The sequence below is a fragment of the Schistocerca nitens genome, chromosome 8 (genome assembly GCF_023898315.1).
Source record: "Schistocerca nitens isolate TAMUIC-IGC-003100 chromosome 8, iqSchNite1.1, whole genome shotgun sequence".
NCBI classification, from domain to species: Eukaryota; Metazoa; Arthropoda; class Insecta; order Orthoptera; family Acrididae; genus Schistocerca; species Schistocerca nitens.
In genome coordinates, this window is record NC_064621.1 from 18,748,849 (window position 1) to 18,893,027 (window position 144,179).

The 144,179-nt window shown below is 42.3% G+C and overlaps 1 protein-coding gene and 2 non-coding genes across 3 annotated transcripts; 1 reads left to right on the plus strand and 2 right to left on the minus strand.

The window, feature by feature from the left end:
* Nucleotides 1-16,080: 16,080 nt before the first annotated feature.
* Nucleotides 16,081-86,216, minus strand: LOC126198633 (mitochondrial import inner membrane translocase subunit TIM50-C-like). The gene is made up of 9 exons (XM_049935095.1): nucleotides 86,028-86,216; nucleotides 85,787-85,930; nucleotides 77,427-77,539; nucleotides 71,158-71,277; nucleotides 36,986-37,093; nucleotides 36,760-36,891; nucleotides 34,501-34,624; nucleotides 34,313-34,416; nucleotides 16,081-16,494 (listed from the first exon to the last, which is right to left on the minus strand). The coding sequence occupies exons 1-9, from the start codon at nucleotides 86,182-86,184 to the stop codon at nucleotides 16,396-16,398; spliced, it is 1,101 nt and encodes a 366-aa protein (XP_049791052.1). The 5' UTR covers nucleotides 86,185-86,216; the 3' UTR covers nucleotides 16,081-16,395.
* Nucleotides 38,108-38,182, minus strand: Trnat-ugu (transfer RNA threonine (anticodon UGU)). The gene has a single exon. It is a non-coding gene; the product is annotated as a tRNA-Thr (tRNA).
* On the plus strand, nucleotides 38,325-38,399 carry Trnat-ugu (transfer RNA threonine (anticodon UGU)). The gene has a single exon. It is a non-coding gene; the product is annotated as a tRNA-Thr (tRNA).
* Nucleotides 86,217-144,179: the final 57,963 nt, after the last annotated feature.

Genomic DNA, 144,179 nt, shown 5'->3' on the forward strand with positions numbered 1-144,179 from the left:
ATTTTGTAGGAGGAGAGAAGTCTGGTGGAGTGGAAGCTGGTTGATGCATATAGGTCACAGATTAGCTGGGTAAGAGCAAAAGATCTCTGTATTTGAAACTGTAAATGAGAAGGATTAGATCCAGAAACAGGTACTTTCAATGTTAAGCCTTTTGGAGTAACTCCAAGGGACAAGCAGGTTTGAAGAAACAAAATGTAGGAACTTAATTTTGATAGCGCAAATGCATTTTTTCGAAAAGAACAGATGTAGTATGAGATGGGATTCATCATGGCATGAGCGGACAGGTTGGAGAGTCAGAAATCGTGGGAGTTACAAATAATAATCTCGTCCGATGCAGTTCCCAACAATCAATCTTTCCTTCTCATCCCATGCAGTAAGTCTCCCCGACCTGTGGTTCTGGGTGACGTTCCCAAAATCTACCTCTTTTCTTAGACCTCTCCAATCCATTTCCTTCCCCTTAAACCCTTCTGCCTGAAGAAGGAGCCACTGCTTCCGAAAGCTTGCCTGATTACAACCTTCTTTTATGTGTGTGTTCTGCCGCCACTTGGTGAGTATAATTTTTATCTACACAATTAAATTATTTTGTCAAAATCGATAGTTTTCGTTGTTATATTAGCCCATGTGGCCATCATTCCTTCGTGTGTAACCTTCTAGTCAGCTTTTGTTGTTCAAACTGTCGTTCAAACTGTCATCTGTTTGACATTATGTGCTAATCAGTTTGTTTTTTATCTGTTTCACCAAAATTAATCAACACTTTGTTTCTACATCTTTGCTAGTAGGCCCCACTGATTTCCGTTTATGTAAATGGGTCCAGTTTTATTTGCATATAACAATTCCGTTGTTATTTACCAATTTGCGTATAACAATTTACGGTTCATTACATTGCATGGCCATCTCCCGATCGTCTTTCGCCGATTTATTCGGAAATTCGACAGCTATTTTCTTTCCCAGTCCTTCACTTACAGTATCTTGTTTATACATAGTTCTTTCACGTTTTTATACGTTTGTTTTTCAGCAAACCGCACTGATCGACATTTGTTGCCATCTTTTACGTCATTTTCATTGCCAAGCTCAATATTTTACATTTTCTCCTATGACTTTCGTCCTCTGTTTACCTACTTTCTAAAATTTTGTCTGCTTTCATGACTTTCTCAATTGATTTTTTCCCTTCTTTCTTTTCCAGTCATTTCTTTTCGTACCATATAGATCGCTCACTCATTAGCTGTTATTAACTATTATCTGTTCTCTCGATTTTCGTACGAATTTTTCTGAATTTTTCCTTGCTTTTCTTCCGTTTTTCTATCTTTTCCACCCGTATTATATACTTATATATTATATTATAATAATAATTATTATTATTACTGTTATTGTTATTTTGCCACTCGCTCGATTTCTAACTCTCCAAACTGTCGTCTCTTGCCATGATGAATCCCACCTCATATTACTTCCGTTCTTTAAAAAAAAAAAAAATCCTTTTGCACTAAAAATATTACGTTCCGAATTCTACTTCTTGAAACCTGCTTGTGCCTTGGAGTTACTCCAAAAGGCCTAACACTGAAACTCCCTGTTCCTGGATGTAATCCTTCTCTTTTACAGTTTCAAATACGGCGATCTCTTGCTCTTACCCGACTAATCTGTGACCTAAATGCCTCATCAACCAATTTCCACTCCAACAGACTTCTTCCCTTCTACAAAGTCCTGCAGTTGTCTGCCCCTCTAGTTTCCTTGGATGGTATCATCCGCCAAGCCAACTTCAAACTGCAACAACATGTCAGACTTCATCTCAAAACGCTATCCCACTTTCTTCTCAACTATCTAAACAGCGGTGTTTCCCATTCCCCTCCCTCTGCAGCTACCTAAACAGCCACCTCATTAAAAAGTCCTCTCCTACAAACCGAGCTTGGCCTACCTCCTTTACATCCCACAGCCTTCACCACTGCCTCCCATAATCACAAGAACCAGTCACAGCAGTATAGTGTCCTTAACCTCTCATCTAAAGCACTCTCTGCTCCTGAATTATCTAAGTGCCTTACTTTCGGCCCTAAACCTCCATTGAATCTTGCCTTGAACAGTTCAGACACAACCCGAACTTGGTCCACCACCACTACCTCAAAATCATCCCTAACAAGCCTTCCAAGAATTCCTCACATCCAGCATTGCTTCACAACTCTTCCTCAGGTCCCTACAACATAACTCTAACCTGTTCTCTGCAGAACTCCAGGCTCAAAGTTCCCTAAAAACTGACGACTCCATCATTAGCATTCCAGCAGACAAAGGACCTTCCACTGTAGTATTTGACCAAAATTAGTACATGAGTGAAGGTCTATGCCAGCTGTCCGATGCCTCTGCACACTGCATCTGCCATCGAGTTCCCATTCCTGTGATTCGAACTGACCTGCAGTCTCTCCTTAAAACCTCAATCCCCTCACAAGGATTAACACCTTTTTTTTGTCATCAGTCTTCTGACTGGTTAGATGCAGCCCGCCAAAAATGCCTCTCCTGTCCTAACCTCATCATCTTGTTGCAACCTACATCCTCAATTATTTGCTGGATGTATTCCTGTCTCTATCTTCTTCTATAGTTTTTGCTGTAGAAGCTCCCTCTAGTACCATGAAAGTCATTCCCTTATGGCTTAACAGATGTCCTATCATCCTGCCCCTTCATCTTATCAGTGTTTTCCACATGTTCCTTTCCTCTCCGATTCTGTGCATAAATTCCTCATCCCTTACCTTATCAGTCCACCTAATTTTCAACATTCATCTGTAGCACCACATCTCAAATGCTTCGATTCTTTTCCGTTCCAGTTTGCCCACAGTCCATGTTTCACTACCATACAATGCTGTACCCCAGACGTACATTCTCAGAAATTTCTTCCTCGAATTGAGGCCAATATTTGATATTAGTAGACTTCTCTTGGCCAGGAATGCCCTTTCTGCCATTACTAGTCGGCTTTGGATGTCCTCCTTGCTCCATCCGTCTTTGGTTATTTTACTGCCTAGGTAGCAGACTTAACTTCATCTACTTCGTGACCATCCATCCTGATGTTAAGTTTCTCACTGTTCTCATTTCTACTATTTCTCATTACCTTCATATTTCTTTTATTTACTCTCAATGCATACTCTGTACTCAGATTCTTCATTCCGTTCAGCAGATCATGTGATTTTTCTTCACTTTCACTCAAGGTGACGATGTTATCACCTTGAATTTTAATTCCACTCCTGAACCTTTCTATTATTTCCATCATTGCTTCCTCGATGTACAGATTGAACAGTAGGGGCAAAGGCTACATCCTTTTCTTACACCCTTTTTAATACGAGCACTTCGTTCGTTCTTGGTCATCCATTCTCATTATTCCCTCTTGGCTGTTGTACATATTGTATATCACCCATCTCTCCCTATAGCTTACCACCCTCCCCTTTTTCAGAATTTCAAACATCTTGCACCATTTTACATTATTGAACACTGTTTTCAGGTCGACAAATTCTACCTTTTACCTTCTCCTTAAGATCCACAAACCCAATCATCCTGGACGTCCTATAGTTGCTGGCTTCCAAGCACACACCAAATGCATATCTGCCTTAGTTGATTAGCACCTGCAAGCCATAGTACAAACACTCACTTTCTATAACAGGGATACCAACCATTTCCTAGATTGTCTGAAATCCGTCCCCGTCCCACTCCCACCACACACCTTGCTTGTCACCATTGATGCCACCTCCCTCTATACCAAGGTTCCCCGCATACATGGCAGATCTGCTACTGAACATTTCCTGTGTGTTATAATAATAACAAAATACATATACATATTTGAATGGAAAAGCATTTAATAGGATAGTACAATTGCGTTATTAGAAATGTTCTACTTGTACAAATTTTGTCTATTCGGACTTCGTCTCTTACATTTAAACTGTTGGTGCAAGCAGCCGACTTCAAGGACACCAGTGAATGTAAAAATAAGAAAACACTCCTTACATGGTTCCACTTCACTTCAATAACAAATACTTAATACTGTTGTTAAATATACTATCATTCAGGCACACATGTGATACATAACACTCATAATACTTCATACTTAAAACTGTACATCTTCATCATAGTTCTACATATGAGAGTGAGAAACAAAGTCATGTACAAAGGAAAATGAATGAAAGTATTTTTTATTTGTCTGTGCCTTACTGCACAGTCATAATTAATGTCTTTGCCAATGCTTATGGTCAATCATTGTTTCATTTTTTGTTTTTAATAAATTTTAACTTTACGATATCCTGGGGGTCTTTCACCACGTACCTACACAACTGCCCTCATACTGTACTTTGACAGGATATGGTGACATACAGTGTTTTTGGCATGTACATATTTACATTTGCCAATAGGTGTCGACGACCTTTATTTGTCGGCTTCCCTTTTATTTAATGGAATGGATATGTCAGCTTATCCTATGTATGTCAGAGTTCTACAAAAAATTAAAAGATTATATACATTATATCACAGTCCATTACATATTTGAATTTGGAGCAATCACAATAACGTTCAGTTTGCTCCAGCCTCGTTACCGGGTTTCGCACTTGCAGGTTTGGTGGCTGAGCCCTAATCACTAACGGTCAACATGTTAGCTGCTACTGTCACATGTGTGTGCACTCATTTTCTTAGTGTTGATTTCACATTGAGTGTCACACTTTCACCAGAGTACCACATAATGAAGAATTTCTGTGGAATTTGTTTTCATTCTGGGTGTAGTGGGTGTGTGCTTATTGTTCAAAATAAGATGCTGTGGCAGATCTCCATTTTTACAACCCGGGCATCGTTATTAGATACCTGTCGTACTCACATTTTCAGCGGAGAGAACCCTGGCCAACAGCATCGGTTGACAAGGTAAGTACTGGCTCAAACAACTGTAGTTTACTTAATGTATCAAGTGTTGTGAGCCACAATACTCAGAAATTATTTCATTGCCCACGCATGTTAATGTCACCGCACTTGACCATCCACTTGCTGAAAGACACATATAGCCGTCCAAAAACATTGTATAAACAGCTTGTCTTTGAAGGTCATTTCTTCACATGGAGTTAGGTTTCCAATGAAGATTCATACAAGTATTGAGTTACAACAATATACATAATGTGATAGCTTATACCTATGGCTGACATTCCACCCATCACTTATACCACGAACATAAATTTCTTAATTTTTAAAACATCATTAACTGGGTTCTGTTACTGGAGTTGTTTCTTAGTTTTTAACTTATCTTTGTTCACACCACATGTACAAATTGATTACATATCACATTAGCATATGATACATTTATACTTCATTTTATAGGTAGGCTTTTGTCACTTATGGGAGCTCATTTCTTCCTTAGGTAGAGGGGGACTAAAACATTACACATTGCTGGCCTAACTGTGCTTTGTTTGGGAGGGAAGAAAGGAAATACTCATCTACTGGTTCAAGGATTTATGAGAAAATGATATTCGTACAATCGTGACTAGTTGACAAGGAACTTTTATTTCATGGAAATAATGTGTACTCACTAATCATTCACATAGTATCATGTTGTTTCTTCATATGTTAGTGCTGTTTACTTCAGTTCACGTGTAGCTTAGTGTGAAATATGAAGAACTTTTAACCATCATAGACTCATCTTTCTTGAATACCTGGAAATGTCATTATTCAAGCTTTCATGTGACACAGTAAAAATTTAATTGGTTTTTGTAAAATCACATGCTTAAATGTTTATGTGTACTCTGCACCAAATAGGTACCGATAAATGTCACGGAAGTATACTGCGATGATGCATATTTTTACTTTTCATTGCCTTATGACCTTTGTATAAATATCCTCATAACTAAATTGTTAACGCAAGGTGCGGCCCATTCTTCATTTGGTACCTGCTACTCTCGACGTAACTCTCTCCTTCTGCGCCATGACGATGCACTGGTTGCTGAAAGAAAAAAACTTGAAACTAATTGCATTACATAGTTCGGTGGCCACTGATACATTTGGTCATTACATCTGCCTGCAGATATTTTCATACTTTGTTTAAATTCGTAGACATTTGTTTATCCTGTTATCCATTATGATCATTTACCCTGCAAAGAAAATTAGCATTTCTCACAGTATTTTGTCATTTTCTCCTTAGCTCACACGTCTCATATGCTTCGTTTTGCTTGTAAATATGTTGTATATAGCTTAGCATTTAATTAAATCTTTGTGTACATATATCAATAGGTTCCTCAGTTCTTAGACAGTAGATGCAATTGCTTAATATTTCCATTTACTTTGTATTTAACTTAGGTATACGTACATATTGCATTCCTATTTGGTTGTGCCTTCTGCCAGGCTGTTGCGCATGCACACAGGTCAGTGTCTCCTCTCCTACTAGTGATGTCAGCGGGTATTGTTGAGTGCGGACATCTGAGCCATAAGCTAATTTTGTTTATACTTTCGCTTCGCATGCTGTTGATTTTACGCTTCCGTGTACAAATCAAAAAATTTACTTATGTCTATACACATTACTTTATCTTAAAATACACTCCAGAAGAAAAATTACACTTTACAGTTGTGTACACTATGTACAATCATCCTGTGATAGAAAGAAAAATGCTACCTACTTCATCATTCTATAAAAGCTTTTATATCTTTGTGAGGATGGAGACCCTTGTCTCTCCCTGTTTTCTCATAGGCTAATCTGTATATTCCAGGGTATGGTATTTTGGCAATTACATGTGGTCCTGAATAGAGTAATTGCCACTTCTTATTCAGTTTGCCAAATCTCGTCACTTTAGGGTGCGTCCATAAGAGGACTCATTGCCCTTCAAAAAATTGTGTAACACATTTCAGTTTCTTATTATAAATCTTCTTTCTATGCTTGGCCCTGTTTTCTAGTGTAACCATGGCTTGTTCGATTTTGTCCTGGAGTGTCAGTTCTGTATTGGGTACCTTTGGTATGGGCGACACCCACTCATTCGTCTGTCTTGTCCAGAACATCAATTCGTTACGTGTGAAACCTGTTGAATAATGTGGAAGGTTATTGACAACTTGCATGAAAGGAGTTACATATTGTACCCATCGGGTGTGTTTGTGAGGGGTGTATGTCCTAATAAACTGGTTATATTTCCTTAAAGACTCATTCTACTGGGCTCTCTTCTGGATGAAAAAGGCTTATTAATACATATTTTATGCCCTGTGAGGTCATAAATTTTTTCCACTTTTGCCCAATGAAATATTAAGCATTATCAGTTAGTAGTACCTTTGGTTTACTTACTCTTCTCAAATAGTCTCCCTCAGTTCTTTTTCTGATATTTGTGGCTTTTGTATTTTTAATGGCATACATTTCGATATGTTTCAAGAAAATATCATATAGTGCTACTACATATCTTACTCCTCCTTTACTTCTCGGATATGGACCAGCTATGTCCAGGGATACTACATCCAGAGGGTTTTTTTTTGTATTGGACACACTGGTCTGTTTTGAGTTTAGACATAATTGCACACTTTCTTAATATCTGTAGGACTCACTTTCTCAAATTTGGAAAATAACAAAGTGTTGCAATTTTTTCAATATGTTTGCCTCCTCCATAATGTCCCCATACTTCATGTGTCTGTCTTATACATTTGTCGAAATAATCTTCAGGAATACACACACACCATTGATCAGATTTTTCATATTTCCTTTGAAACAAAATGTCCTTGTACTCCTAATACCATTTACTTACCTTTCCACCTTCATCCTGCTTAAGATTTTGCATGACTTTACTCCATCTGCGATCTTGCTTACAAAACTTATGGTAATCAGACTGTTCTGTTGTACCTTGAATTAATAATGTTTTGATTTCTGCATGTTGCTCTGTTAATTCACTAAATTTCTCTAAACCTTGTGGTAATGCAGACAAGGCATCTGCAATAACATTCTGACTTCCTTTAATATAAATCTCTCGAAACTGAATTTCTGTAAATATAGACACTACCTATACATATACAAAACATATACTATCAAAGGGATAGCCACCTGTGAAACGACACGTCATATGCCAGCTGTCATGTAAACACTGTTTTGCCTTTTATGTCGGCATGACAACCACCAAATTATCAATTACGGTGAATGGGCATAAGCAGAGGATGTATACTGACAACACAACATCTTGTTGCAGAGCATGTTCATGACAACTGTGACCTCGGTGCCTGTTTCACCACACGCGCCATCTGGATTCTTCCCCCAGACATAAGTTTCTCAGAACTCTGCAGGTGGGAACTAGCACTACAATGTGTCCTTAGTTCTCGCCACCCACCTGGCCTTAATTTATGTTAGTTTCTTCCGTCTTAGCATTTCTTCAAAATAACTGCTCTTTTCTTCACTCTGTTTTAGTTTTCTACATCTTTCATTACCTTTCTCTTCTATTTTTTACCACCCGCTGCCACCACTTATGTTCAATCCACTTAGCATTTCACTATTATTAAATCATGCATGATGTTTAAACATTAACCTTTGTCTTGCATATTATCCTGTCTTCCACCTCTAAGCTCTCAGGTTTTCAAATCTTGTTCGATGCAGTCCCCAACAATCAGTGTTTCCTTCTCATCCCATACAGTAAGTCTCCCCCTCACCTGCGGTTCTGGGTGACTTTGGGTAAGTCTACCACTTTTCCTATACCTCTCCAGTCATTTTCCTTCATCTCTCTTCCTTCCTCTAAAAGTTACTCAAATTAAACAGAAGTCTATAATAAAACCATGGATTACACAAGGAATAAAGATTTCCTGTAAGACTGTTTGTATAAAGCGTTTATTTTGCATTTTGTTTACGACCTTCCACTAAGGAAGTGATTCTATTTGTGTTTATCTGTTCTGCATAGTAACTAACAGTTCTTGATAAAACTTTACGTAGTTTTCGTGTTAGATTTCTTAGTGTTTTCTTGATCGTTTAGAACAGAAAGCGCCCTAAAACCGTCTTTTGTTTGTTTCGCGGCCGTTAGCCACTAGTCACTTGAATCAGCAGTTGTCTTGTGACAGCCAGAGCGAGAGCACCAGCAGCAGCAAGTACTGTTTGTATAAAGCGTTTTTGTACTTATTTGCTGCGCTTAGCCTTTAAATAGTTTTTCTGGGAAAACCTAGCGTAGTTTTCGCGTCTCGTATTTCAGTGAGTGTTTCTTGATTATCAGAGTAGCTCATCAGAAGATTATCTTGGGAATTTGTCACCGTATAGAGTAGGGTAAACATAGTCATGTGTAGGGACTGTGGTTGTTGTGAGCGGACGCAAGGAGAATTGGCCACTCTTCGGGGGCAGGTGGAGGCTTTGTCTGTTAGGCTCATCGAGCTCAAGGCGCAGGCGTCGGCTCGTAGTGGCGTTGGGGCAACTGTGGTGAGACCTATGCCTACTTCGGTGGCCTTGGAATCACATGGAACCCCTGATGTCGCTGCGTCTTCCGGCAGTGAGCATCTTACCGGTCAGCCATCACTCCAGGGTGAATGGCGGACAGTGGTGGGCTCGCGCGTGCCTGGCCGAAAGGCGAAGGTGGGATCTGGCCGCGTGGCGGCTGCCTTACCCCTTTCCAACAGGTACGGGGTGCTTCCTAGTGGTGATGACATCGTTTCCGAGCCACCACAGGATGCCTCGCCTGTTGGGCCAGTGGCCGATTCTCCGGCAAGGTCCCGACAGTCACAGAGGGCAGGCCTATTAGTTATAGGGAGCTCCAACGTTAGGCGGGTTATGGAGCCCCTCAGGAAAATAGCGGGTAGGTCGGGGAAGAATGCCAGTGTGCACTCAGTGTGCTTGCCGGGGGGTCTCGTCCGTAATGTGGAGGAGGCCCTTCCGGCAGCTATTGAACGCACTGGGTGTGACCGGCTGCAGATAGTAGCACATGTCGGAACGAATGACGCCTGCCGCTTGGGTTCTGAGGCCATCCTTGGTTCCTTCCGGCGGCTGGCTGATTTGGTGAAGACAACCAGCCTCGCACGCGGAGTGCAAGCTGAGCTTACTGTCTGCAGCATAGTGCCCAGAGTCGATCGCGGTCCTCTGGTTTGGAGCCGTGTGGAGGGTTAAACCAGAGGCTCAGACGACTCTGCGACTATAATGGTTGCAAATTCATCGACCTCCGTTATTGGGTGGAGAACTGTAGGGCCCCCCTAGACAGGTCAGGCGTGCACTACACACCGGAAGCAGCTACTAGGGTAGCAGAGTACGTGTGGCGTGCACACGGGGGTTTTTTAGGTTAGAGGGACCCCCCCTTGGGCGAAACGATAAAATACCTGACGGCTTACCAGAGAGAACATTATCATCGTTGATAAAGAACGTCCGTCCTCAGAGACCAAAAACAGGAAAAGTTAACGTAATATTGGTAAACTGCAGGAGTATCCAGGGCAAGGTTCCTGAATTAGTATCTCTTATTGAAGGAAATAGTGCACGTATAGTATTAGGAACGGAAAGTTGGTTAAAACCGGAAGTGAACAGTAACGAAATCCTAGACACAGAATGGAATGTATACCGCAAGGATAGGATAAACGCCAATGGTGGAGGAGTATTTATAGCAGTAAAGAATTCAATAATATCCAGTGAAGTTATTAGCGAATGCGAATGTGAAATAATCTGGGTTAAGTTAAGTATCAAAGGTGGGTCAGATATGATAGTCGGATGCTTCTATAGACCACCTGCATCAGCAACCGTAGTAGTTGAGCGCCTCAGAGAGAACCTGCAGAACGTCGTGAAGAAGTTTCGTGATCATACTATTGTAATAGGGGGAGACTTCAATCTACCAGGTATAGAATGGGATAGTCACACAATCAGGACTGCAGCCAGGGACAGAGACTCTTGTGACCTTATCCTGACTGCCTTGTCCGAGAATTACTTCGAGCAGATAGTTAGAGAACCAACTCGTGAAGCTAACGTTTTAGACCTCATAGCAACAAATAGACTGGAACTTTTTGACTCCGTGAATGTAGAAGAGGGTATCAGTGATCATAAGTCAGTGGTTGCATCAATGACTACAAGTGTAATAAGAAATGCCAAGAAAGGAAGGAAAATATATTTGCTTAACAAGAGTGATAGGGCACAAATCGCAGAATATCTGAGTGACCACCATCAAACGTTCATTTCTGAGGAAGAGGACGTGGAACAAAAATGGAAAAAATTCAGAAACATCGTCCAGTACGCCTTAGATAAGTTCATACCGACTAAGGTCCAAAGCGAGGGGAAAGATCCACCGTGGTATAACAATCATGTACGAAAGGTACTACGGAAACAAAGAAAGCTTCATCATAGGTTTAAGAGTAGTCGAATCATAGCTGATAAGGAAAAGCTGAACGAAGCGAAAAAGAGCGTAAAGAGAGCAATGAGAGAAGCATTCAATGAATTCGAACATAAAACATTGGCAAACAATCTAAACAAGAACCCTAAAAAGTTTTGGTCATATGTAAAATCGGTAAGCGGATCTAAATCCCCTATTCAGTCACTCGTTGACCACGATGGCACCGAAACAGAGGACGACCGAAGAAAGGCAGAAATACTGAATTCAGTGTTCCGAAACTGTTTCACTGCGGAAAATCGTAACATGGTCCCTGACTTCAGCCGTCGCACGGACGCCAAAATGGAAAATATTGAAATAAACGATATCGGAATTGAAAAACAACTGCTATCACTTAGTAGCGGAAAAGCATCTGGACCAGACGAGATACCCTTAAGATTCTACAGTGATTATGCTAAAGAACTTGCCCCCTTTCTATCAGCAATTTATCGTAGATCTCTGGAAGAACGTAAAGTACCTAGCGACTGGAAGAAAGCGCAGGTCGTTCCCATTTTCAAGAAGGGTCATAAATCAGATGCGAATAATTATAGGCCTATTTCGCTTACGTCAATCTGTTGTAGAATAATGGAACATGTTTTGTGTTCTCGTATTATGACGTTCTTAGATAATACAAATCTCCTTCATCATAACCAACATGGATTCCGCAAACAGAGATCATGTGAAACTCAGCTCGCCCTATTTGCCCAAGAAATTCACAGTGCCGTAGACACTGGCGAGCAGATTGATGCCGTATTCCTGGACTTCAGGAAGGCATTTGATACGGTTCCGCACTTACGTTTAGTGAAAAAATACGAGCTTACGGAATATCGGACCAGGTTTGTGATTGGATTCAGGATTTCCTAGAAGAAAGAACACAACATGTCATTCTTAACGGTTCAAAATCTGCAGATGTAGAGGTAATTTCGGGAGTACCGCAAGGAAGCGTGATAGGACCTTTATTGTTTACAATATACATAAATGACTTAGTTGACAACATCGGTAGCTCCGTGAGGCTATTTGCAGATGACACGGTTGTCTACAAGAAAGTAGCAACATCAGAAGACTCGTACGTACTCCAGGAAGACCTGCAGAGGATTAATGAATGGTGCGACAGCTGGCAGCTTTCCCTAAACGTAGATAAATGTAATATAATGCGCATACATAGGGGCAGAAATCCATTCCAGTACGATTATGCCATAGGTGGGAAATCATTGGAAGCGGTAACGACCGTAAAATACTTAGGAGTTACTATCCGGAGCGATCTGAAGTGGAATGATCACATAAAACAAATAGTGGGAAAAGCAGGCGCCAGGTTGAGATTCATAGGAAGAATTCTAAGAAAATGTGACTCATCGACGAAAGAAGTAGCTTACAAAACGCTTGTTCGTCCGATTCTTGAGTATTGCTCATCAGTATGGGACCCTTACCAGGTTGGATTAATAGAAGAGATAGACATGATCCAGCGAAAAGCAGCGCGATTCGTCATGGGGACATTTAGTCAGCGCGAGAGCGTTACGGAGATGCTGAACAAGCTCCAGTGGCGGACACTTCAAGAAAGGCGTTACGCAATACGGAGAGGTTTATTATCGAAATTACGAGAGAGCACATTCCGGGAAGAGATTGGCAACATATTACTACCGCCCACATATATCTCGCGTAATGATCACAACAAAAAGATCCGAGAAATTAGAGCAAATACGGACACTTACAAGCAGTCGTTCTTCCCACGCACAATTCGTGAATGGAACAGGGAAGGGGGGATCAGATAGTGGTACAATAAGTACCCTCCACCACACACCGTAAGGTGGCTCGCGGAGTATAGATGTAGATGTAGATGTAGAAAATGTATCTGTTGACCAAGAATAGCTCCAGTGCTGATGATTTAGCTAAATACAATGAATACTGTAAAACATTAAAAAAAGTAATTCAGACGTCTAAACAAATGCACTACGAGAAGAAAATAGCAATGTCAGGGAACAAAATAAAAACAATATGGGATATAGTGAAAGAGCAGACTGGTAGAACCAGAAAGGAACAGGAGCAAATAGCACTAAGGGTAGATGACACCTTAGTAACTGATGGGCATAGTGTAGCAAATCTATTTAACAAGCACTTTATATCCGTTAGTGAAAGAATGGGACTTTCAGGATCAGTAAATAATGCCCTTGAATATCTGAAACTAGCCTTCACAAATAGCTTCAAGTACATGAATATATCACTCACTTCACCAAAACAAATAACTTCCATAATAAAATCTTTAAAAACAAAGCATTCTAGTGGGTACGATGAAATATCAACAAAGTTAATTAAGGCATGTTCTTGTGAGTTTAGTAAAATTCTAAGTTACTTGTGTAACCAGTCAATTATAACTGGGACATTTCCTGACTGGCTAAAATATGCAGATGTTAAGCCTCTATTCAAGAAAGGGGATAAAGAGATACCATCAAACTACAGACCGATTTCACTTTTTCCAGCATTCTCAAAAATTTTAGAAAAAGTAATGTACAGGCAGCTGCTCAACCATCTGACCACAAATAACGTATTATCAAGAACACAGTTTGGATTTCTGAAGGGTTCTGATATTGAGAAGGCTATTTACACCTACAGTGAAAATGTACTTAATTCATTAAATAACAAATTACAAGCAGCAGGTATTTTCTGTGATTTGTCAAAGGCATTTGATTGTGTGAATCACAACATCCTTTTAAGTAAATTAGAATTCTATGGTGTCACGAGCAGTGCTGCAAAATGGTTCAAGTCGTACCTCACTAACAGGAAACAAAGGGTGTCAGTGCAAGGGGCTAGTGAATTAAGTCATCAGTCATCATCAGAATGGGAAGAAATTACATGTGGTGTCCCACAAGGATCCATCTTAGGGCCATTGCTTTTTCTTGTGTACATTAATGATCTCTCATCAGTTACACTGCCAGAAGCAGAGTTCGTTTTGTTTGCAGATGACACAAGTATTGCAATAAATAGTATGTCAAGTGTAGTTCTAGAAAGATCTGCTAATGATATTTTCATGGATATTAATAAATGGTTTAAAGCCAACTCACTGACATTAAACTTCGAAAAGACTCACTATATGCAATTCAGAACCTGTAAGAGGTTTCCACCCAGCATATGCATAAAATATGAAGAAGAGCAGATAGAAGAGGTTGACAGTCTTAAATTCCTGGGATTACAACTTGATAATAAATTTAGTTGGGAAGAGCACACCACAGAACTGCAGAAACGCCTTAACAAATCTGTATTTGCAATTCGAGTGTTAGCAGACATAGGTGACATAAAAATGAAAAAGCTTGCATACTTTGCCTACTTTCATTCCATAATGTCATATGGTATAATATTTTGGGGTAACTCTTCAAGTCAAACAAAAGTTTTCAGAGTCCAAAAGCGTGTAATACGTATTATCTGTGGAGTAAATTCACGGACGTCCTGTAGAAACCTCTTCAAAGAACTGGGTATACTAACTACTGCCTCTCAGTATATTTCCTCATTAATGAAATTTGTCCTAAATAATATATCTCTTTTTCCAACAAACAGCTCAGTTCATACATACAATACCAGGAACAAAAATGATCTGCACAAGGACTTAAAAGCACTTACTTTAGTTCAAAAAGGGGTCCACTACTCAGGAACACTCATCTTCAATAATTTGCAAGTAAACATAAAAAATTTAGTTACAAATAAAGATCAGTTTAAAAGGAGCCTGAAAGACTTACTAGTGGCCAACTCCTTCTACTCCATTGACGAATTTTTTAGTAGAAACAAATGATGTATTGTATATATTCATACTATTAGTATTGTAATTTCAGCTTAAAAAAAAAAAGGTTGACATGTTCCACATCCACGAGGATCTCCTCAGCACGGATCTATGGAACGAAAACTAATCTAATCTAATCTAATCTAATCCTCTTCAACCCTTTTGCCTGAAGGGAGAGCCACTGGCTCTGACAGCTTGCCTAATTACAACCTGCTTTTATGTGTGTGTTCTGCCGCCGCTTGGCGAGTAAATTTTTTATCTATCTATCCATTTAAATTATACCATGGAAATTGTATCAAGAAGAATGAAGCATCACTTTCCTATTTATACTAACCAGTTACAACTGTCAAGACACAATAGTGAAAAACACACGGAGGTTCTAAGATAATTCCCTGACAACACTTAACATACAGCAATGACTTCAAATTCAAGTTTGTTTCAGTAAATGAAGGATGACAGTTTTCAAAAATGCCAGCCACTCACTCTGGTTACATTATAAGTGGTAGAAAATCATCTAAATAACTTCTGACAGAGGAACCCCAAATGTACACCAAAGAGAAGTAAAAAATTCAATGACAGCAAAGGCCCCAATTTTTTTCATATCTACAGATGTACCTCATAATCTTCTGTTTTTATCTATGTTATTAACAGTTTCCAATCTTGCAGTTTGTAAGTAAACATTCTCATTCAGTCTGTACCACAGGAAAAAAATAATGTTGCCAAAGTTCTATTTATACTGGCTTTTATATTTTGTTCTGTGTTCAATTTTTTTTTCATTTTTAATGTAATTTGAATATACCAAGTTGCACATAAAAATTGAAAAATACAAAACTGCCATCACTAACATGACCCCAAATTTTTTTAAAAAAACTTTGGTCTATGTGGTGACACCAGTAAACCAATTTTTCTCACATTACTTTTTATGTTATTCCTTAGCACAATAAAGGCTATGCTAAGTCAACATATTGCAAGAACCTGCAACTTCTTAATAATGTCTACAATCGAAGGCTTTATTTCATTAAAGTTAGATTAAAAATAACAAAATAAAAATTGAAGTTTTATAATATGTATTGCTACATACTATAACAGAGTAGGGAACTTGACTACATCATGTCTGCACTGCTCTGAAAGAACATATCAGAATTAACTGTACATAATCAGTCTAGAAACTTACACAAAAAGTTCCTGGAGAAAATACAAGAGCACACAATTGGAGGTAAGTGGTCAGAACACAGTTCCACATACACGCATGCAACAAAAATAACTAACATCTACTCTCCAATTTATATAAGAGCTGTAAAATATATCTCTCTTCAAAAAAGTCCATATCAGAAATTTCAGTTGAGACGAACTATTACATCACAGCCTTCGTTGTTGTACAAGGCTTGAAACCCAGTTCTTTGTCAAAGCACTGTTGCGATTTTTCTCTTCTTGTTTCTTCTGTTCTTCCATTTGTTCCTGGGACAGATTGGAAGCAGTAACAATTATAACATATTCTAGTAAAATAAAAATCAGTAAAATCAATAAAATGTGGTTGCACTGAAATATTTCATCTGCCAGTAATTTTGTTTCATCAGAAGCGGACAGAATATCACAAATTAAAAATAAAATGGAAAGCAGGATACATAATAAGAGCCAAAATTTTCTCTGACTTGGTTTGTTTGTAGCTGAATGAGCATTAAAGGCATACAATAATTCTTTAAAAGCAACATCATTACAGCAAAATAAAAATGTTACAACTAAGTTTTAACAAAATATCATCTTCTTAAACAGTAATTCAAGTTTCACAGTAATGTTTGCTGACAACATGCTTGCTAACCTATTTAACAAATTCTATGTTGACTACATCTGGGTAGCACTTCACAGCTCATATAGGGAAGCTGAACTGAAGAAGAGAGCTGACAAGCATTTCACGTGTGTGTGTGTGTGTGTGTGTGTGTGTGTGTGTGTGTGTGTAAACCTGACTGCTGGTCATTGCTTTGTTTAATAATCTTCCTCCAGGAACTGGGCAACCTCTAATGTTGTGTGTGGCCTTTCTCCTCCTAATGCTACTGTGGACTGTATAACTCTGGAGCCAGGATTCATCTCTAGACTTCAGCAGTGATGACCTTGCATCTATGAACAACGCCTAGTGATTCCTTAAGGAAGTTAGTACACCAGAGAACAACATGGACACCTCTAAATTGCACTCTTTATTGGATGAGTAGTGATATGACCCTGCTTCTCTCAAATTTGCTGCCCTATGAAGCATATTGCCTCATGAAAATTATTCATCTGAATAGGTAAATGACTCATAGTCCGTATGGGCCCATTTCTCACATACTCTTATTTATGTGTGGAAGCTGTCTTCTGTGATTTTGGGTAAACTATATACAATCTGCTCATCCTACACAGAAGTCACCTACAAAAACACTTGCAGAACGAAATGTGCACTGGAAACAATGACATTTGCTCAGAACTGATTTGATACCATACACTCATATTGACCAACAACAATCATTGCAATCATTGTTTTGCGTGGCCAGCATCCACTTTCAGTAACGGAGTCATTTCATGTTCCTATGATGGCTTTCCACCTCCCACAAATCAACAAAATTTTAATAACAAGCTACCTCGCAAATTTAATGACTCTCTCTATATATGTTGCACATTCTTATAGTCATATGACATTGCAGTTTGTAGAACAAATCCCGTTTTGTGATTCTTCCAATTTTCACACGGTATTTCAAGATGACGCACAGTCAGAAGTCAGTGTCCAACGGACACAATATTTTGTCAGGCAAGCATGCAGCCATCGTCAGATGTGCTGATAAACTGACCACTTAAGGGACCAGTGCAGTGCATTTCTCTCTCCCCCATCTCTCTCCAATCTGTCACACCATCCACCATCCATGCCCAGGCATCTCATTCACCACTCCTCCCACTGATATGTTGCTCTGCCCTAAGTTCGAGCCCAGATTTGAATGCTAACAGCAGTAGCAGTTTGGCTGTCACTTTTCTGCTGGCTGTCATTTGAGTAAGAATGAATGTCAAATAAGTTTTATTGCCCAGATCACAGTTGATACATATCCTGATTACTAGTTTAGGGAAAGTCATATTGCAATCTTCAGGTCATCGGATATGCAAATTATAAAATCAAATTCACCTATCCAGTGATGGCAATAGAACTGGCATGGCAGTTTAAACAGAAGAGGTCAAAACTATTAATTTTGTAAACTTATTTATGAATATAGCACATCACATAATGCCACTGGTGTTTTCAGCAACGATCTTCAACGGTATACATCAACATGTCTTGCCATATGGGCAAAATATCTGATAGACCCCAGATTTCCAGTTCATCAGCACACCAGATGATGGCAACATGGTCACTTGCACCCACTGGGCACCATTCGACCATGAACTATTTTGAATTTTGTTTTCCCACTCCTCTGATTTTCTTTACTGATCAATGCACTACAAAACCATTCTACTTCAATTGTTCAACAAATGTGAATTAAAGGATTAACATACACAATGGGCTAGTGCTGCCATGATGGCAACGTTAAAGTGGCGAGCCAAAACATTATGACAACCTGCTTAACAGCTTGTTTGTCCTTCTTTGGAATGAAATATGAGGGGTATTCAAAAAGAAATGAGCCAGAATCTGAAATGCACAAACTGGTGACAGGAGGGTAATAACATGGAACGTATGTAACGATGTGTGGTTCTGACCAGAGCGTGCAAGTTTACAGTCCATCACTAGAGGGCACGCGTGCACGTCACGTGACTATACAGAGCTAGCAGCAGCTTGCATCAATCGTCCAATGCTGCCAGTCGCATTGAAAACAGTGACATGGAGGCATCAAATGGAAAGCAAAGAGGTGTTGTTAGTTTTCTGTCAGTGTAGGAGTAGGAGGAACAGACATCATCTACGAATGTCACAGATGTACGGTGAACACTGCATGACACTTGTAAGGTTCCAGGTGTGGAACAAGTGTTTCAGGGAAGGACGGGTGTCGTTAGCCGATGATGCACAGTCTGGAGCACCACACTGCATTACCAATGACATCGTCTAGCTGGTGGATGCACTAGCAGCGTGGAGTGGCCACGCGGTTAGAGGCGCCATGTCACTGATTGTGCGCCCCTCCCCCTGGAGGTTCGAGTCCTCCCTTGGGCATGTCAGAGAACAGCAGTAGCAGTTTGGCTGCCACTTTTCTGCTGGCTGTCATTTGAGTAAGAATGAATGTCAAATAAGTTTGTTAGTTTGAATAGTGTGTAAGTCTAGGGACCGAAGACTTCTGCAGTTTGGTCCCTTAAGAACTCACACACATTTGGTGGATGCACTAATTAATTACCTAGGACCGCTGAGTGACAGTGAAATCCATAGCCGCCATAGTCGGATTGAGCACTGGAAGTGTTCACACCATCATGAAGGAATGACTGCACATGCACAAAGGGTATGCCTGATAGGTGCCCCACAGTCTTCAACCACACCAGGAAGTATGTTGAATGGTCCACTGTCTTGCTCATCTGTAGCGCTATGCTCAGGAAGGGAATGAGTTCCTGGCACAGGTGGTGGTTGGAGATGAGTCATGGTATCATCACTTCAAACCAGAATCAAAACGACAAAGTCTTCTCCAGAGGAAGCATCCAGGGTCACCACCACCACCAAAAAAAGCCAAGGCCATCCACACGAGTGCAGGAAAGGTTATGCTGATGTTCTTCTTTGACCAAGATGGCCCCCTTCTGATTCACTTCCTGCAGCACGGGACAACAGTGAATGCTCAGCGTTACTTGCAAAACTTGAACCACCTTTCATCAAGTGATCAAATCAAAACGACCAGGCAATCTCACCCGTGGGGTCATTCTGCTCCACGACAATGCACAGACTTATATGGCCAACACAGTCCCAGCACTCCTACAGAAATTCAAATGGGAGGTTCTTGCCACCCTCCATACAGTCCGGATTTCTCTCCCTGTGATTACACCAATTTTGGTCCCCTTAAATCGGCTCTGAGGGGCAAACGATTCACCTCTGACGACGACGTCCAGCTGTACATGCAGAACTGGTTAACATTGCAGCCCCGGAAATTTTATGAGACAGCCATTCACCACCTTGTATCACAATGGGACAAGTGTCTCAACAGCCAGGGTGAATACTTCTAACATACAGGTAATTATGCCTCCGGCTCGTTTCTTTTTGAACGCCCTTTATACATCACTGATTCTGCATACCAAGGATCTAATAGTTTGTTGATAGGTTTGTGGGGGTACGTGGCATTAGATGTCTATGCACAGGTCACGTAATCTACATAAATAATGGGTCGCTGATTTGCATATGGAGTGAGGCACTCGATAGCGACCCAGATGGGTTCCAGAGGATTTACATAAGGTGAATTTGATCACTGAGACAGCAATGTGAGTTCATTATAATGCTTCTCAAAACACTATAGCACGCGTCTGGCTTCAAGACATGAACAATTACACTGCTGAAAGATGACATCGCCATCAGTGAAGACATCATACGTAAAGAAACATATGTCGTTCACAACTATCAGCATGTCTTCAATTACTACCACATGTGCCATGCAAGCGCAAGAGAATGTCTCCCACGGCATAATACTGCTCCCACCAGCCTGCATTCGTGGTGCGCAGCATGTTCCAAGCCATTGTTCACCTTGATGATGATGTCTGTGGAGACGACCACTGACCTAGTGTAGCAAAAACGTAATTCACCTTGTTACGGTGTAAAGTCAAGTACCAGCACGCCAACTGGGAATAACAGAGAAGAGATGGCTGTGAGAACATGTCAGCCAATCACACACTGACTGATCCCTCTCCAGGACGACAAAGCTACAGTAGCGACCCCTATGTGAGGAGCACATAAGCGCTGCGACCGACTGATGACAGCCAGTTGAATAGCAGCTTCAAGATTAGTCACTTCTATAGAAGCATTAACTCTAGTTACTTTGCTTGTAGTCTCTATGTAGCATAGACTTGGAATTGTTTATACTGAAGAATACTGCTTATGTCGTATGTCGCCCACTGCTTGCGACACATCTGTGTAATTGCAGAGTTAAGTATTGTCATTTACTTTTGTAATAAAACTCATTAATACAATTTGTTTGAATGTTTGTCTAGCGAACCGAGTATGCAGGTTCCATAGACATTAAATATTTGGTGACAAGAAGGTAAACAAACTCCAATGTGACAACCCAGAGCCTGGCTGCCACACTTTTCTTTTGTCGTGGGCTTTTGGGTTTTGCTGGTGCCTTAATTCTACCTTGTCTTTTCTTTGCAGGAGTGTGTTTACATGTTTCAATGGTGTTTTTTCTATTCAGTGTTTTCAGGTGCATTGCAGACATTTTCTTTGCTTGTGTGCTTACTACTTACCTTGTCTGTTTATTGCCTTTGCCTATTCCAAAACGAGCAACCCACCTGTCCTACCCCCTACTCAGGCACCTCATTTGCAAGTGACAGTTGTAGTGCAACTAATACAGATATTCAGTTTCACATGCAGCATATCTCAACTCTACTAAACACAGTACAGCATTTACTAACCACTCAAATGGCCAACAGAGTGCAAAATGCAATAATGGTATCTCAGAGTGCCATACCGCATTTCGCCAGTTTAACAAAAAAGAAGAGGGATGGCTCTAGTGGTTGCAACAGTATGAAGCCCACATCACTGCTCACAACACATCAGGTACTGTAAAACTACATTACTTTTTGTCAATAGTAGGAAGAACAGTCTTTTGCCTCATTCAGTAATTGTTTCCTAACACCACTCTGAGTGAACTTTCCTACGATCAGGTTGCAGATTCGCTAACTAATTATTATAACCAACAAGTGAATGTAGTGGCAGCTACGCACCAATTTGTTTATTGCAAGAAACAGTCAGAACAAACTTATCACAAGTGGGTAACAGATTTGCAGGGTATGACGAGGAAATGCAAATTCAAATGTGCTTGAGGTTCTTTATATTCAGATGTTATGTTGTGTGATGCGATAGTGTACAATGTAACTGATGTAAAACTCAGATTTTGAACCAGTCAGATCCATCATTCCAGCATGCAGTGCAAATTCTAGGTCAGTGTGATTCATGTGCCATAGCATCTGAAAAATTTGAGCAGCCATCAATTCACAGCACAAATGCCAAGACTGCCTGTCCAGACAAGCACAGTGTTACGCTTGTGGCAAGAGAGGTCACACACAATCCGTATGTTTGCAATGGAACAAACCTAAGTATTCCACCCCTCACAAAAATCTAGTCACAAGGCCCATGTAATCAATGCAGTGTATTCAAAGCCTGCTACTGGCATTAGCAAAACTTGCAAGCAAACAGTTTTTCAGTGCTACGCCAGTCCAACGAACTTTTTGTTCATCTGTTTATTAGAGGAAAATGTGTGAAATTTCAGTTGGCCGTGGGTAGATCTGTTACACTGCTGAATTGTAGCACATATGAACTGTTAGGCTCCTCATGGGTGTCTAAAACTAGCACGCACCTGATTGCTTATAGTGGACAAGACATTCCCATTCTCGGAAAATGTATTTTGCCTGCCATGTATCACTTGCACACATGAACTGTGACTTTCACTGTGCTACAATCATGTGACAGTGTGAACATATTTGGCCTTTATTCGTTTGACTTGTTTGGCTTTCAAATTCAGGACAATGTGTCATCAGTGACTACATTCAGTGCCAAAGACAGTGTAGCTAGCTTGCTGAAAGAATTCCCTGAACTCTTTTCTGAAGGTTTAGGCAACGCTAACAGTTTTGTTGCACATATTACTGTGAAACACAATGCTCAGCCGAAGTTTTGCCGGGCCAGAACTGTTCCCATTGCATTACGGGACAAAGTGTCTCTGTTGAACTTAAAGATAGCGGAGTTATTGCACGCATATCAGCTAGGCAGTGGGCAAGCCCACTGGTTTTGCTCCCCAAACCTTCAAGACAAACTCGCCTCTGTGTTGACTTTAAGTCTACAGTCTACCCACAAACTGTGATTGATACTGAGCCATTGCCACACCAACAGGATCTCATGGACAGATTAGGCACTGGTCGCTACTTTTCAAAAATTGATTTGCATGACGCATATCTTCAAATACCGCTAGATGAAAATGTCAAACCGTGTGTGTTGTGAACACTCATTTGCACTTGCCTAAATATTGGCATTTGCCTTTTGGTAGTGCTTCTGCACCCGCCATTTTCCAACGATATTTGGAACAGCTGACTGCTCAAGTACCAAAGTGTTCAAACTATTTGGATGATATTGTTGTAGCAGGTCGTACACCTGAAGAACACATTGAAAATTTGTGCGCTTTCTTTCATGTATTATCTGATGCCGGACTAAAGTGTAGATTGGACTAGTGTGATATTTTAAAACCTGAGTTGCAGTCTCTTGGTCATATTATAAATAGCCAAGATGTACATCCTCTTCAGTCATATTTGCTAGCCATACATGACCTGCCAGTTCCTCGCAATGTCACAGAATTGGAGTCAGTCTTAGGGAAAATTTAACTATCATATTCGGTTCACAGTGAATGCTGCACAAAATCCAGCTCGCTTGCATCGCAAGAACATTCGCTTTGTTTGGACAGATGAGTGTCAAGTAGCTTTTCAAAAATTTAAAGAGGTACATATTATGAACAAACTGGTTCAATTTGATAATAACAAACCAGTTGTGTTGCAAGTTGACATTTCCTCTTACGGAATCGTTGCAGTAATTTCGCACAGATTTGGTGATAAACACTGGCCTATTGATTCCACATCACCAGTGTTATCCTAAGCTAGTGTAACTATTTGAAAATATAGAAAGAGGCATTGTATGCGTAACCAAATTTCACTACTATTTGTATGGCAGAAAATTCTACTCAGTAACTGATCACAAGCCATTGCAGTCCTTGTTTCATGTGATGAGGCTGGTACCTGTACAAACTGCCCAAAAATTTCAAAGATGGCTGTTGTTATTTTCTCAGTACCAGTACGAGATTGTGTATCGTCCGACAACTCAACACGGTAATGCGGACGCACTTTCACATCTTCAGATTGGCCCTGATAGAGACTTTACTGCTTCTACTGTATCTTGTTGTCACATCGATGCTTAGGATTATGAATTGCTTCAATCCTTACCTCTGAACTACAGCAAAATGTCACAGGCCACAGAAACTGATTCAGATTTGAAGATTTTTCTAAAATGCATTTGCACATCTTGGCCTCACTCATTGCATAGGATAAAGAACTCTAAATGTGCCTATACTTTGATTGTCAGCATAGCCTCGCTATACAGCGAAGTGTGATTCTTGTTCAAAATGACAGTGGACAGTCCCATGTGTTGATCCCCAAAGCTTTGCAAAAAGAAGTGTTGCAGTTACTTCACCTAGGACACTGGGGGATGGTTTGTACAAAACAGTTGGTGCGTAGACACTGTAGTTCTCAGTGTATGGATGCCCAAACAGAACAGATGACGTCAGTGTCATGCATGTGCAGAAAATCAGTCCGCTCTGCCGCAAAAATTCTCTGCTTAGCCTAAGTCAGAATCACCATGGCAATGTGTGCACATAGAGATTGTGGGATATTTTTGGAATACTCATTGCTTGACTGTCGTAGACTCGTATAGCAAGTTTCCTTTTCTGTGCCAATGAACTCGACAACATCACATAGGACAGTTCAGGCGTAATCCTCTATTTTTTGCCTCGAAAAATGACCTGAAGTCATAGTGTGAGACATTGGCCCTCAGTTCACGTCAAATGACTGAAACATTCTGTAAACACAAAGGCATACAGCATCTAACTAGAGCACCATTCCATCCACAGTCAAATGGTGAAGCGGAATGTTTTGTCAGAAACTTCAAGCAGCAGATGGCCAAACTTCACACCAGAGACCAAGCACTGGAACTGTTTCTTGCCTCATATTGTGCTCATCCACGAGATAGACCATCACTGGCAGAATTGCATCACGGCCGTCGCCATCGGACACTGCTCCACCCGCTTCAGCATCCAGCACTGAAAGAAGGCTGCAAGTATCACTTTGTGCCACGATTATGTGTTTTTCAGGGTTTTTGCGGCAGCAGACAGTGGGCACGAGGCAAGATCCTTCCTCGACTTGGCGCATGCACGTATCTCATTTCACGCCCAGACAGATTGCAGCACCGACATCACAATCAAATTCACCACTGTCATGTGCACAGTGACTCTTCTGTATCTCTTCCCCCAGATTCACGAATCCCAAAGACAGCGCGGCCACAGCAGCTGCCATACGGTGTCACCAAGACACCGCGGGATGACCTCGTGGAAACGGAGCCTTTGTCTTCTCTCAGCCTACCCATGGAGCTGGACCCGCCCACGTCGCAGCGGCCGACGCCTTCAACATCTGGGTATGGGCCTCAGGATGTGGATGCACACCCTTCTGGGCATTTTACAGGGGACTTTTCCACCAGGGCGAAAGCTGGGTGGCGGGTTACAACTGGCAGCCTGATGTCCGGTCCCTCAGAGCGTATACTCTCCTGCCTCCCCTGACGTCGTCACGCTCCCTATACGACAATGGTCCATCGCTCTGGGGGGAGGAGGAATATTAGGGTATAAAGTCAATAGCCGGCATGCCAGTCAGGAACAACCGAGAAGAGATGGCTGTGAGAAGAAGTCAGCCTAACGCACACTGACCGACCCCTCTCCAGGACGGCAAAATAATAGCAGCGTCCCCTTTGTGAAGAGGACACATGTACTGCAACCGACTGGTGACGGCCACTTGAATAACAGCTTCAAGCTTAGTCACTTCTATAGAAGCGTCAACTCTAGTTATTTCGCTTGTAGTCTCCATGTAGCACAGACTTGGAATTGTTTATCCTGAAGAATGTTGTGTGTTGCTCTTTGATAGCGTAATTGCAGACTTAAGTATTGTCATTTACTTTTTGTAATAAAACTCATTAATACAATTTGTTTGAATGTTCGTCTAGGAAACCAAATACGCAGGTTTCCTAGACACCACACATATAATGAGCCACAATTTTCCATTGATCTAAGTTTGAATCCTGGTGGTGCCATGCCCACAGCAATCACAGTTGATCATATCGCTGGGTCAACATGTGAACACATTGGGGTGGTCATCTGCTGCAGAACTTCATGTTCAACACTGTACGATGAATTGTGTGCTCCAAAACACTTGTGCAAGCACCAGCATCGTGCTCTTTCGGCAGAGATGTCACGGATTAGCATCTATCCTATTTTACAGAGCAGACAAGCTTCTGAACCCCAAATTATATGAAGAGTCATGAAATCCAACCATTCAGCACCTAGTGGTAGTTTCTTTGTCCTTCTACCTCTTTCCTTAGTGCTCATGACAGTAGCATGTGAAAACTGGACCAACCTCCCAATTTTCGAGATACTCATTCACAGGCTCTGCATTAGAATAAACTGCCCTTTGTCGAAGTTGCTTATCTCAATGGATTTCCCCATTTGCAGACCACATCTTCGCTAGGGTGACTTATTTACACACTTTTGTTACCATGTCATGTGCTGCATCGCCACTAGGCGGCATGCAATGTCAAGGTGGGCGGCGGTCATAATGTTTTGGCTTATGAGTGTAAGTCACAAGCTTTTGTCATTTTTTGCTTTCTTGCAGGGTCTTTACTGATATATTTCTTTGCTTGTTTTAAAATGCACACATCCTTTCATTTTATTTCTGAATCAATGATGCACAATTTGGACTGACAAATGAATTAATTTCATACAGATGTCACATTTGTATTGTTATATCATGCAATAAACACAAAAAGTTCTCTATGGAATATGGCCATGATGTCATCAAACATTGTACCATAATTGCAAAGGCACACAGGTGTAGGAGAGACACTTCAGTCCAATTGGGCTTGGCTTGAAAATCACAGAGATTTCAACCATTTATGAAGATATCACAGGTCCATGTGTTAACCACCAAACTTTTCTATTGTAATTTTAATAAGACTGATGCCACTGCTGTAAAACTACAACATATATTAATGACCAGATCACAAGAGTTACAGTCCGTCAGTTTATAGAGCAGTATCAGACAGGAAAACAAGCCACAGTACAGAGGATCATTTGCAAATTTTATGTTGCATGAGGGTTGGAACTTCAATAGTGACAACACTGCATAGAGGTGCAATCAAGTGATGTCTCTCACATCACATGTTAGCTACATAAACCTATGTAGTGAATACACACCGCCATACCACAGCAAGCAAAGTTACAAGTACCGTATTTACTCGAATCTAAGCCGCACTTTTTTTCCGGTTTTTGTAATCCAAAAACCTGCCTGCGGCTTAGAATCGAGTGCAAAGCAAGCGGAAGTTCTGAAAAATGTTGATAGGTGCCGCCACAACTAACTTCTGCCGTCGAATATATGTAGCGCTACACAAGCATGCTTTGTGGGCACAAAGATAAATACTGGCGCCAAAACCTCTGCATCAGTAAAAAAATTTTTAAAAAAAGGTAGAAGATGAGCTTTTTTTTCTCCGCCCCGAGTTTCGACCACTGCATTTTCATACATTATCCAACGAAGTAAATACAAATTCCGTATTGTTCATCTTCGAATGTAGCAGAATTTCAATGTACTACGAAAATCCGACTAGCAAGACTGTTAGGGATGTTTGTCAATATGGCCAACTCTACGTTCCGAGTTTTTTCCTACCTGTGAGAAGAGATGGTTGCTAATAGGAACCTGATGAAATGTGAATCACATGCAGTATTCTCTTCACCATAAGAATAATACGAATATAAACATTTTGCCATGTATTCTTTCGTGTTTGCTGCTATCTCATTTAAATCCTGTCTGCGTAATAAACTACGAAACTAGAGTGAGACAACAGCAAACGCGGAAGAATATACGTATCGTGTCATGTTTATATTCATATTATTCTTATGCCTAATAGTGATACAGTCAGAAATGAAGCACGGCAACTGACTAGATTTTAAATGTAAGATGACTAATTTCTGTGCAGAATTTGATGTACTAAAGAAGCGGCTGCAAAGATTTTCAAACGGAGGAAAATTTTCGCAAAGCTCTCGTTCAGAACATGTTCTATCATACGCATGTTCTATCATATGCATCTGGTTCTTTTTGATCATTATCAAAGAAAGCAGCAGTGTAAGTAACAACAAATAGCAGTCTCTTGCCATTGTTTCGCTAATGAGACGATTCCTCTTTTTTTTTTTAAGCTGCGGTAGCGCGCACAAAAGCAAGTCATGCCGCGAGCGGCGACATGCCGTAAACACGCACTATCAAAATGCGACAAACAATGCATTACACAGTACAGTAATGCATTTCAGCTTAGAGTGACGTAAACACCTATAACAAAGAAAACGGCACTTATCAGATCAAAGCAAAATAAGCAATCGATTCAAACCAGACGAAGCACGTGAAAAAGGAAGGGTACCCGTATAAATACGGACGGAGCGCCTGACGCATAGCAATGGCTACCTGGTAAAGCTTAACTGCTAAGCTTACGACTTGAACCAAACTACTGTAGCTGTATCGTCTTTCATTCGACCTAAATTGTGTCTCATATTACAATGGACCAACTTTGTTTTGATTTGGAGGTGCGGCCTAAAACTTTTCTCTCCCCTTGAATTTCGAGTCTCAAGTTTCAGGTGCGGCTTAGATTCAGGAAATTTTTTTTTCCTTTATTTCGAGTCTCGTTTTTCAGGTGCAGCTTAGATTCGAGTGCGGCTTAGATTCGAGTAAATACGGTACACTGCCTAGTGTAACAAATGGTATGATTGATTGCTATCACAATTTTTCTGAAACAAGAATGCAATTTGATAAATACTGGATGTGCCAGATGATGTGCAGGACGAAACTGGTATCAAGATCTCCCAGAGCTTTTTTTTTTTTTTTTTTTGGGAGGGGGAGGGGGGGGGGGAGATGAGTATTGCTTTACAGAATAGTGGCAAAAGTGGGTAACAGCTTTCAATAAGGGCCGGCATTCACCTTCCTGGTCATTCCTGTGGTAGTGAAAAAGAAGTGTGTGTTCTTACCACATTACTGGACAGTGATAACAATGAACAAGTCATGAGTTGTCCTGAGATACGGAATTAGTGCATAGAAGTGTCTGCACATACTGTAGGAATTACTGGGTATGAGACAAAATGCATCATGATGGTTTTTCGCATGATCAAATGAACGGCATCACTAAAAATCATTAGTCAACTGTCTGGGCAATGGTGATAGTGTTATTCTAATGCATACCTTTCCCCAACTTTAAGATTGTATATGTGCAGCATTACTGTTTTTATAACACATCAAATAACCAGCTTTAAGAAAAAAAATGGCAACACTTTCTGCAGAAAACACACATCGTTTCGCAGGACAAAGCTCAGGCGCATACAGCGCAAGCTTCCGTTTTCAACATCAAAGGCAATGGCTATACACAATTCTGTGACTGTTGTGATGGACAGCAAAATTTCAAAACACGTATCTATGTTGTATTAGTTATAAACAAATTGTTTCCACTAAGTTTCAACCCTCATATCAACAATAAAGCCATCTTCTCCTTACTACCTGACACATTACGTGGAATCAATATTAGCATGACAGTGGCACCACCATCATTGGACATTGTAGGATGGGAAGACATCGCCTTGAAGGCATAAGTTGTGGTAAATATTGAGGCACACCAGTGGCAGAAAGTTTCAGCATATGAAACTACATGGTTCTTGTATAAGAAATTTTAAAGTGCTATGACAGGGAGCATAATATTGTGACTGCCATCATGTTTCACAAGCAAATGATCATGTACACATATCACAATGACTAACCACTATCATCACAGAACATTCACTAAAATGGAAGTGTGCATAATTAAATGGTAATCATCATCATCATCATCATCATCATCATCATCATCATCATTTAAGACTGATTGTGCCTTTCAGCGTTCAGTCTGGAGCATAGCCCCCTTTATAAAATTCCTCCATGATCCCCTATTCAGTGCTAACATTGGAGCCTCTTCTGATGTTAAACCTATTACTTCAAAATCATTCTTAACCAAATCCAGGTACCTTCTCCTTGGTCTGCCCCGACTCCTCCTACCCTCTACTGCTGAACCCATGAGTCTCTTGGGTAACCTTGCTTCTCCCATGCGTGTAACATGACCCCACCATCTAAGCCTGTTCGCCCTGACTGCTACATCTATAGAGTTCATTCCCAGTTTTTCTTTGATTTCCTCATTGTGGACACCCTCCTGCCATTGTTCCCATCTACTAGTACCTGCAATCATCCTAGCTACTTTCATATCCGTAACCTCAACCTTATTGATAAGGTAACCTGAATCCACCCAGCTTTCGCTCCCATACAACAAAGTTGGTCGAAAGATTGAACGGTGCACAGATAACTTAGTCTTGGTACTGACTTCCTTCTTGCAGAAGAGAGTAGATCGTAGCTGAGCGCTCACTGCATTAGCCTTGCTACACCTCGCTTCCAGTTCTTTCACTATGTTGCCATCCTGTGAGAATATGCATCCTAAGTACTTGAAACCGTGCACCTGTTCTAACTTTGTTCCTCCTATTTGGCACTCAATCCGTTTATATTTCTTTGTAGTAACACTGTTCACGTTACGTCGCACTTCACTTAGCGTAGACCGGGACTTTGTTCTAGGCATGCCCGATGTTAACTGACTGGGGCACGGCCCGTGCTGCCAGAGTTGTTGTTGTTGTTCTTGTTGTTACGCCGGCAGAGGTCGCGTCCGAATTCTCGCGTGCCCTCTGGTGGACGGGACTCTACTTGCGGCAACTACCGCCCGTGACGCGCCGTGCCTATGTGCGCCTCCTGCGATCTTTCTGGTGGCTACTACATTCTTTCCCACTGACATTACTTTCGTTTTGGAGATGCTAATCTTCATACCATAGTCCTTAAGTTTCTGATCTAACTCTGAAATATTACTCTGCAAACTTTCAATCGAATCTGCCATCACAACTAAGTCATCCGCATATGCAAGACTGCTTATTTTGTGTTCACATATCTTAATCTCACCCAGCCAGTCTATTGTTTTCAACATATGATCCATAAATAATATGAACAACAGTGGAGACAGGTTGCAGCCTTGTCTTACCCCTGAAACTACTCTGAACCATGAACTCAGTTTACCGTCAACTCTAACTGCTGCCTGACTATACATGTAAAGACCTTTAATTGCTTGCAAAAGTTTGCCTCCTATTCCATAATCTCGTAGAACAGACAATAACTTCCTCCTAGGAACCCGGTCATATGCCTTTTCTAGATCTATAAAGCATAGATACAATTCCCTGTTCCACTCATAACACTTCTCTATTATTTGTCTTAAGCTAAAGATCTGGTCCTGACAACCTCTAAGAGGCCTAAACCCACACTGATTTTCATCCAATTGCTCCTCAACCAATACTCGCACTTTCCTTTCAACAATACCTGAGAAGATTTTACCCACAACGCTGATTAAAGAGATACCTCTGTAGTTGTTACAATCTTTTCTGTTTCCAGGTTTAAAGATTGGTGTGATTACTGCTTTTGTCCAGTCTGATGGAACCTGTCCCGACTCCCAGGCCATTTCAATTATCCTGTGTAGCCATTTAAGACCTGACATTCCACTGTATTTGATGAGTTCCGACTTAATTTCATCCACCCCAGCTGCTTTATTGCACTCCAATCTATTGACCATTTTCTCCACTTCCTCAAACGTGATCCTATTTCCATCATCATTCCTATCCCATTCTACCTCGAAATCTGAAACATTACTGATCGTATTTTCACCTACATTGAGCAACTCTTCAAAATATTCCCTCCATCTGCCCAAGGCATCCACAGGATTCACCAGCAGTTTTCCTGACCTGTCCAAAATACTTGTCATTTCCTTCTTACCTCCCTTTCGAAGACTGCTAATTACACTCCAGAATGGTTTTCCAGCAGCTTGACCCAATGTCTCCAACCTGTTTCCAAAGTCTTCCCAAGATATCTTCTTGGATGCTGCAATTATCTGTTTGACTTTGTTTCTTTCTTCAACATAACTTTCTCTGTCTACCTGAGTTCTAGTATGTAGCCATTTTTTATACGCCTTCTTTTTCCTTTTACAGGCTGCCTTGACTGTGTCATTCCACCACGCTGTTTGCTTCCTCCTACTTTTACACACTACTGTTCCAAGACATTCTTTAGCCACTTCTAGTACTGTGTCCCTGTACCTTGTCCATTCCTTTTCCAATGACTGTAATTGACTACATTCAACTAACTGGTACCTTTCTGAGATCGCTGTTATGTACTTGTGCCTGATTTCCTTATCCTGAAGTTTCTCCACTCTTATCCTCCTACATATGGACCTGACCTCCTGCACTTTCGGCCTCACAATTCCAATTTCACTACAGATTAAATAATGATCAGTGTCATCAAAGAATCCCCTGAATACACGTGTGTCCCTCACAGCCTTCCTGAATTCCTGATCTGTTATTATATAGTCAATGACAGATCTGTTTCCCCTGCTTTCCCAAGTATACCGGTGAATGTTCTTATGTTTAAAAAAGCAGTTTGTGATTACTAAGCCCATACTGGCACAGAAATCCAAGAGTTGCTTCCCGTTCCTGTTGGCCTCCATATCCTCTCCAAATTTACCCATAACCTTTTCATACCCTTCTGTTCGATTTCCAATCCTGGCGTTAAAATCACCCATGAGCAGAACACTGTCCTTGTCCTTTACTCTAACAACTACATCACTGAGTGCCTCATAAAAACTATCCATCTTATCTTGATCAGTCCCTTCACAATGCGAATATACTGACACAATCCTAATTTTCTTGCTAGAAACTGTCAAATCTATCCACATCAGTCATTCGTTTACATACCTTATTGCAACTACGCTGGGTTCCATTTCTTTCCTGATGTAAAGCCCTACACCACATTGTGCTATTCCTGCTTTGACTCCTGACAAGTAGACCTTGTATTCTCCCACTTCCTCTTCTTTCTCACCCCTTATCCGAATGTCACTAACAGCTAAAACGTCCAGCCCCATCTTACTTGCAGCCTCTGCCAGCTCTACCTTCTTCCCAGAGTAGCCCCCATTGATATTAATAGCTCCCCATCTCATTACCATTTGTTTGCCAAGTCGTATCTTAGGAGTCCCTGGTTTGTCAGTTAGAGGTGGGACTCCGTCACCTCCAAAGGTCCGAGGCATTTTGCTCTGATTGTTGCCAGCATCATATTTAAAGTACCAGGGAAGCAGGTTGCTAGCCTTACTTGCCCCGAGTCCCATTGGGTTTTACCCCTAACGGCTGAGGGACTAACCGGTGGATTTGGTAGTCTTTGCCGTATGAGCACAAAGGTGACCACGACTCAGAATATGTCTGAGATGCCCAGCCTTATTCCAAAGTAACTGGTATCCCAACTGTCGGGACCACTTACTTGGCCACTCATACGTTGCCCGTGGTTCATGAACTAGGACATGACTACAGGAACCCACACCATGAACCATATTCTGCATAAATACAGAACACAGTTACTATATGGATGTGAACTACTATATGAATGTGAACAATGTTAATTATGCCACAAGTGGCTCTATCATAGAAAAGTTTTCAATTTCTTAATGTGGAGCTGTCCTAGCAAGTAACCTAAAATTTATCTAATGAATGATACATTTTGCTAATTAATACTAAGATGTATGAACCTAAAGTAGGTCACCAGCTGGAAGTAGCTAGGTAATGAAAAGACAGATCATAGATCATGATTGTAGATTAAATGCAAAAATAGTATGTCAAAACATTTGTTTGGAGAGTAGCCCTTATGGATCAAGGACATGGCCAGTAGGGGGCTGAGAATGGCAAAGGCCACAGGCTTTTGAGACACGATACTAGGGAAGAGCCATAAAGATTTAATGAACAGGGAGAGTGAGAAAGGCTTCAACAATACTAAATAAAAAAGATTTTTTATGGAGGGTGAATAAGGAACAGAGGGACTAACTGGTTGGAGATGTATGTAGACATAAGCCCTTCACTGTGAAAATAATGAAAGGAAAAATATCTGGGAAGAATGCACAAAGCAGACAAATACCTCAGTACATCAGGCAGATAAGACACGATCAGAAATTGACAACATACTCGGAAATGAAGCGTCTGGAGGATAAGGAAAAATTATGAACAAGAATTGCTGCTGACCAATCAACAGGTTGGAAGTAAAAGAAGAAAGAAAAAGAAATTGTAAAATGTGTAAGTGAACTTTAAACCAGTTCTTTCTTATTCATGGAATACACCAGTAACAGAATATTACAAGAAAAATATCTTGTAAAAAGTAGTTCTATAATTACCAGAAGTTTCCTTTGATTTTCCTTGAAAGCTTCTATTGGATCATCAAACTGATGGTAATAGTCTAGAACATCACGGACATCTTCTACCTTTGCTAGTGCAATAGCTGCAGTAGAAAACACAGTAATAAGCAAAACATAGTAACTCTGAAAATAATCGCAACTTATCACCCCTAGTCATTAATACATACTTCGCAAGAAAGCTGCAAGATCCAGTAATGTTTTGTCATCATCATTTCCTTTCCACCTAGGCAAAATCAGTGTATTCCTTTTGTGAAACTTGACAGATTCACCATCCCAGTCAACTACAATCACCTGCAAAGAAAGTGGGAGAAAACAATATTTTTTGAACTTATAAAGATAATTTTCAAAATTTAAACAGCATATAAAATTTTGCCATAAAAGTACACTTCATAAATTTCAAAATTTGGTAATTTAAAGAAACTTTGTGGAAAATGAAATAAGAACAAGAGTGGAAATTGTTATGCAGTTACAAGCAATGAAATTACACTATTACTAATGTCTGCTTCAAAGAGGAAAAGAAAAGATGGCATAGAATTCAATACCGCAAATAAGATTTAATCTGGGATGCAATTAAAAAAAAAAAAAAAAAGTTGGCTGGGTGGAAGGAAGAAAAGAAAACATCATGTCACAATTACTTGTGTGCTTAAAAAAAAAAAAAAAAAGAAAATATTGACAGCAGCACACCTTGTAGATTACTTGTAGACAGATAATATTAACTGTATTACAGTCCAATTCACACAGGTCGAGAAACAGGTGGGGATCGCACTGTTTACGGTTCTAAGGGTGACATTTATGGCAAGCTCATACACATGCTTTGCACCTGATGTCAGCTTGTATCCTGAAAATTATGCCTCTCACTTTCTTGTGTAGAATTTGCCACTTACCACCACCATCAGCCATGACAAATCGCAACAGATGTAATAAAAATTCACTAAGCAACTCGCTGAGATCACGCATAATGCTCACATTGCATACAACATTCACAACAGAGTGTTCAGAGCACTAACCTAAGTACACAGAACAAGCCTAAAGTCGACTGCCATCACTTGTGACTCCAACTATAGTAAAGCAAGGTGCTTGAGTAAAATAATATGAACTCTTATTTAATGTGGTTCAAAGCCACCTTTAAGTTTCAAAACAGCTTGAACATCATTCTCCCCCTACCCTCCTTTTCCATCAACAGAACCAATGCATATAAATCATGAATGGTGGCAAATTGTATTTCATGGCATTCCTCCCATGGAAACCAAAATTACTTTATGAGCAAACCATTGGAGACAAAATTAGAAGTCTCTGGGAATACCATAAGAGCTGAAAATCACTATGTTCTGATAAGCAGAATGTCAAAAGTAAGATGAAAAACTAGGAGTAAGTGGCTAGACATTTTCACAGAGAATCTAATGGAATGAACTGAGGAAAATCGTGGTATACTGTAAGATGTAAGAAGCCTGGACTAGTTATAAAACCTGTTAACGATTATAGCAACTGCAACAACGACAACAAGTAATAAAAAAACCTAAAACTTGAACATGTTCTACCACCACACAGCAACAGTTCATATTACCTACCCTCTTTTACAAATATAACCAGTGATGACTCTTGCCATTTTATATATGCTGTCTGAATTTTCATACACACCTAAAGATCCTTCTTCATTATGGAAATGTGTGGAGATGCATGTGCAAATAAATGGATTCAAACACAGGATTAAGGGAAATAATGTGGTTAACAAAGCTGTTGTCCTCTCATGTTACCCTTCATAAAGTTTTCGATGTTCTCTCTCCTCCCCTCTCCCTCAAGTTTTCCTAGCTCTCATTCTTCTTACAGCAAGTGAATAAAGACAAGCAACCACTGGATTCATTACTGTCCCAGCAAACTCCTTAAGAAATAATAAATTGCCTAATTAAATGATAAATAACAGGAAGAGAGGTGCTAAATGTGTACATGAAGCTGCTAAAGAAAAAAGTGTAGTTATCTGTTTAAATCATACAAGCAGAATCAGCCAAGGTATCATCTCAGTGTCTGCTTGGTGCAGTGCAAGGGAGCTGTAGTACATCAACTTAAGAATGGAAAAACTAATATTTGAACCAGAGATGTGCAAAGTGCAGCATAATATGTTACATCTGTAGCACTGTAGCAACTCACTTAGCTGGCAGAAATAAGGAGCTGTACGAGAAGAGAACCACATCAAATAAAGCACTAAAACAGAAGGTTGTATCCAAAATGAATCAAGAAGCAATTAGAACTACTGCAGTTATGGTATTAATAAGATATGAGAGAACAACACAGAACAGATAATCATTAAGGAGAATGGTTAAAAAATTAGTACAGTATCATCAATCTCTCGTAAACAATCAGATCTACAGTTCATGAACATACAATTGGTTATTTTGCACTTCCAGACAATATTGATGTTGTGCTCTAACCTTACTAAGATCCCTGTTCAAACAGTCCAGATTCTTTACATGGTGTCCATCTACAAAATGGGTAGCATCCCTCACTAGCCGATACATGATGTATCCATTAGGATCTAGTGCATCCAATATTGGAAAAACAGTCTGAAAAACAGAAATGAACAATAAAATCTCACAAATTAAAAATATAGAAAATATATGACAGGCAAAATACTTCAACCATATGTGATTTACAAACCATTCCCTGTTCTGCTGTAAAAATTACTACTTCAAAGAGTGGGAAAGACACTTGTTCCAGAAACTGGTCAACACCGGGGCGCTTCTTGAATCTCCAACCAGTTTTGTACTGCAAAACAAAAGCTGTGTAAGTACATAAATATTTTTGTGGATACATCACAAAACATATGCACAACGCCCTTGCACAATAGTATGCATCTGCTGTGCAAACAGTACCAGCAATGATTAATATGAAATAAAAGACTAGTAGAGTTCAATATCAAACAACAAATCTTGTGCATGCAACTGCGTCAATGGGATTATTTTGGATCAGCCTCATTTTCTGTGTGTCATGCCTCCTTGTTATTATTTTGAGTCAGTGCTGGTCATGGCTACAAAGATAAAATATATCTTACATAATGAATGTAATTAACAGAGGGTCAATTGGGAAATGAACATCAATCTACTCAGTGGCTTGATTCATATTTTGAAATGTTCATCGGGCAGAGCACACCTGGCAGATTCAAATGTAAGGTAGTTTATATTCTCCTTTCTCAATCATCCAATTGGTCTTCCAGACAGCCCCACTTCTTGAGGTCATTCTTGGATTTGCCAATGCCACATCTCATGCATTTCAGTGTTTCCCACATTTTCGAAGTGCAGAGTTGGAAAACTTCACTCACTCTGTGAAATGTCTTATTCAGACTTACTCCAGGTCTCCACACCATGTTGTCGGCTATTTATCCAGGGCACCGATATATAAAAAATACGTTTCCAGGACTTGAGTCTCCTAGATGTAAGAATACCGTATATCAAGGCAGGGGGATGGGGGCTGGGGGCTGGGGTGTCTCACTGAGCTCTTAGTTTCCTCCTTTCCTACTTTGCAGACACCTTTCACCGGATGTCTGGAAGTGTGATACAAGCCACACAGTAAACTTTTTCAATGGATGTTTGTTGGCCTCCTGTTTGGTTGGTTGTTTGTTTTGTTTCAGGGTGCAAAAACAACAAGGGTCATATGCACCCATGTCAGAACCATAGAACACGAAGGTGAAAAAGATATTAAAGAAATGAAATGATAATTAAATAGACACCCTAGTTGCAAACAGGCGTTGATATACTTCACTGGGGACATGTTGAAAATGTGTGCCCCGACCGGGACTCGAACCCGGGATCTCCTGCTTACATGGCAGACGCTCTATCCATCTGAGCCACCGAGGGCACAGAGGATAGTGCGTCTGCAGGGCATGATGGGCAAACATCTATTAGGTGCACTACGAATGTAGTGGTGTGGACTTGTTGGGAATGTGGATCTCACAGGGAGCGTGCAAGGGATAAGTCCCTGCAGACACACTATCCTCTGTGCCCTCGGTGGCTCAGATGGATAGAGCGTCTGCCATGTAAGCAGGAGATCCCGGGTTCGAGTCCCGGTCGGGGCACACATTTTCAACATGTCCCCAGTGAAGTATATCAACGCCTGTTTGCAGCTAGGGTGTCTACTTAATTATCATTTCATTTCTAGCAAAGCTGCATGGTCATCCACGGTATGTGTTCTTTCGGGAACAGATACTACCGTCATATATAGATATTAAAGAGCTTCTGTGCGTTAAGTCCAATCAATGGAAGGAAAAACAGCTAAAACCAAGGACTTCGAGAAAGGTCCATAACATATGTCATAGAGACAATGGAGGTCCTGGACTAAAGATTAAATGTCATTCGCCACATTGGTACAATCATAAAAAGTGAAACGCGGTTGACAGCCCTCATGTCTTTTGCTAAAATTGCCGATAACTCAGACGGCAAACATAAATGAGAACATGAGTGGTTAAAAAAACGGCACTGTGCCAAGAAATGGCGAACTGTTAATGGTTGTTGACAATGAGCACAAAGTGTAGGGGGATCACCACTTAAGAAATGGTGATAGCTAAAAAGACACTGCCCAGTACACAGCCCAGCTAAAATGATCTCCTTGTGGCGAGAGAGTCGAGAGGAGGTTGGCTAAGCCAGTGAGAGATGTTTAATTCCCCGGAGCTGTTGTCCTTCTGTGTGGTGTGAAATAGTGTTTGATGAGTCAGAGTTCACATGAGGGATACTTATAAAAGTTTTGACGTATCATCCCGAAAACTGAAGTTTTGCAGTAAATTTTTTTTTCTAGGTACGTTTGCAATCCTGGCACATACTAAATTCTCACTCACAGCACTGTAGTCTGGTGCTACAGGTGCCAAAGTGAAATGGCACAGCACACTGACAAAATGGGGTGAGGAGCATCACACAGTAATATTTTTTGACAGCTGCACAAATGAATTACCACACAATTTACTGCATGATATTCCTCTTTATCAATCAGCTGTACCATTTTATTTTTGCTCCTCTAGCAGTATGGTGATTTCAGTGGACTGTAGACATGTACTTGCCAAAAAATGAAACATTAATTATGGAACTTTTTTTTTAGTAAGAATTAAAACTTTATTACTACTCCTAACACAGCCACATCTGACTTTTGTGACAGTGTTAAGTAATACTGACTTCGTCAGCTAAGACACATCAGAGCATTTATTTTTTCTTTTTTTTTCATATTCTGTATGTACAGTAATTTTACTAGTGTAGATTTTATGGCATCTACAGAGCCAAAGTCGATGATAATTTGCATTTTGGCTTGACCTGTAGATTCTCAACTAGATTGACTATTATGGTTAGACATTTTTCATTATATTACAGTTTTAGATCGTAGGAAATGTATAGGGACTCTGCTTGTTCTGCGAAGATACAATGGGAACTGCCCTCGGTCCAGAAATGACCAGACACTTTGTTGGCTGAGGACAACAGGGTTCAGGTTGCTGCGCTACGCTGCAGCAAGGTTCAGGCGATTGCGGCAAAAGCTGTGACAACTCTGGTACCACCACAATTCCCTGGAAACCCCTACTTCAAAACATCATCTGATGTACAAGATCTGACCAATCTGTCCTCATCCGAGGATGAGAGGCAGATAGTAACAGCAATCTTACTTTTCTTCCAGATTATAGCATTCCCTCACCTTTCGGCAGTATATTTATATTTTAAATATAATGAAATGGTTTATTTTTATCCTTCCCTAAGGTTACACAATAAATATTTTAATAATTGACCCCAATGCCTTTTAATTATGGGCAAAGGTATGATATCAAACAATTTATTTTACCTTCCATCCTCTGTGGGTAATATTCATGGAACATAAAAGTCCATCTTATTGGTGAAACACATACAGGAGACAGAACTAGTATCTTATTTAGCTTTTATTCATTACTCTTCACTCTGAGAACAATATTTTATGACACTCCAAGCACGCATACTTCTTACAATAATATATAAACTCATTTCAAGCATTTGGGCCACACCATCAATAGTAACAATGGTTACTAAGCTTCATGTAATTGTGGATAATGATAAATGGTGAAAATCGTTACAAGTGCAACTGATTGGTTCTACTACTGAAACAGAGCATCAACTGTATTGCCTCTGGTGTCGTCTCCATCTTCATAAAGAGGGAGACAACTGAACACCTAGGAAATAAATTAAATCTCTGCCCTACACATAATTGACAATACATTGTGTTTTGAACCTTACTGCACAAAATAAAACAGAAGTACTATACAGATTTAAAGACTGCTTCTTCAGGTTTTAACAGTATGGTGTTCCAGGAGAATCACATTCAGTTATGATGTAAGAGGTACTCAAATGAAAATGAGACAGATGGATAAAAAGCAAGGAAACTGTTATCTCATAAGTAATTGCCATAACTGTTAATACATTTATCCCACTGTGAGACAAGGCAGGCAACGCCTTCATAGAAAAATTTTTGTGGTTGCCTACAGTACCATGATTGGACCCAGGCACGCACCTTTTTGAAGCAAATTGATGGCCACGAATGTCTTTCTTTTGGGCATGCAAGATATGGAAATCACATGGGCCCATATCATGACTGTATAGAGGATACGCAAGGGCTTCCCACAGGAACTTCAGCAGAGTAATCAAAACAACCTTGACAACATGTGTGCCCACCTACATGTTGCCAAAGTTGTTTTGAGAATACTGCAAAAGTTTTGCTGGTAAGCCTTTACACTTCCTTCACAGAGCCCTGATGTCCTCCCATGTGATTTCCATACTTGCGGAGCCCTGAAGAAAGACATTTGTCACCTTCGATTTGCTTTGGATGAACAGCTGGGTACAATCATGGTTTCATAGACACCACAAATATTTTTCCGTGAAGATAAAGATGATCTTGTCTCGCAATGAGATAAATATATTAATAGATTTGGTGAAGAATTTTGAAAAATAAACAGTGTATTTACTTTTTTCCATTTGCCTTCTTTTCATTTGACTGTCCGTTATATATTTACTTCTGTGCACATGTGTGAAACTCTCATAATCCATATCCTCTTACAGATTCCCTGTAAGTATACAAGCTTGACGAATGCTTGAACAACATCTCATCACATCTCCAGCAAACTTCAACTGTAGGAACAGGGAACAGGAGAGTAGATCTTTGACAAATCTAACATGGATAAATTTTGGGGTGTGGGGCTAAAGGTTAGGCCTTTGTATATGACAAACTTCTGTGGCAATGAGGCTTTTTGATGAGAGGTTTGCTTGAGTTCTGGGTTTTTTGGGGTGTTGGGAAGGAATTTTGGAGAATGTGGCAAATTAAAGAGATCAGCTAGGCAGGATCTGGGTGCAATGAGGGGTTGATGGTGGGGTTCAATGTGTGAAGGATGGGTGTTTGGTGGATAGTGATGACCCAAGGCAAGAGAAAGATTTCAACAGATTGGGTAATTTATGGAAATGGTGTCTGGAATTCTCCTTCAGGTATTTGAATGCAAGGGTTTCTATTTCAGAGAAGTTGTGTGTGTATTGAGGATTGCACAATAACATTCTCTTGTAGAGAGAATAGAGGTGGTTCTGAGATGTCTGTGCCATGGAGAGATGTTTACAGTACCAGGTTCATGAGTGACATGGATTGACGGAATCTAAAAAGATGAGGGTCATTGTGAAAGTAGGGGTGTGATCCAGAGAAGGAGATTCTTAATGTCAGGCTGATGGGTTGGGGAGGTGGGGGGGGGGGGGGGGGGGCTCTGTGATTTGCACACCATTTAAGGAACATGATGTGAAACTGGGTTTTAGTCAAGGAAAGGGATATTTTTCAGAACTGGTGCAGCAAGATGGAGCAGAGATTCTCTGGGATAGTGATGATGTTAGGAAACAGCAAATGAAGCTGGAAATGGGCGAGTGAAAGCATTAGGTGGTTATACAGAGAACTGGATAATATAGCAAGAGTTCATTGAGTGAAGAAACGGAAGAAGTTATGTTGGGAGCAATACAATGGTTTTGTGGTGTAATGATATTTGCTCACGTCTAAGTTATCATCACGCACTGGAATGAAGAAGGAAATATGTAAAGTTCTGATAGGAGGAATGTGTAGGAAGAATGAGTGGATTTGGATATTAAATATAGTGGTTGGTTGCTCAAAGGTGTTATAACTGTATTCCGGTACAATATGCGTTACATGAGTATGTGCCAAGCAAGATCGTAAGAGATGGAAAAGAGCCACCGTGGTACAACAACCAAGTTAGAAAACTGCTGCGGAAGCAAAGGGAACCTCACAGTAAACATAAACATAGCCAACTCCTTGCAGACAAACAAAAATTACGCGAAGCGAAATGAAGTGTGAGGAGGGCCATGAGAGAGGCGTTCAATGAATTTGAAAGTAAAGTTCTAAGTACTGACTTGGCAGAAAATCCTAAGAAACTTTGGTCTTATGTCAAAACGGTAGGTGGATCAAAACAAAATGTCCAGACACACTGTGACCAAAATGGTACTGAAACAGAGGATGACAGACTAAAGGCTGAAATACTAAATGTCTTTCTCCAAAGCTGTTTCACAGAGGAAGACTGCACTGTAGTTCCTTCTCTAGATTGTCGCACAGATGACAAAATGGTAGATATCGAAATAGACGTCAGAGGGCTAGAGAAACAATTAAAATCGCTCAAAAGAGGAAAGGCCGCTGGACCTGATGGGATACCAGTTCGATTTTACACAGAGTACGCGAAGGAACTTGCCCCCCCCCCCTCCTCCCCCTCTTGCAGCGGTGTACCGTAGGTCTCTAGAAGAACGTAGCATTCCAAAAGATTGGAAAAGGGCACAGGTCATCCCCGTTTTCAAGAAGGGACGTCGAACAGATGTGCAGAACTATAGACCTATATCTCTAACGTCGATCAGTTGTAGAATTTTGGAACACGTATTATGTTCGAGTATAATAACTTTTCTGGAAACTAGAAATCTACTCTGTAGGAATCAGTATGGGTTTCGAAAAAGACGATCGTGTGAAACCCAGCTCGCGCTATTCGTCCACGAGACTCAGAGTGCCATAGACACGGGTTCCCAGGTAGATGGCGTGTTCCTTGACTTCCGCAAGGTGTTCGATACAGTTCCCCACAGTCTTTTAATGAACAAAGTAAGAGCATATGGACTATCAGACCAAGTGTGTGATTGGATTGAGGAGTTCCTAGATAACAGAACGCAGCATGTCATTCTCAATGGAGAGAAGTCTTCCGAAGTAAGAGTGATATCAGGTGTGCCGCAGGGGAGCGTCATAGGACCGTTGCTATTCACAATATACATAAATGACCTGGTGGATGACATCGGAAGTTCACTGAGGCTTTTTGCAGATGATGCTGTGGTGTATGGAGAGGTTGTAACAATGGAAAATTGTACTGAAATGCAGGAGGATCTGCAGCGAATTGACGCATGGTGCACGGAATGGCAATTCAATCTCAATGTAGACAAGTGTAATGTGCTGCGAATACATAAAAAGAAAGATCCTGTATCATTTAGCTACAATATAGCAGGTCAGCAACTGGAAGCAGTTATTTCCATAAATTATCTGGGAGTACGCATTAGGAGTGATTTAAAATGGAATGATCATATAAAGTTGATCGTCAGTAAAGCAGATGCCAGACTTAGATTCATTGGAAAAATCCTAAGGAAATGCAATCCGAAAACAAAGGAAGTAGGTTACAGTACGCTTGTCTGCCCACTGCTTGAATACTGCTCAGCAGTGTGGGATCCGTACCAGATAGGATTGATAGAAGAGATAGAGAAGATCCAACGGAGAGCAGCGCGCTTCGTTACAGGATCATTTAGCAATCACAAAAGTGTTATGGAGATTATAGATAAACTACAGTGGAAGATTCTGCAGGAGAGACGATCAGTAGCTCGGTACGGGCTTTCGTTAAAGTTTCGAGAACATACCTTCACCGAGGAGTCAAGCAGTATATTGCTCCCTCCTACATATATCTCGTGAAGAGACCATGAGGATAAAATCAGAGAGAGCCCACACAGAGGCATACCGACAATCCTCCTTTCCACGAACAATACGAGACTGGAATAGAAGGTAGGTTGGTTGGTTGGTTGGTTGGTTTGTGGGATTAAAGGGACCAGACTGCTACAGTCATCGGTCCCTTTTTCCAAGTACTAAAAACACCCACAGAGAATAAAAAACGAGTAACAGAATAGAGCACAGACGACACAGAACAAGAGAAACTGAGACAAAGACCAGACAAAACGAACTAAAATCACACAGAGTGTGACGGTGGTTGGCCGACCATAGAAATAAAAAAGGAAAAGCCAACCACTTAAAACACATTAAAAAATCAGTTTAAAACCAGAGGCCAAAGGCCAGAATCAACACAAAACAATAAGATAAAACAGAAACACTTAGATTAAATGATAAAAACCCCCTGCCCGAACAAAACGTAAAAATAAGTCAGCCATAGCAGAGTCATCTGTTAAAAGGGCAGGGAGCATGTCAGGCAGTGCGAACGACTGCCTGAGCACAGCTAAAAGTGGACACTCCAATAAAATATGGACCACAGATAAAACGGAGCCGCAGCGACATAGAGGTGCGTCCTCACGGCGCAATAAGTGGCCGTGCATCAGCCGAGTGTGCCCAATGCGCAGCCGGCAGAGGACAACAGTCTCCCTGCGGGAGACCCGCATGGACGACCGCCACACAGTCGTCGTCACCTTGATTGGACGGAGTTTGTTGGGCGTGGGCAGATTGCGCCATTCAGCATCCCAAAGCAATAGAACTTCGTGGCGTAAGACTGCCCGCAAATCAGTCTCCGGGAGGCCAATTCCCAGAGACGATTTACTAGTGGCCTCTTTCGTGAGGCGGTCAACATTCTCATTGCCAGGTATCCCAACATGGCCTGGGGTCCACACGAAGACCACAGAGCAGCCGCAACGCGCAAGAGTATGCAGGGACTCGTGGATAGCCATCACCAGACGAGAACGAGGGAAACACTGGTCGAGAGCTTGTAAACCGCTCAGGGAATCGCTACAGATAACGAAGGACTCACCTGAGCAGGAGCGGATATACTCTAGGGCACGAAAGATGGCAACCAGCTCCAGTGTAAACGCTGCAGCCATCCGGCAAGGAACGTTGTTCGGAATGGTCCCCTAGAGTTAGCGCATACCCGACACGACCAGCAACCATCGAACCGTCAGTGTAAACAATTCCAGAGCCCTGATACGTGGCCAGGATGGAATAAAAGCGGCGGCGGAAGGCCTCTGGAGGGACTGAGTCCTTCGAGCCCTGTGCCAAGTCGAGCCGAAGGCAAGGGCAAGGAACACACCACGGGGGTGTACGCAGAGGTGCCCGGAAAGGAGGTGGAACAGGGAAAAAGCCAAGCCCGGAGAGAAGTTCCTTGACGCGTACGGCGATCGGACAACCCGACCGGGGCCGACGGTCTGGCAGATGGACGACTGACTGCGGGAACAGGACACGGTAATTTGGATGCCCAGGCAAGCTAAAAACATGGGCAGCATAAGCAGCCAGTAATTGTTGGCGTCGTAACCGCAGTGGAGGGACACCTGCCTCCACTAGTATGCTGTCCACAGGGCTGGTGCGGAAAGCACCAGGGGCTAGGCATATCCCGCTATGGAGGATTGGGTCCAGCACCCGCAACGCAGATGGGGAAGCTGAGCCATAAGCCAGGCTCCCATAATCCAGACGAGACTGGATTAACGCCTGGTAGAGCCGGAACAGGGTAGATCGGTCGGCGCCCCAGCGGGTGTGGCTCAAACATCGCAGAGCATTGAGATGCCGCCAACACGCCTGTTTGAGCTGCCGGATATGAGGCAGCCAAGTCAACCGGGCATCAAAAACCACCCCCAAAAACCTGTGCGATTCCACCACTGAAAGAAGTTCTCCGTTAAGAGAAAGCTGCGGCTCCGGGTGGACAGTACGTCGCCGGCAGAAATGCATAACGCAGATCTTGGCTGCCGAGAACTGGAACCCATGAGCTACAGCCCAAGACTGCGCCTTGCGGATAGCGACCTGTAGCTGACGTTCAGCAGCTGCAATGCCAATAGAGCTGTAGTAAAGGCAGAAGTCGTCAGCATACAGGGAAGCGGAGACAGAACTTCCCACGGCCGCAGCGAGCCCGTTAATGGCTATTAAAAACAGGCAGACACTAAAACAGAACCCTGTGGCACACCATTCTCCTGGACGTGGGAGGAACTATATGAGGCTGCGACTTGCACGCGGAAGGTACGATACGACAGGAAATTGCGGATCAACATCGGCAGAGGGCCCCGAAGACCTCAGCCATGAAGCGTAGAAAGGATGTGATGACGCCATGTCGTATCGTACGCCTTCCGCATGTCGAAAAAGACAGCGACCAGGTGCTGACGGCGGGCAAAGGCACTACGGATGGCCGACTCCAGGCTCACCAGATTGTCGGCGGCGGAGCGGCCTTTACGGAACCCACCCTGACACGGAGCCAGAAGGCCCCGAGACTCCAGTACCCAATTCAAGCGCCGGCTCACCATCCGTTCGAGAAGCTTGCAAAGAACGTTGGTGAGGCTAATGGGGCGGTAGCTGTCCACCTCCAAAGGGCTCTTGCCCGGTTTCAAAACGGGGATGACAATGCTTTCCCGCCATTGCGACGGAAACTCACCCTCGACCCAGAGATGGTTGTAAAGGTCGAGGAGGCGTCGCTTGCAGTCCACTGAAAGGTGTTTCAGCATCTGACAGTGGATGCGATCGGGCCCGGGAGCGGTATCAGGGCACGCGGCAAGGGCACTGTGAAATTCCCACTCACTGAATGAAACATTGTAAGATTCTGGATGGTGGGTGCGAAACGAAAGGCTCCAACGTTCCATCTGCTCTTTAATGGAGCGGAAGGCCAGTGGGTAATTGGAAGAAACGGAACTAAGACCAAAATGCTCTGCCAAGCTGTTGCCAATTTCGTCGGAGTCTGTACAAACTGCTCCATTCAGTGAGAGCGCAGGGACGCTGACAGGGGTCCGATAGCCGTAGACGCGTCGAATCTTGGCCCAGACCTGCGATGGAGTGACATGGAGGCAAATGGTGGACACATACCGCTCCCAGCACTCCTTCTTGCCTTGGCGGATAAGGAGGCGGGCCCGTGCACGCTGCCGTTTGAAGGCGATAAGGTTTTCTATGGAGGGATGTCGCTTGTGACGCTGGAGCGCCCGCCGGCGATCTTTGATCGCTTCAGCGATCTCAGGCGACCACCAAGGCACAGCCCTCTGCCGAGGGGACCCAGAAGAACGGGGAATGGCAGATTCGGCGGCAGTAACGATGCCGCTGGTGACCGATTGAACCACCGCATCAATGTCATCAGTAGAGAGAGGCTCAATTGCGGCAGTGGAGGAGAACAAGTCCCAGTCAGCCTTATTCATAGCCCATCTGCTAGAGCTCGCAGAAGAGTGACGCTGTGGTAGTGACAGAAAGATCGGAAAGTGGTCACTACCACACAGGTCGTCATGCACACTCCATTGGACAGACGGTAAGAGGCTAGGGCTACATATTGAAAGGTCAATGGCGGAGTATGTGCCATGCACCACACTGAAGTGCGTGAAGGCACAATCATTTAACAGCGAGAGATCGAGCTGCGACAATAAATGCTCAACGAAGGCGCCTCGACCTGTTGCCACTGACCCACCCCACAGAGGGTTATGGGCGTTGAAGTCGCCCAATAACAAGAAAGGTGGCGGCAATTGGGCTACCAGTGCAGCAAGGACATGCTGCGAGACATCACCATCCGGTGGACGGTAAAGACTGCAGACGGTAACAGCCTGTGGCGTCCACACCCGAACAGCGACAGCCTCTAAAGGTGTCTGGAGAGGGACAGACTCGCTGTGCAGAGTGTGAAGGACATATATGCAGACGCCACCAGACACCCTTTCATAAGCTGCTCGGTTCTTATAATAACCCCGATAGCCACGGAGGGCGGGGGTTCGCATTGCTGGAAACCAAGTTTCCTGAAGAGCAATGCAGAAGAAAGGGTGAAGGCTGATAAGTTGGCGGAGCTCAGCTAGATGGTGGAAGAAACCGCTGCAGTTCCACTGGAGGATGGTGTTGTCCATGGCTGGGAAAGGCGTGACGGGACTGGGAAGGCAGATTACGCCGCTGGGTCACCTGCTGCCTCCGATGGAGCACCCGTGCAAATGCCATCCATTGCGTCCGAGGGACCGGCGAGATCGAGGTCCTCAGCCGACGCCAGAATCTCCACCTCGTCCTCAGAGGCAGAGCTTGTAGGAAGCGGTGGGATGGGTGCCACTGCAATATCGTTGGTCTTGGGGACTTTCTTCTTTTTCTGCTTGTCGCACTGTGCCTTCGGTGGTTCAGGCTTCATGGGCTTCACCGGGTCAGTCTCAGGGACAGACGACGACCGTGAGGCCCTACGACCAGGGACTGGTGGTTGTTTCAACCACTTGCGGGCGTCCGCTTTTCCACTGGTCGGAACTTGCGAAGGGAGGTCCCCAAGGGATCCCTTCCTGGCGAGAGTAGCCGAAGAAGTCTTACGCTTCTCCGGCTGGGAAGGGGGAGCTGATGTCCCCGATGGTTGGGAGGGTGTTGCTCCTGGAGAAGATGGAGCAGGAGCAACAGGGTGTGAAGTGCCCCCCACAATCAAGGGGGCTTTTGGATGCTGACCAATCATAGAACCAACCGTATGGGACGACACAGGAGATGGAAGAACCGTCGTTGCAGCAGCGGCGTACGTTGATGTCATTGGCACAGGATGGAGTCTCTCATATTTCTACCTAGCCTCAGAGTAGGTCAGACGGTCCAGGGTTTTATATTCCATTATCCTCCGTTCTTTCTGGAAGATCCTACAGTCCGGCGAGCAGGGGGAATGGTGTTCTCCGCAGTTAACACAAATAGGAGGTGGGGCACATGGAGTATCAGGATGCGAAGGACGTCCACAATCCCGACACGTGATGCTGGAAGTACAGCGAGATGACATGTGCCCGAACTTCCAGCATTTAAAACACCGCATCGGAGGAGGGATATATGGCTTCACATCACAACGGTAAACCATCACCTTAACCTTTTCGGGTAAGACATCACCCTCAAAGGCCAAGATGAAGGCACCGGTGGCTATCTGATTATCCCTCGGACCCCGATGGACGCGCCGGATGAAGTGAACACCTCGTCGTTCTAGGTTGGCGCGTAGTTCACCGTCGGACTGCAGAAGAAGATCCCTGTGGAATATAATACCCTGGACCATGTTTAAACTTTTATGGGGAATGATGGTGACGGAAACATCCCCCAACTTGTCACAAGTGAGCAACCTCCGTGACTGGGCAGAGGATGATGTTTTGATGAGAACCGACCCAGAGCGCATTTTGGACAAGCCCTCCACCTCCCCGAACTTGTCCTCTAAATGCTCCACAAAAAACTGAGGCTTAGTTTGCATAAAAGATTCACCATCGACCCGCGTACAGACAAGGTACCGGGGTGAATAATCTCCACTGCTGTCTTTAGCAATGCGTTCCTCCCATGGAGTGGCCAGGGAGGGAAACAATCTTGGATTGAATTGCTTGCCGTTGAGGTTAGACCTCGATCGCTTAGAGACTGCTGGTGGAGGCCCACCAGTGAGAGATGATGTACCACGCTTCATTGCGGGTCATCCCCCCTGATGCCACCCACTCCGACCAGGGGCTCTCCCCACGGGCGCCACCCAGCCACAGCAAAGACCACCTGGCAGGATGGCCTTTGCTAGGAATCCCGATGCCCCAGAGGGATAGGCATCTACTCCTCGGTATACGTGGGGAGGTAGCAGCTCAGGCATCAGCAGTGCGATCCCTGTGTAGTCAGGGGGCTACCACCAAGAGGGTACATGATGGCCCCACCACAACGGACTGGCTACCGTGCTGTATGTCGGGTGTTGAATATCTATATGTGTCAGGAGGGCAAAGATGGAAGTTCATAATGGAGGGCATGTATGCTGCCCGGAACACACAGCAGCTGATCGGGCTGGAAGCACGGTGTAAGGCCAACTCCATGACAATATTGGGTGTGCCAGATTTTAGGGCAGAGGGATATATAATACACCACGTAAGGCGTCCTTCCCCAAATGGTACGCACTAACAGAAAATTTCGAAAGGTAGTGGTCAAACCCCTTAGGGGACCATCACATTAAGGCCGAAACGTTTGAGACTCCTTTTAGTCGCCTCTTACGACAGGCAGGAATACCGCGGGCCTATTCTTACCCCCGAACCCACAGGGGGGGGGGGGGGGGGGCATTAGAAGGGAGAACCGATAGAGGTACTCAAGGTACCTTCCGCCACACACTGTCAGGTGGCTTGCGGAGTATGGATGTAGATGTAGATGGTGGACAGGTATTACATGAACAGTGTGTGGCACAGTTGCAATGGTTATGACTGGTGCTACAGGGTGTCACTAAAGTCACGCACAACCACTTTAGTTGGCACAGTAAAGTGTAAGCATAATAAAGGTGGTAAGGAAAACAAAGGTAAAGATGTGGACGGACAATACAGAGGAGACAGAGAGGATAGTGATTATGGATAGTAACAAAAGAGGGATTACACAAGGTTTAAAAGGAAGAGGGCCACTAGGCAGTATAAATGTTATAGGAAAGTACTTATAGAATGTCAATACTTTAGGATTAAAGCAGACACTTACCCAAAAGCAGAAGCATTGAGCTGTCGATATGCACACACACGAAAGAAAGAAACACCACTAGCTTTTGGAGTTATACTCTACATACCTTCCTATTTGATTCCTTTGTCACTCCCATTCCCAATCGCAGAGGCATAATAAGGTGCAAGAACTGCCCAATCCACCCGCCAAGCATCTTCTGCTCTAGTCCTCTCACAGGCTTACCTTATCCCATCAGAGGCCGGGCCACCTGTGAAAGTAGCCGTGTCATATACCAACTCTGCTCTGGCTTTTTACTGGCATCACTACCAACCAGCTGTCTGCCAGGAAGAATGGTCACCACCAAACTGTTGTCAAGAACAAAGTTGTCCACCAGCTGGCACAACATGCTCAATTTCAATGGCTGCTTCACAATCTGAGCCATCTAGATCCTTCCCTTCACCATCAGCTTCTCTAAACTATGTAGACGGGAGTTGTCCTTACAACATATCCTCTGCTCTTGCAATCATCTTGGCCTCAATCTCAGATAACCTACTGTCCAAGCACCCTCCACCCAACAGTTTCCCCTTAGTCCAACCTGTCAACCCTTCTCAATTCAAATCTCCACGTTGCCTTCCTATTCCTAAGCAGCAAACTGCCTGCCTCCCTCTGGGCCGCTGGCCACCCTTCCCCACCCTAATTGACACGACGTCATCCACAACCAATCCACCTAGCTGGCACCATGTAGGACAAAGGTGTGTGTGTGTGTGTGTGTGTGTGTGTGTGTGTGTGTGTGTGTGTGTGTGTGTGTGGGAGGGGCGGGAGGGCCGCCTGTGAAAGGGTAACGCCAAAAGCTAGCAAATTTTCTTTCTTTTGTGTGGACATATCGACAATCCAAAGCTTCTGCTTTTTGGTGCGGAGTCTCCTTTAATCTGTAAGTATTTACACTGTACAAGAACTTTCCTACAGCAAAAAGTACACTATTTAATTTTTGCACTGCCACACTTCCCTGCCTGGCTCTTGTTGGATATCTCTGTCATATCTTCCATCACGTGTACTTACACTCCTTACACATTTTAATCGGACATCTGCTAATGTCCAAGTTACTTCCCTTTTCTCCAGAACACATACAGGGTAGAGAAAAATTGTGTCAAAAATTTTGACAGCTATTGCCAGTAGGAACCAAAATTACTAATGTTGTGTAGGTTGACAACGAACCATTGTTCAACTACGGAAACTTGGTGCCATGCACTCCGACTGGCCGCGGGTTGCCCTGTTGATGGGCAGTGCTGTGTTTGTCAGTTCAGACATCAAACGTCCCTCACCACGTCACTGCCCCAACGTGATACGCACACGTGTCGAATAAGTCTTGCTGCTTGTCTCCACTTCACGTCAGAGGCATTCACATGTAAGCGTTTTTTTTCATTTGAGGAACAACTACATATGGTTTTTGTTTATGGACTAGCCGACGGTAATGCACATGAATCTTAATGGTTATAAGAGTTTCCACGCTGTCCAAGACCTATATCCTGTGGCGGACTATGAACACAGGCTAGGGTTTTCCCGGTGGTTTCTGGGACATGTTGTGCGAGATCCCGACTTCCCCGCCATTGTGTTGTTTACTGAAGAGTGCACCTTCCATCAGGATGGCCTTTATAACACTCAAAACGTTCATTACTGGGCAAGGGGAAAGTCTCACATCACATACGTTTTAGTGCCCCCAGAATTACACGAAAGTCTGGAGGCACTTGTGTTCCAGCCGTTTCGAACACGTGTTATTTTAAAGGAGGGCGTAAGGATGAAGGATGAGCATGGGATACTGCACCCATTTATTGTTTGTGCAGGCGAAACTGGAAGGGAGATAATTCATCGGCATTGGCAAGTGTTCAGCGCAACCTGCCAAGAATAATCAAATACGGCCCGGAAGCTCCGTGGCTGACTGCAAAGAGTAATGTAGCTTTTATTGTTGAAAACCAAATGGAGAGACTCGAAATAGTGACTGTTTAGTAGACATTGAGCTGCTGTTGAGAGTACGTGGACTGGATGTGGATAGTCAGCCACGATAAAAGCTTATGTATTAATTGTGTTAAAAAATGTGTAATTAACTGATTCTGGGTGCCCGGTAATGTGTGGTCTTACGTCATAAAGTTTAGTTGTTTTTTTGTACAACGTGGAAATAAATATGTTCTGGTACATTGAATGATATTCCAAGAGTAGCGTATTTTTTAAATAAGGAGAGAGAGAGCGAGAGAGTGAAAATTTCCACTTCCTAGCAGTGAAATCTTCGGAGAAGCGTCCAGTGCTAGCAGAAGACATCGGCGCTGCAAGAAAGCAGAACCTGCATTCTTCAACAAGTAGGTCCACGAAAATGCTTAAGCTGTATAGAGAGAGCTTAACATTACACCGGGCCACCGCAACGTCCACAGACACCAGGAATGATTTTCACTCAACATTTGGGCAGGCAATGTGGGTGACCATCTGACTGGGCCAGTCCATCTACCTTCTCGACTTACCAGGGCAAATTACCTTCACTTTTTGCAAGAAACTCTACGCGGCCTGCTGGAAGTTGTTCCCCTGGACATACAGCTACGCATGTGGTTGCAGCATGATGGGGCGTCCGCATGTAGCAGTTATGCTGTGCACGGATATTTAAATGATCTCTTCGATGGCCAGGTAATTGGCAGAGGTGCTCATAGGACATGGCCCCCGCAATCACCAGACCTCACGCCACTGGACTTCTTCCTGTGGGGACTCTTCAAGGTTCTAGTTCACCCATACAGAGGTGAACCACCTAGAAACTAAGAGGAATTAATGGATCGCATTCAACATGCCGTCAATCACATCAGGGCAATGCCAGGAATCTTTGAAAGAGTTCGGCAAAATACCATTTGACAATACCAAGTTGTGTCGCTTCAGAGGGTCGCCAGTTCGAGCACCTGCTTTAAGTAAACAATGTCCTAGCTACAAAAAAGGACCCTTTTCAGGGCTGACACAATTTGTAAAAGACTTTCTGCATGCAAACTTCGACAGGATTGTTCCCAGTACATTTTATCATGAAACTACAATGGATGTGTTGGAACCCTGGCGGATTTGCCCCCTGAGTGGAAGGCTGGTGCACTGCCACCTTGCATGCGGGCCATCTTGGATACATCGTGATCTCTGGCATGCAAAGCATTCGTGGTCATGCACTGTACAGAGCATCAGGCAACAGAGCAATCCCGTGGTCAATCGGAGCACGTGGCACCCAGTTTTCATAGTTTAAAAATTGTGCATTGTCAACCTACACAACATTAGTAATTTTGGTTCCTACTGGCATTAGCTTTCCAGGGTTAAAATTTCATGACACCATTTTTCTCCACCCTGTATATTCCTTCCTTTCAAAATTAATTTTCAAGCATAACTTTTTATTGTCTTCCAACAACTTTTTAAGCATGTAAGATATATCCCCTTTTGTCATTTGCTGCAATGATCTGGTCATCAACGTAGAAAAGTGTGTGCATACACTACCGGTAGTTCCTTTTTAATCCCATGCCATGCACTTTCTGTGCCTTCTGTACATACATCTTAAAAAGTGTACAAGACAGACAGAATCCTTGTTTCAATCATTTGGTTATTCTGAAGACTTCTCAAGAACTTTCTTTCCCCACTTTAATGACACATTCTGCTGACTTGTAAAATTTTATTATACTTCTTAGTAAATTTATGGCAATTACACTGAACATGACACCTCAGACAATAGCTTTAGTGGCACTGTGTCATATGCTTTCTCAAGATCTATGAAGACCAAATGACTACATTCCTTTCCAATATCTTCACCAAGATCCATCTTAGGGTAAAGTTGTTATCTACACACAACCTGCCCCTTCAAAAGTCACTTTCTTCTTACACTCCAGTTACAATCTTTTCCATTCTTTCTTTACCATTCTTGATTTTGAAATCATTCTGTACAACCTGCTGATTGTACTTGTGACACGTAATGATAACTGCTGCATACTTTTCTGCTTCCACTTTCATGTATGGGGCTCAATACACTATGTTGCACACTGCTGGAATTTCCTTGCCAGGCCACAAACATTTAGTGAATAACTTGTTTAGATATTCATACAGAATATTTGGCCCATACCTTATTAATTATAAAGGTACATTTCCAGGCCAATTGTGATATCCCCATTTTTACCTTATGTACCTCTTTCGTGGTTTTTTCTCTACCTCTTTACCCTACTGGTTCTCTCTCATCTTCCACTTTATTTCCTTGTACTCTAGACGTTCTTCTGTCTGAAAGCCTTTACAATGCTTCCCCTGCTCTATCAGACTGATAATCGGCAGGTTTGCTCTTTCCTTTAACCTTTTCCTCAGCCTGCAAATATTTTCCATGCTGCCACTACTCTTGTGCCTCCCATTTATATTCTCAGATTTCGTTTTTCCTTCTACACATGTTCTTTTCTTTTTTACTTCTCTATTCATTCTATCACATAGTGCTCTATCTTGTTGCTCCCTTTTTCTCAACCAATTATTACACAGTATCTTTTTTAGGTCTCCTTTTTCTTCAATAATTTGAGTCCACCATCATCGTGATCATTTTCCTCTTCCTTTTCACTGTCCCAGTGCTTCAAATGTTGCTTCGTGTATGCACTTTTTAGTTCCTTGGTAAATATGCTCCGACATTCCTTCTTTTAGGTGCTTCTGTTTAATACCATAATTTATATAGTTATTATACAGACTCTTGTTTCGAACTATGTAAGTTGTATTTCATAATGTCCCGCCCTCACGGGAAAATTTGCCTCTTTAATTTGTTTTTCCTCTTAGATGTTATCACCATCTTCGCACCTACCGTATTTACTCGAATCTAAGCCGCACTTTTTTTCCGGTTTTTGTAATCCAAAAAACCGCCTGCGGCTTAGAATCGAGTGCAAAGCAAGCGGAAGTTCTGAAAAATGTTGATAGGTGCCGCCACAACTAACTTCTGCCGTCGAATATATGTAGCGCTACACAAGCATGCTTTGTGGGCACAAAGATAAATACTGGCGCCAAAACCTCTGCATCAGTAAATAAATTTAAAAAAAAGGTAGAAGACGAGCTTTTTTTTTCTCCGCCCCGAGTTTCAACCACTGCATTTTCATACATTATCCAACGAAGTAAATACAAATTCCGTATTGTTCATCTTCGAATGTAGCAGAATTTCAATGTACTACGAAAATCCGACTGGCAAGACTGTTAGGGATGTTTGTCAATATGGCCAACTCCACGTTCCGAGTTTTTTCCGGAGGATGCTAAGTTCACCGGACTTGGATACGATGTGACGTCATTACGACGTATACACGCTACATCGAAAACGATAGAAACCGTATATCGACTATTCGACCTTTGTGAACTTTCGAGAGATTGTGACAGGGTAGCGCTGTGCTCTACGCCATTCGTCTAAATGTGTTTTGCGTTCCTTGCGTTTAAATCGTGTATTGTACTGTGTTTGTGTCATGTGCGTTGTTTTTCGTTTGCTCGTCTCTAATTATGTGTTCAGCATTCGTCTCTAATGTGTTCAGCATTCGAGAGACTAATGAGAGGAAACCTTAACACCATGGAATGCTTTGACACTGCATTCAATCATTTCATACGTCAATCAGTACTAGACACTAACCTTTGGTTAAGATTACATTGAGAAATCCACTTCCCCTCGTATTTCATCTCCGGTTGACGATTTTTCTTCAACAATGCCTCATATTTTTCTTTTTAAGTTCGAAATTCAGTCATTCTACACATCAGTCATTACTGGACACTAAGGGACCTGTCTCTGCGGTCGGAGTGTAAAATTACTTGGAATTATGGTTGATAAAAGACTATCTTGGGATGGACATATAAATTACTTAGCTAACAAACTTGCATGAGTTCTCTTTCAGCTATATAAATTAAGAAAAAAAGTCGGCAAGAGTATGCTGCTACATAATGACAAGACCAATTGTATGAAACCATACTAAAATGTTGATAATAAATAAATATTATTTTCGGCGTAAGCATTCAATACAACAATCACACAATTTAATCTGGTCGGGACATAAGAAGACTTCACTTTTTTACGTGGTGTTTTCAAGGCCACGGTCACGAATATTTCTATTAGCATCCAGCTCTTTTATTTTGGCGAAATACATATACGCTGCCACACTGAGCTGTTTTCAGAATCGCACGTATCAAAACAAACCACTAGCTAACGACAGTTTAGAATCTCGAACGTTCGTAAAAGTCGATAGGTGTGTTAATCGACTAAAGCGTATATACGTCATAATGACGTCACATCATATCCAGGTTGGGTGAACTTAGCATCCTCCGTTTTTTCCTACCTGTGAGAAGAGATGGTTGCTAATAGGAACCTGATGAAATGTGAATCACATGCAGTATTCTCTTCACCATAAGAATAATACGAATATAAACATTTTGCCATATATTCTTTCGTGTTTGTTGCTATCTCATTTAAATCCTGTCTGCGTAATAAACTACGAAACTAGAGTGAGACAACAGCAAACGCGGAAGAATATACGTATCGTGTCATGTTTATATTCGTATTATTCTTATGCCTAATAGTGATACAGTCAGAAATGAAGCACGGCAACTAACTAAATTTTAAATGTAAGATGACTAATTTCTGTGCAGAATTTGATGTACTAAAGAAGCGGCCGCAAAGATTTTCAAACGGAGGAAAATTTTCGCAAAACTATCGTTCAGAACATGTTCTATCATACGCATGTTCTATCATACGCATCTGGTTCTTGTTGATCATTATCAAAGAAAGCAGCAGTGTAAGTAACAACAAATAGCAGTCTCTTGCCACTGTTTCGCTAATGAGACGATTCCTCTTTTTTTTTTTTTTTTTTTTTTAAGCGGCGGTAGCGCGCACAAAAGCAAGTCATGCCGCGAGCGGCGACATGCCGTAAACACGCACTATCAAAATGCGACAAACAATGCATTACACAGTACAGTAATGCATTTTCAGCTTAGAGTGACGTAAACACCTATAACAAAGAAAACGGCGCTTATCAGATCAAAGCAAAGTAAGCAATCGATTCAAACCAGACGAAGCACGTGAAAAAGGAAGGGTACCCGTATAAATACGGACGGAGCGCCTGACGCATAGCAATGGCTACCTGGTAAAGCTTAACTGCTAAGCTTACGACTAGAACCAAACTACTGTAGCTGTATCGTCTTTCATTCGACCTAAATTGTGTCTCATATTACAATGGACCAACTTTGTTTCGATTTGGAGGTGCGGCCTAAAACTTTTCTCTCCCCTTGAATTTCGAGTCTCAAATTTCATGTGCGGCTTAGATTCGGGAAATTTTTTTTTTCCTTTATTTCGAGTCTCATTTTTCAGGTGCGGCTTAGATTCGAGTAAATATGGTAACAAGAAGTGATCTGAACCACATTCTACACTCCTGTAGACTAACATCATCTGTTCTTATGTTGGAATTTTTATTTTGATTAATATAGTCTTCGGGGTTACTGATTATCTTCAAGCAAAATGTGTAGCCAATGTTTAGCAGACTGGCGCCACTATACTTTTTACAATTATTGTGTTTCCCATTCTTCAAAAGGAAGGGATTACTTCTGCTGTATACCAAGGGTCTGGGATCTTGCAGTTCCTTCAACATTATTAATTTCATAAGTCTTTTACCTAGTAGTAAACCTCCATATTTAACTAGTTCAGCATTTATTACAGCTACTCCAGTCATGTATATTGTGCGGGTTTGAAAAAGATGGCAATGATTTCATCTGCAAGTTTCAAACAGGCAATAGTAAGGTGGTGATGATATTTTTATTTTATTTTATTTACACATCTAGTTCTGTAGGACCAAATTGAGGAGCAAATCTCCAAGGTCATGGAATGTGTCAGTACATGAAATTACAACATAAAAGTAATTACAGATAATATGAAATGTTTATGAACCCAAAAAAAGTCGAGCCATAAGTTTGAGTAAACGCAATCCACAACATAACATAAGAATCAGCATAAATTTTCAAGTTAACTCCTCAACAGAATAGAAGGAGTGACTCACAAGGGAACTCTTCAGTTTTGATTTGAAAACACATGGATTACTGCTAAGATTTTTGAATTCTTGTGGTAGCTTATTGAAAATGGATGCAGCAGTATACTGCACACCTTTTTGCACAAGAAGTAAGGAAGTGTGATCCAAATGCAGATTGGATTTCTGCCTAGTATTAACTGAGTGAAAGCTGCTGATTCTTGGGAATAAACTGATATTGTTAATAAGAAATCATAGTAAAGAATATATATACTGAGAGAGCAATGTCAAAATACCCAACCTGTTGATGAGGGGTTAACAAGAGGTTCACGAACGTAAACCACTTACTGCCCAAACCGCCCATTTCTGAGCCAAAAATATCCTTTTAAAATGGGAAGAGTTACCCCAAAATATAACACCATATGATATAAGCAAACGAAAATAAGCAAAGTTGACTAATTTTCGTGTCAAACTATCACTTACTTCAGAACCCATTCTAATAGTAAAAATGACAGCATTAAGTCTTTGGACAACATCCGAAAGTGAGCATTTCCATGTCAGAGTTTACTATCTATCTAAACATTAAGAAATTAGTGTGGTGAAACCAGTGTATAAAAAGGGAATTAAGGAAGATATCTTCAACTATAGACCAATATCATTAATTCCCACTTTTAGTAAGATATTTGAAAGCATTATCCTTTCTAAGCTAAGTGCCTTTTTCACAAGACATAAACTGCTTGTAGATTCGCAGCATGACTTCAGAAAAGAGCTAAGTACAATCACAGCAGTTACACAGTTCATCCATGAAGTTTACTGTCTATTGGACCAGAAGATGCAGACTGCAGGTATATTTTTCGACCTGACAAGAGCATTTGATACAGTAAACCATAGGGCACTTCTTAAAAAGCTAAAATCTTATATTATTGGGGATCAAACCATGAATCTTCTAACCACATTGTCGTTGTTGTGGTCTTCAGTCCTGAGACTGGTTTGATGCACCTCTCCATGCTACTCTATCCTGTGCAAGCTTCTTCATCTCCCAGTACCTACTGCAACCTACATCCTTCTGAATCTGCTTGGTGTATTCATCTCTTGGTCTCCCTCTACGATTTATACCCTCCACGCTGCCCTCCAATACTAAATTGGTGATCCATTGATGCCTCAGAACATGTCCTACCAACCGATCGCTTCTTCTAGTCAAGTTGTGCCACAAACTTCTCTTCTCCCCAATCCTATTCAACACCTCCTCATTAGTTATGTGATCTACCCATCTAATCTTCAGCATTCTTCTGTAGCACCACATTTCGAAAGCTTCTATTCTCTTCTCATCTAAACTGTTTATCGTCCACGTTTCACTTCCATACATGGCTACACGCCACACAAATTTTTTCAGAAACGACTTCCTGACACTTAAATCTATACTCGATGTTAACAAATTTCTCTTCTTGAGAAACGCTTTCCTTCCCATTGCCAGTCTACATTTTATATCCTCTCTACTTCGACCATCATCAGTTATTTTGCTCCCCAAATAGCAAAACTCCTTTACTACTTTAAGTGTCTCATTTCCTAATCTAATACCCTCAACATCACCTGACTTAATTCGACTACATTCCATTGTCCTCGTTTTGCTTTTGTTGATTTTCATCTTATATCCTCCCTTCAAGACACTATCCATTCCGTTCAACTGCTCTTCCAAGTCCTTTGCTGTTTGTGACAGAATTACAATGTCATCGGCGAACCTCAAAGTTTTTATTTCTTCTCCATGGATTTTAATACCTACTCCAAACTTTTCTTTTGTTTCCTTCACTGTATGCTCAATATACAGATTGAATAACATCGGGGAGAGCCTACAACCCTGTCTCACTCCCTTCCCAACCACTGCTTCCCTTTCATGCCCCTCAACTCTTATAACTGCCATTTGGTTTCTATACAAATTGTAAATAGCCTTTCGCTCCCTATATTTTACCCCTGCCACCTTCAAAATTTGAAAGGAAGTATTTGAGTCAACATTGTCAAAAGCTTTCTCTAAGTCTACAAATGCTAGAAACATAGGTTTGCCTTTCCTTAATTTAGCTTCTAAGATAAGCCGTAGGGTCAGTATTGCCTCACATGTTCCAATATTTCTACGGAATCCAAACTGATCTTCCCCAAGGTCGACTTCCACTAGTTTTTCCATTCGTCTGTAAAGAATTCGCGTTAGTATTTTGCAGCCGTGACTTCTTAAACTGATAGTTCGGTAATTTTCACATCTGTCAACACCTGCTTTCTTTGGGATTGGAATTATTATATTCTTCTTGAAGTCTGAGGGTATTTCGCCTGTCTCATACATCTTGCTCACTAGATGGTAGAGTTTTGTCAGTACTGGCTCTCCCAAGGCCGTCAGTAGTTGTAATTGAATGTTGTCTACTCCCGGGGCCTTGTTTCGACTCAGGTCTTTCAGTGCTCTGTCAAACTCTTCACGCAGTATCTTATCTCCCATTTCATCTTCATCTACATCCTCTTCCATTTCCATAATATTGTCCTCAAGTACATCGCCCTTGTGTGGACCCTCTATATACTCCTTCCACCTTTCTGCTTTCCCTTCTTTGCTTAGAACTGGGTTTCCATCTGAGCTCTTGATATTCATACAAGTGGTTCTCTTTTCTCTAAAGGTCTCTTTAATTTTCCTGTAGGCAGTATCTATCTTACCCGTAACCCTAACCACATACCTGTTAAATCATAAGCAAAGTACTAAACTGTCATACAAACTAGATAATAAAATCATGAACTCCCAGTCCACCAGTGAACCTGTATTACAAGGTGTACCACATGGCTCAATCCTTGGACCCTTTCTCTTCCTTATATACATTAACGACATTGCACAACCCATTAACTCCCATATTGTAAGCTATGCAGATGACACGTCAATCTCATGAGCTAGAATCTCTTACTACTAGTGGTGTAACAGAAGTAACAAAATACTTCAATGATCAGGGACTCAAGGTGAATGTCACCAAATCTCAACTACTGACATTTAAAACAGGCAGTTCTCGCCAAAACAACATGAACAGTGTGCGTAATATCTCTGCAACAGAGAATTGTAACTGTAAATTCCTGGTTGTGTATGTTGATGAAAATTTGCAGTGAACATACCACATTAATTTTGTATGTGGAAAAGTCAGTAGTGCCATATATCTTGTCAGCCAGATTGCAAAGATAGTTCCTAGCCGAGCACTGAAATTAGTATATTATGGAACACTTTACCCCTTTCTCTATAACGGAATTGAACTATGGGGCTGTGCAGCTACTGTACATTTAAAAAGAATACTACTACTACAGAAAAGAGCAATAAGACATATACATGGGATGGGACATACAGATTCATGTCATGAAGTGTTTGTGCACCACAAATATCTGACAATATATTCTCTGCAATCTTAAAAATAGTTGTATTTTTTATTAGTCAACCAACAGAGCAACATTAAAAATGACTGATAGAAGTCCATATATCAGTGGTTTGATTTGATATACCAAGCTACCAAACGCTCTAAGAATGTACATGGGAAATGTTTTTAAGACAAAATTTAAATCTTTTCTAATAGAAAAATGTTTATATTCTTTCAACGAATTTTAAGATAGTGATTGTAACATGAGGCATTAGCATATTAGTTGTAATGTAGTAAATGTAAAAAATAGACATAAGAAGCAACAGATACAAAATATAGTGCATTTTAAAAGTGTAAATATAACCATAGTATTAAGTCTGACATTTGCAAAGGCCATCATTACGATGGCTCCTCGCAAAGAAAATGTAAATAAATAAATAAAATTTGAACTGTTTAGTTCCACTGATCATATTCCCATTCTGTGAAATTAAAATGTCGGGTTTTGTTGTAGTTTATTTTCTACATTTATGATCTGCACTATTTGAAACAGAGCGGATGTTGCACACAACATCCTCTACTACCAAGTTAGTATCATCAGCAAACAGAAATACTTTAGAATTACCGTTAATACTAGAGGGCATATCATTTATATAAATAAGGAATAGGAATGGCCTCAACACTGATCCCTGGGGCACCCCCCAATTGACTGTACCCCACTCAGAGCCCCACGTCACAGCCATTCTCAACACTGTGAATTAAAGTAAGAGGTGAACCAATTGTGAGCTACTCCCCTTATTCCGTAATGGTCCAACTTCTGGAGCAATATTTTGTGATCAACACAATCAAACGCCTTACTTAAATTAAAAAATATGACTTCTAAAGCCGAACTGTACATCTGATAGCAAATTATGTGATATAAAATGATCAATTATCCTTACATAAACAGCCTTTTTCAATAACTTTAGCAAGCACTGATGGCATAGAAATAGGTCTAAAATTGTCTACATTGTCCATTTCTCCCTTTTTATAAAGCGGCTTTACTACTGAGTGCTTTAATTGTTCAGGAAACCAACCATTCCTAAAGGAAAAATTACAAATATGGCTAAATACAGGGTTAACATGCACAGCACAGTAGTTTAATATTCTGCTAGGCACTCAGTCATATCCATGAGAGTCCTTAGCCTTCGGTGATTTAATTATTGACTCAATCTTCCCTTATCTGTATCACACAGGAGTATTTCAGACATCAATCTCGGAAGTTCATTTGCCAAGAGAGTTATACGATTTCCTGTAGAAACTAAATTTTTATTTAATCCACCAGTAACGCTCACAAAATGATTGTTAAATACTGTACATATATCGGATTTATCAGTAACAGAAGTATTTTTACTACAAACTGACTTTGTATTGACAACCTTGTGCTGCTGACCAGACACTTCCTTCACAACTGACCATGTGAATTAGCTAGTCTATTTGTATACCACATACTCTTTGCCTTCCTCATAACATTTTAAACACCTTACAGTACTGTTTCTAATGGGCTACTGTAGCTTGATTGTGACTACTTCTAACATTTCGATATAATTCCTGCTATGTTCTGCATGATGTCCTTATCCCACAAGTCAGCCACCCAGTCTGCCTTTTACTGCTCGTACCCCATTTAGAATGTTCTAATGGAAAGCAACTCTCAAAGAGCATGAGAAAATGTGTTAAGGAAAGCATTATATTTGTCATCTATGTTATTGGCACTACAAACATCCTGCCACTCTTGTTCCTTAACGAGGTTTACAAAACTGTCTATTGCCACTGCATTAGCTTTCTTACATAGTTTGCAATTATATGTGACATTTGCTTGAGTACAGAAGCCTTTTAATGTCACAATTTGTGCATCATGGTCTGAAAGTCAGGCAGTAGTAGGCGAACGAGACAGATGCAGCAACAGGGAAGTAACTGCTTTTGTGACATTTATGAGTTCCTAACCAGGAGCAAATTTTATTATATCATCTGTGTGCTTTAATAGTTTATATTCTTGAGTTTCTGTGTGTAAATTTAATATCTAATAGCCACAGTTCTCGTGCTTTCATTTGCATCAGAAAGTAAGCCAATTTTGTGACATATTACAATTCCCTAACCAGGGGCAAATTATTTAGTTTCACCTGAGTGCTTCGGTAGTTAGGTTTTTTAATATCTGCGTATCACTAGACACAGTTCCTGTGTTTTCGTCAGGGTCTAGAGAAGAGTTGCGCAGCTTGTGCCGATAGTCCGTTTATCTGCATAGTTTAGTTTTCCACGGTCTTTAGTATGGACAGGGACTGCGATTGTTGTGTGCAGATGTGAGCCGAGTTGGTGACACTTCGCTCTCAGCTTCAGGCTGTGATGGCTTCGGTTACACAGCTCGAGGCTGCAGTGGACAGGCACCACTGTTGTGGGCCGGCCGTGAGGATCCAACAGATGTCCAACACGTCCGAGTCCTCCGATTGGTCCCCACTGGTGGCCAACCAAGTTACTACTCACATTGAGGCTGATCCCTCACCTGTGGTCGAGTGGGAGGTCGCCCCGGGGCAAAACAGCTGGCGAAAGACTTCCCAGGCGGCCGCACATAAGGCCTCCCCAGTTTGTCTGACAAACAGGTTCCAGGTCTGTCTGTGGCTGACACTGTCGCTGAGCCAGATGCTGTCACCTGTCCTGTTTCAGAGGAAACCACTCAGCCTGCAAGATCCGGGCAATCACAGAGGGTGGGATTATTGGTAGTTGAAAGCTTTAACATTACGCACATTATGGGGCCCCTTAGGGACTTGGTTGACAAGAAGGGTAAGAAAACCAATGTGCACTCTGTATGCATACCGGGTGGAGTCCTCCCGAATGCCATGAAGAGCACATGGTGCAGCCAACTGTAGGTGGTTGCTCACGTCAGTACCAATGATGTGTGTCACTTTGGATCAGCTCTGGTTTTGAGCGGCTAACAGAAGTGGTAAAGGCTGCCAGTCTTGCTTGCAAGATGATACAGAGCTGACCATTTGCAGCATAGTCAACATGACCGATTGCAGACCTCTGGTACAGAGCTGAGTGGAGGGTCTGAATCAGGGGCTCAGACGGTTCTACGACTGTGTAGGCTGCAGATTCCTCAATTTGCGTCAAAGAGTGGTTGGGTTTTGGGTTCCGCTGAATAGGTCAAGGGTCCACTACACGCAGGAGGCGGCTACACGGGTAGCAGGGGCTGTGTGGTGTGAACTGAGCAGTTTATGTTAGAGGATCTCAGAAAAACACAAGAAGGGCGTCAGTCACAAAGGGTGCAGGAACACAGGAAGAACATAGATAAAGGAACCATTGGTGTAACAGTTGTAAATTGTCATAGCTGTGATGGGAAAGTACCAGGGCCCCAAGTGCTAATAGAAAGCACTGATGCTCAAATCATTATAGGCACTGAAAGCTGGCTAAAGCCGGATAAAAGCTCAGCCAAAATTTTTGCGAAAAACCTAACGGTGTTTCAAAAGGATAGGCTAAACACGGTTGGCGGTGGTGTGTTTGTTGCTGTCAGAAGTAGTTTAACTTGTCAGAAAATTGAAGTAGATACTTCCAGTGAGTTAGTATGGGCAGAGGTCATTGTTGGCAATCAAAATAAAATAATAATTGGATCCTTTTACTGACCTCCCAATTCAGATGATACAGTTGCTGAAAGGTTCAAATAAAACTTGAGTTTGATTTCAAACACGTACACGACTCATACGATTATAGTTGGTGGTGACTTTAATTTACCCTAGATATGTTGCGAAAATACATGTTCAATTCCAGAGGTACGCATAAAATATCATCTGAAATTGTGCTAAACGCATTCTCTGAAAATTATTTCGAGCACTTAGTTCATGAGTCCAAGCGAATACTAACGGTTGTGAAAACCCACTTGACGTCTTAGCAACAAATAATCCTGAGTTAATAATGAGCATCAAAACCGATTAAGGGATTAGTAAACACAGGGTTGTCGTAGCGAGACTGGATATTGTAATCCCCAAATCCTCGAAAAATAAGCGAAAAATATACCTATTCAAAAAAGCAGATAAAAATTCACATGACGCCTTCCTGAGAGACGATCTCCACACATTCCAAATTAATAATAAAAGTCTAGACCGGATGTGGCTTCAATTCAAAGAAATACTATCGGCATCAATTGAGAGATTTATACCAAGTAAATTAACAAACAATGGAGCTGATCCTCCTTGGTACACAAAACAGGTTAGATCACTGTTGCAGAAACAATGAAACAAACATGCCAAATTTAAACAGACACAAAATCTCCAAGATTGGCAGTCTTTTACAGAAGCTTGAAATTTAGCGCAAACTTAAATGCGAGATGCTTATAACAGTTTCCACAATGAAACTTTGCCTCGAAACCTGGCAGAAAATCCAAAGAGATTCTGGTCTTATGTGAAGAATGTTAGCAGCAAGAAACAATCAATGCCTTCTCTGTGCAATAGCAATAGAGATACTATAAAAGACAGTGCTGATAAAGCAGAATTACTAAACACAGCCTTCTGAAATGCCTTCACAATATAAGATGAAGTAAATATTCCAGAATTCGATTCGAGGACAGCTGCCAACATGAATGACAAAGTAAATATCCTCATAGTAGTGTAGCAACTTAAATCGTTTAAGATCTGTACCCAAAGACTGTAAAGTTGCACAGGTCACACCAATATTCAATAAAGGTAGTAGGAGTAATCCACTAAATTACCGGCCCATATCGTTAACGTCAATATGCAGCAGGACTTTGGAACATATATTGTGTTCGAACATCATGAATCACCTCAAAGAAAACTGTCTATTGACACACAGTCAACATGGGTTTAGAAAACATCGTTCCTGTGAAACACAACTAGCTCTTTAGTTACATGAAGTGTTGAGTGCTATTGACAAGGGATATCAAATCGATTCTGTATTTCTGGATATCCGGAAGGCTTTTGACACTGTACCACACAAGCGGCTCAAAGTGCAATTGCCTGCTTATGGAAGCAGCTTGCTGTCCACGTTTCGAGAGGGTGCATTTCTGGATGAGGTAATGAATATATTGCTTCCTCCAAATTATATCTCCTGAGGAGATCACGAATGTAAAATTAGAGAGATTTGAGCACGCACAGAGGCTTTCCGGCAGTCATTCTTCCCGTGAACCATATGCAACTGGAACAGGAAAGGGAGGTAATGACAGTGACACGTAAAGTGCCCTCCACCATACACCATTGTGTGGCTTCCGGAGTATAAATGTAGATGTAGATGTAGAATGTCGTCTCAGTTATGTGACTGGATTTGTGATTTCCTGTCAGAGGGGTCACAGTTCGTAGTAATTGACGGAAAGTCATCGAGTAAAACAGAAGTGATTTCTGGCGTTCCCCAAGGTAGTGTTAGAGGCCCTTTGCTGTTCCTTATCTATATAAACGATTTGGGAGACAATCTAAGCAGCAGTCTTCGGTTGTTTGCAGATGACGCTGTAGTTTATCGACTAATAAAGTCATCAGAAGATCAAAACAAACTGCAAAACGATTTAGGAAAGATATCTGAATGGTGTGAAAAGTGGCAGTTGACCCCAAATAACGAAAAGTGTGTGGTCATCCACATGAGTGCTAAAAGGAACTCATTAAACTTCAGTTACACGATAAATCAGTCTAATCTAAAAGTGTAAATTCAACTAAATACCTAAGTATTACGATTACGAACAACTTAAATTGGAAGGAACACACAGAAATTGTTGTGGGGAAGGCTAATGAAAGACTGCATTTTATTGGCAGGGCACTTAGAAAATGTAACAGACCTACTAAGGAGACTGCATATGCTACGCATGTCTGTCCTCTTTTAGAATACTGCTGCGCAGTGTGGGATCCTTACCAGATAGGACTGACAGAGTACATCGAAAAAGTTCAAAGAAAGGTAGCATGTTTTGTATTATCACGAAATATGGGAGAGAGTGTCACAGAAATGATACAGGATTTGGGCTGGACATCATTAAAACAAAGGCGTTTTTCGTTGCGACGGAATCTTCACACAAAATTCCAGTCACCAACTTTCTCCTCCGAATGCGAAACTATACTGTTGACATCGACCTACATAGGGAGGAACGATCACCACAATAAAATAAGGGAAATCAGAGCTCGAAAGGAAAGATATAGGTGTTCAATCTTTCCGCGCACTATACGAGATTGGAATAATAGAGAATTGTGAAGGTGGTTCGATGAACCCTCCCTCTGCCAGGCACTTAAATGCGATTTACAGAGTATCCATGTAGATGTAGAAAGGCCATTAGCCCCTTTACTAACAGAATGGACATCTAGTAATGAAGAGTGAATAAAACTTTTGTCTATGCCTATGCTACTGTTCCCCTGCACTCTAGTTGGAAAAGACACAGTCAGATCATGTAAGTTTAGGAGATCTACCAACCTGCTTTTTCTCGCACAATCATATACGAAATTAATACTGAAGTCACCACATATAACTAATTTCTGGTACTTCCTATACAGTGAACCAAGAACCCTCTCTAGCTCAAAGAGAAATGCTCTGAAGTCAGAGTTAGTGGACCTATAAACAACAACAATTAGAAGTTTAGTTTCATTAAATTCAACTGTCCATGCACAACATTCAAATATCTGTTCAGTGCAGTGCAGTGATGATGAAAAATATAGTGCAGTGCAGTGATGAAGAAGAATATAGTCTATTATTCACCTGATATTTATGGAAGGATCCTCCCATGGATACATATGGATCTCTTGGTGAGGAAAGAAACCATTTTAAATCTTCAAGGACAATGTCTCACATGTGTCAACTAATCTTTCTCCATTGTCATTTACTGTGTCATCTCCAAATCTTCCACTACTCCCTATTGGTAACCACTCCTACTTTTTCCATTAAAATTTTTACTTTGTAGGTGCTTATGCTTTCTAGCACCCTTTTTTCATGAAACGTACCTTTGGCTTTACTGTCAGTATCATCTGTATGTGCATAAGCTCCAACAAAGATAATTCCATGGACATATCTTGAGATTTTCACAGTCATAATTCTCACATTAATTTCCTCCCTGTACATGATATCTCCTCTACACTCCTTATGGACGGCCAGCATTTCCTCCTTATTACTGCCACTGTAAAAATGACTAATCTGCTATATTTTTTATTCCCTTCTGCTTCACCTTTCACAAAGAACACACACACATTTATCTTATTTTATCTTTTCTTTGTGCCTAAACCCTGCAAATTTCACATTGTCACAAAAATAGTAGTTTTCTGTAGCCATTTACACTCACACACACAAGACCACTGTTGTCTCCATGGACTGAGTCCCAACACGGGTGAGTAGCGACCTCAAGTGTGGTAGTTATTGGCTGTACAGAAGAGCTGAACGTGATTCAGTTGCTCCTGTCCTGGTTGACACTGAGCCATGAAGAGTGCACTCCTTTGCGGTTAGTCCATAGGTAAAGGGGGGGGGGGGGGCGCAACTGTTTGGCCCTTCATGACTCAATCTGACCCAGGATTGTAGAAACTGAATCAGTTTCTCTACCAGGGCTTCAACTACCTTTTGTCATGCCTAGAAATCAGAAATATCAACCCAACTATCCTCCTACATTACCATTCTACTACCCACCCAGCCTATGCAATACCACTGTCCAACCTCATTCTACTCTGTTGCCATTGCTGCATGGCTTTTACCCCTGTAGCAGACCTAGCTTTAAGACCTGTCTCATACATTCTCCCATTACCACCTACTCTCATCTTGTCACAGTCATTTCCTATCCCATGAAAGGCAGGACCACAGTTGAATATAGTCATGCTGTCTACCAACTTAGCTGCAACCACTATGTGGAATTCCACGTGGGCATGACCACTAACAAGCTGTCTGTCCAGATGAATGGCCACCACCAAAATGCATCCCAGAGACCACTGGACCATGCAGTTGGTAAGCATGCCGCGCAACAGCGTGCTAGACTTCAACGACTGCTTCACAACTCTGCCCTTTAAATTCTTGACACCAACAATAATTTTTCTCAATTGGGCAAATGGAAACTCTCCCTGCAACACATCCTTCATTCTCATTATGGTCCTGGTTTCAACCTTCCCTAGTGCCTGTGCTATACTTATTTCTACCTTCTTCCCAGCTACTGCTCTAATCTCACACATGTCTTCTACTCCCCCAAGCACAGCTGCATAGTCCTTTCCCTTTCTCTTCTCTCTCTCCTTTTTTTTCTCTCAATTGAGCCTCCCAATGCTGTAACCAACAGCTCAACAATCTGTCTCTGTCACAACCCTGTACACTCCAACAGCAGCAGTACTGCATCTCCCACACCCCTAACATGGTATCCTTTCCTTTCTCTGCCCAATGCCTTTTCTGTATCCCCCATTATCCACCCCAGATGAGATTGTTACTTCCTTCAGTTGGGCCTCAGTGGAGGGGGGGGGGGGGGGGGAAACAGGCAAGTGTAGGAGTTGTTTTTGCATGAACGCGCGCGCGTGTGTGTGTGTGTGTGTGTGTGTGTGTGTGTGTGTGTGTGTGTGTGTGTGTTGCGGCAGGAAGTGGGCACAGTAAGCAGCAGTGTCTACTGTATCTCATGTTGTTATTCAGTATTCAGTCCAAGATTTTCCATTGTTTGATATACGAATATGAATTAGGAAAGGGAACAGAGAACACACTTTCAAATATTAGTGATTACATTTGACATTAAATAAACCAAACAACTCTTCCTGGTTTAGTTTGTGTTTACAACAGTCACTCTAATATCACAGTGCTGCAACTAAGGGTACATGTAAGCTTTTGTGGTACCCTCAGCCAACAAAAATCTTAGACCCACAACTAGTAAGCCACAAAAGAATTAAAAATGTCAGAGAAATTATGTAATACTTACCGTCCAATCAGGATGAACTAGTACATCCTTCATTTCCAAAACAAGCGTGTATGGAGGTTGCTGGTAGGGATATGTCAGGGGATCCGGAAGAAGTTTTTCTCGAGATGGCTCCCTTATCAGCTGAAAGAATACCTTTATAAGCACACAATGTATTTTTTGTTTCATACATGAATAATAATAAAAAGAAACCACATGACTGCACTTACCACCAAAAATTGCTGTAATCTACAGGAAAATGAAAGTGCTTAGTCTGGCAATTGGAACCAGCGAGCAATAAAAACATAAAAGTGACGGGGGAAAAATGTGTGTCGGAAATAACAGTGGTAAGTTCTAAAATATGAGATTATTGCATATCCAGTCTAAATTTGGTGTTTTTACTATTTGAAGAATTAAAAGGCAAACAAGCTGAGTTAAAAATAATAACTACAAGAATTAAACATAAGCTAACTGGGAACTAAAACAGGAAAAAATGAGTAAGTCACTAAATGTGTCTCTTGGCCCATTCTGTTTATTAACAGAGGAATGAGGTCAGAGACAATGAAGCTTTGAAATGTACATCGTATTTATTTATTCTTCACTTAAAATAGAAACCAGGTTCCAAAAATCACAAACTGATAATCTTGTTTAAGTAGAAAATTTTATGTTATGAAGCAGTGCCTTACTTAAAGGCTGCCTAGGATGGCTGGATTTCCATCCACTGTTAGGAAAGAAATGCAAAAATACTATGAGCACAAACAGTCTTTCCCTCATCACCCTAGCCATAACTGGTAGAGAGAGACCACACATTTTGTCATATATGTTAACTGAGTGTCCAGTACATTCATTACAATCATTTCCTCCCTCTAGATTCCGCTTCTCCACCTTTTTATGTATATGAAAGATGACGAGAGAGTCTAAAACATCTTGCTTGTGTGTCATTAAGATCATATATTTAAACCAATGTCAAATTTGAATTCCTACACTCAACGTATAGTGTGAGTGCATGTACGCAAGCACACATGCATGTGCATGCGCGCGTGCGTACACACACACACACACACACACACACACACACACACACGTGAGAATCTCAGTTTAGTATCATTTGTAATCAACACTTCACAAGGCAGACATCTAGGAATGTGAATAGACATTTCAAGCACACAAGAAAATGAATAGCATACTTTAGCCTTTCCTTGATGACAAAGTCATCAGAAACTGAGTACAAGCTGAGATTGGGGGAGGAAATCAGCTGTGTCCTTTTTGAAGAAACTATACCAATATTTGCCTTAAGCAATGTACAGAAACCATGGGAAACTTACATCTGGATTGCTGGACAGAATTTGGACCATCATCTCCCCAGTGTCTTAACATTGCAGCACCTCACTCATTTTAAGCACCGAGCTACCATGTGACAGATAACAGGGACTCTCATTTTCCATATTGGCTGGTTATGGGGCTCATCTCTGCACACCATGTTAATCAATTAATGTTTGTCTAAATCTGGAATGAACATGAACATCTGTGACACTTTGTGCTCTCTAGGAGAACTGCTGAACATTTGGCTCTAGGGTCTGTATGAATACCGTAACATTTCCTTCCGCAATCTGCTCAACATTTTCAGATGGTTACAAGCTATAGCGGGCGGCCAGAACAACTTTGGTGAGAGTGCAGTGACACTAAATTTATACCAAGGCTGGGATTGGAATCCGGGTCGCCTGCTCACTAGGCAGATCAGTTAACCATTGCACCATCCTGGCACAGTGGATTTGTACATGTGCGTGGATAGCCGTAGCATGCTTCCCTCTTCAATCTAAGTTGTGAATTGGATTCTGGATTGAGAAGGGAGGCATGCCAGCATAGCCCGTGCAGTTGTGCAAAGCCAATGTGCCAGGATGGCACAGTGATTAGTGCATCTGCCTTGTGAGCTGGAGCCCCATGTTTGAATCCTGTTCTTGGTATAAATTTTTCTACTTTTCCTATTGTCTTTTTTTCTGGATGGCACATTCCCTGGTTCTGAAAGACAGCTTGTGTGCCAGTGGAAAGGGAAAGGTTTTGTTTTTTTTGGCAATATATTGTACTTTCATTTTCTTTATGCAAAAAAAAAAAAAAAAAACAAAACATTGTGTGGCTGCTGAATGTGCCTGCTGCAGGCAATACCTTCACAGCTGTTGCTTTCCTGTGGAGATGCTACAAAACTCAGGTCTAGACAGCTGCCTAAACAGATGCACTACTATTGAAGTAATATGTGGGAGGAACAGGCAGCAGGGGGGATGGAGGAATGCCACTGCAGTCTTACCAAAATGTTAACACCAAATTGATAATGCACCAATAACAATCACCATTTTCTAATTCTGGGAAGTGAAAAACTCTTTACAAAGTTTGAATGGAGACCTTCTCATTACAGGTACTGTGAATGCTTTACACGAAACAAAAACATTCAACAGATCTGATGTAAGACTAGTGATTAACATGCATACTACTGCTATGTCATTGCATAACTCACTGTGCTGTTTGCATTTCATCATGCATTTCATCATTCATTTCATCATTCCCCCCATGAACCATGGACCTTGCCGTTGGTGGGGAGGCGATACAGATAGGCGTACCGTAGGTGCAACCACTACGGAGGGGTATCTGTTGAGAGGCCAGACAAACGCATAGTTCCTTAAGAGGTGCAGCAGCCTTTTCAGTAGTTGCAGGGGCAACAATCTGGATGATTGACTGATCTGGCCTTGTAACACAAACCAAAACAGCCATGTTGTGCTGGTACTGCGAACGGTTGAAAGCAAGGGGAAACTACAGCCGTAATTTTTCCCGAGGGCATGCAGCTTTACTGTATGGTTAATGATGATGGCGTCCTCTTGGGTAAAATATTCCGGAGGTAAAATTGTCCTCCACTCAGATCTCCGGGTGGGGACTACTCAAGAGGACGTCATCAGGAGAAAGAAAACGCGTTCTATGGATCGGTGCGTGGAATGTCAGATCCCTTAATCGGGCAAGTAAGTTTAGAAAATTTAAAAAGGGAAATGGTTAGGTTAAAGTTAGATATAGTGGGAATTAGTGAAGTTCGGTGGCAGGAGGAACAAGACGTCTGGTCAGGCGAAAACAGGGTTATAAATACAAAGTCAAATAGGGGTAATGCAGGAGTAGGTTTAATAATGAATAAAAAAATAGGAATGCGGGTAAGGTACTACAAACAGCATAGTGAACGAATTATTGTGGCCAAGATAGACACGAAGCCCACGCCTACTACAGTAGTACAAGTTTATATGCCAACTAGCTCTGCAGATGACGAAGAAATTGAAGAAATGTATGACGAAATCAAAGAAATTATTCAGATAGTGAAGGGAGACGAAAATTTAATAGTCATGGGTGACTGGAATTCGGTAGTAGGAAAAGGGAGATAAGGAAACGTAGTAGGTGAATATGGATTGGGGGTAAGAAATGAAAGAGGAAGCCGCCTGGTAGAATTTTGCACAGAGCACAACTTAATCATTGCTAACACTTGGTTCAAGAATCATAAAAGAAGGTTGTATACATGGAAGAAGCCTGGAGATACTGGCAGATTTCAGATAGATTATATAATGGTAAGACAGAGATTTAGGAACCAGGTCTTAAACTGTAAGACATTTCCAGGGGCAGATGTGGACTCTGACCACAATCTATTGGTTACGAACTGTAGATTGAAACTGAAGAAACTGCAAAAAGGTGGGAATTTAAGGAGATGGGACCTGGATAAACTAAAAGAACCAGAGGTTGTACAGAGTTTCAGGGAGAGTGTAAGGGAACAAATGGCGGGAATGGGGGAAAGAAATACAGTAGAAGAAGAATGGGTAGCTTTGAGGGATGAAGTAGTGAAGGCAGCTGAGGATCAAGTAGGTAAAAAGATGCGGGCCAGTAGAAGTCCTTGGGTAACAGAAGAAATATTGAATTTAATTGATGAAAGGAGGAAGTCCTTGGGTAACAGAAGAAATATTGAATTTAATTGATGAAAGGAGAAAATATAAAAATGCAGTAAATGAAGCAGGCAAACAGGAATACAAACGTCTCAAAAATGAGATCGACAGGAAGTACAAAATGGCTAAGCAGGGATGGCTAGAGGATAAATGTAAGGATGTAGAGGCTTATCTCACTAGGGGTAAGATAGATATTGTCTACAGGAAAATTAAAGAGACCTTTAGAGAAAAGAGAACCACTTGTATGAATATCAAGAGCTCAGATGGAAACCCAGTTCTAAGCAAAAAAGGGAAAGCAGAAAGGTGGAAGGAGTATATAGAGGGTCTATACAAGAGCGATGTACTTGAGGACAATATTATGGAAATGAAATAGGATGTAGATGAAGATGAAATGGGAGATATGATACTGCGTGAAGAGTTTGACAGAGCACTGAAAGACCTAAGTCGAAACAAGGAGCCGGGAGTAGACAACATTCCATTAGAACTACTGATGGCCTTGGGAGACCCAGTACTGACAAAACTCTACCATCTGGAGAGCAAGATGTATGAGACAGGTGAAATACCCTCAGACTTCAAGAAGAATGTAATAATTCCAATCCCAAAGAAAGCAGGTGTTGACAGATGTGAAAATCACCGAATTATCAGTTTAATAAGTCACGGCTGCAAAATACTAACACGAATTCTTTACAGACGAATGGAAAAACTAGTAGAAGCCGACCTTGGGGAAGATCAGTTTGGATTCCGTAGAAATATTGGAACACGTGAGGCAATACTGACCCTACGGCTTATCTTAGAAGCTAGATTAAGGAAAGGCAAACCTACGTTTCTAGCATTTAGGACTTAGAGAAAGCTTTTGACAATGGAATACTCTCTTTCAAATTCTGAAGGTGGCAGGGGTAAAATATAGGGAGCAAAAGGCTATTTACAATTTGTATAGAAACCAAATGGCAGTTATACGAGTTGAGGGGCATGAAAGGGAAGCAGTGGTTTGGGAGTGAGACAGGGTTGTAGCGTCTCCCCGATGTTATTCAATCTGTATATTGAGCAAGCAGTAAAGGAAACAAAAGAAAAATTCGGAGTAGGTATTAAAATCCATGGAAAAGAAATAAAAACTTTGAGGTTCGCCGATGACATTGTAATTCTGTCACAAACAGCAAAGGACTTGGAAGAGCAGTTGAACGGAATGGACAGTGTCTTGAAAGGAGGATATAAGATGAACATCAACAAAAGCAAAACGAGGATAATGGAATGTAGTCAAATTCAGTCGGGTGATGTTGAGGGTATTAGGTTAGGACATGCGACACTTAAAGTAGTAAAGGAGTTTTGCTATTTGGGGAGCAAAATAACTGATGATGGTTGAAGTAGAGAGGATATAAAATGTAGACTGGCAATGGGGAGGAAAGCGTTTCTCAAGAAGAGAAATTTGTTAACATCGAGTACAGATTTAAGTGTCAGGAAGTCGTTTCTGAAAGTATTTGTGTGGAGTGTAGCCATGTATGGAAGTGATACACGGATGATAAATAGTTTAGACAAGAAGAGAATAGAAGGTTTCCAAATGTGGTGCTACAGAAGATTGCTGAAGATTTGATGGGTTGATCACATAACTAATGAGGAGGTGTTGAATAGGATTGGGGAGAAGAGAAGCTTGTGGCACAACTTGACTAGAAGAAGGGATCGGTTGGTAGGACATGTTCTGAGGCATCAAGGGATCACCAATTTAGTATTAGAGGGCAGCGTGGAGGGTATAAATCATAGAGGGAGACCAAGAGATGAATACACCTAGCAGATTCAGAAGGATGTAGGTTGCAGTAGGTACTGGGAGATGAAGAAGCTTGCACAGGATAGGGTAGCATGGAGAGCTGCATCAAACCAGTCTCAGGACTGAAGACCACAACAACAACAACAATAACAACAACATTCACTTTACAATAACAAAGAATGAAAGTCGCACACAAAACTGGACAGTATGCTTTGTAACTTCATCTTACTTGATGGTAGTAGCATAGTGATGCACAAAAGCTGACTTAGTGATCAAGTGCCCAGAATTTATACACATATCATAACCAATATTTCTGACACAAAAATAGTTTAGAAAACTATCATCTTACAATTTATCAAAAACACGAATTATGTGTCTAAAAAGAAAATAACAGTTGTGAGGTAACAATTGCTTAAATGTTTGAAACACACAAAAACTGAAACAAAAAATAATTTAGGACTAAAGCAGGCCCTCACTGAATAGAAAACTGACAGGCAAAAGGAAAAAAGAAAAAGAAAACCACCCAAAAAATTTGTAAGTTCCAAGTTATGGAGTGTGCATAACATACCTACCTTTTTGAAATAATTCATTTGCCTCCATGTCCTCCTGAGGTACTGTATTGGGAGAGGCATACTACTAAATTCATCCTCAACTACATTTCCTTGCTCATCTGTCTCAGGTGACCCTGAAAAAAGGAATTTTTAAATCACACACAAAACTTACAGAAAATGTATGCTTATTCAACACACTGAATAAGCCACAAACTTACAGGAAGCAAACAAGCTTCACTAACAATACAATACTCTGTCTCTCTTTCTCTCTCTCTCTCTCTCTCTCTCTCTCTCTCACACACACACACACACACACACACACACACACACACACACTGGAAGTTGGTGGGGAGGGAGGGAGAGTAACCTGATTCTACAGCTCTTCTATGAGGTAAGTGTGTCTGACACAGTATGTGTGATCAGTGTGAAAGAAGAATACAGCAGGTAATAGCAAGAAATATTGAGTGGGTGGGAATGCAGTGGTGAAAGACAGGAACAGGGCGGCAAGCAAAAATGTTCTGAGGTGTGCGGAGCAATGGTTGCATGCTGCACATATGAATAAAGAGGGGTGTGTGTGTGTGGGGGGGGGGGGGGTTGGGGGGGGGGGACACAAATTGCTGCAGGGGAGCAGGATGTAAAATGAGAAGAAAGCTAAGAACTTATCTTGTCAGTGGAATGGTCATTATTACAGATGACTAGGGAAGTCTGAGGCCATATGGACTGCACAGACTAGAGGATGTGTTGAGGGTACGCTATCTTCCTGTGCAATTCAAAAAGGTAGTAAGTAAATTTATGGTACCATATTCCATCAGTCATTAGACTTGCAACACTGTCTTAGAATGCTATGGGAATGGGTAGCAAACTGCATGCAGCTTACTGAAGCAACCAACTTGCATTTACTAAAGTGATCGATGAAAACTGGGAAACCTAAATGAGGGCCAGATGAATATTGGTTGGGTGGTTGGATGGTTGGTTGGTTGGTTGGTTGGTAGGGTTGTGGGATTGAACAGTGAAGTCATCAGTCTTTTATCAGTCAAGAGATATGCCCTGTGGAGTTAATGATATCAGCCAGAAATCAAATCAATGTGTGATTGTATGTAGGAGTGGTAAAATCAAGGCACTGAAGGCAATATCAATGCCAGAGATGGGACACAATTTAAAGAGAAGTAAAAGTGTATGGGTCAGGCCAGTATGCCAGTCACAGAGCAGACAAGAGCTCCCACAGGACTCATCTGTGGCTACAGATATCTCGCCCACATCTCACTTCTCACCAAACCAAGAAAAGGGCTAAGACAGTACAGGAACAAATCATGCCTTGTAACTGGGAAGTTTGTAACAGTAAAAGTGAAAAGGCTAAAAACATAATCAAAAATAGTAAAAGAAGGTGAGAGAAATAATAATTAGGTCAGTGGGGGCGAGTGAGTGTCTCCAGGACTCAACAGCGTCCCACAAACATCCCATCCTCAATCCATTACGGTCAAAATGTTAAAGATGCATCCAGAGGGCACTCTCAAAGAAAGTGTAAAAACTTGCTCAACTGTTCTATCATCATCAGCTAGTATCAAGGATAAAGAATCTTTGTCTTCATAAGAGAACAAAATGAAAGGGCCCTATTAAAAAGTATAATACATTGTAGCAGAAAAAATAATGGGTAACCAAACCTAAGAGTTGTTGTTGTTGTGGTCTTCAGTCCTGAGACTGGTTTGATGCAGCTCTCCATGCTACCCTATCCTGTGCAAGCTTCTTCATCTCCCAGTACCTACTGCAACAACCTACATCCTTCTGAATCTGCTTAGTGTATTCATCTCTTGGTCTCCCTCTACCATTTTTACCCTCCACGCTGCCCTCCAATGCTAAATTTGTGATCCCTTGATGCCTCAAAACATGTCCTACCAACCGATCCCTTCTTCTAGTCAAGTTGTGCCACAAGCTTCTCTTCTCCCCAATCCTATTCAACACCTCCTCATTAGTTATGTGATCTACCCATCTAATCTTCAGCATTCTTCTGTAGCACCACATTTGGAAACCTTCTATTCTCTTCTTGTCTAAACTATTTATCATCCGTGTATCACTTCCATACATGGCTACACTCCACAAAAATACTTTCAGAAACGACTTCCTGACACTTAAGTCTATGCTCGACGTTAACAAATTTCTCTTCTTCAGAAACGATTTCCTTGCCATTGCCAGTATACATTTTATATCCTCTCTACTTCGACCATCATCAGTTATTTTACTCCCTAAATAGCAAAACTCCATTACTAATTTAAGTGTCTCATTTCCTAATCTAATTCCCTCAGCATCACCCGATTTAATTTGACTACATTCCATTATCCTCGTTTTGCTTTTGTTGATGTTCATCTTATATCCTCCTTTCAAGACACTGTCCATTCCGTTCAACTGCTCTTCCAAGTCCTTAGCTGTTTCTGACAGAATTACTATGTCATCGGCGAACCTCAAAGTTTTTACTTCTTCTCCATGAATTTTAATACCTACTCCGAATTTTTTTTTGCTTCCCTTACTGCTTGCTCAATATACAGATTGAATAACATTGGGGAGACGCTACAACCCTGTCTCACTCCTTTCCCAACCACTGCTTCCCTTTCATGCCCCTCGACTCTTATAACTGTCATCTGGTTTCTGTACAAATTGTAAATAGCCTTTCGCTCCCTGTATTTTACCCCTTCCACCTTCAGAATTTGAAAGAGAGTATTCCAGTTAACGTTGTCAAAAGCTTTCTCTAAGTCTACAAATGCTAGAAACGTAGGTTTGCCTTTTCTTAATCTTTCTTCTAAGGTAAGTCATAAGGTTAGTATTGCCTCACGTGTTCCAACATTTCTACGGAATCCAAACTGATCTTCCCCGAAGTCCGCTTCTACCAGTTTTTCCATTCGTCTGTAAAGAATTCGCATTAGTATTTTGCAGCTGTGACTTATTAAACTGATAGTTCGGTAATTTTCACATCTGTCAACACCTGCTTTCTTTGGAATTGGAATTATTATATTCTTCTTGAAGTCTGAGGGTATTTCGCCTGTCTCATACATCTTGCTCACCAGTGGTAGAGTTTTGTCATGACTGGCTCTCCCAAGGCCGTCAGTAGTTCTAATGGAATGTTGTCTAGTCCCGGGGCCTTGTTTCGACTCAGGTCTTTCAGTGCTCTGTCAAACTCTTCACGCAGTATCTTATCTCCCATTTCATCTTCATCTACATCCTCTTCCATTTCCATAATATTGTCCTCAAGAGTACCACAAAATAAAAGAGGAATCACCAGGGCAGCTGGCAGAGAAAGTAGGGACGAGCGGCCCTGAGCCCAGCAAGTGGTGGGATGCACCAAAGCCCCAAACCACCCTCTCTTGACCTCAAAAACAATTTAAAAGATTACAGTTGAGAATGAAAACCACTTTCTCAGAGGAAATGCCATACATCATCTGCCAACAGTAGAGAAAGAATCTGGAAAACCAAACTTAGTGTGGAGGGGCAGAAGGGGCATTCCCACTGGAAGTGACTAATGCCTCTAAAGCTCCACAATCAAAATGCGGATTACAAAAGATATAAATATGGGTTAATCTGGTATGGCCAATGCAAAGGTGGCATATGAAGGTGGATTCCTATCTGGAGAAACAGAAAGAGGATCATCCTGCAGTGGTAGTCTCCTTGATAGCATAGAGTTTCTTAGCCCACCAGATGATGTCCCATTTCCTGTTGAGTAAAGCTCTTATTTGGACCAAATCCAAATCTGGCGTCATCAAACTGAATGTTAACAAGTAACTGTTCCTCTAGCCAAATGGCCAGTCAGTTCATTACAAGGAATAACCGCATGGTTTGCGAACCATAGCAGGACAACTCATCAGGTAGTACAACTAAGGTCAGATACAAGACTGTGAACAGCAGATATTACAGGGTGACAAAAGTAACACTGATCGATAGCCAGGAGACTGCTCATTGGGTCACTGCAAAATAAAATGCAATTGAAGATAGTCTATTTACGAAAACAATGAGCTCTATTAATGGCTATCAGCTCTGCCATAAAAGCACTACATATTCCACCAATGAGTGTTGTTATCAACCAGCAAGAGATGTAAAAACATATCCCATCTTATATCAGGTTTCAGAGTCAACAGTGTAAATGATGGTACTACCCTGATACTAGGGTTGGGAAAAACCGACCAGTTAAAACTGATACCGGTGTTTTACTACTTCTGAATAATCAGTATTTTTCAGTATTTGTTTGGTCTCTGTTACAACAGGCATTCTTTACTTTTTACTACTAACCAAACAAAAAACCGAAATATCAATTACCCATAGCAGCTGTGGTGGAATTTTTCGTTTTAAATAAACTTTTTTTTTTTTAAGAGTAATTTTTGTTTGTGGAATTGGAAATGTTTTGAAATATTGCTTTGTTTCAGAATATGGCGACAGTGATCAGTGCTATTTTAGTAACAATGCTGACAGAAAGGAACAACAGAAACATGGCATGAGAAATGGTTTAGCATCATGCAGAGACGATAATGTCCATATGGCCATGTGTTGTGGCTTAAGGTGTGCGTGTAAGTGCAGTGCACAAAACTCGCCCCAACCTGATCTATAGGCCTACAGCAGTTTCTCCCTGTCATCACTGCACATCCATCATATTGCAGAATGGCACCAACCTAGATTGTCTTCTATTTCTATGAATAATAAAAGAGCAAGGAAATCATGTAAACAGCAATACTATCTGACAATGTCCAAGTGCCGGGTGCCCACGTACAGTTCGAAGACAGAATGAACAGCGATATGACACATACAAGACTTGCATTTTCATGGGAGAGAATTGGAATCCATACGAAAGAGTCCAAACAGTGACCCTTCAGGAAGCTCCTAGGAGCTGATATTTAGCCAAGGCTACAGACCGACAGATACACAAAATGCAAAAGTCATCGACATACCAAACAGGGGTGACCACTGGTCCAACAGAGGTCACTAGCTATCTACATCAACATCTACATCCATACCATGCAAGCCACCTGACGGTGTGTGGCGGAGGGTACCCTGAGAACCTCTATCAGTTCTCCCTTCTATTCCAGTCTCGTTTTTCTCATGGGAAGAAGGATTGTTGGTATGCCTCTGCGTGGGCTCTAATCTCTCTGATTTTATACTCATGGTCTCTTCGCGAGATATACGTAGGAGGGAGCAATATACTGCTTCACTCTTCGGTGAAGGTATGTTCTCAACACTTTAACAAAAGCCCGTACCGAGCTACTGATCGTTTCTCCTGCAGAATCTTCCACTGTAATTTATCTATAATCTCCATAACGCTTTCGCGATTGCTAAATGATCCTGTAACGAAGCGCACTGCTCTCCGTTGGATCTTCTCTATCTCTTCTATCAACCCTATCTGGTACGGATCCCACACTGCTGAGCAGTATTCAAGCAGTGGGCAAACAAGCGTATTGTAACCTACTTCCTTTGTTTTCGGATTGAGTTTCCTTAGGATTCTTCCAACGAATCTCAGTCTGGCATCTGCTTTACCGACGATCAACTTTATATGATCATTCCATTTTAAATCACTCCTAATGCGTACTCCCAGATAATTTATGGAATTAACTGCTTCCAGTTGCTGGCTTCTATTTTGTAGCTAAATGATAAGGGATCTATCTTTCTATGTATTCGCAGCACATAACACTTGTCTACACTGAGATTGAATTGCCATTCCCTGCACCATGCGTCAATTCACTGCAGATCCTCCTGCATTTCAGTACAATTTTCCATTGTTACAACCTCTCGATACACCACAGCATCATCTACAAAAAGCCTCAGTGAACTTCCGATGTCATCCACCAGGTCATTTATGTATATTGTGAATAGCAACGGTCCTATGACACTCCCCTGCGGCACACCTGATATCACTCTTACTTCGAAGACTTCTCTCCATTGAGAATGACATGCCGCGTTCTTTTATCTAGGAACTCCTCAATCCAATAACACAATTGGTCTGATATTCCATATGCTCTTACTCTGTTCATTAAACGACTGTGGGGAACTGTATCGAACACCTTGTGGAAGTCAAGAAACAGGGCATCTACCTGGGAACCTGTGTCTATGGCCCTCTGAGTCTCGTGGACGAATAGCGCGAGCTGGGTTTCACACGACCGTCTTTTTCGATGCTGATTCCTACAGAGTAGAATTCTAGTCTCCAGAAAAGTCATTATACTCGAACATAATACGTGTTCCAAAATTCTACAACTGATCGACGTTAGAGATATAGGTCTATAGTTCTGCACATCTGTTCGACGTCCCTTCTTGAAAACGGGGATGACCTGTGCCTTTTCCAATCCTTTGGAATGCTACGCTCTTCTAGAGACCTACTGTACACCGCTGCAAGAAGGGGGGCAAGTTCCTTCGCGTACTCTGTGTAAATCGAACTGGTATCCCATCAGGTCCAGCGGCCTTTCCTCTTTTGAGCGATTTTAATTGTTTCTCTATCCCTCTGTCGTCTACTTCAATGTCTACCATTTTGTCATCTGTGCGACAACCTAGAGAAGGAACTACAGTGCAGTCTTCCTCTGTGAAACAGCTTTGGAAAAAGACATTTAGTATTTCAGCCTTTAATCTATCATCCTCTGTTTCAGTTCCATTTTGGTCACAGAGTGTCTGGACATTTTGTTTTGATCCACCTACCGCTTTGACACAAGACCAAAATTTCTTAGGATTTTCTGCCAAGTCAGTACATAGAACTTTACTTTCAAATTCATTGAACACCTCTCGCATAGCCCTCCTCATACATTTCGCTTCGCGTAATTTTTGTTTGTCTGCAAGGCTTTGGCTATGTTTATGTTTGCTGTGAAGTTCCCTTTGCTTCCGCAGCAGTTTTCTAACTCGGTTGTTGTACCACGGTGGCTCTTTCCCATCTCTTACGATCTTGCTTGGCACATACTCATCCAACGCATATTGTACGATGGTTTTGAACTTTGTCCACTGATCCTCAACACTATCTGTACTTGAGACAAAAATTTTGTGTTGAGCCATCAGGTACTCTGAAATCTTCTTTTTGTCACTTTTGCTAAACAGAAAAATCTTCCTACCTTTTTTAATATTTCTATTTACAGCTGAAATCATCGATACAGTAACCACTTTATGATCGCTGATTCCCTGTTCTGCGTTAACTGTTTCAAATAGTTCGGGTTTATTTGTCAGCAGAATGTCTAATACATTATCGCCACGAGTCGGTTCTCTGTTTAACTGCTCAAGGTAGTTTTCAGATAAAGCACTTAAAAAAATTTCACTGGATTCTTTGTCCCTGCCACCTGTTATGAACGTTTGAGTCTCCCAGTCTATATCGGGCAAATTAAAATCTCCACCCATAACTATAACATGTTGGGGAAATCTACTCGAAATATTTTCCAAATTATCCTTCAGGTGCTCAGCCACAACAGCTACTGAGCCCGGGGGCCTATAGAGACATCCAATTACCATGTCTGAGCCTGCTTTAACCGTGACCTTCACCCAAATCATTTCACATTTCGGATCTCCGTCAATTTCCTTCGATACTATTGCACTTCTTATCGCTATAAACACGCCTCCCCCTGATGGGGATGAGGAAGAATAAACAGGCAGCATGGAGCCATGTATTTAAGACTATGAAACCAAGGAGCAGCCTAATGGTTACTACTTATGTAACATGCGCTTAAAAATTTGCTTATTGAAACTGTTTTGCATGATGTTCTTTTCATTATTAGTGTTTTTATATAACTGATATCTTCCCAAGGGAATGGTTTTGTTTGGTATGTTAAATAACAACTTTCTCTGTACTTAAGGCATCCGACATTGTTGGATAGTACCGATTTTTCTAGCTCTGATAAAAAGCTGAGATGGCTAACCCATGTTTGTCAACTAAAGACTACCTGCATGTGAAAGATTAACGGTATCAGCTTCCTTGATCACACCTCTCGGGGTGCGGAGCATACTCCGTATTTATTGCAGAAATAATTATACCGCCTGCGATTACGTTTTGCTTAACGATATGTCTCTGGAAAGTAGCACTGGATGAAGCAAATAAAAGTTTTCAAGTAATACTAACACAAGTTATATTGTCTAGAAGTGAATAACATTTTCCCTAACGAAACTGTTTCTCCTGTTAGGCTACAGTTCTGAAGACGGAAAATTTTTCCTTTGACCGAATTACTGATGTGTGAACAGTGTGCAGCTAGTATTTCACACTACCTTCACTGCTGACATGAAAATGCTAGTCACTATATTGCATTGGTTGGCCACAATTGCTACTGGACTTATGATCCGAGCACGTACAACATTGGTTAGCTTGAAATATCTTATGGCGAGGAAATTAAATGACTGAAATGACTCACTACTGCAAACGCAACAAAACCGACTATTCATAATCTTACCTAATTCATAAATTGCATAGGAGCCCAAAAAACCAAACGAAACTCCAAATGCTATAAATCCGTATTTCATTGCCTTCCATGATGCTTCTCTCTTCTTCGTATCTTCGTCAGTTTCTGTTTTATCTGACGTCGCCACTCCAACTCCTACAGGTAAGTAAAAACTTGTTGTAAGCACAAAATTCCACCGGCAAAAAGGAATGGAGTTGACTGGTTAAACGAAGTAAACAGAGGTTTCTTGTACCTTCTGAAGCGTAGAACCTAGAAGCATCAACTCTAAAGTCACCATTTGTCCAGCGTCTACTCGTCAATGGAGTATAAACTTGTACGGAAGACACAGCTTTCAAACCATTCGCAACATTTCGCACGACACGTAAAAATTTCACCGTATTCGCGGCCATGCCTGTATCATGATTACTAGTATCTCTGTAACAACAAGTTTGAATCCAGAGATCTACTGCTTTGTTTATTTCGTTCCAGTCATCAGAGTAACACTAAAACCGACGAAATATCTGCGCAATATACTGCGCAAAAATACAGTAAATCGCCGCAACATGGTGCGTTCAAGCAACATTATTTCAAGCTGCTGCTGGCACGACATCTGATGGTCTAGAACATAAATTTCACAGTAAAGCGAATACTCGCTCGCAAACTCATAAATTATTTAAATTATACAGGATCTCATTATGGAAAAAAATACTTATTTTACTAAGGTTGGAAGCTCCTCTTTTTGTTCTTGCGTTTTTGCGATTAAAAAACTGGGTTGTTTTGAAAATCAGCCTTATGCGAACACAATTAGTTTATTTTTATATTTACCCAGACATGTTTCGACACCACTTCAGGGATTCACACCTAGTGAGTACGTGGCACGCGACCACGGGATCCCGAGCTGAGTCCTGGCATTGCTTCCACTTACTTATGCCAGGCTCCTCACTTTTATCTTTCCTATTTGGCCACCCTCGGCCAACTCTTGTTCTTTTCCGACCTGGTCGCTATTAGGTTTCGAGGGCTAGGGGTCTTCCATTTCCAACCTATACTTCTACTGAGCCGAATATCTCCCGGGATAAGGAGATTACCTTCTATCAATTGCCGACGGCCTTCTAGGAGGGCGGATGAGCGGCTAGAAGGAAGGGCACTCTCTTGCCCTTGGGGTGGGAAACTGCTCCTAAAGGCCGAGGAGCCACAAGGTGGCCAATGGCATAGAATGGAGAAGGCAACGGGAAACCACTCCATTAAAGAACCGGGCGGGTATCCCAAGTATCAACAGCTTATGATGGAAAGCTCTTTGGTTAAATTCTCCGGAGGTAAAATAGTCCCCCATTTGGATGTCCGGGCGGGGACAACTAAAGAGATACCAAAATCCAAAAGCATTAATGTAAGAAGGATAGCAACATGGAACGTCAACTCATTTCTTAAATGTGGTAAACTGGAAAACTTGAAAATGGAAATGAAACGAATGGATATTGATGTACTGGGAGTCTCAGAAATGAGATGGCCAAACGCTGGCCACTTTTGGTCAGGGGATTACAGAATCATACACACTGGTACAGCACAAGACAATCCTGGGATTGCAGGAGTGGGAATTATCCTCAATAAAGAGATGGGGTTAAAAGTAAAAGGATTTGTTCAACATAGTGAGAGGATAATTTATGTCCGATTGGAAACTAAACCAAGAGACACAAACATAATCCAAGTATACATGCCAACTACGAGGCACGACGATGATGAAATCGACATGATGTATGACCACCTTGAAGAAGTAATTGGCAGAATTAAAGGAGCAGAAAACCTTGTCATCATGGGAGATATGAATGCCGTTGTTGGGGAAGGTAAAGAAGAGGATGTGGCAGGGAATTTTGGATTAGGATTAATAAATGAAAGAGGGATAAACTTGTAGAATTCTGCCAAAGAAATAAACTTTGCATTACAAATACCTTCTTTAATCATCATCCAAGAAGAAGATATACTTGCAAAACGCCTGGTGACATTAACAGATATCAAATTGACTTCATAATAGTGAAGCAAAGATTTAAAAACCAAGTTAAGGACAGCAGATCATATCCAGGCTGTGATGTTGAAAGTGACCACATACTCGTTATGATGACGACTGAACTAAAATTCAAGAACATTAAAAAAAGAAGTACATGTAAATGGGATTTGACAAACCTGAAAAACGAAAATACACTGAAGCACTATCAACTAGAAACAGACAAGAAAACAAATACACAGGGCTGCAATGACATCCAAAGCAGCTGGGAAAAAATAAAAACTGGTATTTTAGAAGCAGCAGAAGAAGTAATAGGAAAAGAAAGGACAGAGAAAAGGAAGGAATGGATCACTAATGACCTACTAAATATGATGGAAGAAAGAAGGAAATTAAAAAATTATGTGAAGAAGGAAGACCAAGAGAAATACAAGAGTCTGAAAAACAGAATCAACAGAGAGGCAAAACCAGCAAGAGAAAAATACCTTGATGATCTCTGTATTTCAGTTGAGGACAACTTGAGCAAGGGAAATATTGACAAGGCCTATAAATGTGTGAGACATTGCTTTGGAGACAGAAGAAACAAGTGTAGGGCTGTGATGGATGAAAATGGCAATATGTTGGATGACGATGATGAAGTTGCAAGAAGATGGAAACAATATATAGGAAAACTGTACAGCGGACCAGACCTGTCTGAAAACATCATGGAAGAAGAAACAGAAGTAGATGCACACAACATAGGTGAACCTATATTAAAGGAAGAGTTTGAACTAGCTCTGAAAAAATTGAAAAACAACAAATCGCCTGGTATAGACAATATCCCAGCCGAACTTCTGAAATCTGGAGGAGCAAAAATGAATCAGGAGTTGCATAATCTTGTTATAACATGTACGAGCAGGGTAAAATTCCTACAGACTTTGAGAAAAACATTATGATCCCCATTCCAAAGAAGGCAAATGCTACAAGATGTGAAAATTATAGGATGCTCAGCCTAGTTACGCACGCCTCTAAAATATTAACCTCAATTATCCTAAAACGCATAGAACAAAAAGTCGAAGCTACACTCTCCGAAGACCAGTATGGATTCCGGAAAGATAGAGGAACCAGAGAAGCAATATTTGCTCTAAAACTAATAATAGAGAAACGACTAGATAAGAACCTGAAAACATACATAGCTTCCGTAGATGTAGAGAAAGCCTTTGATAATGTTAAATGGGATAAGATGTTTGAGGTACTCAAAAAAGTAGGAATAGGCCATAAAGATAGAAAAATGATATGGAACCTGTACAAAAACGAGACAGTAGTTATCCGTGGACGGACGAAACAAGAAGAGGTGCAGATATGGAAAGGTGTCCGACAAGGTTGCGCCTATCCCCTGTTATCTTTAACGTATACTTTGAAGAGGCGCTGAAAAAAGTAAGGGAAATTCACAGACAGGTGTAGTAATTCATGGCCAACGAATAGATATGATAAGATATGCCGATGATATAGCTGTCCTGGCTGAAAGTGAAGAAGATCTTGTAGTCCTACTGAATAGAATGGATAAAGTTCAAATGGCTCTGAGCACTATGGGACTTAACATCTATGGTCATCAGTCCCCTAGAACTTAGAACTACTTAAACCTAACTAACCTAAGGACATCACACAACACCCAGCCATCACGAGGCAGAGAAAATCCCTGACCCCGCCGGGAATCGAACCCGGGAACCTGGGCATGGGAAGCGAGAACGCTACCTCACGACCACGAGATGCGGGCGATAAAGTTATGGGTGAAGAATATAATATGAGAATTAATAAAGCACAAACAAAAGTAATGGCATGCAACAAAGAAGATCAAGTGAAAGTCCAAGTTCATGTAGGCAATGAACTGCTTGAACAAGTTGATAAATTTACTTATCTGGGCAGTAATATTACCAGGGATGGAAGGAGCAAGGCAGAAGTGAGAAGTAGAATAGCTCAAGCAAAGGCTGCTTTTAACAAGAAGAAAAACATATTAACATCTAAGAGCATCAGCCTTGAAATCAGGAAAAGAATTTTGAAATCATATGTGTGGAGTGTGGCATGCTATGGGTGTGAAACATGGACTCTCGGGACAGAGGAAGACCATAAGCTAAATTCTTTTGAAATGTGGTGCTATAGACGAATGCTCAAAATAAAATGGATCGACAAGGTCACAAACGAAGTGGTTCTGGAAAGAGCAGGTGAGAAGAGAAGCTTCTAGAGTTTCATTGTTAAAAAAAGAGTGTAATTTACAGGCCAACTATTAAGACATAAAGGACTCCTGAACACAATCATAGAGGGATACGTCGAGGGAAAAAGACCAAGAGGTAGACCATGACTGAGGTACATGGATCAAATCGTGAAAGATGTGGGATGTAACACCTATAAAGAAATGAAGAGAAAAGCTGAAAGACGCACAGAATGGAGACAAGCTGCCATTGTAGCTGTTGGAAACCAATCCTTGGATTGACCACTACAGAAGAAGAAGAAGTTTCGACACCAATATGTGATCTTCTGTGGGTCAATTTTTTTTATTTCTTAAAATTACGTGGCTAACTAAACTGTCTTATTATGCATCGGTTTTAGTGCTCGTTTTCATCTTTTATTCTGACAGCATGTGGGTTTTTTAGGTTAGAGAATTCCCTCCCTAGGCCCGACAAGACGCCTCCTGAGACGCGGCAAGGTAGGAGTAGGCAAAATGCAACAGGGAATAACAATATTAATCTGCTAATAGTAAACTGCAGAAGCGTCTATAGAAAGGTCCCAGAAGCGCTCTCATTAATAAACTGTCACAATGGCCACATTGTACTAGGGACAGAAAGTTGGCTGAAACCAGATGTAAACAGTAATGAAATTCTAAACTCACATTGGAATGTATACCACAGAGACAGGCTGGAGAGTGAAAGGGGAGGCGTGTTTATAGCGATAAGAAGTGCAATAGTATCGAAGGAAATTGACGGAGATCCGAAATGTGAAATGATTTGGGTGAAGGTCACGGTTAAAGCAGGCTCAGACATGGCAATTGGATGTCTCTATAGGCCCCCGGGCTCAGCAGCTGTTGTGGCTGAGCACCTGAAGGATAATTTGGAAAATATTTCGAGTAGATTTCCCCAACATGTTATAGTTATGGGTGGAGATTTTAATTTGCCCGATATAGACTGGGAGACTCAAACGTTCATAACGGGTGGCAGGGACAAAGAATCCAGTGAAATTTTTTTAAGTGCTTTACCTGAAAACTACCTTGAGCAGTTAAACAGAGAACCGACTCGTGGCGATAATGTATTAGACATTCTGCTGACAAATAAACCCTAACTATTTGAAACATTTAACGCAGAACAGGGAATCAGCGATCATAAAGTGGTTACTGTATCGATGATTTCAGCTGTAAATAGAAATATTAAAAAAGGTAGGAAGATTTTTCTGTTTAGCAAAAGTGACAAAAAGAAGATTTCAGAGTACCTGATGGCTCAACACAAAAGTTTTGTCTCAAGTATAGATAGTGTTGAGGATCAGTGGACAAAGTTCAAAACCATCGTACAATATGCGTTAGATGAGTATGTGCCAAGCAAGATCGTAAGAGATGGGAAAGAGCCACCGTGGTACAACAACCGAGTTAGAAAACTGCTGCGGAAGCAAAGGGAACTTCACAGCAAACATAAACATAGCCAAAGCCTTGCAGACAAACAAAAATTACGCGAAGCGAAATGTATGAGGAGGGCTATGCGAGAGGTGTTCAATGAATTCGAAAGTAAAGTTCTATGTACTGACTTGGCAGAAAATCCTAAGAAATTTTGGTCTTGTGTCAAAGCGGTAGGTGGATCAAAACAAAATGTCCAGACACTCTGTGACCAAAATGGAACTGAAACAGAGGATGACAGACTAAAGGCTGAAATACTAAATGTCTTTTTCCAAAGCTGTTTCACAGAGGAAGACTGCACTGTAGTTCCTTCTCTAGATTGTCGCACAGATGACACAATGGTAGATATCGAAATAGACGACAGAGGCTAGAGAAACAATTAAAATCGCTCAAAAGAGGAAAGGCCGCTGGACCTGATGGGATACCAGTTCGATTTTACACAGAGTACGCGAAGGAACTTGCCTCCCTTCTTGCAGTGGTGTACAGTAGGTCTCTAGAAGAGCATAGCGTTCCAAAGGATTGGAAAAGGCACAGGTCATCCCTGTTTTCAAGAAGAGCGTCGAACAGATGTGCAGAACAATAGACCTATATTTTCCGAAGTAAGGGTGATTTCAGGTGTGCCGCAGGGGAGTGTCGTAGGACCGTTGCTATTCATATTATACATAAATGACCTTGTGGATGACATCGGAAGTTCACTGAGAGTTTTTTCGGATGATGCTGTGGTATTTCGAGAGGTTGTAACAATGGAAAATTTTACTGAAATGCAGGAGGATCTGCTGCGAATTGACGCATGGTGCAGGGAATGGCAATTCAATCTCAATGTAGACAAGTGTAATGTGCTGCGAATACATAGAAAGAGAGATCCCTTATCATTTTGCTACAAAATAGCAGGTCAGCAACTGGAAGCAGTTAATTCCATAAACTACCTGCGAGTACGCATTAGGAGTGATTTAAAATGGAATGATCATATAAAGTTGATCGTCGGTAAAGCAGATCCCATACTGAGATTCATTGGAAGAATCCTAAGGAAATGCAATCCGAAAACAAAGAAAGTAGGTTACAATACGCTTGTTCGCCAACTGCTTGAATACTGCTAAGCTGTGGGGGGTCCGTACCAGATAGGGTTGAAGGAAGAGCGAGAGAAGTTCCAACGGAGAGCAGCGCGCTTCGTTACAGGATCATTTAGTAATCGCGAAAGCGTTACGGAGATGATAGATAAACTCCAGTGGAAATCTCTGTAGGAGAGACGCTCAGTAGCTCGCTACGGGCTTTTGTTGAAGTTTCGAGAACATACCTTCACCGAGGAGTCAAGCAGTACATTGCTCCCTCCTACGTATACCTCACGAAGAGACCATGAGTATAAAATCAGAGAGATTAGAGCCCACACAGAGGCATACCGACAATCCTTCTTTCCACGAACAATACGAGACTGGAATAGAAGGGAGAACGGATAGAGGTACTCAAGGTACCCTCCACCACACACCGTCAGGTTGCTTGCGGAGTATTGATGTAGATCTAGATGTAGATGCAAAATACTGTGTACTGTTTCATGTCTCTGGTTGGTATCTCGAGCACCTGCTAATTAGTGCACTATTTAGTGCACTGTTTTCACTCAGTTTTTCACAAATTTCCGCTCACTACTTTACCTCACATGCACTTTCATAAAATTTGGCGAAATGTGAGCTAAGCAGACACTTCTGACATCACTGTATTGTATTGTATTGTACAGTATGGAACTGGGGACCTAGAAACTATTGAGATGCTTTGTCCCCATTGTAGCCCTCAGTGGTTTACAACCCCACAACAGTCTACAGCAGTCCACTCATCGCCGCCCCACACCGACCCCAGGGTTATTGTGTGGTTTGATCCCCAGTGGACCCCCCCGCCACCCCCTCACCCACCTCCGGGAACGTCTCACACCAGATGAGAGTAACCCCAAATGTTTGCGTGGTAGAGTAATTATGGTGTACATGTACGTGGAGACAGTGTCTGTGCAGCAATAGCTGACACAGTGTAACTGAGGCGGAAAAAGGGGAACCAGCCCACATTCGCTGAGGCAGATGGAAAACCGCATTAAAAACCATCCACAACCTGGCCGGCACATCAGACATTGACACTAATCCGCCAGGCAGATTCGTGACGGGGACCGGCACACCATCCACCCAGAAAGCAGTGCGTTAGGCCTCACGGCTAACCGGGCAGACTTCTGACACCATACTCAGTGCTCACTGACTATGGTGTCAGAAGTGTCTGCTCAGACCACATTTCGCCACATTTTGTGAAAGTGCATGTGAGGTGTAGTAGTGAGCAGAAATTTGTGAAAAACTGAGTGAAAACAATGCACTAAGTAGCAGTTGATCTAGACACCAACCAGAGAAAAGAAACAGGCCAAAAAACTTTGCAGGTGACATGCCGCCAAAAAAGAAAGAAACGACGAAAACGAGCACTAAAACCGGTGTATAATAATACAGATCAGTTAGCGATGTAATTCTAAGAAATAAAAAGATTGATCCACAGAAGATGACACATTGGTGTCGAAACATGTCAGGGTAAATATAAAAATAAACTAATTGCGTTTGCATAAGACTGATTTTCAACACAACACAGCTTTTAAAAATACTTCTGTTGAAAAAAATGAGAAAAATATGTGAAGCCTCTTCTCCCCCACACACACGCTCAATGCTCGTTGCACAGTAATGAGAATCGTGGAATATTATTGACCATCTGAAATTATATAGTGTTAACAGTTTTCACAATATGTGGAAAAGACTGCAGAGCTTTAAAATACTCACGTTCGTTCCATGTCTTGTTCAGTACATGTCAAGCCCATCGAGACAGAAAGAGATATTCGCTCCAAATGAATTTCCGCAAAGAACTGAAAAATGTAAATGGCAAATATCAGAAACTGAGCTGGAACCCTTGACCTATATCAACAACATACCTCTTTGGCTGGAACTTGTACATGACTACACCATGAGGTACTTTGAGGAAATAATGTTCCTGGTCGATCAGCAAACGCAAGCTGCCTCGTTGTCAACGATAGTAGTGGAAACCGAAGATCATGACAATAAGCAAAATTGTTTATTTCTGTTGTAGCAATTCTCCGAATTGATTAACATCAGGTCAGACGCCCATTGTGCTTACATGTTTTTAAGTTTTTTTGCAACAGTTTTCACAGACACACGTAAGATCATGCAAGTTTTCAATCAGCATAATGGTTTTTTAATGAAATCATAAATAAAAATTAAAAAATAAATTATATAGCACAAGCTTAATAATTATTTTTATTAAAAAGTAAAAACACGACAAATTGCTGTGAAAGTAAATATGTATAAATATGTATGTAAGCTCACTGGGAAAAAAATTAATCACCCCATTACTCAAGCACAGATGAATCATCAAATCTTAACAGATGGAAGATCGAGTCACATGCTCAACTCCATGCGCACTGCCCCTACGTAAGCATAAGGAAGTAGAGATCAGAGGGCTAGTTATGTTTCAAGCGGACATTCTATGTGCCGGCCGCGGTGGCCGTGCGGTTCTAGGCGCTCCAGTCCGAAGCCGCGCTGCTGCTACGGTCGCAGGTTCGAATTCTGCCTCGGGCATGGGTGTGTGTGATGTCCTTAGGTTAGTTAGGTTTAAGTAGTTCTAAGTTCTAGGGGACTGATGACCACAGCAGTTGAGTCCCATAGTGCTCAGAGCCATTTGAAGCCATTTGGACATTCTATGTAAACATAGGTAAATCCAAGAATGTAACAGAATGGCAAAAGCGGCAATCGTGTTTGGTCATGTGCATGGCCATACGTTTGTGTGAAATTGCTGGATCTGTAGGTGCTTCGTGGTGGAGTGTTCAACATCTCTGCAGGCAGGGGTGTAACTCACATGGTCACGAAACACGGCGTAAGAATTGTGGTCGGAAAAAGATCCTGACTAAGAGTGATTGGAGACGCGTTTCACGGCATGTGAATCAAAATCTGCTCTAAATTTGACAGGAATCGCTGCAGGTCGTGAATGAAGGTCCATCTCCACGTGCAAGTGAGAGAACAGTGCGACAGGAACTGCATGCAATGAAGAGTCACCTCGCAAGAGGCCGTTTCTCACACAAGCACATAAAGCTGTGCATCTTCAGTTGGCTGGAAATCATCGAAGATGGACAGTAGCTGACTGGCAGATCGTAATGTTGTCTGACAAATCACAATTGTCTGTATTCAAATGATGCACATCGTCGAGTGCACCGAAGCATTTCATCCTGAATGTGTGAAACGTCAGGTTCACGCCAGAGGTAGTTCTGTGATGTTTTGGGAGTGTTTTTGTGTCATTAATTGGACCCAGTCATTAAGGTGACCACTAACATGAACAGGATGTTTATTTAAACATTTCAGCATCAGGCGTTGCTTTTCAGTCAACATCTGCATGGTGAGTAAGCTATTGATACCCTATTTTTCAAGATGACAGCAGCAGAGTGCATCAGGTCTGAAGAATATTTGGCTGGTTTTCTGTACCCTCTGTGGGACATGGAACCGTGGGTAAAATGCTGACACCAGCATCCCCACAAATTGGTGGAATCGCGCGTTCAAATTCTCAGCGAGTGGCTTAACCTGGATGCGACATAGCTGCACAGCATTGTGGAATCACTTCCTAACTAAATTCAGTCAGTTATGAAGTCCAGGGCCGGAATTACACGGTTTGGAATGACGCTTGAAATGATTTCTCTAGGAGTGATTAATTTTTTTGTCCACTGAGCTTATTATGCTGATTAAAAGTAAAAATACACAAAAGACCTGATAATTCTAGTTACATATGTTCTTTCTATACGCAGTTACATGGCTTATGTATCACGGTTAGCTGTTGTTGAGGACAAATACCTCTATCTACCCTGTAACAAACGATATAGCAGAATTTTATCAAGTAGCCTTATTGACAGATTGTATGTACATTTAACTTTTTATTAGTAATCGTATTTTATTGGCCTGATCTTCCTTACATGTACTTCAATTAAATTCTTGAAGTGTTTTGCATTTGTCAATGCAGACATCAGAAACTATCAGATATATACCAGCTACTGAAATGCGAAACAGTCACTAAAGCAAATGTCTCTGGTGTTAATAGCCAAAGTGTAAATACTAACCTTTCTTCAGGTTATATTGATCGTCTGTAATTAGTACCCTGCTTTTTAAGTTCCTCCTCATTTGAAATGAGAAGCTACCAAAGACCATCCATCTACATATGTGAAAGGCTTTGAGCTAGTGCTAAGAAAAGCTGGAACAGCAATTCAGTGTTAAGTGCGCTATCTCCACCCTTTTCACGTTTACGCACATTTACAGATGAATTGACAGAACAAACGGTAATAAACATGATGCGTTTCAGAGAGATCTTTAAAGTAGTGTATCACTAAATCTGCGTATTTTCGTAACACGCAAGTATAAATGTGAAAATCACCAAATATGGCATGTCGGCTTCACAAATGTTGAATCCAACATGTTGGCTTCCCCTTCATCTCAGTTCCCTTCTGTTCATTCTAGTATAAATGTCTATTCACAGATACAAGTATGGATCCTTGCACGTTTCGTGTGTGACTGTACTTTCGCTCATGTTCACTTGTGATCGTTTCAGTTTAAATGGGGCTTTAACCATGAACTTTACAAGAATTTCAGAGGACGCACGTTTTTATCAGAAGAATAATGGAAACAACATATTAAGTGTTGCACTTTGTCTTGTTGACATCTTCAGTTCCAGTGATAAAAGGGGACTATTATGGATGGACCAATCTCACTACACAGAACAAATATTAAATAAACACAGCATGAAGGGCAGCAGTTCGTTGCCTACACCTCAAACAACAATTAAGTATTTACTCATTATATGAGCCCCAAGACAGATAAAACGAGAAAAGCTATGAGAATTAATCGCTGCAGAGAAGCTATAGGCAGTATGATGCATGCACACTTCTAAACCACACCTGACCTCACGTATACCATCACAACTGCAGGCCACTTCAACAATGCTCTAGGCATGTCTCACTGGTAGGCAGTAAAAAGAATCAAGAGACACGAGGAAGGGACTAAGGGGTTGAAGCTGCAATTTTGAGAAGAGAACCAATAGGTCCTGCAGACTGGGCAGGAGACAAAGAGGACAGAATGTCAATCACGATTTTTCTGTTTAAATCACAAGGAGCAGTAATTTCCTACAACAGTAAGAAACAACCCACAGGAGTTTTATCAGTTGCTGAAGCTGAATACATGGTCTTGGGCTCAGCTTTTCAAGGGGCACTCTGACTACAGAGGTTAAAACAGAAAATCTTTCCATGCCATGAAACTTTATAATGATTTATCCAAAACAAGTTGCTATAGAGGAAGAACAAGACATTTTGATAACAGACATTATTTTATTAGACGAAAAATAGACTCACCTCAACAAACCCTGACAGAGCAGATACTTACCGATATGTTAACTAATTGTAAGTCACTCACAAGAACAAGATATCATCAATTGATTAATTTCTATTTGTGTTCCTTATTCTTGTTCCTATGTGTGTGTTTTGTATGTTAGATGCATGCATTAGTACTATAAAACGTTTCTTGTATGTTACTTGAAACTGTGATCACCTTACTTAATTGCTTTACTGGACAGGCCTATTCAAGTAAAAACAACAATTACAGAACTCATGAGTATAATTAGTAATTATCTGACTTATGAATTTAAGCTCCATGAAAGAGCCCTTGGGCCACAGAAATAGTCACAGAATGCTTTTTGGACTTGTTTCGCCTATTCTTCATAATATGACATATGCCAAGCATAAATATTGCACAATAATATTGTGCTGGTCTTAGCATAGCACTTTTTCGGATGGATTTGGAAACATATAAGTATATTTTGATGATCATAACTACTTGTATAATATGGCAAAATGCTTGTGTGAGGAGAGCAATTTTTCCACATGAGTAACCAACAGTGACATTAATGTTCCTCACAACAGAAAATAGTTCCAAGGATATGCAATTTCCTAATCCATTTTCGAGACAATCATACCTAACACAAGTGATGTATTTATGCCGTCCTGAAGTTGATGAAGATGAGTAAAGTACATCAGTTCTGTAATATGTCAATTGCGACAAGCTCCAATTTTTTTTACAGTTTTAAACGTGTTTGGAAGTCTATATATATTAGATATAGCCAGTGAGCTTTCGTTTAAATTGTTTCTGAATATCTTAGGACTCAGAACTTTTAATTCCCTGGCTGCAGTCTACCATCAATCTATTACAGACTTTTTCCTCTGACACTGCAACTGCAATTTCATCCTCCTTCATGTTCCTGCTGGTTCTCAGTATTTGTTGATGACTCAGAGAACAGAGAAGGTCAAACTACCATAAACTTCGTTTATATATGTAGTACTTCACTAAGGGAGTAATTATGATGTATAGTGAAACAACTCCAATCCGAATAAACACAAAGTATATTAATAATAAGACAGTACAGTAGAGGTATGTTTCACTGTCAGAAGCCATTAACCGAACTGGTAGTCAAAGATCATTGATGCATGGTCTCAGGCGACCACAACCAATGTTCTTCCTTGTTGCAGAGTTCCCACAGAGCCCTCACCCATAGTGTGGAGCTATGTGAGGGGAGATGCCCGGAGTGCAGGGCCAATGAGACAACATGGAGAGATCGTCAGGGCGCCATGTGGATGTGATGGGCATATTGTTGTCTGCACAGAGCACGCACTGGAAGGTGATGTACACTGAATGGCTTACAGTTGGCAGTCAATAACACATGCTTGCACACCAGCACTCAGTGGTGATGACCAATGTGTGACCGCTTGGTGGTGTCAGAGGACAAAGTGGTCATGGAGAGGTCACAGGGCTGGATGGCGCTGGTGATGATTCATGATCTGGAGGGCTCAGATGGGGAGCCATGATGGTGAAAATATGATAGGTGGAGGAACAGGAGGTGAGAACAGTAGTATCGAGTGCTATCGTAACTATATTCCTGAAGTGACTGGCAACGGAGCTGTCCAGAGTCTGGATGCTGCCCCACAATGAGGAGGTTGTTGTCAATCAGCTTGATGTTAATGTCTTTAGGAAGAAAGTCGTGGACATGAAAACATAACTCGAAGGCCAGAGTGCACCGCCAGTAGTAGGAGGGTTGTTCAACTGAGTAGTGGGTGGAACTTGGCTGGAATCATCGTCCAGTAAAGCGTAATGCATGGTCTGTGCTAAGATGATTAATGGACACTGTAGTAGATTTCCCAGGTAACAGTGTGTCATATGTATGGTAGTTCCATCAAAATACCTTGTGAGGATCCGAAAATGAGGGTGGCAAGGCTGGTTGTATTGCGTCATCATGTAATGTCTACCACCCTTCTTGTAGATGGGCGTGACCTGTGCCTTTTTCCAAGAACTGGGCATGGTTTTTCTTCAAGGGATCCACGATATAGTGAGAAGAAGGGCTAACTCAGCTGCAAATTCAGTATAGAATCTGGCAGGGATTCCATCAGGGCCTGGAGCCTTGTTCAGTTTTAGCGATTTCAGCTGTTTCTCAACATAACAGACACTAATACTTATTTCATTCACCTTTTCAGTTGTACAAGGATTAAATTGGGTCAATTATCCTCGGTTTTCCTTTATAAAGGAACATTTGAAAACAGAGTTCAGCATTTCAGCTTTGGCTTTGGTGCCCTCAATTTCAGTTCCTGTCCCATTCGCTACGGACTGGACACTAACTTTGGTGCTGCTAACAGCCTTTACATACAACCAAAATTTCTTTGGATTTTGTAAAATGTCATTTGACAATATTCTGCTTTGGTAGTCACTGAAGGCATCATGCATTGGTCGCTTGACAGCCAAACGTGTTTCATTCAGCATCTCTCTATTTGTAACCCTTCATGATCTACATCCCTATATAATCACACAAGTTAATTAAAGGAAATGATAATGATATGCAATAGAAATGTTTTGTTGTTGTGGTCTTCAGTCCTGAGACTGGTTTGATGCAGCTCTCCATGCTGCTCTATCCTGTGCAAGTTTCTTCATCTCCCAGTACCTACTGCAACCTACATCCTCTTGGTCCCCCTCTACGAGTTTTACCCTCCACGCTGCCCTCCAATACTAAATTGGTGATCCCTTGATGCCTCAGAATATGTCCTACCAACCCATACCTTCTTCTAGTCAAGTTATGCCACAAATTTCTCTTCTCCCCAATTCTGTTCAATACCTCTTCATTAGTTATCTGATCTACGCATCTAATCTTCAGCATTCTTCTGCAGCACAACATTTCGAAAGCTTCTATTCTCTTCTTGTCTAAACTATTTATCGTCCATGTTTCACTTCCATACATGGCTACACTCCATACAAATACTTATAGAAACGACATCCTGACACTTAAATCTATATTCGATGTTAACAAATTTCTGTTCTTCAGAAGCACTTTCCTTGCCATTGCCAGTCTACATTTTATATCCACCCTACTTCGACCATCATCAGTTATTTTGCTCCCCAAAAAGCAAAACTCATTTACCACTTTAAGCATCTCATTTCCTAATCTAATTCCCGCAGCATCACCCAATTTAATTCGACTACATTCCATTATCCTTGTTTTGCTTTTGTTGATGTTCATCTTATATCTTCCTTTCTAGACACTGTCCATTCCGTTCAGCTGCTGTTCCAGGTCCTTTGCTGTCTCTGACAGAATTACAATGTCATCGGCGAACCTCAAAGTTTTCATATCTTCTCCATGGATTTTAATTCCTACTCCGAATTTTTCTTTTGTTTCCTTTACTGCTTGCTCAATATACAGATTGAATAACATCAGGGATAGGCTACAATCCTGTCTCACTCCCTTCCCGACCACTGCTTCCCTTTCATGCCCATCGACTCTTATAAATGCCATCTGGTTTCAGTACAAATTGTAAATAGCCTTTCTCTCCCTGTATTTTACCCCTGCCACCTTCAGAATACGAAAGAGAGTATGCCAGTCAACATTGTCAAAAGCTTTCTCTAAGTCTACAAATGCTAGAAACGTAGGTTTGCCTTTCCTTAATCTGTTTTCTAAGATAAGTCGTAGGGTCAGTATAGCTGCACGTGTTCCAATATTTCTACGGAATCCAAACTGATCTTCCCCGAGGTCGTCTTCTACTAGTTTTTCCATTTGTCTGTAAAGAATTCGTGTTAGTATTTTGCAGCTGTGACTTATTAAACTGATAGTTCGGTAATTTTCACATCTGTCAATACCTGCTTCCTTTGGGATTGGAATTATTATATTTCTTCTTGAAGTCTGTGGGTATTTCGCCTGTCTCATACATCTTGCTCACTAGATGGTAGTATGGTTAGTAAATTACAGGAAGAATACGGAAAAGTAGGACTGAACACCAGTGATATCGCCAAAGCGCATACTGAAAGTGAACTAGCCAGCTGCGAGGTATTAAAACGGAAGAACTGGCTCCTGTATAGAATGAACTAGTATCGCGTCGCTGACGCATCTTACCACACTCGTAGCATAATGTGGAAGAGCAGCAGTAGCGGCCGGAGGCCGTGAGTTCAGCAGTCTCTGTGTCCACAGCACTCGCGTGGAAACATCTTTCTGTGTGTCCACAAGGCTCACCTCATCAGTCGCCCAGTTACATCTCTTTACTTCATCCTCTCTCAGAGGCATTCCTGCACTGAAAAAGTCCAATATGAAGTGTATTCTCTGTGAACATACTTTAACCTGGCTGCCTTTTCGCCAGAGCCAGAACTCACCAGCCAATAATGGTTAGAGATTGCGAGTTCCGTCCAGCTAAACCCAAATAAAGATGTTGAACAACCTCCCACTCTTGCGGATGTTTGCTATTTTTCAACCAGTAGTAGTCTGAAGTGGGGAAGGAAGGCAGAAAATCTCTCCTTCTATACGGCACAGTTTTCAAGAGGACCTATAATAAGCGTGACACTTAGACACAGCTGAAATGCTGTATGCTCTATGAGGAAATAACATTAAGAACCAACCTGAAAGCTAGATTCTGAAAATTTAAGCTGAACATTATTTCGAGGCATTGTAATGAAGATTCACATGGGCCTCTGGGAAGCGACACCTGGGTAGAAATCTGTTATCTTGCGAAGAATATTATGTTTTCTCTGTAGTGTCGGCAGACTTGCCAACACTACGCACACTAATTGAAAGAGGCGGCCAAGATGCACGCGCTAACTCACGAAGGATGGCGTGAGGTCTGAAACATGATACGTAATGAATGCTATAAAGAAAAGTACGTAGCTTCTTGAATACTTAACTTTTAATCCGTCCTTTGTATACATCTGTGGCGACTATCGACCAAGTCGCGGTTAATATCTTTGTTTTTGGCAAGCTCTTTGCTTAGTCTGTGGTCGCGCGCGAAAAGGTACGGACGTGTACCGAGAATTCAGAATGTAAACAACTGTATATGTGTGCTTACGAAAAATAAAAACAGTGTTTATTACATGTGGTGTAGCGTGCATCATTGAATTCGGCAACCCTAGTACGCTATACCCATACTGGTGACCCTGAATTTTGTTCGCGAGTGCTACAACGAAACCTTAGACCGTCGAACAGTACACAATGGAGCGCTTTCCGCCTGCTACACCGACCACGTGCCAACTAAGTGTTCCAACGGACGCTTCGGCATGGTTTTACAACTATCCACCGGGCGTCCGCAATAGTTCTACTAGCTGTACTCAACAGGACAGTGTTTATACAATTCCACAGCCACGTGTTCCGAGTGCTCAACAGCCAACACAATGTGCTCAAACCCCAGTGACTATGTTTACAGGTTTCCCAAGTGCAAGTGTGAATTTTCCACCCGAATCAGTGACTGTACAAATCGAGCCGGACGCTCAAGACTGGAGAGTTCATATTTCTGCCGGAACTCCGGATTTTGCACCAACCCCCCCTACACCACCAGCGTCCGCTTTACGAGTGTTTCCGACGGCACACGCCGTTCCTGCCGCGTGTGTTCCACAAACATTAGGTGATTTTAACTATTTTAATGCACCTGTAGGGGAGGGGCCCGGAAACTGTATTCCGTCGTTCGCCGCACATCGGTCGACTACGGTCGATTCTACCGCGCCGGTCCATTCTACGCCCGTCGGCGTTACTGCGTCGACCGCCCGATTCGTTGATTTCTCGACCAAGGTCGAGCCAGCCGCGCCTACCGTGCCGCGTGCCGCTGGCAGTGGCGGAAGCTGGTGCACCGCTACTGCACCCGAGACAATTATGTTGCAGAACTATGGACAGGGAGAGACAGTTTCTGATAAACATTTACGTCAAGACTTTCCCACCCCTTGGCCGAAGCTACCACCCCTTCGCAAGGATCACCCACGCACATGGTTTGCCTTGGTCGACCACATCCTGCAGCTACACGGCGTCGCCGACGACAATTCGAAGTTCCTATGCTTACTGTGTCACCTCCATGACGAACTGGATCTAATCTGCGACATTGTGGCTTCGCCCCCCGCTACGGACAAATATGCGTTCGCCCGACGCACCATCCTCGAGCGACTATCCACATCGCCAGAGGAAGCTATCCACCTCATCAGTCAGGAATCGCTGGGATCCAGGTCCCCGTCGCAACTCTGGCGTCATCTCCGCGCTATGATTGACACGCATCACATGCCGGACATTACACTTTGGACCATCTGGTTGCTGAAACTTCCCCAGCAAGTTCAACTTCACCTTCTACATGTAACTTCGGCCCCACTAGATGCCAAACTGAAGATCGCAGACCAGGTTTACAACATTCTGCCCCCCCCCCCCGCATACCCCCCCAGGGTGCCCTCAGGCCTCAGGGGTTGGCACACCTGCACGGCAGTTCCCATCCTGCAGTACAGAGTGCGCACGACTCGCTCCACGCATGCGCGCGGAGCCAACGCCGCCTGGCAACCGCCGCAGTAACTCCTCTCCTACCAGCACTACTGCAGCGTCGCCATCGGAGGGAACTACAAACAAGTCCCCCTCCACTGCCGCTTCGACCTCAACCAGCACGACGGGCGACGCCACGCGCCGCCCCGCTTGGTGTTATTTCCACTCCCGCTTTGGCGACGCGGCTAAGAACTGTCGTTCTCCATGCGCGTTCCCAAACTAATAACGCGACCCAATTCAGGCGCTACGGGCCGCGTTGAACCGCACAGACGCCTATCACTAAATACTTCTTCTCCTCACGTGCCAGGACGCTTGTACGTGAAAGATGCAGTGTCTTGCCTTTCATTTCTAGTCGACACGGGGGCTGAGGTTAGTGTGATACCTTTGTCCGCAGGTATTAAATTCGAGCTTCAGCCTTGCCCCCCGCTTCGAGCCGCCAATAATTCCCTGATCCGCTCGCATGGAATAACGAATTTAAGCCTTAAACTGCAGGACATTAATACGCCCTTACAGTGGACTTTCGTTATCGCGGATGTGGATGAACCCGTGCTTGGGGTAGATTTTCTCTTAGCCCACGCACTGTCACCCGACCTACAACGAGGTACACTAACCTTTAACTCGGGAGACCGTACCACCGGTTCAGATATCTTACCCCTCTCATCCGAAAGCGCCATTCTGCTGTGTGAGCTAGCGGAAACTGCTGTTGCAGTGCTTTCTCTTAGATCACACAACGACGAACTTCGGGACAGCAATGGGGCCCTCCACTTACGCATCGCTGCCGTGCAAGCCAAGCTCACGGACACGCGTAAGCGGACCGCCCAGCTGTCGCACACGGCCACGCCCCCAACCCCCGCACCACTTCCTCGCACCGGCAGCCGACGCCGCGTGACATTTCTACTGCCGGACGGAAGCTGTACCCGCTACGCTACCAGGTACCCCACCGAGCTCTTCGACAAGGACTACCAGTGGATCACCGCCGCCGCTGCTGAACTGCCGGCCTTGGACACACACACGTGTGCATTACAGGTTAGTCACAGTGCAACGGGTGCTGGTCCTGCATCCCCATCGGTGTTCGCGATCAATAACGGTACTGTCCACAGAATAAATACCACAGAAGGCCCACCGGTACGTGCAAAGGCTAGGCGTTTAAATCCGGAAAAACTTAAACACGCTAAAGCTATTGTTCAGGAACTTTTAGATAATAAGACTATCCGCCCTTCTTCTAGTTGTTGGTCGTCACCCATTCATTTGGTGCCTAAGAAAGATGACACTTTCCGCCTCTGCGGTGACTATCAGGCGCTTAACGCCAGAACAATTTTAGATAATTATCCCGTCCCAAATATTCAAGACTTTGCTTCCCAGCTGCATGGGGCACAAATTTTCAGTGTAGTCGATTGTCATAAGGCGTACCACCAACTGCCAATGGCACCTGAGGACGTTGAAAAGACCGCTATCATCACCCCATTCGGTTTGTTCGAGTATTTGTTTATGCCATTCGGCCTTAAAAATGCTGCACAGACGTGGCAACGGTTCATCGACTCGCTGGTTGGAAAACTGGACTTTGCATATGCGTACCTGGACGACTTGTTAATTTTTTCTTCCTCCCTCGAGGAACATGAACAACATTTAAATACAGTGCTCCAACTATTAAAAGCAAACTGTATCGCAGTGAACAATACTAAGTCACAACTCCGCCGCACCAGTGTCACTTTTCTGGGCCACAGAGTTTCTGGCGACGGCATCCGCCCCCTAACTGAACGGGTGGAGGCCATTAGTACGGTGCCTTTGCCCAAAGATTTTCAGGGCCTCCGCCGCTTCCTTGGAACGGTAAATTACTACCGCAAACATATTCCCCGCGCCACCGACATACAAGCCCCACTGACGGATGCCCTCGCAGGAAAAAACACATCAGGGTCTCGGGCGGTCACGTGGACTCCAGATATGCGTCGCGCATTTGATAATCTAAAGTCAGCCTTACAGACAGCTGTTACGCTTGCTCACCCCATTCCTGATGCTCCCATCTCGCTTACTACAGACGCAAGTGATACAGCAGTGGGGGCAGTACTTCAGCAATCCGTGGGTTCTGTTGTACAGCCGCTCAGATTTTTCTCCCACAAACTGACCGCTTCCCAACGTAAATGGTCGACCTTCGACCGGGAACTGTTTGCTATTTACGCTGCTATCAAATATTTCCAAGATGATATCGAAGGTCGCCATCTCGTGGTATTTACCGACCACGAGCCATTGGTTTACGCTTTCCGTAACCCAGGTAAGGACTCATCCCCGAGACGTTTTAGGCATATGGACCTTATATGTCAGTTTATGAATGACATACGTTACGTCAGAGGCGCAGACAATGTCGTCGCTGATTTTCTGTCTCGGGTGTCGGTTTTATCTTCACAACTGGACCTCAGTGAGCTCCCTAAATTGCAGACAGAGGATACTGAACTCGCAGCATTGCGTTCCGATATCAAAACAGGACTCAAACTAGAGTTACGGACACTTCCTGGGTTTTCATCACCCATCTGGTGCGACATTTCAACAGGACGCATACGCCCGGTGATTCCTGCACCTCTCCGCCGGGACATATTTAATAGTATCCACGACTTGGCACACCATGGCATTCGCGCCTCCGCACGTCTGGTATCTGAACGTTTTGTTTGGCCCGGGGTGATAAAACAGTGTCGCAGTTGGGCACGAGCATGTGTGGCTTGTCAGCGCGCAAAAGTAGGACGTCATGCACAGCCCCCCATGGGTACGTTCGATGTGGCAAAAAGAAGATTCCAGCACATACACATCGATATCGTCGGGCCCTTACCCCCCTCAGGCCCCTTCCGTTACATAGTGTCCGCAATTGACAGGTTTACCCGCTGGGTAGAGGTAATTCCTCTCACTAATATCACAGCCAATGCAGTGGCCCGAGCCCTGCTGTTAATGTGGATCTCGCGCTTCGGCTGCCCAGTCTCTGTCACCACCGACCAGGGCCGCCAGTTCGAGTCTGCCCTCTTCCGACAGCTTTGTGAACTGTGTGGGGTGAAACGATTTAGGACTACAGCATACCACCCCCAGAGCAATGGGCTTGTGGAACGCTGGCACCGAACGCTTAAAGCTTCCCTGATGTGCCACGGAGGTGAGTGGGCCGATGCCTTACCATGGGTAATGTTAGGTGTTCGGGCCGCGTACAAAGAGGACCTTGGCGCATCCCTGGCAGAGGTACTGTATGGAGAACCCCTCACACTCCCAGCAGAGTTAGTCGAGCCTTCACTTCCTCCAGATCAAATCTGCGACTCGACATTCGTCGGGCAGGTCAAGGAGCTAATTGCTAACATCCGCGTGCCGCCTCCTCGACCACACACGCCCCCTCCCGTATTTCTGCATAAGGACTTGGCGTCGTGCACTCATGTCATGGTGCGAGATGACACCATCCGACCGGCACTCAGACCTCCATATACGGGCCCGCACAGAGTCATATCACGGCGTACCAACACGTTCGAAGTGCTCATTAACAGCATGCCTCAAACGGTATCCGTCTGCCGCCTCAAACCTGCATGGACTCTGGGAGAACTGCCCAATACCCCACCCAGTCAGACCCCATCCCCTGCTGCACCCACCTCGCATGAGGCATCTACCGACAGTCCATGGATGAGCGACGCCCATTCCCACACGTGTGACGTTCCCCACTCCCAGTCGTGTGACAGTGCTACAGGTGCGTGTGACATTCCTATGCAGAGTGATGCGTGTGATGACTTACCCTCCTACAGGCAGTCCCTCGCCTCTCCCCTGTTAGGATTCAGTGATGTATCAGGGACCAGCCCCAGAGCGTGTGATGTCACCGATGACGACTCGTGTGGAGATTCTGTCAACCCGTATCAGGAAGTGGTAGTGAATGTCAACACTGATCTTATTTGCAGCTCTAATGTGTTTTTTGTTATACAGCCGGGTAATGTGTACATCTTCTACAAACAAGCCAGCTTCCCCAGGGACAACTTAACTCACATTCATCTCCTCCAGTCTGTCCCCTTGCCTGTTGGTACTGACCCATCAACGGTCAAAGTCCTACGTACCGCCATAGGCATTCAGATCCGCTATCCTGGCCCCTCACAACCCACCATCCACTCCCCAGATCCCTCAACTGCTGTACGAGGATTCACCCGGTCAGGCAGGACCATCCGCCCCCCTCGCTGGCTCGAAGACTTCAATTACTAACGTAATGTAATGTAAGGTATGGTTTCTGATTAAACACCCTCTCCCTCCCCCCTGGGTGTTCCCTTTACATGTATGCCCCAATATTTATGTTTGTGCTCCACACTCTAGGGGGGGGGGGGGGCTAATGTGGCGACTATCGACCAAGTCGCGGTTAATATCTTTGTTTTTGGCAAGCTCTTTGCTTAGTCTGTGGTCGCGCGCGAAAAGGTACGGACGTGTACCGAGAATTCAGAATGTAAACAACTGTATATGTGTGCTTACGAAAAATAAAAACAGTGTTTATTACATGTGGTGTAGCGTGCATCATTGAATTCGGCAACCCTAGTACGCTATACCCATACATCGTTCTTGATGAGACATCTGGAGATTGTGGCGATACAAGTGAGACTCTTTAGATACAAGCTATCTAAGGCTAATGGCGCCTTGCTAGGTCGTAGACATGCACTTAGCTGAAGGCTATTCTAACTGTCTCTCGGCAAATGAGAGAAAGGCTTCGTCAGTGTAGTCGCTAGCAAAGTTGTCGTACAACTGGGGCGAGTGCTAGTCAGTCTCTCGAGACCTGCCGTGTGGTGGCGCTCGATCTGCGATCCTGACAGTGGCGACACGCGGGTCCGACATGTACTAATGGACCGCGGCCGATTTAAGCTACCACCTAGCAAGTGTGGTGTCTGGCGGTGACACCACATTTTCGACAGAGAGCAGCTGCCCCAAGTCTACCCAGAAAGAGTGGAGTGAGAGGGAACGGAATACGTGTTCGTCTGCCTGTGACTGCGACTTTGCCTCTGATGCGGAACATTTTTGCGATACCCAGTTCCTCTTAAAATGACCTTTATCTTTCGCTAGACATCCCGTAGGCTTCCAACTGCATAGTTCCTCCATCGTCCTAAAAAAGAGAAGAGAGCAGAAAGCAATAAGGAAAAGTGAGTGGAGGTACTAGATATTTCGATTGCAGTTATTAAGCACCATCCTCAATTGATCGAGGCAAATAAGTATAAAATATTCTGAAATGTGTTGCGTGACAGTTTCAGAGAAGACTGACCATGTTACATGTGTATTGTAATCTAAAGGCCAAAACCGTTGAGAGTGAGTGCCTTTGGGAGTGTTTCAGATAGAGTTGGCAAGTGGATTTTAGTCCATGTAAATAATCAGATGTTGATGTCTTGCCAGAAGCATCATACTGCTTCATAAACTGCTAGTAGCTTTCGATCATAAGCTGACCACTTGCTATGCAAAGGCGAGAGATTGAGCGAGAAAGAATGGAATGGCTGTTGAACAGCCCCCATCTCTTGTTACAGGACAGCACCAATGGCATAGTCACTTGCATCTGCAGTTAATGAGAGTCAGGGAGGAGGTATGCCAAAGTAATGATTCAAATGAGGCAGTCTTTAATACTTCCGAAAGCAGATTGCATCTCTGACATCCAGTTGAGTTCACATTTGTCAGTAGTGTTCTTGCCTGAGAGGGCTCGAGTAAGCAGAGCCTGAAGGAAACCTGCCTGTGGAAAGTGCCTTCAGTAAAAATTTGCCACTCCTAAAAGCTGTGTAATTCCTCATAGTCCTGGAGGGGCAGCAATTGCTGAATGCTCTCTATGTACTGTGGGGTAGGGTGAATGTCTGAGGCATTTACTACATTGTCAAGGAAAATGACATCCTTTTGCTGGAGTCGGCATTTCACTTCATTGATCACAACTCTACTGTCAAACAGCAGTTGAAAACTTGTTTGAGATGCATGCTGTGGCAGTCTTCATCTGGTGAGAAAATTAGGGTGTCACTGAGACAGGCATAACAGAATGGGAACTTGAGTCATATGCAATCAATGAAGTGCTTCCTCGTTTGAGAAGCATTCTTCAGTCCGTACAGCATAAAAATAAACTCACACAGGCCACACGCATGGTGATGATGGTTTTGTGAATGTTGTCTGGGCACATGGGGATTTGCAGGTATGCTTTCTTGGAGTCAGTCACGCTGAACACAGAGGCGTCCATCACATAATCAGTAACGTTTTGAGTGTTTGCGACTGGGTAGCTTTGCAGTATAGTATGGGCGTTGATAATTCTGTAATCGACACACAACCTGACAGCTACATCCTTTTGGGTACCAATTTGATGGGTGAAGCCCAAGAACTACCAGTGTGCCATACAAAACCAGCTTGTAGGAGTTTATCTACCACTGCCTTAGCGACATGATAGTCTATGTGGTCTGTGATGCGTGAATTGTTCTGTTTTTTATGCAATATGTAGCACAGTTTTCATGTTGCAAATGAATGCTCATCACATGCATGTTGAAGTAGAGCTGTTGTACTTTCTAAATGTGACCAATGATGTAAAGACAGTCCTGAAGATACCGACAGCTGCTGGGCATTCCAGTGAGTGGTGGAAGCTGATGGGTAAAGTGGGAAAAGCTCCGTTGTGCTGGGCGATGAAGGGAGCATGGCTGGCGACACCTGTGACAGAGTGGCCAGTAGCAGATAGTTAAAAGCGTAATCTGTCACTGATGCTGTAAAGACTAGTTCGGCACTGTAGTTATCCTCTGGCGGCGGCGACGCGTGGTCCCTTCTGCTGACGGTGCGGCGTGCATCAGGCTGAGGTACCGTCGGACACAGGCGGTGCTAACAGCGCGGCTTGTGGCAGGCTGACTGCGCGAGCCACAGCCGTTAGCTGCGTCAGGCGTCTCGGACAGCAGCAGCCGACTCAGCGGATGCTGACAGTGGCACACTGGCACATTGGCTGAACGAAAGCCGAGTTACCAGTGTCTATTGGGATTTAAGAGACTGTCTTTCACTTATATTAAACCCACATAGCGGGAGCTGGCTGTCGGTTACCAAGTACCACCTGGTATGGGTTCTAAGCATGTGCATATCGGACTCTCTATTAGGTTAAGCTCCAGGTCCGCGCTAACACACAGACATCGCGGACCAAGCTGGCATCAGCTGCATCAAGCAACATGAAAGCGGCCAGACACTGTAATTGAACATTACAATAATACCAGCAGGAAACGGAAATGACAACACACCAACATGGGAACAAGGAACGATCAGACGAACAAGCTCAACAGGGGATGTAACACCTAGACGTACAAACATGGAATCAAAAATGATAGCAGCTGTAGACGAAATACTGGCGGATTTCCAAACAGATCTAAAGCAGAAAAGGGTATCCACCACAGTTACTGCACCAGTCAGGAATAAAATATGGGTATTAGCACTTGGCCAAATCAGACTTCGTGCAAAAAATGAGGAACTAAGAACTTAAAACGAAAGAGTGCATAGGACGTTAGCGGCGGCAAATGCTCCCGACGCAACAGACAGAACTCACTGTTTGCAAACGGAGATCGCAGCCCTTATGCAAGAAAATAAATAGGAGGCCAACACCACTCACTTTCGCTGCTGTCGCGCCAGGTGGTCCTATCACCAAGCCGGAAACCAGGGTTGAAGAACAAATTGAATTAGCAAAAAATAAACAGGCAATTTACCTCTTTTTCAAGTCAGAGAACAACCAGGATGCCAAAGCCATAAGGGAAGACTTAACTGAACCAATAAACCCTAGACTCGATAAAATAAAAGTTAGAGCAATAAGAAGGCTGTATACATGGAAGAACCCTGGAGATACTGCAAGATTTCAGATAGATTATGTAATGGTAAGACAGAGATTTAGGAACCAGTTTTTAAATTGTAAGACATTTCCAGTGGCAGATGTGGACTCTGACCACAATCTATTGGTTATAAACTGCAGATTAAAACTGAAGAAACTGCAAAAATGTGGGAATTTGAGGATATGGAACCTGGATAAACTGAAAGAACCAGAGGTTGTAGAGATCTTCAGGGAGAGCATTAGGGAACGATTGACAAGAATGGGGGAAAGAAATACAGTAGAAGAAGAATGGGTAGTTTTGAGAGATGAAATAGTGAAGGTAGCAAAGGATCAAGTAGGTAAAAAGACGAGGGCTAATAGAAATCCATGGGTAACAGAAGAGAGATTGAATTTAATTGATGAAAGGAGAAAATATAAAAATGCAGTAAATGAAGCAGGCAAAAAGAAATACAAACGTTTCAAAAATGAGATCGACGGGAAGTGTAAAATGGCTAAGCAGGGCTGGCTATAGGACAACTGTAAGGATGTAGATGCTTATCTCACTAGGAGTAAGATAGATTCTGAGTACAGAAAAATTAAAGAGACCTTTGGAGAAAGGAGTACCACTTGCATGAATATCAAGAGCTCAGATGGATACCCAGTTCTAAGCAAAGAAGGGAAAGCAGAAAGGTGGAAGGAGTATATAGAGGGTCTATACAAGGGCGATGTTCTTGAGGGCTATATTATATAAATGGAAAAGAATGTACGTGAAGATGAAATAGGAGATATAACATTGCATGAAGAGTTTCACAGAGCACTGAAAGACCTGAGCCGAAACAAGGCCCCGGGAGTAGACAACATTCCATTAGAACTACTGACGGCCTTGGGAGAGCCAGTCCTGACAAAACTCTACCATCTGGTGAGCAAGATGTATGAGACAGGCGAAATACCCTCAGACTTCAAGAAGAATATAATAATTCCAATCCCAAAGAGAGCAGGTGTTGACAGATGTGAAAATTACCGAACAATCACTTTAATTAGCCACAGCTGCAAAATACTAACACGAATTCTTTACAGACGAATGGAAAAACTAGTAGAAGCCAACCTTGGGGAAGATCAGTTTGGATTCTGTAGAAATGTTGGAACACGTGAGGCAATACTGATCCTACGACTTATCTCAGAAGAAAGATTAAGGAAAGGCAAACCTACGTTTCTAGCATTTGTAGACTTAGAGAAAGCTTTGGCCAATGTTGACTGGAATACTCTTTTTCAAATTCTGAAGGTGGCAGGAGTAAAATACAGGGAGCGAAAGGCTATTTGCAACTTGTACAGAAATCAAATGGCAGTTATAAAAGTCGATGGACATGAAAGGGAAGCAGTGGTTGGGAAGGTCGTGAGACAGGGTTGTAGCCTTTCTCCGATGTTATTCAATCTGTATATTGAGCAAGCAGTGAAGGAAACAAAAGAAAAATTCGGAGTAGGAATTAAAATCCATGGAGAAGATATGAAAACTTTGAGGTTCGCCGATGACATTGTAATTCTGTCAGAGACAGCAAAGGACCTGGAACAGCAGCTGAACGGAATGGACAGTGTCTTGAAAGGAGGATATAAGATGAACATCAACAAAAGCAAAACAAGGATAATGGAATGTAGTCGAATTAAATTGGGTGATGCTGCGGGAATTAGATTAGGAAATGAGATGCTTAAAGTGGTAAATGAGTTTTGCTTTTTGGGGAGCAAAATAACTGATGATGGTCGAAGTAGAGAGGATATAAAAAGTATACTGGCAATGGCAAGGAAAGCGTTTCTGAAGAACAGAAATTTGTTAACATCGAGTATTGATTTACGTGTTAGGAAGTCGTTTCTGAAAGTATTTGTATGGAGTGTAGCCATGTATGGAAGTGAAACGTGGACGATAAATAGTTTAGACAAGAAGAGAATAGAAGCTTTCGAAATGTGGTGCTACAGAAGAATGCTGATGATTAGATGCGTAGATCACATAACTAATGAGGAGGTATTGAACAGAATTGGGGAGAAGAGAAGTTTGTGGCGCAACTTGACTAGAAGAAGGGATCGGTTGGTAGAACATGTTCTGACGCATCAAGGGATCACCCATTTAGTATTGGAGGGCAGCGTGGAGGCTAAAAATCATAGAGGGACACCGAGAGATGATTACACTAAGCAGATTCAAAAGGATGTAGGTTGCAGTATGTACTGGGAGATGCAGAAGCTTGAACAGGATAGAGTAGCATGGAGTGCTGCATCAAACCAGTCTCAAGACTGAAGACAACAACAACAACAGAGCAATAAGTAATACAACAAACACAGTAACTCTTCGAACTGAGACACAAGCAAACAAGAGGAAGATTATTGAAAAAAAAAATCGAACTTCAAGGATATTCGATGCGAAGAATCTTGAAAACTAAGTCCACTTCTGACAGTGGGAAACCCAGTCACAAAAATGAAGGTAGAGGCACGTACTTTCTATCATTCCCCGTGGCTTGGGTAAAAGAATTGCAATTATTTAAATTTAAGAATATTTCTTTTTCAATCGGACTCTTATCTTTATACGAAAAGGAAGAGTGCAGGTTCTGAATGCCTCGGCACAAACACATCGGAATTAATCTTAGCGGCCACCAAAGGAAAGTAGTGAGCACAATCACGTACCTCTATTGTTGAGCAGCGCCGTCGTAAAGATCGTCGCCTCCATCTAAAATTCGCCTTCTCGAATTAACAGAATAATTTGTACTCCATTGGTATGGGATTTAGGCTTGATCTTGACAGAAATTATAAAACACGTTTTTCATCATTTAACACCTTAATTTAACACACACATAGACATGAAACTATACAGTACGTCTTTACGCCAGCACATCAGAACAAAAAGGTAGTTAATACTAGAAGTAATAAAAGAATCTCGAAATTAGTCCTTTGTCTCTCAATGATAAAAAAAATTTTTTGAGTATTCCTCTGGTATGACAGTCGAACAAATTTTCTTCTTGCATCTTTGAGATTATAACATTTTTTAGTTTCGTTTTCATCGCCCCCTTGGGCGAAATGTCCGAAGAAGTGTCAATTTTTCCGGGCAATGAACCCAAACACTAAACACTTGACTGTTATACACACATAATGGGACTGCACTCTCAGTATCTTTCTTCCCATGTCTTCATTCTACAAACATGGTTTTGATGCCAGTCTGACACAAGGCAATGAGGACAAAACATATACATTAGGATATACAGAACACACGTAAAACACACAAACTTACACACTATACACACAAAATCTTTTACATTGTCTTTACATCGTATTTCACATAAAATCATGACATCTGGATAATTATACACAGAATTGTTACATACTCCTTTTACCTTCTTTCTCTTCTTTTCTTTCTTTTTTATGTCATACAGTATACACAAAATTATTTTTATTATCTATTTGAACATTGTATTATACAAAGGTATTACATTGTTTTATACATAATATATCGCCGTATGAACAGCCTTCTCGTTCGCATGTTGACAGTAAAATTCAATTTTCATAAGTCTTTGTCTCTTGAGTAAAAAAAAAAAAATTTCAGGAAAGTCACATATTTATTGCAGTGTACGGATCTAAGGTGTGGGGCTAGCAGAGGTTTCTGGGGCAGCAAGAGGCGTTAGTTCTTGCTAAGAGTTGCTTGTGCTTTCCACTGCTTCCCTCTTCTACGCCAGGATCTGCTTAGTGACATCCTTTTCGCATTTTAGTATTGTCTCGTCATGGATAATATAAACAAATAACAAATAAAAATTCACATGGATTAGTACTTAATACTAATATACAGGTTTATTACAAATGATTGAAGCGATTTCATAGCTCTACAATAACTTTATTATTTGAGATATTTTCACAATGCTTTGCACACACATACAAAAACTCAAAAAGTTTTTTTAGGCATTCACAAATGTTCGATATGTGCCCCTTTAGTGATTCGGCAGACATCAAACCGATAATCAAGTTCCTCCCACACTCGGCGCAGCACGTCCCCATCAACGAGTTTGAAAGCATCGTTGATGCGAGCTTGCAGTTCTGGCACGCTTCTTGGTAGAGGAGGTTTAAACACTGAATCTTTCACATAACCCCACAGAAAGAAATCGCATGGGGTTAAGTCGGGAGAGTGTGGAGGCCATGACATGAATTGCTGATAATGATCTCCACCACGACCGATCCATTGGTTTTCCAATCTCCTGTTTAAGAAATGCCGAACATCGTGTGCGGTGGAGCACCATCCTGTTGAAAGATGAAGTCGGCGCTGTCGGTCTCCAGTTGTGGCATGAGCCAATTTTCCAGCATGTCCAGATACACGTGTCCTGTAACGTTTTTTTTTGCAGAAGAAAAAGGGGCCGTAAACTTTAAACCGTGAGATTGCACAAAACACGTTAACTTTTGGTGACTTGCGAATTTGCTGCATGAATGCGTGAGGATTCTCTACCGCCCAGATTCGCACATTGTGTCTGTTCACTTCACCATTAAGAAAAAATGTTGCTTCATCACTGAAAACAAGTTTCGCACTGAACGCATCCTCTTCCATGAGCTGTTGCAACCGCGCCGAAAATTCAAAGCGTTTAACTTTGTCATCGGGTGTCAGGGCTTGTAGCAATTGTAAACGGTAAGGCTTCTGCTTTAGCCTTTTCCGTAAGATTTTCCAAACCGTCGGCTGTGGTACGTTTAGCTCCCTGCTTGCTTTATTCGTCGACTTCCGCGGGCTACGCGTGAAACTTGCCCGCACGCGTTCAACCGTTTCTTCGTTCACTGCAGGCCGACCCATTGATTTCCCCTTACAGAGGCATCCAGAAGCTTTAAACTGCGCATACCATCGCCGAATGGAGTTAGCAGTTGGAGGATCTTTGTTGAACTTCGTCCTGAAGTGTCGTTGCACTGTTTGACTGATGTGAGTGCATTTCAAGCACGACATATGCTTTCTCGGCTCCTGTCGCCATTTTGTCTCACTGCGCTCTCGAGCGCTCTGGCGGCAGAAACCTGAAGTTCGGCTTCAGCCAAACAAAACTTTATGAGTTTTTCTACGTATCTGTAGTGTGTCGTGACCATATGTCAATGAATGGAGCTACAGTGAATTTATGAAATCGCTTCAATCATTTGTAATAGCCCTGTATATATAGGCGTTGTTCAAAGGTGACGTGGGACGTGAATCATGAGCTGTGGTAGTCAGACTTTATTTAGTGTGTCAGGGAACTCTTTTTCAAATGGTTCAAATGGTTCTGAGCACTATGGGACTCAACTGCTGTGGTTATTAGTCCCCTAGAACTTAGAACTACTTAAACCTAACTAACCTAAGGACATCACACACATCCATGCCCGAGGCAGGATTCGAACCTGCGACCGTAGCAGTCCCACGGTTCCGGACTGCGCGCCTAGAACCGCGAGACCACCGTGGCCGGCGGAACTCTTTTTCTACCTGTCTTGGCACTTTGTTGGGTGTCCATTTAAACGTAGATATTGCTTTGCATTTAAATTGTCCTCCTATGTTACGCCGTTAGCCAATAATGCGTCAGATGCGCATAACTGCAGACGCAACAATCAGTTTGATGGCGCGTTGCGCGCCGTTTGGAGCTCAGCAGTTGCATGGGCCCACCGCCATAAGGCGATGCCGCGCGTCCCGGTCCATACTTTTCAGTGTCTCGTGCAGTGTTCGCAGAGTTTGCGAAAAACCAACCGCACTTGTTTCACGATAAAGGATGACAGCCATAAACAGTTGCAGGATAAAAATTTATTAAAATTTTTGACCAAGGTTTCGGTACATATAAATATACCTTCATTGGAAGTAAAAAATCTGAAATTACATCATGTAATGGAGATTAATAAAACAATTGTGCCAAAGGCGTCGTCAATAATTGAGACATCTTCTCCATTAGCACAACATGACTATGGGCACAGAATTTCAACAGTTGCTGTTGCAGCCATGTTTAAAATCTTGGCACTTGTTTCAACTTGCCGTACACCTTGGCTGTGGGACGGGACCACCGGGTGCCTTCTGAGTTTACTGCACAAAAGGTAAGTACTGCACTTCACTATTTGGCTTGCAACGGCACACTGGCCTATATAGTGCACAAACACTCGCACCGTAGCAGACTTCCTCGATTCACTAAATCTCTTCTACCTCGAAGAAAAAGGCTTGTGATATGAAACGTATTTTCACTTGTCTATTTGCGTATAGCTCACAAGTCACTGACACTGAATAACTCATTGTCACTGGGCAAATATACACTGTCCTGTTCATTATTTAGTTCGTTCAGAAACAAAACTGTAGCTCATGATACCAGTAGCTTGTCTTTTATGATAAATGCCCACGTTCGTATTTTTTCCTGTGCATCTATACGGAACTATGTCGGCGTACTTTTTGCTCACAACGTTTTATTACATAAATTGGTAAGTGATTGTGTTCCCAGAGAGTACGTGCCTCTAATACTACATTTTGCGGTCGCGACACTGCCTGACATCTCATAGAGCATAGGAGAACACGCTTGACAACAACAGCACTTTCTAAGTTTATGTCGTACTACTGATGCACTTATGTATTGAAGTGACAACACTAGGCCATGAACGCACTTTAAGTGTTTTTTAGAAGTTGTCTCCAAATGGGGCAAAATTGTTCATTTTCTACCCGCGAGTTACTATGTGGGGGGGGGGGGGGGGGGAGGATTTTTGTTTTCATCCCTTCGTCACCCAAGTTTGTAACAACGCATGGTACACACATCATAAACAAACAATATGGTGTTTCTTTGTGTTCATGTTTGTGTTACTTTTTCCTTCCATCAAATATCTTCTGCTCAGATTGGACAAAATATTATAAACATAGCAAAAAAATAAGTGTACTGCATCCTTCTAAAGTCAGCATACATCCTTAGTGTTTTCATACTGCAAAAAAAGATTATTAAAATCCTCTGGCGTTACTTAGTGTCACGTAGTGTATTTCTCAGTGATCTTGGTAATGTTTTATTACGTCAATCGTCAGTAATAGTGACATTAATGTAACTTAGTGGCTTTTCTCCGCCGATTGAAGTCTCGCAGTATCTCGCCGAGCACCACCTGTAAATAATTGTTTGTTTTGGCGTTACCTCATTTTTTTTTTTTGCTAGTTGGTTTACTGTAACTTACCTTGTACATACTCCTTTATTTTTTATATAAGTGACGGTGTTATGTTTGCCTCAGTTAACATTCACTAATCGTATCTCAACATCGTACTTGCGTTCAAACATGTATATAAAGTTGAAAAAAAAAATTATCTGTATGACAGTAAGATCACACAAGTTGTTATTCATGAATCCTATCTTTAGGTGCACTTTCCTTAGATTAGGTTACTGTGCGTATGATATATAGTACGCTAAACTTTCATTAACAGCTAAATCATTTTTATAATTGCAGCATCCAAAAAAAATTAACATCATTTTCCATGCGATACATTTATAGATAAAACCTCGTGGTGTGGATAGGTCAAAAACACACAATACTTTCTCAGCAACCTATAGTGTACTTGCGTCAAACATTTATCCTTTGTACCTCAGGGAGTCCAATATTTTTCTGTAACTTACCCTGTACCTTATTGCTTTGATACACAAATGGCATAAAAAAAATAGCTTACATCTATATTGTTCCGAGGTCTGTGCTAATTGTTCGCTCCAGATACCTCCGTATATAAACTTAAAACTAAAATAGCACTGTGACCAAACAAAAACATTCCGTCAAAACTTACAAGTACACTTCGTGTTAAACATCGCTAGTCACCAACTGACGCGTATGTCCTAGCTTACCTGTGTCTTGCGTCCAGGTTCACCGACAAATGTTAACAATAATAGTGAAAAGTTCTTATTCACTTAGCTGCATAAGATGTACTTTCTTTATTCTAATCGTGTTCGTTCTCTTTTTCACAGTAACTTATTTTATACGTGTGCCTTAATAGGTATGGCGTGTGATACTTAATTATGGTAGAATTTTCTTAAGTCTCTGTGTGCATACAGTCCTTTGATCTTGCCATTGTGAGGGTATGCAAGTAAATAACATCCGTCGTGCGGAGTATGTACAATTACGTACGGACCAGTACATTTTATTTGCCACTTAGCATTTTTCTTAGCTAACAAGGAAGATTTCACATGAGTTTTGAGTAACACCTTTTCTATGATTGTAAATCTGGTAACAACATGTAGCTGTTTATCATAATGCTTCTTTCGGCGTTGGGCTTGTTGTGTGTTGTGTGTTGCCTTATTTTTTCATTTAGGTCTACAGGTTGTCCAGGAACAGACGGGGTAGGGTTTACCCATTCATTATTCTCTTTCTTATTGCATATCAGATCAGACGGTGTAACTGCAGTATCGTATATTGGGAGATTGTTTACCACCTGTTCAAAAACGCTTAAATATTCAATCCACTTAGATTGCTTGTTGGCTACATATGTCCTCATAAACCTATTCAATTCACGGAATATTCTTTCAATTGGGTTGGATTGCGGGCTATACCTGGATATCAATATTCGTTTAATCTGTTGTTCTTTCAGAAATTGTTTCCAAGCATGGCATGTAAAATTGGTTGCGTTATCTGATAAGATCGCCTGTGGTTTCCAAACAGACGGGAAGTAGTCGTTTAGCAAACGTCTGATAATAGGCTTAGCTGCAGTTGTTTTAGTGGCATACAATTTCACATACTTTCAAAATACATCATATACTCCAATGACATATTTTACACCTCCCCTGGCAGAGGGTAAAGGACCCATAGCATCTATGCATACTAGCTCTAGCGGGTTTTTTGGTAAAATAGGATGCAACTCTGTCTCGCAGTTCAGATTGACAGGCTTAACCTTCTGACAAATAATACAAGTTTTCAATATTTGTTGTGTGCGTCGAAGCATATTGGGAAAGTAGCAGTACATATTTAATTTCTTACAGCACTTGCGGGCGCCGTAGTGCCCCCAAGCGTAGTGAGTAAGCCAAATTAAACTTCTCTCATATGCTTCGGGTACACAAACGCACCATGTATCGCTGTCCATGTTTCTCCTGTAGAATAATACATCCTTATGTAACCTGTAATGGTATTTTATAGGTAAAGGGAGGTTTTTGTTTAACTGGGATCTGACTTTCGTCCAGCGGTCATCTTCTTCCTGTAATTTGGCCATATTATTGCACATATCCAAAAAATATTTCCTAAATTTGGTGTTCTTGATGAGCATAACTTTAAATTCTATGTTCTCTTCTACCAGTTCTTCGAACTCAGGTAATCCTTGTGGTAATCTTGACAGTGCGATTACGTTATCTTTGCCATTCACATATACTTACTTTACTTTACTTTACACGTGGCTAAGGCCTTATCGACCATACACCTGCTCTACGAGCCTCTTCCAATTATTTCTATCCAGGGAAATTGTTGTCCAATCAGAGTTGATGCCCATCCTAGCTGCATCTTCCCGGATATTCTCCATCCACCTAATTCGAGGTCTTCCTCTTCTTCTCTTTCCTTCTAATTTCTTAGTGGATGCTATTTTGGGTAGTCTGTTCTCCGGCATCCTTGCTACATGACCAGCCCAGTTCAGTCTTCTCTTCTTTAACATTTCCACAATGGTACTATGTTTCTACAGCTCCCGTAGTTCTTCATTTTTCCTTATCCTCCACTCCATGACATTTTCATCGAAGATTGGTCCAAATATTTTTCTTAGTATTTTTCTTTCAAATATCAACAGTTTTTCTTCATCTTTTTTCCTGAATGTAATAGCTTCACATCCATATAATGCTACTGGTACAATAGTTGACTGATAAAAACGGATTTTGAATTCAGTACTAAGTGATCTCATCCTTAAAATTTTGATACAGCTGTAAAAAGTTCTATTAGCTGCTGCTAGACGGGCGTCTATTTCTATTTCTGCTCTATTGTCTCTGCTAAAAAGACTCCCTAAGTACTTGAAGTGGTCAACTGCCTTGAAAGTGAGACCATTTACGGTCAGTGGTGTATTCTTTTGGAGTTTTTTACTTATGACTAGATATTCTGTCTTTTCTTCATTCACATGAAGTCCAGCTTTCTCAGCTATTTTGTAATAATTTTGCATCATCCTGATTAATTCAGCTTTTGAAGTGCTTATTAAGGCTACATCATCTGCATAAGCAAGTCTAGTAATGTTCTGTCCCTGCAGTTGGATCCCTTGTGGATTAGTTTTGGTGAATTCTCTATCAATCTTCTCTAAGATAATATTAAATAGAATAGGTGAGATGGCATCCCCTTGTCTCAGTCCAGTGTACACCTTAAAATTTTCAGTCTCTCCTGCAGGTGTCTTAACTTTGCATATGGTTTCTTCCAAACACATTTTAACTAATTTGATTAATTTTAATGGTATTTCAAATTATTTCATGGTGTTTAAGAGTGTCTGTCGGTGTATGCTATCATAGGCCTTCTTGAAGTCTATAAATAGAATATGGATGTCTACATTAAATTCCCATGCCTTCTCATTTATTTGTCTCAATGTGAATAAGTGATCCAAAGTGGATCTGTTAGTGCGGAAACCACATTGGTAGTCCCCAATCAGTTCTTCGGTTATGGGAATCAGTCTGTGTAGTATACACATCGACAAAATTTTATACGTGACATCGAGTAGGGCAATTCCTCTGTAGTTATCACAGACAAGGGGATCATTCTTCTTAAAGATGGGGCATATAATTGCAGTTTTCCAATCTGCCGGTATGTTTTCTGTCTCCCAAATTGTTTCAATTAAGGAATGTAGTTCTATTTCCAATTGTGGTCCTCCATTTTTTAAAAGCTCAGCATATACCTGGTCTTCCCCACAGGCCTTGTTGGTCTTTAATTTCTTTATTGTTTGTCTTATTTCATTTTCTGATGGTGTGGTGACTTGTACATCAACTGTATCTGGTTCTTCAAATGTAAAGTAATATTGTGGATCATTGCAGTTGAGCAGCTGTGTAAAGTATGTCTTCCATGTTTCTTTTATGTCATTCTTGTTTGTATTTTCCCATTATGGTCCTTTATAAACTGTTCCCTTTTAGTGAATTTTCCCAAGGACTTTTTTATGTTCTGGTACATCTGCCTTGCTCTGTGATGCTGGAAATCATCCTCCGCTTCTCTTACCATGTTGTTGTAGTGTTTTCTCTTCTCTTGTCTTAGAGTTCGTTGTGTTTCCTTGCGGATTTTATAGTATCTCTCCTTTAGTGTAATATTGTCCATGTCTTGTAACCATGCCTTCCTCGCATTTTGCCTCTCCAGTACTCTTTCTTGGCACTATATTAAACCAGATTTTGTTAGTTCGTTTCCTTTTACCTATAGTTTTGGAAGCTACATCTTGAATACTGTTTCTGAGGTGTCTCCATCTACTTTCCACGTCTTGCTGGTCACTATGTGTCAGTCTAGATTCCGATAGGTTAATTTCCATTTCTTTCCTAAAGTTTTCTTTTATTTTTTCTTCTGCCAGATTTTCTACATCGTACCTTTTAATTTCAACCCTATTTGTACTTTGTTTCTTTTTTAGCTTTATTTTCATTTGAGCTATGATTAACATATGATCTGTCTCACAATCTGCTCCCCTAAAAGTTCTAACGTCTTTAATACTGTTTTGAAATCGTCTTTGGATGGCGACATGGTCAATCTGGTTCACTACTTTTCCATCTGGTGATATCCATGTCCCTAAATGAATGCGTTTGTGTTGGAATTTTGTGCTGCTTAATGTGAGACCATTTGCCATTGCAAAGTTTATGAGTCGCACACCATTCTCTGAACTTTCATCATGTAAGCTGTAATTCCCAATGGTCGGTTTGTAGATTTCTTCTTTTCCTACTTTGGCATTAAAGTCTCCTAACACTATTGTTACGTTATGTCTACTTATTGAATTATATGTCTGTTCCAGTTGACTATAAAATTCTTCTTTCACGTCATCTTCCTTATCTTCTGTGGGTGCATGAACATTTATAAATGTAATATCAAACCACTGAGCCTGAATTGTAATGTGTGATATTCGGTTATTAATTGATTTGAATTCCTTTATTGTGTCAATTGCTGTTTTATGAATGTAAAAGCCCGTTCCAAATTCATGGCGCTGACCGCAGCCTCCATACATTATTGTCCCGTCTCCTATTTTCATTGATCCCGTTCCCTGCCATCTTATTTCTTGGAGCGCTACCAGTTGTACCTTGTATTTTCCTAGTTCGTTTATTAGTATTTGTGCGCTTCCTGGGCGGTATAGACTTCTGACATTCCATGAACCAAAAGAGAAATCCTTGTAACTTTGCCAACTTCTGTTCCAGTAAATTCTGTCCTGTTTCCGAGGCATACCTTGAGTGTCCTGACCGGCCATTGTTTTACATGAGTGGGTTGGTAGCCCTCTGCACAACCCCCAACCTGGAGGACCAGGAGTCTTGATTTTGGGGTACTCTACCCCTAGGGATTTGCCTTCACCACGGCTTAACGAGTCTTCCCTACCCGTGCTAGTTTTGGTCCACCCCGGGTATTTTATTTCCCCGGTACCCCCCATATCTGGAGAGCATTCCCCAATCCGCCACCCGGGGAGGCGCCCGATGGGGGACTAGCAACCCCACACGGGTTGCCATTCACATATATAATTTCAAAATCATAAGACTGCAAAAATAACGTCCACCACACAAGGCGATTGTGTAGCAACCTACAAGTGAGCAAAAAGCTTAATGCCTGATGGTCACTGTTGACTCGTACATGCTTGCCAAACAGATAATAGTTGAACTTCTTAAATGCCCACACAATAGAAAGGGCTTCTAATTCTGTTGTAGAATACCTGCGCTCGCATTCTGATAGAGTACGGCTAGCAAAACTAATTATCTTAACATTGTCGGAGCTAGCGCCTTCGTCCAGCTGAAATAGGCAGGCTCCTAGTCCCGAAATTGAAGCATCCGCCGCTATACAAAAATCTTTGCTCATGTCAGGATGTTCTAGGATATTAGAATTAACCAAAGCGTGTTTTATTTTATCAAAATCGGTCTGGCATTGAGGCGTCCAGACCCACTGTTTGTCCTTCTTTAATAGGCCCCCTAATGCGGGGCTATTGAGCAACTGCTTCGGTACGAACCGGCGAAAGAAAGAGCACAAACCCACAAATGCCATTAGCTGTCGTTTTGTGCATGGAGCGGCTAACAGTTTTTCTGGGTCGGGTCTTATCCCTGCAGGTGAAATTATGTGACCGAGAAATTTTATGTTTTTTCCCACAAATTTGGATTTCTTAAGTTAGCTGTGACACCAGCTGCTGAAAACCTCTGTAGCATACTTTCCAAAAGCTCTATATGTTCATCCCATTTAGGTGTTGCTATTAATATGTCATCTATATAAACTGTGAGTTTGTCAAGGAGGTCAGGTCCTACCTGCAAATACGAATGCTGTATACTTCCTACTATCAGGTGATAGTGCGATTTGCCAGTACGAACAACGAAGGTCTACACTAGTTAAATACTGCACCCCATGAAAACGCTGCAGCTGTTCTTCCAGGTTTTCAGGTCGGTTGGTTACCGGAACTATAGTCTTATTAATCTCCCTGGCATCGAGAACGAGTCTCACCGAATTGTCGGCTTTCTTGACCGCTAGTAGCGGACTGTAATAAGGCGATAATGAAGTCTCTATGATATTCCACGAGAGCATTCTCTTTATTTCTTGAACCGCTGCCTCTCTTTGTGACCAAGGTATAGAATAGGTGTTCTTACAGAATGTGTCGTGGGGCCAGACATCCATGTTATAGTGATACGCCCTAATGACTCCGGGCCTTTTATCAAACACACGAGCATAGCGTCACAATACACTTCTAAGATCACCCTTCTGTTGTTGTGAGATTTCCGAGCATTCAGATATTTTCTGTTCAATGTCATGCTGCTCTACCTGCTGACACCACTGTTCACTTGAGTCGCTACATCGTGAAGTATTGACCTTTAGGATTTGGATGTGTATAGTTAGACAAGATTTGTCGTTCCTAGTCTTGACTTTTATTAAATCCACACAACAATTCTTCCCGTTAATATACAATGACACTTTCCAGATTCCAAGTCAATTTTAGCACACTTTTCCCTTAAGAAATCCATGCCGAAAATGCACCGTTCTGTCAACCCTTCTACTACTAGAAAAATTGACTGAAAAACCATGTCTTCAATCTGCACATCGACCATGGTTTGCATTTTAATTAGCTTCGATTTACCGCCTATGGCTCCTAATATCCTACAATTTTGTACTGGATAGGTCGGTTAAGTTGTGTGAATGTTAATCTCTTTAAATACTGCCTTGGACATCACACTAATTTTCGCACCAGTATCCACAAGGATATGCGTAGGTACCTTTCCTACTACGGCCTGTAAACTAGCTTGTACTATACCATCACCTTCACATGACTGTGCTTCTTCATCCTTGGTCAATAAATCACGCATGTCCTTTTCATCTTGGTACCTGAGCAATTTACTATCATAATCAAAATATCCACGGGTGTACCGCCATTCCACAGTTTCCAACGGGCACAATATTTCGGCGATCATACATGTCGCCATCATCAGGTGAACTGACGGACTGAGCTCCTGTGAACGTGCCGGCACGGAGATCCGTACGCTATGGCTGCTCAGGGGGAACTGGGTTCGGTCGCGGCGGCGGCCGATTTAAATACCCTCCGCCCGCGGCGCGCTCACTCCGCCGTCCGCGCCCCGCGCCACGGTCGCGCGGTGGAACAGATTGCGACGGCGTCTGAGATGACGTCGGTGTGATGGCTCTGTCCGCCGTGGTCGTCACAACTATACGTTTGCTCGATTTACTCTTGATTAACCCAGTCACTGGTTCCCAAGCCTTGCCACGGTTTATGAGGTCGTCATTGGTGCGAATTTCGATGGCCTCTCTCCCAGTATCTCGACGTCTGTCCCAGAATCCTCGTGCGTTCATACTCCATAGCGTGATTTTCCATCAAACAATGTTCAGCGACCGCCGACTTGCTCGGATACATCAGTCGAGTGTGCCTCTTGTGTTCACGGCATCGATCCTCGACGGTACGCATCGTCTGACCAATATACGACTTGCCACATTGACACGGAATCTGGTACACGCCGGCCTTCCTCAAACCGAGGTCATCTTTGGCGCTCCCCACCAGTGCACGAGTTTTATTCGGAGGACAAAACACAGTTCCGACCCGGTGTTTCTTCAAAATGCGGGCGATTATCCCCGAGAGTGCACCTGTATATGGAATAAACGCAGTGCCTACCTCCTCCCTCGTGATTTCATCCATCTCCACAGGTTGTTGGTTGGTTGGTTTCGGGGAAGGAGACCAGACAGCGAGGTCATCGGTCTCATCGGATTAGGGAAGGATGGGGAAGGAACTCGGCCGTGCCCTTTCAGAGGAACCATCCCGGCATTTGCCTGGAGTGATTTAGGGAAATCACGGAAAACCTAAATCAGGATGGCCGAACGCGGGATTGAACCGTCGTCCTCCCGAATGCGAGTCCAGTGTCTAACCACTCCACAGGTTGTGCTGTAGTGGTTGGGCGGAGAGCACGTTGAATCTGCCACTCTGAGTACCCATTTTTTCGAAATACAGTTCTCAGATGTTCCAATTCCTGGGGTAGACTCTCTGCGTCAGAGATAGTGCGCGCCCTATGTACTAGAGTTTTAAGTACCCCATTCCTCTGTGAAGGGTGGTGGCAGCTGTCTGCGTGCAAATACAGATCAGTGTGCGTTGTCTTCCGAGACACCCCATGACCTAAGGTGCCGTCAGCCCTTCTCTTGACCAAGACGTCAAGGAAAGGTAATTTACCCTCCGTTTCAGTCTCCATAGTGAATTTGATGTTGGGGTGTATGGAGTTGAGATGTGTAAGGAAGTCAAGGAGGTTATCCATACCATGTGGCCAGATGACGAACGTGTCGTCCACGTAACGGAAAAAGTAAGTAGGTTTCCATTCGGATGACGACAGGGCTGCCTCCTCGAAGTTCTCCATGTACAAATTCGCTACCACCGGTGAGAGTGGGCTACCCATGGCGACTCCCTCCGTTTGTTCGTAGTATTCTCCATTAAAAAGAAAATACGTGGAAGTCAAGACATGCCTAAAAAGTTCAGTGGTCTTCTCGTCAAACTTCTGACTAATCAATTCTAATGACTCTCGCAGGGGTACCCTCGTAAACAAGGAAACGACGTCAAAACTCACCATGATATCTGACTCATCCAACCTGAAGCTATCAAGGCGTTTAACAAAATCCACGGAATTACGGATGTTATGAGGGCATTTACCCACATAAGGACTTAATATTCCCGTCAGGTATTTGGCCAACAAATATGTAGGTGCCCTGATGTTGCTGACAATGGGGCGTAATGGTACCCCCACTTTGTGAACCTTCGGGAGTCCATATAGTTAGGCGATACCGGGCCTTGGGGTAACAATTTCTTAGCGTCACCCTCCGGTAAATCTGCGTCCTTGAGAAGCGACCTCGTCTTGTTCTCCACCTTCTTTGTAGGGTCAACGCTGATCTTCCGGTAGGAATCGTCATTTAGCAGGCTCTGCATCTTATCAGTGTAGTCCTTATGGGAGACAACAACTGTAACATTGCCTTTGTCAGCCGGTAAGACAACAATTTCAGAGCGCTCCCTCAGATCAAGAATGGCCGCCCTCTCTTTACTGCTGATATCTGACTTGATCGGCTTGGATTTCGTCAACGCACAACAAGCTTCACGACGTATTTCCTCAGCTGATTCAGGCGGAGGTCGAGCTGCAACCTGTTCAACAGCACTAACAATTTCTGCGACCGGAGTGAACTTGGGGGTGGGAGCGAAGTTGAGACCTTTCTGCAAAACCGAGACCGCATCATTACTCAATACCATGCCACTCAAATTGATGACAGTCTTGCACGGAACCTGCAGAGATGGTTTGTCAAGGAGACGTGAGAACTTAGCTGTTTGACGTCCCGTTGCCTTCTTATGGGCGGAATCAGCTGCAACCCAGGTGACACCATCAATTCAATCCCAGGAAAAAGAAGTGAAATTACTAGCCAGTTGCAAATGTAGTTTGAGTCATTCCTGTGAGATAAACTCAAGGCTCCGGCGGGTGAATTACACTCTCTCACGTACCAATGCGAGGCTGGCTCGTTTCTTGATTCTCCGCGGGCGGAGGGTATTTAAATCGGCCGCCGCCGCGACCAAACCCAGTTCCCCCTGAGCAGCCATAGCGTACGGATCTCCGTGCCGGCACGTTCACAGGAGCTCAGTCCGTCAGTTCACCTGATGATGGCGACATGTATGATCGCCGAAATATTGTGCCCGTTGGACACTAGAATGGCGGTACACCCGTGGATATTTTGATTATCATATACGCCGGGAGAAACTCAAGAATCACAATTTACTATCATGACAGTATGGATCGCCCCCACGACTATCTATGGCCAACATTGGGGAGCATAATGAGGCCATGCTTAGTTTAACGCTCCGCGGTTCACATCTGTTTGTGTTTCGTTTGCGACATCAATTATATTTACCCCTGACGTGTTGTTCCTTAGCTGAGTATTCCTGTCGTGGTTTTGCCCTGAGTTTAGTGGCATATTGTCACCTAGTGTTTGAGATTGATAGGCTTGGTTGTTAACTGGATATTGCCACTGCCTACTTTGATGATCCCCCGTGTCGTTGCGGCTAAATTCAGGTTGGAAATTAGTGTAACTGTTTCCCCACGGGTTTCTATTGCCATTTCTGTTCCAGTTACGTTTTCGGTCATCGGAGTAACCAGAAAAATTCCTAACAACCGTTTTTTTCTTTTTCTGTTGTACTGTGGATGGTAGGTCTGGTTGTAGCTGTTGCCCTAATTTCCTGCCCAACTCGGGCCTGGCGTCTGTGCTGTCGGGGCGCGATCGACAAAAGCCGGTCGCGACTCAGCCGCGCACGCTACATTGTTGACGCAGCCTGGTTGCTACCGCTGCCACGAAAATTGTTTTGGTGGGCTTGATTTTGCCTGGCATCCTCATTAATTAAATCGATAGAATCTAATACAGATAGGAAATATTAGAGATTGCTCTCTGGTACTTGTACTAATTTTTCTCGGATACTGACCGGTAATTTTGCCTTCAGGATACACAGTACGTCTGTGTGTGTGACGGGCTCGTCCCAGAACCGCGCTTTATTTAAGTATTTTTCAAAATACTTTCGGAGTGATCCAAATTTTGGATTGTATTGCTCCGGGTTGAACAAAGCTTTCCTTAATCTCTCTTGTACACCTTGTGACCAATACTTAGATAAAAATGCACCTTCAAATTGTTCTAAAGTCTGACAGTTTTCCGACATTTCCATTGCCCATAGGGCACCATCGCCTTCTATATATCCAGTTACATACTGTATTTTTTTGCTTTTCAGGCCAGGTCTTAGGCAACACATTCTTAAATGACTTTATAAAAATTACCGGGTGGACGGATTTTTTGTCTGGGATAATCACTTGGAACTGCCTGTGTTTTATAAGGCTTTCCTCTAACAGAACAGCCGACAAAGTTGGTTCAGTTGTCTGGTGTCTCTCTCGTTCGTCGCGGTAATGTCGGTTACCGTTACGACCTTGGTTAGGTGAAAACACGGGTACATCGGGATAAAGATAACTGTTTGCCGCATCGTCACTCTTACCTATGCGTCTGTCAACAAATTCCTCTTCTGGCTGTTGTTCTCTCTCCTTCTGTGTAGGGTGTTTACTCTTTAGTTGCTCGTCTACATGTTTTTTCCAGTCAGGTAAGTCCTGTGTCAGAGTCTTCTGTAACTGAGCTAGGTCAGTTTGTAGTTTAGTTACGGACGTGTTCTGGGTAGTGTACACTTGTTCTACAGTATGAGTTATTGCTTTTTTAGTTCTGTCTCTAAAGTATGGTTGATATGTTTGTCTTTTTCCTCTAAAAATTCGTCAAACTGCTGTTTTTGTTGTTTCGTCATGTCATGAACTTGGTCTACAGCCTCCTGCATTTTGACACTAAGCTTGGTCTGCTGTAAACTCATAGCTTCAAAATTTTCGGTTAAGGTACGGATCTGTTCTGGCATATCCTTAACTGTATACTTTGAGTTGTCAATGTCTTGGCTCATGTAATTTAAATCTTCGCGTACTACCTCTATCACTTGATCCGCTACCTCTCTTCTTAACTGCGTCAGTTGAGTCGTCAGGTTGTTTTACATGTCGATCACGTTCTTCACGTCATTTTCTATTTTGTCCGTTTGTGTCGTAATATTTTCTACACGCGTATTTACAGTACCTATTTGTGCTGCAACATTAACTATCTGCGTGGTGACATTTTCTGTGTGAGCGTGCATTTGTGCTGTATCATTTTCTATGTGAGCGTGCATTTGTGCTGTAACATTTTCTGTGTGAGCGTGCGTTTGTGCTGCAACATTTTCTACACATGTGTTAACAGTACCTATCTGAGCTGTAACGTGAGCTGCAAAGTGTGACATTAAATTCGTCTGCATCTCTCTAAACATGCGCATGAGGACTGGTTCTACTGGATATTGTTTATTGCCAGTATTCGTGTCTGTTTCTGTAGTCGACATGTTGTCGCCCGTCGCTTGCGACTGAGCACTGCCGGTCGCTGCGACTATGTTTTCAGTATTTGCAGTACTTTCTGCCTCAAGGTTACGTAAAGGTTGGACTATGGTTTCCTCATCTGACGAACTATCCATGGTTTTGGTTTGAGATCTGAGTTTCACCATGCCGATTCACAACTCATAACAGCGTGCAGCCGAACTTCACTATCACTACAGCTCGTACTACACGTAAATAAATCACAGATGGCTTTGCGCTCGTCCGTGGAAATTCACGTAGTAAAATAAGCCTCTGGCAAAACAGAAGACTGATATATGACTCTGTAGGCGACTTGCCTACAACAAATAATTGCATAGCCGCCTGGTATAATGAGTTAAAGAAAAAATATTTATTCGTGAAAACTCACAATTAGAAGAAACTAAAAAAAACAACAGAGAAGTAACAAAAACTAGGAGATTCTATAGTCTTACGCCAAAGATAAAAAACAACACATGACCAAAAAAAAAACTCTCGCGCACTTTTGATATCACTTTGCACCAGACATTAAAAATATCACTGACACACAGACACCCCCCCCCCCCCCTTAAAGTGCGTAGCCCCAAGGGATATCTTGATACTTGAATTTTATTCGACGTCCAGCTCTGGTGTACGTCGGGTGTCTCGGGGGCGGTGACATTGTTGTTTGTAGTGGTGATTCACCTGTCTCGGACGATGTACTGAGCGGTGTTTTGGTATTCTCTGCGTCCATCATGTGTTGATGCACAGGCGTGGTGTCAGAGGTCGGAGAGGGTAAAACCCATGCTGGCTTGACACGTTCAATCGATACCTTTGTCGGACACCATTGTACATTATGTCCACGGTATGCTTATTTCTACTCAGCACCTGAAATGGGCCCGTATATGGTGGTTGTAAAGGCGATTTGACTGAGTCTGTTCGCAACATTACGTGAGAGCAATTGTACAAGTCTTTGTGTACAAACACCTTACGGTTGCCATGGCGAGAAGGTGGCGGGCAACGTATATTTGTGCAGTGACGTTTTAGCTGCTGCACCCAGTGTGTGAGGCCCTCTGATCCAGGTAGTGAGGTTGGTACTAAATAATCTGCAGGAATCCGTAGCGGCTCGCCGTAAACCATCTCGGCAACTGATGCACCAATATCGGGTTTGTGAGCTGTCCGCAGGCCTAACAACACTAATGGTAATGCTTCCGTCCACCTCTCTTGATGACACATCAATGCTGCTTTGAGTGTTCTGTGCCATCGTTCGACCATACCATTACTGGCAGGGTGATAGGCAGTCGTGTGGTGGCGATGGAAACCGCACATTTTGGATAGCTCGAGGAACAACGTAGATTCGAACTGACGTCTTTGGTCAGTTGTGACATGAAGGGGGCATCCAAAACGGACAACCCACGTACACAGAAACGTCTTAGCAGTAGTTTCGGCTGAAATATCGATTATTGGAGTTGCTTCTGCCCATCTTGTGCACCTATCTATGGCCGTAAACAAATATCTGTAACCTTCTGACTGTGGGAGAGGTCCAACCACGTCCACGTGAACGTGTGCGAATCTAGCAGAGAGGTACCTTTGAAAATCTCCAATATCAGCACGCACATGTCGTCCTAATTTACTTTGTTGACAAGGAATGCAGGAACGTACCCAAAGGCTCGCGTCTCTTTTCATAGAAGGCCACACATAGCGGTCTGTCAGCAGCTTGATTGTAGCGTTGGCTCCTGGGTGCGTTAGTGTGTGGACACTGTCGAATGCCGTCTTGCGCAATATTTCCGAAATGAATGGTCTTGGTCTGCCTTGAGAAAAGTCGCACCACAGCTTCCGCTTGGAGTTAGGCACCAGAATTTGCTCGAACTTCAGACCTGTAGACGGGTCGTTTAACAGCTGTCATAGCTCTGCATCCTTGGTCTGTAAACACAGTCACTGGTCTAGCCTCTATTTGTGGGCGGAAGTATCGAATTGCTTCGTAGATCGCGAACAATTCTCTGTCATACGCGATCCACTTCTGTTGTGCAGTCTGTAACTTTCTAGAAAAAAACCGTGGTGGTTGCCATTGTCCTTCTACACGCTGGTGCAGCGCCGCCCCTATAGCTGGCTGGCTCGCGTCTACAATAGCTAGCTGTGCGTAGTGAACTGGGTGAGCGAGCAACACTGCTTTGCTGAGGCTTGCTTGAAGATCATTAAATGCTTTGTCCATTTCATGTGTCCAGTTAACTATTCGTCGACCTTTGGCGTCGTGTCCCTTGAGTGCATCAGTGAGTGGTGCTTGCACCGCAGCCGTTGCTGGCAGGTGACGTCTATAAAAATTTATAGTGTAGTTCTTACTTGCGTTGGTAGCTGTTGTTGCCATACGTGGAATAACAGTCTATCAGAGACTGTCGATCTATCTACCACGCTGCGTAAATGACGCCAGTATTCTGGCGGGGTCCTATCTCCCCGTTTCTCTTGGTACAGTACTTGTTTGACTCTGATGTCGACTGACTTCACACACCGAGAAATTAATTCTTCTTTCAGTCTACAGTATGCTCCTTCTGTAGGCGATTTCACTATAATGTCAGATATCAAAACCGAGGTCTGATGGTCCAAGTCACTTTATCACCAAGGTGAACTTCTCGTGATCACTGACTATTCTTTGTTGTAGAAATATATTTTCCATTACCGCGAACCATGTGTGTGGCTGAGAAGGCATGAATGGGGGCGCCCGTAATTGCAACCGTTGAGTTGGTGAAGCGTTGAAACCAGCGGGTACTTCCATTGCTGTTACTTGCTGTGGTTGTGCTGCCATGGTTGTTGAACCAACGTCATTCCTTTGGTCCGGTATATGCTTTAAGTTCATATCTTTCGAAATATGCAACTGTAAAGTTTCTATCTCATTCTGAAGCCTATGAATTTCTTCCGTTATCGAACCGTATCGTTTGCCGTCGTCGTTCATTGCTTTTGCAGTTAATGTTGGACGTAGCTAGCGAAAGATTTAAAGTTCCTTAATCGGAGGTCACCAATTATGTAGGCGACTTGCCTACAACAAATAATTGCATAGCCGTCCGGAATAATGAGTTAACGAAAAAATATTTATTCGTGAAAACTCACAATGAGAAGAAACTCAAAAAACAACAGAGAAGTAACAAAAACTAGGAGATTATATAGTCTTACGGCAAAGATAAAAAACAACGTATGACAAAACAAAAACTCTCGCGCACTTTTGATATCACTTTGAACCAGACATGAAAAATATCACTGCCACAACTCTTTTCTTTTTCGCGCGCAATTAATAAATTATGTCCGCCATCTTGTGATGCATTTACATGTAATAGAAAATGAACTATTGCAATTTTTGCGTAAAAAAATGGACAAGAATTTGGAAAAAAGGAACTTGATGCGTTCTACGCAGTGGGTGTCGAAAAAATGAAAAAAATAATCCCACATTCACTTTCAACTAAAGCGTAGTAGTGCTGCTGCTCTTACCTTACGTGTTTTTTTTTTCGGTTTTGTAGTCAGAAGAATTAACATTAAATGGTCCAACACTTTTCTCTCAAAAATTGGTAATGTCTATGGGTTTTTTCTTTTTTGGTACGCAGCTCGCGTAACATGCAACAGAAACAATGAGTTGTAATAGCAATAATGGATGGCAAAAATGGCTTAAATATTTTAACTAAAATTTCTACTGATTGTTACTGAGATAATCGTCATGGCACTCGGTCGCCACTGTAACATACCCTCTCTGTTATTGTTTTTGTTGTTTTGTTATTGTAGTTGTAGAGATATTAAATTATTGTAGCGGTTTGCTTAGTCAGCCGTACTTCGGAATTTTTTGATAAATACTTCGCGTGAAGCACGATTTGCGGCATAAACATAAATTAATTGCGGAGATGCAATCCACAGAGTATTAACAGAAAAGCTTTAGTACAATGTGCACGACTGACCAGACACATTCAGAGGGTACGTACATTCGCGTACGAGTGGTTGCGGGCTGATGAGAGAGATCTACCTTATTTTTTTGGTGTAAAATAATTACGTCGTAACACACTCCGAGATTGTGAACGTACAATGAGGGTAGCGGCACGTACTTTCTATCATTCCCCGTGGCCTGGGTAAAAGAATTGCAATTATTTAAATTTAAGAATATTTCTTTTTCAATCGGACTCTTATCTTTATACGAAAAGGAAGATTGCAGGTTCTGAATGCCTCGGCACAAACACATCGAAATTAATCTTAGCGGCCACCAAAGGAAAGTAGTGAGCACAATCACGTACCTCTATTGTTGAGCAGCGCCGTCGTAAAGATCGTCGCCTCCATCTAAAATTCGCCTTCTCGAATTAACAGAATAATTTGTACTCCATTGGTATGGGATTTAGGCTTGATCTTGACAGAAATTATAAAACACGTTTTTCATCATTTAACACCTTAATTTAACACACACATAGACCTGAAACTATACAGTACGTCTTTACGCCAGCACATCAGAACAAAAAGGTAGTTAATACTAGAAGTAATAAAAGAATCTCGAAATCAGTCCTTTGTCTCTCAATGATAAAAAGGTTTTTTAGAGTATTCCTCTGGTGTAACAGTCGAACAAATTTTCTTCTTGTGTCTTTGAGATTAAATTACAACATTTTTTAGTTTCGTTTTCAGAATACAAGTATCTACTACGGAAATGTACAGATGTACTCTCAACAAAACACGGATATGAACACCAGCATCACACCTCGCACAAGCAAACACAAATCACCAGCAACCAAAACAAGAGCGTGGCGACGTGCAGTAGCCTGGAGGCAACGACTTGAGCTGATGCTGATCACAGACTCTCCAACGGACATGAATAAAAAAAAAAAAAGGTTCAAATGGCTCTGAGCACTATGGGACTTAACATCTGAGGTCATCAGTACCCTAGACTTAGAATTACTTAAACCTAAGGACATCACACACATCCATGCCCGAGGCAGGATTCGAACCTGCGACCGTAGCAGCAGCGCGGTTCCAGACTGAAGCGCCTAGAACCGCTCGGTTACAGTGTCAGGCGACATGAATCCCCTCAATAGTTGCATTATAGCGCAAGAAAAATATTTTGGACTACAATGTGGCGAGGCACATCAAACACGAACTTTTCCAGTGGGAAACACTCTAATCGGCGACCTTTCTTAGAGTAGAAGAGCTAGAAGAGGAAGCCCTGAGTGAAGAAGACCTTAAAAACAACTCTCTATACATATATAAAGATCATAACAGAAATCCAAGATATGGTCATGCCCACCAAGAGCAGGACCTTGACGCGATCGTTAAACACAACGCACTTAACAGAAGTACGTAACAATGACAACAGACTCCGAAGACACCGTCAAGCCCATGCAGAACAGAATAACAACACAGGCATAAAACCATTTTATTTCAAACATGTAACTTAATTGACTCATATGATTATAGTTGGTAGTGACTTTAATTTACCCTCGATATGTTGGCGAAAATACATTTTTAATTCCGGAAGTACGCATAAAACATCATCCGAAATTGTGCTAAACGCATTCTCTGAAAATTATTTCGAGCAGTTAGTTCATGAGTCCAAGCGAATACTAACGGTTGTGAAAACACACTTGACCTCTTAGCAACAAATAATCCTGAGTTAATAACGAGCATCAAAACCCATTCAGGGATTAGTGAACACAGGGCTGTCGTAGCAAGATTGAATATCGTAATCCCCAAATCCTCGAAAAATAAGCGAGAAATATACCTATTCAAAAAAGCAGATAAAAATTCACTTGGCGCCTTCCTGAGAGACAATCTCCACTCATTCCAAATTAATAATATAAGTGTAGGCCAGATGTGGCTTGAATTCTAAGAAATAGTATCGGCAGCAGTTGAGAGATTTATACCAAATAAATTAACAAACGACGGAGCTGATCCTCCTTGGTACACAAAACAGGTCAGAACACTGTTGCAAAAACAACGAAACAGGCATGCCAAATTTAAACAGATCAAAAATCCCCATGATTGGCGATCCTTTACAGAAGCTCGAAATTTAGCGCGGGCTTCAATGCGAGATGCTTATAATAGCTTCCACAACGAAACATTGTCTCGAAACCTGGCAGAAAATCTAAAGAGATTATGGGCGTATATAGAGTACGCTAGTGGCAAGACACAATCAATGCCTTCTCTGCGCGATAGCACTGGAGATACTATCCAAGTCAGTGCTGACAAAGTAGAGTTACTAAACACAGCCTTCTGAAATGCCTTCACAAAAGAAGACGAAGTAAATACTCCAGAATTCGATTCAAGAACAGCTGCCAACATGAGTAACGTTGAAGTAAATATCCTCGGAGTAGTGAAGCAACTTGAATCACTTAATAAAAGCAAGGCTTCTGATGCAGAGTTTATACCAGTTAGGTTCCTTTCAGAGTATGCTGGTGTAATAGCTCCATACTTCACAATCATATACAACTGTTCGAAAGATCCGTACCCAAAGATTAGAAAGTTGGACAGGTCACACCAATATTCAAGAAAGGTAGTACGAGTAATCCACTAAATTACAGGCCCATGTCATTAACGGCGATATGTAGCAGGTTATGGAACATACATTGTGTTCGAACATTATGAATTACCTCGAAGAAAACGGTCAGTTGACACACAGTCAACATGGATTTAGAAAACATCTTTCTTGAATGAGATTTTTACTCTGCAGCGGAGTGTGCGCTGATATGAAACTTCCTGGCAGATTACAACTGTGTGCCCGACCGAGACTCGAATTCGGGACCTTTGCCTTTAGCGGGCAGGTGCTCTACCATCTGAGCTACCGAAGCACGACTCACGCCCGGTCCTCACAGCTTTACTTCTGCCAGTACCTCGTCTCCTACCTTCCAAACTTTACAGAAGCTCTTCTGCGAACCTTGCAGAACTAGCACTCCTGAAAGAAAGGATATTGCGGAGACATGGCTTAGCCACAGCCTGGGGGATGTTTCCACAATGAGATTTTCACTCTGCAGCGGAGTGTGCGCTGATATGAAACTTCGTGGCAGATTATAACTGTGTGCCCGACCGAGACTCGAACTCGGGACCATCTTTCTTCTGAAACACAACTAGCTCTTTACTTGCATGAAGTGTTGAGTGGTATTGAAAAGGGATTTTAGATTGCTTCGGTATTTCTGGATTTCCGGAAGGCTTTTTATACTGCACCGCACAAGCGGCTTGTAGAGAAATTGTGTGGTTATGGAATATATTCTTAGTTACGCGATTGTATTCGTGATTTCCTGTCCGAGAGGTCACAGTTCGTAGTAATTAACGGAAAGTCATCGAGTAAAACAGAAGTGATTTCTGGCGTTCCCCGAGGTAGTGTTATAGGCCCTTTGCTGTTCCTGAGCAGCAGTCTTCGGTTGTTTGCAGATGACGCTGTCGCTTATCGACTAATAAAGTCATCAAAAGATCAAAACAAATTGCAAAACGATTTAGAAAAGATATCTGTACGGTGCGAAAATGGCAATTGATCCGAAATACCAAGAAGTGTGAGGTCATCCACATGAGTGCTAAAAGCAATAAGTTACACTTCGGTTATACGTTAAATCAGTCAAATTTAAATGCCGTAAAGTCAACTAAATACCTAGGTATTACAATTACGAACAACTTAAATTGGAAGGAACACACAGAAATTGTTGTGGGGAAGGCTAACGAAAGACTGCGTTTTATTGGCAGGACACTTAGAAAATGTAAGTCTGCTAAGGAGACTGCGTACACTACGCTTGTCCGTCCTCTTTTAGAATACTGCTGCGCAGTGTGGGATCCTTACCAGGTAGGATTGGCGGAGTACATCGAAAAAGTTCAAAGAGGGGCAGCACGTTTTGTATTATCGCGAAATAGGGGAGAGAGTGTCACAGAAATGATACAGGACTTGGGCTGGACATCATTAAAACAAAGGTGTTTTTCGTTACGGCGGAATCTTCTCACAAATTCCAATCAACAATCACCAACTTTCTCCTCCGAATGCGAAAATATTTTGTTGACATCGACCTACACAGGGAGAAACAATCACCATGATAAAATAAGGGAAATTAGAGCCCGTGCGGAAAGATATAGGTGTTCAATCTTTCCGCGCGCTATACGAGATTGGAATAATAAAGAATTGTGAAGGTGGTTCGATGAACCTTTTGACAGGCACTTAAATGTGATTTGCAGAGCATTCAGGCAGATGTAGATGAAGAGTACACCGAAACAACATAAACGCAAACTAATTCTTCCCTCGCCAGATTATAGATTATCGTATAATGAAACAAAAGCTTCGGAAAAATATGAATATGACGCACCAAAATGTAAACGATACATCCAAACTATACGTCTGCTCTACGGCGGCAATACGCACGAAAAGACAACTCAGATGCAAGGAATAGTTATCAATGAGAAACAAACGCAAACAGAAAACTTCAAACAACGAAAAGTAATCACACACCATATGGACACTAAAAACAACATGAACACACAAAAAGCTCACACTGAAAAATCACAACAATCTTCAACTGATGAGACGTCAAATCACCCAAAACCAGAAACTACAGCAAGAAATAAACACACGACCCAGTTAATCAAACAGAGCTACAAAACCATGAGGTAAGAAACGAAATAGACTACGATGACATCGAAGAGAACTTGCGCCTAAGTCGACTGGAGAAGAAAGGAGTTTTTCAAACTGCACTAAGACTGACAACAAGACTGAATCACCCATTGGGTATGCTACCGCACGACTGAATAAACAGAGAGAATTACTCTACGAACCGAAAACCTACCAACAGATAAACTCGAACTCTGTATCTTTTACGTAAATCGTGTGAACGAAGAAATGAAGACCTTAACCCTGACAATGCCTACAAGGACGTGGTAGGGGTGCATGGACGCATGTACTTCGATTACACCTAGAGCGGGCCGAAATTCTTTGTTTTTACTATATTTCCACAATGAAAGTCTTGCAGCTAAACTGTATGGGTTGCATGATGGTGGCCGCGGTACTTGGTAGGCTGGTGAACGAGGTATGCGCGTACGTATTGTATCTGCAAGAACCGTACACACGAGACGGAAGAATTCCAGACCTTTCGAGGCAGTACATGCAAATCACAGGCACGTACAAGACCAAGGCTGCAATCATTGTAGTAAACAACAACATTACAGTAACACAAATTACACAGTTATGCACACAACATACGGTTACGGTCGAAATAATTTTTGGCAGGGAAACATGAATCATCTCGTCGATCTGCGCTCAAGACATTGCTCGATTTGCAAATGCCAGACGACTACTTATCTTAACAGACATAAATGCTAGGTCAATCGTCTGGCACTATGACAGAACAGACCCCAGAAGACAAAAATAGTCGACGTCATAAACGAATGTATCTTCTCGTTTTTAAACAAACCAGGCCAGCCACCAGTTTACCATGTAAATAGACTTTTCTCTGGCAAACAGCGCATCATCAATACAGACACCGAACTGGCAGGTGCTCGATAAGAGAATACTCAGTGATCGTAACACAATAATTATATACACAAAAAAAAACACAGCCACAAACACAGACACTTTATAACACCCAAGATTGCTACTACATAAAGTAAACTGGCAAAAACTGAGACAAGTGATTGAAGATTATCCTCTATGCGGCAGCCAAGAAAGCATAGATTACAGAGCACACGTTTCACAGAGAGCACAAGCTACAGCAGTGGCTGCAGCACGCAACGCACCCAAGCACGGAGCACCATGGTCAGCACCATTACTACACTCCTGGAAATGGAAAAAAGAACACATTGACACCGGTGTGTCAGACCCACCATACTTGCTCCGGACACTGCGAGAGGGCTGTACAAGCAATGATCACACGCACGGCACAGCGGACACACCAGGAACCGCGGTGTTGGCCGTCGAATGGCGCTAGCTGCGCAGCATTTGTGCACCGCCGCCGTCAGTGTCAGCCAGTTTGCCGTGGCATACGGAGCTCCATCGCAGTCTTTAACACTGGTAGCATGCCGCGACACCGTGGACGTGAACCGTATGTGCAGTTGACGGACTTTGAGCGAGGGCGTATAGTGGGCATGCGGGAGGCCGGGTGGACGTACCGCCGAATTGCTCAACACGTGGGGCGTGAGGTCTCCACAGTACATCGATGTTGTCGCCAGTGGTCGGCGGAAGGTGCACGTGCCCGTCGACCTGGGACCGGACCGCAGCGACGCACGGATGCACGCCAAGACCGTAGGATCCTACGCAGTGCCGTAGGGGACCGCACCGCCACTTCCCAGCAAACTAGGGACACTGTTGCTCCTGGGGTATCGGCGAGGACCATTCGCAACCGTCTCCATGAAGCTGGGCTACGGTCCCGCACACCGTTAGGCCGTCTTCCGCTCACGCCCCAACATCGTGCAGCCCACCTCCAGTGGTGTCGCGACAGGCGTGAATGGAGGGACGAATGGAGACGTGTCGTCTTCAGCGATGAGAGTCGCTTCTGCCTTGGTGCCAATGATGGTCGTATGCGTGTTTGGCGCCGTGCAGGTGAGCGCCACAATCAGGACTGCATACGACCGAGGCACACAGGGCCAACACCCGGCATCATGGTGTGGGGAGCTATGTCCTACACTGGCCGTACACCACTGGTGATCGTCGAGGGGACACTGAATAGTGCACGGTACATCCAAACCGTCATCGAACCCATCGTTCTACCATTCCTAGACCGGCAAGGGAACTTGCTGTTCCAACAGGACAATGCACGTCCGCATGTCTCCCGTGCCACCCAACGTGCTCTAGAAGGTGTAAGTCAACTACCCTGGCCAGCAAGATCTCCGGATCTGTCCCCCATTGAGCATGTTTGGGACTGGATGAAGCGTCGTCTCACGCGGTCTGCACGTCCAGCACGAATGCTGGTCCAACTGAGGCGCCAGGTGGAAATGGCATGGCAAGCCGTTCCACAGGACTACATCCAGCATCTCTACGATCGTCTCCATGGGAGAATAGCAGCCTGCATTGCTGCGAAAGGTGGATATACGCTGTACTAGTGCCGACATTGTGCATGCTCTGTTGCCTGTGTCTATTTGCCTGTGGTTCTGTCAGTGTGATCATGTGATGTATCTGACCCCAGGAATGTGTCAATAAAGTTTCCCCTTCCTGGGACAATGAATTCACGGTGTTCTTATTTCAATTTCCAGGAGTGTAGGACTGAGAAAAGACATTCGTGATAAAGGACAATATTATCAAAAATCAAAGACGGCACAGGAAAGAGAAATTGCACTTCAACACTACCGCGACGCTGAAACACGATACAAAAACGAACAACATAAGACCAGGAAAGACAATTGGGGCTGGTATGTTAGGACAAACTTACAGCGCAACATCTGGGGCGAGCCGTTTGTACTGCAGATTGAACATATAAAGACCCCTACAGTATTATCAACACTGAAGAAACCGGATGGTACCACCACCAGAGGCTGGAGATGCACAGCACAGTATCTCCTCGACAAACTGCTTCCTGACAATGACCACAATCAGGACAACCAGCTTCGCACCATCCTACACAGACTACTTTATGACAAATACGAAAACAAAGGTATCATCATCCCCTTTTCTTACGAGGAAATTGTACTGGTAATACAAAAAGTAAAGAACAAAAAGGCTCTGGGCCCTGATGGAATCCGCCCTGAAACCATCAAACAAACTGCTCCACTTATCTTACCATACCTGACAGACTTGCTGAACGATGCTCTACTAGAAGGACGAATACCGAATATAAGGAAGATGGCAAATGTAGTTATAATCAAGAAAGCGGAGGACAAAGACCAGACTAACCCTGAGACATACAGACCAATGTGACTCATTAACATTCTGGCAAAGGTACAGGAGAGATTGCTGTGCAACAGACTTCAGTCGTACTGGCAGCTTTTTGGCCGTGGCCCACATCAGTTTGGTTTTCGACCACATAAATCCATCGACGACGCAGTAAATAGGGCCATAGAAATGACACAAACAATCCATGACAAACACCTAGTAGCAATCCCAATTGACATAGTTGGTGCTTTCGACAATCTTTAGTGGCTGGCGCTATTTGCAAGACTTAGAGAGATTGTTCCACTGGCTCTATACAACAGCCTTAGAGATTATTGTAGCAACAGGATAGTGGAATGGAAGAATGGTCGCCAAAAGGCTATAAAGAGGGTAACAAAGGGTTGTGCAGACCAATTTTCTGGGACATAGCCATAGAATGAATTGAATGCACTAGAAGTCAACGACCTGGCTGACAGGGTGTTTGCGTACGCCAGTGACCCTATGGTCATGGTGTCTGCGAACTCCAGGTCCAAATTAGAGAGTAAAGCCATGCAGCTTCTCGCGTTCATCGGTGAATGGTGCACGAACAACAAACTCACAGCAGCAACAAACAAAACTGTTTACCTACTACTAAGAGGCAGACTGAAAAGAAATCCAATTATACAGTTAAACAACACATCTATAAGAAGCAAAACTGTGACAAGATACCTTGGCATTTGCGTTGATGTACGTTTACACTTTAACGAACAGACTGACAAGTAACAAAGTGACAAAACTTGCAACACTGAACACTATAAGATACAGACTACCGCTTCAGACTGTGAGGACATACTACACAGCACTCTTTGAGTCAATA

Excerpts from the sequence above, each read along its gene's own strand:
- LOC126198633 (XM_049935095.1), bottom strand. The coding sequence starts at position 86,184 with ATGGCCGCGAATACGGTGAAATTTTTACGTGTCGTGCGAAATGTTGCG. Across the intron at positions 71,278-77,426 it reads AAATGAATTATTTCAAAAAG|CTGATAAGGGAGCCATCTCG; the intron begins GTAGGTATGTTA and ends GTATTCTTTCAG. Across the intron at positions 16,495-34,312 it reads AAAATCAAAGGAAACTTCTG|GAACAAATGGAAGAACAGAA; the intron begins GTAATTATAGAA and ends AATCTGTCCCAG.